The 121,896-nt window shown below is 37.3% G+C and overlaps 1 protein-coding gene and 1 long non-coding RNA gene across 2 annotated transcripts; one reads left to right on the plus strand and one right to left on the minus strand.

Moving 5' to 3' along the window:
* Positions 1 to 28,738: 28,738 nt before the first annotated feature.
* LOC116797742 lies at positions 28,739 to 57,535 on the minus strand. The gene is made up of 4 exons (XR_004360738.1): positions 57,501 to 57,535; positions 55,697 to 55,767; positions 37,173 to 37,265; positions 28,739 to 29,315 (listed from the first exon to the last, which is right to left on the minus strand). It is a non-coding gene; the product is annotated as an uncharacterized LOC116797742 (long non-coding RNA).
* A 1,280-nt stretch (positions 57,536 to 58,815) lies between these two features.
* Positions 58,816 to 113,242, plus strand: MEOX2 (mesenchyme homeobox 2). Its single transcript, XM_032709554.1, has 3 exons — positions 58,816 to 59,727; positions 99,046 to 99,218; positions 111,941 to 113,242. Exons 1-3 carry the CDS (start codon positions 59,217 to 59,219, stop codon positions 112,163 to 112,165), a joined length of 909 nt encoding a protein of 302 aa, XP_032565445.1. The 5' UTR covers positions 58,816 to 59,216; the 3' UTR covers positions 112,166 to 113,242.
* Positions 113,243 to 121,896: the final 8,654 nt, after the last annotated feature.

Raw genomic sequence — 121,896 nt, forward strand, 5'->3', positions numbered from 1 at the left:
GAGCAAAAGGTGATGAGATTTCTGAAGTTTATTACTTGGTGAGTGGACCCATTTCACAGTTTTGAAATGTCTTTGAGAAAATCGTGTCTTTTGCCTAGACAAACACTTCAGTTACTGTAGAGCGTTGCACTATTCTGTTTTTAAATACAGTCTTCACTCCAGACGTGAAGCATTTTTGTAAATGCCCTGAGACAAGGATGTTGCAACAGCGGGTCTGAGATTGATGTAATGATTTGTGATAATGAGTTTCCCCCTGGTGACTTCATATTCTGTGCCTGAAACTTGCCTTAAGCTGATGCTCCAACCAAGGCAGGAGTTTCACTCTATATTTAGAATTAGATTTGGATTGAACAGTATTGTCTTCTTTGAGACACTGTTTTGATGTTTGAGAAAATGAATGAATTTCTGTCTTTCGTCTGAGCCTGTTTTAATCATACATATTCCACTTTTTTAGTCTAGGCTATCATCATGGTTTTACCCCACCCAGCAACCAAGCACCACACAGCTCACTCCCTCACCAGCAGGATTGGGTAGAGAATCAGAAGGATAAAAGCTAGAAAACTTGTAGGTAGAGATAAAGACAGTTTAATAGGAAAAGCAAAAGCCATGTAAAGAAAAGCAAAGAAATAATTCAGTGCTTCCCATGGGCAGGCAGGTGTTCAGCCATTTCCAGGAGACCAGGGCCCCATCACACCTAATGGTTACTTGGGAAGACAGACACTATCATTCTAAACCTTCTCCCTCTTTGCCCTTTTTCCCCCCACTTCATATACTGAGCATGATGTCACATGTTCTGGAATATCCCTTTGCTCAGTTTGGGTCACCTGTCCCAGCCGTGTCTCCTCCCACCCTCCTATGTACCCCAACTCCCTTGCCAGCATGGCAGTATGAAGAGCAGAAAGGTCCTTGGCTCTGTGTAAGCACTGCTCAGCAACAACAAAAACATCTCTATATTATTAACCCTGTTCTCAGCACAAATCCAAAACTCAGCCCACTGCGAAGAAAACTAGCTCTACCAAAACTAGCACAGCAACTGGGCTCTTAACATGTTTCCAAATATCAGTGGTGTAGGCTCTAGTGAAAATCTCATTCCTGAAGAAATAGGTTGTTTTCTGGTTGCAGCTATTTCATGAGTCATCAGTGACTTTAGCATTTCCCTCTTCCCTGGGGAGGACAGGACATAAATGTTTGGAGTATGGATTCTTTTTTATCCTTTTACATTTATTGACAGCTCCTGGTGTTTCCAACTGAAATATAAGGAAAGCAGTATGGTATCATGATGAGTTCAGCTGGAAGAATATCCATGTCTCTTATTTAACATATAGGAAATGAAGGCCTATTTGGTATTATAAATTGTGGGGGTTCAAGGAATGGGTTAAATTGGAACTTGTGTTTTTGCAAGAAGTGGAAACACAGGGGCATAACGGAAGTGGAAGTAACTTCCTGGTTGTCAAAGCAAATTCCCATTGGATTGAAGATAGATTTGAGGTCTTTATGTATTAGTACAAGAAGAATTCAGGAAGGCTGTGTTTTAAAAAAATCAAATAAACTTTGGAAAAACAACTATACCACAATAATTAGCCCAGAACCTGTGGAAAATCATGCAATTATTATCCACATTAGCCAGGTCCAAACTGATCAGTGGGGTAAGATAAAAAACATACAGATTTTTATAGATTGCATGAAAAATTTGGAAACAACACATGTGGACTGGGCATCTGAATTGCAAGTCCAATGCAAGAGGAATAGAAAACCAACAGGAAACTAAATTGTAGAAGACCTTTCAAGTTAAAGATTTAAAGATTTATTCAACTGACCAAAAAATTGTGCTTACAAGAGTAAACAAACGTAACCTTTCTCAGTAGGTAGCAGTGCTCAATAAGGCAGAAATGATGCGTGCTGAATAATACATTTAAGATTATTTCACATAGTGTTTTCAGTGGAGGTATGAATATTTCTGGCACGATAGTTGTCTGATGACTGTGAATAAGTATATGCTCCCATATTCTGTTGACATGCACTTTAAAGGCATACGGCAAATATTTAAATCAGAGATGGAAGTGTGTATGGGAACAATTTTCAGCTGTATAACTCCATACAGATTTGGTAGTAATATTCCTTGTTATTCATCTGTGCATAAAGCTACATGAGCTGATACACAACTGCAGCATCAACATAGCACTGCACAAGCAATTACATTTGAACTTCAGAAAAGTGTGTTCATGCTGCCATTTTGTCTTATGTTTTGGGAGAGATTGCTGAATCTAAGAAACATAAAAATGGAGTAAAGCAAACTGGGTTTCCTCTGTAACAGGGAGTCTACATCAATCACTGAAAACTTGTGTGGTGGTAATCATCAGAAAACTGTGGGGAATGGGAAGCCTGCTGTGGCTTGCAGTAACTGTTGCACTCACACCAAAGTTAATGGGATATGAATATACATAACTGTCATTTGCACCTTGGCATGTCTTTTGCACTACTGTTTGTTTATATGATGTTTTTATTATTATTTTTTGTAGTTGGGGACAGTAGGTTTAAAAGGGCATTACAGCAATATGGGCATAGACTGTAAAACTTATCAGATGTTCACTGCTTATAAACACAATACACTCCCTCTCTCGTTCTTTGATCTTATAACTAGCAAAAAAAAAAAACAAAACGGGGGGGAGGAGGGAAATGACACTTAGAACCTTTTGTTTAAGGCCTTTAATTTAGCTTTATAACACACTCAGATTGTATACTGCTGTATCTACTTAGTAAATCAAGAAACTGAGACAGCGAGATTAAGTGATTTATCCAAGTTGCAAGAGACTCAGTGACAGAATTGGAATTAGAAGCCAAATGTCTTATTTCTCAAATCTTTGGTCCAACTCATCAGACTCAAGATTAAAAATCAGAAAAAACTCAGGAGCTTGGCTGCTGAGGAAACTGCTAAGTTTTGTTCAGATATCCTTAGGTTTACAAGTAAGTTTGCTTGTAACTCAGGTGCCAAGATAATAAATGAGATATAAATTATAATGCAAGTCATACTTTTGTATGATTATTTTTATTGGAAAATGCAGAAACTAAATCAAACTTTGCAGGGAAGCATGTTAGTTTCAATGATTTTTTTCCTCAGGAGAGCCTTTGCAGGTTCAAGATGGAATTTCTAGTTACAGAAACCCAACACAGAAACACTGAATGTGATGAGGGCTAAATGGTTGTGGTGCTTACCTTCAGTTTAGGAAAAAAGGGCTCAATCTGTGTTGCATCAATTCAGGATGGTGATTTGAGTCTTGTTCTTTTGCATCACCTAGAGACACTGGTTATTCTGGTGACACTCTTGCTGTTTTCTCTCAAAACTCTGTAACAGTTGTCTGTTTCATCCAAACACCACACAGAAAAATCTTCAGAATTTTTTTTTTTTTGCTATAAAACTGTCCTTTCTCACACAGCTTCTAATATAGGTACTTGAATAGTCTGTTAGTAACATGTTCAAAGTTCAAAGCAGCAGTGATCTAAATCATCATTCTACAGCCTATACGAAATATCTGAGCCATCAAGACCAGGTGTTTACAGCACAAAAATTGCTAAAGTAAATGCAACACATTTCCATTAGTTTCTGACAGTTTTACTAAGGCAGCCAAAGTCTGAATGTACTTTGAGCCAGAATCTCCTGCTCAATAGTAGAAATTATCTGTTCTGTTGAGGGCAGAGATATGTTGCAGCAGAAGGCAGAGGCTAAGCACAGTTGTGATGCGGAGAGAGGAAGGAGTGGAGCTCTGCGAACCATATGACTGCATGTAACCCAGAGTTCCTGGTGTGCTAAGTGATGCTAACTAGAGGGAAAAAAGAAAGAGACTCCCTCCTGAGTTTCCACTGCAGTCTACCCCTAGGAAGAAGCCTGCTTTGTGTGTTTAACAAGGACTTCTAGCCTTCACTACTGTTGATTATGTTTTTTTCTTAAATTAAATTATTTTTTAAAAATAAATTAATTGCATGCATGAATCCAACTTTTTAGTTAACATATTGGGATGCTTGGACTGGTGCCAATTCTGTATTTTACTTTCTGATTTTTGGAACGTTATGTCATGATGAAACCAGAGAAAGTGTGTAATAGATCCATTCCCTTGTTATCTGTGATCTTACTCGTTCCACAGCTTGCAAATCCTCCAAATTAGGTTCACATATCAGCACTTCAGTAGTCTTCAGCAGCATCAGCCTGACACAACATAACAAGCTTTCTGATACTGAAAAGAATGGCTGCTCTTTAGCAGCAGTGATATAAACTGGATTTCACTTTCTTTAATGGCTGAGTAACTTTTGTTCAAGTATTACAGGAATTTATTTCAAACCCTCCCTCTACTTTGTGTGTGTGTGGGGGGGTGTGTCTGTGAATTAAAGTTTGTCAGTGAATGGTCCCTTTCTCTGCAGAAAGCTTGGGCCAGCTGAAGCCTAATATAAAGTGCAGAAGTCCTACTGATCTGTACATAAAAGAACATTGCAAATGTACTCTTCAAAAGTTAGAAAATTATCATTATGTTTTTATAGATAACATCACCTTGGTTTCCCTGCGCATAAGAACTGCAAGTAGTACATTTAATGGCATAATTGTAGACAGCACTTGTGGGAGGCATACTGAGCACAGGATGAACAATCCTCTTCCTGCAGCCCTTTGCCTCATTTACCGGACACCTTCTAAGCCGTGCGGCAAGTGAGGCAAGGCGAGGGACCGAGAGACAATGGGCTCATTCACTGCAGAACACTGATTCATTTCTGCATCACCTTTCACTCTGCACAGCAGATGAAACTGGGGGGAGAGAGAAAGGGGGGAGTGTGTGGAAAAAATAGTATGAGTTTTGTGTAATTAAAAACTGTATAATAATCTACAAGCACAAGAAGAACAGTTGAAAAAACATGCCTGATTTGAGAGTTTCTTAACCGTTGCATGTGAAATATACCAGAATGATGTTTTCTAGTAGGTTTTTGATATTGTTGTAAGGTATGTGTACTCATTTGCAAGTGGCTGTTCTTTACATTCATATAGAGTTGACAGTAATTTTAATGTATGAGATGATTAAATTTGAACAGGATTTTCCATGTCAGTAAATGTGGGGTTATCAAAATACAAATATTCAGAAGAAAGCAGCCTTTTTTTTTCTTCCCCTTTTCTGAAGATTTCACAGGAGATGGAAATATTTGAGGTCTGTCAGTGTTTAATTTCTGCTTCAGTATAAGTTTAGCAATGACATATAAAAATTGTTGCTTTGGATCTTTCATGCTTCTCTTCCCAGTAGAAAAGATGCTGTGCATCTGGACTATGTTTTCCATACTGCATGGCAGTCAGTCTCTGGGGATACATGCTAGCAGAGAAAATAGATCCTTTTATTTCAGTTTGCATTTGACAGATCAGATAAAATACATTGATTCGATGATAGTAAAATAATTCAGCTTAAAAAGCTAAAAAAGAATAAGGAGATTTTTTAAACTTTTGTCTCAGTTAATTATAAAAATAATTACCAGAATATCAGACTTTCCCCTGGGGTGGAAAGTTCATATTTTATCATCTATGCCACTTACAGATTAGGCAAAGTAGATGATTATATTGCAAATCCTGATTAAGACATACCAACTTATTTTCATCTTATTTTTTTTTATGATTTATATTCTCATACAGGCTCTTTGTGTGGTCTGGACAGGGCCTCAGTAGAGCAGAGACCTCGAGACTTGTGCCAAGCTGTGCAATGTTATGGTGGTCTGATGATATGGGTTGCTGCTATTTTCTATTTTAATAACAACTGTTTTCTTTTAACATTATAGAGCTGGCAGTTGTTAGTGCTTTTAATTGAACTACCCATGAAGTGTGAATGATAGGTGGAGCTGGCACAAAGGATGATCCAGAATAAATTAATAATATTAATAACATGGCTGGAGTTTATTTTGCCTGCAGAAAATCCCTTCTCTGACTAGCCAATAGACTCAGCATTTATGTATGTGTCTCTATCCCCACCACCACAGGCCTTAATACTTTGTATAGTCTGTTTCCCTTTAAATGCTGCTTTAGGCTTGAGTTCACATGTCTTTCCTTAGCTCATACTATTTTTGTAGCAGAGCCAACAGCCTGACAGCCCTTTTGAAAAAGAATGAATGGGGTTAAAGTACCCAAGTAGTGATATGCTGTTTTGATGGCTGTTCCCCATAGTTTTGACTGCTGAGCAGTCAGTTATTGGCAAGTCACTGAGAACAAACAATTCAAATTCAAGCTGTAGTTTTCTTGTGAGTGATATCACAACTTTTGTAGTCTAACAGTGAATTACTTCCTTTAGAAGAGTCCTCTCTCATAATGTCACTGTCAGAAAGATTACTCCAGTCTGTGTTATTCCAGTCCTACCCTCCCTAGATAAATTAATTTATAGCGGTCGCACTTGTCTCAGTGTACATGTTATCTAGCCTGCACTGTGGTGTGCCTACTGGCACAGCAGCTGCAGCTCCCTGAGTCAACATGTGTGGGAAGAGTCTTGGGAACCTTCTCCAGGACAGGCCAGTGGGCTCTCATTATCCAGCCATCTGGACCCCAGATTATTCCAGATGTGACATGTGCAGTAAAGGCTGCCACACAAATACGTGTTATGAATTCAGCTCATTTTATTTTGAGTTATAGAGTTTTGAATTCACTCCGTTCCTTCATCTACAATAAACAAACACATGTGTATGTGTACACACACACACTACTGCCTTTATATGCTGTACCTACGTCCTCACTCACTCACACCCTGAATAGCTTTACCAAACTTGCTCCTGTGCAAGTCCGTCATTCAGCTTCTACGTGCTTCACCTCTGGGAGGTTGTCATTTCCACTCTTATCTCATACTGGTCCTTCTGGCTCGCTGACTGGCTTCAGTGACATTTACAACGTTCCAGGAAGATGATTTCTCGCTTTATCTCTTTCTTAAATGAGTGCCATGACTGTATCTGGAGGGAGAAACCTGGCAGTTCAAGAATGGGAAGCAATTATGCATCATACACCCTTTAGCCTTTATATTTATCTTTTATATTAACAATTTCTGTGGAATGAGAAGCCAAGTCTTTGAACAAAGAAATATATAACAAGCTGGGACAAGTGTGGTGAGGCAAATGTTCATGTGGAACAAATATTTCTATAAACCAATTCAAGAGCACAGGAGAATTTTTTAGAGACTCATTTGCAGGACATAAATGCTGACCTTATGTAGTCTCTATGTATAGGAACCTTCCTCAAACTTATACTACAAAATACAGAGCAGACTTAAGGAATTAGTTTATATAGAAGGTTGGTTCCTAAAGCCTTATCTTACCTTGGGATAAGGAATTGATTTGGGTTATCTACTGTCTGACTTTGGGCACTCAAATGAAGCACCCCATCTGGAAGACTAGCCTTTCCAAACTCCTTACATGTACTCAATGGAGGATACAGATGTATGTAGAGACCACTTCTGAAAAACTGTCTGACAACTGCCTGTCCCTCTCTACTCACTGTAGGGAGGTAGACAGAATCCTAAGTCAGTAGACTAAGTTATGTGCTGTGAAATGCCTCTATGAGGCATGTCAGTTCTTTTTTTTTTATTCTTTTTCTCAACAAGATTAAATTATATGAAAATGGAGCAAGTGTTTTGCTTTTTTTTTTCATCTTGGAAAGAACAGACATATATGGCATCAAATGTATTTTGGATGAGCATCCTCTACTATAATACCTGCTGTTCAGTTGTCTGAAAGTGTGGAGGAATGGATGCCTTAACACATTCATTGCTCCAGGAAGAAACTGGTACAGTGCCCTTTGTGTGTCTAGATCACTGTAGGAAAACAATCTGTTACTCTGAGGATGCTAAGTTTATTTAATCATATTAATTATTTACAAGTTCATATGTCATTGGACTCTTTGTATGATAAAATAGTGACTGGATCTGTTACTGGATCTCCATTCCCTGGCTCCTTTCTTTTTCTCTAAAATAAACACCTTTTGGTTTCTTGCAACCACATTTTTTTTTCCCATGTAGGCTTTTTATTCACTTCTAGCTCCTTTTCTTTCTTAACCTGGCTCTCATACTTCCTTTTGAGTGTAGCATAGTGGTTCCTGAGTTAAACACATTTCCTCAGCATTTCCTTGGCCCTCTTTCCAGTTAAGTTCAATATAAATAGGTACAGATTGCCATTCCAGTAATTTCTCTGTATAGTCATTCCTTCTGGTGTCATGCTGTAGTAAGGTCAGATGCTCTTTGAACTGGTATTGTCTCTTCACTTGATAGGTAACCTGACATGTTTTTTCACACTAGGAAAATAATAAGGTCAGTTTGCAGAAATTCCTTTAAAACTTTACTGACCATCCTGTCTGGTAGTAGAGATGAACCTCTTTCTCTACATTTAGATAGTTATCCAGATCCATTTTGTCTCAGCCCTCTTGTACATTGTTCTGGGAGTTTTCTTCCTGTGGACAGTTCAGCAGATCCATGTGGACCATCTCCAGGTCAGTCCCAAGGTTTTGCTGCTTTACAGCTCCTAGTTAAGAAATATTATGAAAAAAAAGGGTCATTGTTGTCTCTGTTCCCTCTTGTTCAATTTGGAGGATGTTCTGGCGCACACTAAGCTTCAGTGAATCCCAGTGATCTGGCACTGGGTCTGGGCTTTGCTTACTTCCTAACTTAGGCTTATAGGCCAGGAAAATGTTGTAATGTAGTTTCTTCTCTCCAGTTAGTCCTTGGAGATTCCTCCTCTTCAAATTCAACTGTAGACCTTCATATATTATTTTCTCTGCTGTTTTTCAGCTCAGCAGATTTCTTGTAACTTCCTGCCTAATGGATCCATCTCCTCCTCTTCACTCCTTATATGAACATGAGGTCATGGTGAGGTTGTTTACTTCTAAGTCTGCTTCCAGAAACCCTTGTCCTTTCAGTTTGTAACCTTTTAAACCCTTGCAGGACTTTAAACACTTTCAGCTCAGTTGATTCTTCTCTTCCGAGTTTTCAGTTTATGTGATTAATCTTTATTTTTCAGTGGGTGTACTTGAGTGCTACAAGATTCTTATGCAAACACAGAAGACAAGAAATAAATATATTGCAGAAAAGGCAACTGGATAGGAATGAGAAACAGTAAGTTCAGTTTTAGCCTAACAAAGAAAGGAAAGAAAAAGGGAAGATGTGATCATGATAGGAGAGCTCTAAAAAGCAGAAATTAGGCACCTGTTCTGGCATTTCACAGTTGGGATTGATTCATTAATTGATTGATTCCCAAAGGTCAGCATTGTAAAGTTGTCACAGTGAGGTTTGACACTTGTGCTCTTTTCCCACATCTCTACATTTCTGGTCACAGTTGACGGTCAGTACAAAACTATACTCACAAACTAGATTCCTCTCTTCTGTGTTCAAGGAGGTCTGGACACTTAGTGTGGAATAGACACAGTGACAGCAATTTAGAAAATTCTGGACATTGTTACATTGATGCGAAAATGTTCCTTGATTTTAAGAATATTATCTAAAAGCTTTACCAATGGTTGAAAAGCTGAGTGATAACACAAGGAGAGACTGTCAAAATTATCGCTATTTACCCCTGGGCATATAAAAAGTAAGCACATGTGGATGGCTGACCCCTCTGGTAGTGGGATAGGGGAGCCAGAACACAGCAACCTAGTCTATCAAGTTATGTTCCCAGATCAAAGGTAGCTAACAGCTGCTGGAAAGGAAAATAGGATAAGGAAACATGCAGACATTTGGAATTATATGAATCAGTGCAATAAAAAAGATGTCTTGAGATGAATCCTGAAGCAGCTGATATTGGAAAACATGGTAAGTATACAGTTTGTGTTAATTTAAAACCTAATTACCTTTCAAGGTAATACAGATAGGCATTTGGGGGCTTGTCTTCAGTCTGCATTCTAGGTGAGTTCAGCAAATATTTGAAACACAGGAGTTAATTAAATGTCCTGTGCAGGACAGGATAAATGTGATTTTGCTATTCACACAACAAGCTCACTGCAAGTGAGTTAGGCAGATTTAAATGAAGAATTCATCTTCTCTCTGAAAAAGAGAACATATCTGAGAGCCAGGATATCAAGTTTGATGGGTCATATATAAAAAGAGGTTTGGAACTGTTGGCTACTTCTTTTCCTATTTGAAGGAAATTGGATTTGCAAAATTCTTCTCTCCTACTTGTCCAGAATTAGGAGGATAACTTAATTTTGAGCAGCAAAAATCCCACAAAAACTCACCATCCTTCACTCCTTCACCCTTTCACTTTTATAAGTTTGGAGAATGGACCTGTAGGCTGATAATTATGTTGTTTTCAAAGCTGAAGTATGTTTTAATGGAAATATGCATCAAATAGTTTCCTTCTCACTGAAAATGCCTTTAATTTTAAAAACTTCAGAGTGTTTCAGGAAGTATTTTGAGTCTTATAGTTCTACCCTCCTACTGACAAACACATACTAAAAAAAAAGAATATTTCCAACTAAGTATCAGCAATTGCCCGTGCTCATATAACCAAACATGCTGTTTTAGTAATATCTTGCCAGCACTACCATGGTTTCATAAAGCAGAACTTCACTGGAAATGTTCTTTCTTTCTTTTCAGATAAATACTCATATATTCATATATACATACATACATATATATATATATATATATATGTAGAGAAAGTTATTTTATTTAGTTGCAGTCTTTTCATGACCTGTGTAGTAGGATCTGTGCTGTAACCTCTCCCAGACAGAATCTACTGTGTAGACGTCTGAGAAATATAATTATGTGTTTGAAGTGTGTGTACATAGCACTCTTCCTTCACTTTATTAGATCAAGTCGTAGTATTTAATCTCTTTGCACACTTTGGAGTGTGCAAAAAGAACAGAAACTGGTTTATTCATTGTCAGTACCTCACTTTATAGACCACACTGAACTCTGGAAGTTTAAGCTAGAGCTTCAGTGTCTGGTTGTGATTCTCCAAACCACAGCCAGCATTGGGCAATGCCCTCCCTTGTGGTGTAATGTAAAGAAAAAAAGGATTTGGAGAGATGACAGTGATCATTCTTAACAGAAATGTTACCTGTGGTGTTTCATGTAAGATTTTAATAATAGAAAGCTTTTGCTGATAGGGATGATGCTTTCTGTTGATATAACCTCTCTTCTGAAAGGAAACCCTAGGAAGGTGGTGACTATGAAGAATTTATTCACATTTTCTTTGATGACAGTGGTCAGCAGATGGGATTTCTGACACTGGAGTTAGAAATCTTTCGGAGAATTACCCAGTGGTGGGGAAAAGTCTGAATGATTTGTCATTGGAAGACTTTCTACGGTTCTAGGACTTGATGAACCTACTAATAGGAAAGCAGAAAGAAATATGAATGAGTCTAACAGTAGTGATTTTTTACATTTATTCTCATATATAGTCAGTTGATATTCATTTGGTTTTTTACTGATTTATGAGAATTTCCTCTGGCTATTCTTGGTTCCCATGAAGTAAAAAATGAGTATCAATGGTTTGAGTTACTTTGCACTCAAACTCTTTGAACTGCATTTTGTTTCTTGAATTTTGTAAGTGATATAATTGAAGACAGACTACTCTAAAACTGCTTTTCCAATGACAGGTAAGATTAAGTGAGACACATCTAGTGTAGTCCCTGCATTTGCATTTATTGGTTCTGTAGATGTGAACTAGAAAAATGTTACTCATGACAAAATTGTTTTAAAAGCATAACAATATTTAACTTTAAGCATACTGACCACACACACAATCAGTTAAACAGATGAGGTTCATCACTTCCAGAGCCTTAAACATAAATCTGCACAGGATTTTTCTCCTAGGAATTCTTACGTGATAAGAATTCTCTAATGCTTTACTTAACTATTATCAAACTGTGGCCTACATTACATTTATAAATAAAAAATATAGAATAAGACCTTCAGTTCTCATGTTTCCTGCTTTAATCAACATGTATTTGAGGATATTCAGGGCTTTCCAGCATCAGATATGTTATATGGCATTCATTCTTTTCCCTCAGGACTCTGAATAAATACTAATTAAAATGAAGCTAAAGTGTTCAACTTTTTAAATCTGTATCTTTTTTTTTTTCCAGATCTACTTTTCTTCTGGATAACAAATGTGAATACAGACTTATTTCCTGCCTAACTTACTTTCCCATGCCTGTGTACTTTCTTCTTTTTTGTCCTTTTTTGTATGAAGGAAAGAAATAGTTTTGAAGAAAGCTGAACCCTCAAAATCCACTGGGTATTGTTGTGTGCTAGAGATTGCTAAGCATAGTATGCTAACAATGGGCCAAATACTGTACTAATTTCTCTGGGATAATTTTTGGAACCTGAGGATTGTGCTCATTGAAGGAGGATAGCAGAACACCCAGAATACTTTCCTGAGCTCATTTGTCTATCTTCCTGTATAAAGTTTCCATCTATCACTGGTTTTTCACCTGGCAAGGTAATGTAGTAAGATCCGATGTCTTAAAATATTACAAAAATTCTAATTCTCTAGGTTTTTCTGTTAGCACCCAAATATCAGGCCAAAGTCTGACACTGTTGTCTGGAATATGAGGAAGGAATTTTTTCTGATTATGCACCATTTTGGCTCACCCTTAAATCTTTAAACCGATTGCTAACATGTCTCAAACACATTTCAGAGTTTATGCTCTTTGTTGTGGGACACGTGTTAATTGAAATGAAGCTTTCCAATGCAGTGAATGTGGAAATGTGAGGAGAAGGTAAAGTTCGTGCGTAGTAAGAGTGTTTATATGACAGTAGAGCCTACAGAGCTCAGTAGCTCATGGGCTTGGGTCCTTAGCGTAAGAAGTAGTATGAACTGGACAGCAGAGAATAGAACAAAGATTAGATATGATTTGGACATCAAGAATAATCTTGGATGTCAGGAGGAATTTTGGACATGAGGAACAATTTCTTCATGGAAAGGGTTGTTAAACATTGGAATTGATTGCCTAGGGAGATGGTGAAGTCACCATCCCCAGAGGTGTTCAAGAAGTGACTGAATGTGATACTTAGTGCTGTGGTCTAGTTGACAAGACGACGATCAGTCAAAGGTTGGACTTAATGATCTTAGAGGTCTTCTGCAACCCAAATGATTCTGTGATTCTGTGATACTGTAGTGCATGGTAGGGGTTAGGTCTGATTTTAACAATGGGCTCAAACTTCTGGCTAACTGACATTGTCAACACACCTTTGTGTAAGATTTCAGTGTCCTCTACATGGCTGTGGAGATGGGGATAATATAGAGCACAGAAAGCACTTAACAAATTTCTCACAGAACACTTCTGTGTATCTCAGCATAACTCTTCCTTGAAGCCTGGGCCAGAGTTCTCACTTTGCAATTTCTTGGAAAGTACAGCATGGAGTCAGATAGGGGTTACGGAATTTATAACCCTAAATGTTGTTATTAGTAACAATTTCCAGTTGCTGACAAAGGCAAAGCACCACACAGTTGCTCCATAAGCAAATATTTATGTATAATACATGAAAAGTAAACAGCTTTTACAGTGTTTCTTAAATAATTTCTCAATGTGATCAAGAAGTTAACCTACAAGTGTTTCTTCCTGAACAGACTAGTACAATCTGTTATTACCAGATACACTCACAGAATTTAAGTTTGTCTTGTAACATTGACTTATAATGTAAAGAATCAGTACTGCATTTGGATTTCAGTTCTTTAACAAATGTATATAAGGACATTATTTCCTGTGTAATCTCGATTTCAGAAATTATTTCAGTCTGTGTGGTCTGGAATACAGAGGTGCAACTTGGATTTTTTTTTAAACCTGACAAAAAGATTTTCAGTGGTTCTCATGACTTTCAAAAATGTTTCTCTTGTCAGCAAACAAAGGTTTGGCAGAGCCCTTGTAACTAGACATATTCAGCACTTTTTCTTGACTTGTTTGCGTCAGCTTGTGTGGGAGCAAAGAAAAAAATCAAGTATTGCCAAACCTGTGGACTCAAATGTTATCAATTGAGCTCCAGAAATTCAGAAAACTTCCTCAAATTAATAAACTTAAAAAAAATATATTGAAGAAAAGGGTCTTTCCACCTGCTCTGTGATGGTTGACCGTTTTGACTCATAATTTGAAACTTTTCTCTGTGGCCAATACAAACCTGAATCTACTCTAAAGGGGGAAATTGCACTTAATTTCACGTCTTTACAAGATTCCAGAAGTTGGGCCTTTAGGAAGACCACCAAATAACAACAGACTTGTAGTAAAACTATAGTATGTTTTTGTTTTACTATAGTGAAACAATGCTGACATTGAAAGTGTTTAATTTGTAGCAACAGCATTACAGGTTTTGGGACGAAACCTGACAGTAACATTATTCTTCCTCTATCATTCACTTTAACCTCTAGCCAAGCCCCTTGATCTCCTAGTAACATCTGTGTGTACGACGAGAACAGGGCAGAAAGCAGCAATCTCATTTCACAGGGTATTTGGATATATCTAAATTTAGTTTCTTTCATGCAAAACAAAACTTAGACATTCCCTTTGAAATAAAGCTATCTGCAGTCAGCTTTATTTGAAGTCCATACTCTGAGGAAGAACTTTGGAAAATTGCATTGATCTCATGGCATCCTTCAAGCACTCCAAAAAATTTTGAGCACAGTCATAACAAAACCTTTACTGCACTGGAGTTTCCAAAGAATATGGTATTCTGTGAAATGGAAACTTTTAGAAATATATGAGGTTATTTTGGTTGCTTTTGGGAGGCAACACATAAGTGAAAAAATGTTTGTGGTCCAGGTTGGAAAAAAAGGGGTAGGCCTCACTCAGCTTTTTTTATTGTTGGATGGATGAAAAACTATTCTTTCAAGAATTTGAATCTCTGATGTCACAGGCTTTTGTAAAAACCATCATGTGAGAGACAGTTGAATCCCTCCAGTGTAAATCTGCCACACATGTACAAATTGGAGAACTGTTTTTGTTCCAGTATGGAAAATTTTTGTGTTTGGTAAAAATAAAAATGAAAATGAAATGAAAAAGAAAAAGAGAAAGAAAAAGAAAAAAAGATAAGAAAAAGAAAAAAGAGAAAAAGTTGTTCTGGAGTCAGCCTTGTGAAGCTCCAGCTTGTAGGGAAATGTGCCTGCTCTGGACCCTATGGGACAGGGAGTGAGGTAGGGAGGATCCTACAGCTACTCCTTCTGGCTGCTGATTCACCTGGGGGAACTTCTGTTGGACCGGATGCAAACGCAGTTGAACAGGAGACCTGGGCCTGCTCTACCTGGTATCTGACACAATCTTGACAGGTGGCAATTTTATATCTATAACTATACTGACAAAGATTTTCCTCAATCTCTCTCTTTGCATATATACTTACAGGTATTTATGCATATAAACTTTGAGAATTTAATTCTGACAAATACTAATTGAAATAAAAATTACTGCTGAATTTTTGTGACTTACTTTCTTGCTGACCAGTTTCCTGCCTAACTCAGGCCCGAGCCTTTGAGAGTGCAAAAAATTACTAAACAGCCTGCCTGCATAGGTAAGTTATTCAGGAAAGATTCCTAAATGTGCGTGTCTAATTACCCTACACTCTTCCATCTGAAGTCTCCACTTCTGCTGTCTGCATGTTGGCCATTACTTGGTTCAAACAAAACATGGTTCTTCCCTCCTTTTTAGAAATAACAAAATGTTGACATTTGACACATCAGTTGTACAAGTAACAAGGAAGCTGGACGTGTGTGGTTTTGAAAAGCATTAGTTTTTCTTTTCCCTCTCTTTTAGAACCTCCCTAAAAATTTGACTTAGTTCCAATTTCTTCAACAATTGGCCAAGACATAATTCCCAAATTTCCCTTTCCATCTCTCCCCACCGAACAATATTCTACTTCCCCTGACATGCCTGCTAACTTTTCTGGGAATCTTTATCCAGACCACAATAAGCTCAATATTTTCAAGATGAAAATCCACAGCAGCATTTCTTTTGCCAGCCTCTGACCATCAGTTCTTTTCTTGTTTTCTGTTTAATGCCAATGTTAATGTCAGCCTTTCTCTTCTTCCATCTGCAGCTGAGTTGTTACTTACATGCATCCTTTGTATATTATTTCACTCTGCTTAGTCTTCAGCCGCATCCCTTTCCCTTCATTCTCCATTTCCAAGATTATAGTTCATACTGTGCTTATCTCATGTCCTAACTGCACTTCTTTTCCAGTTTAGCCTTTCCAAATATGCTATGAAATCATTACGCATAGTTTCTGAGAAATCCTTCCTGTACCTTTTCCCAGCCACTCAGGAGGACTAGAAATCTGATGAAGATATGAAATTAAAAATATTCTACGTGTCTCTCACTCAATTGTTTTCTCCTTTGCCATATCCCGACGCCTCTTCTGAGCAATTTTACAGTGGTTCACCATTTAACTATTTAATTCCCATTTTAAAGTATCCTACTTCACAAAATCTCAAATTATACTGCTGTAAAGGTTTAGTGATTTTTCTACTTATAGACCTGGCCCTTTTTAAACACTGCCACTAACTTATTACAAAGAGAAATTTTTATTACATTTTGGCACAGCCAATGATGTGCATAGAGAGGTATATATATATATAACTCAAGCGTCTGGCTCTTAATTATTAGACCCCATCAACCATTCGTCCATCCAGGGACTATCTGTAGCAAAGTCTTTTTATCAATGGGAAACACTCATTCTTCCTTCTTTCTTTATGAATGCTCCAAAGGGAATCATAAAATCATCATAGAATCATCGAATGTTTTGGGTTGGAAGGGATGTGAATGATCGTCTAGTTCCACTCACATAGGTAGGGACACATTCCACTAGACCAGGTTCTATCCAACCTGGCCTTGAACACTTCCAGGGATGGGACATCCACCACATATTTGGGCAACATGTGCCAGCGTCACAGTAAAGAATTTTTTCCTATTATCTAAACCTTCTCTCTCTCAGTTTAAAGCTATTACCCCTTGTCCTATTTGTACAGTCCCTCTTGTGAAAAGTCCCTCTCCAGCTCTCTTGTAAGTCTCCCCATTGCCATCTCCTCTCCAGGCTGAACAACCTCAGCCCTCTCAGCCTGTCTTTATAGGAGTGAATTAGCTATATCAAATACACTTTTTAAATCTGGAATTACATTGTTCTTTAGCTATTACACCATCCAGTAAAAATGACATATGAAACTGCGTAATTTCATCTCCCCAAAGCAATAATGGTTTATGCCTGCTCAACTGTTATGCTTCGTGGCCTTAATTCCTAGGTAGAACTTCTGAAATCTGCTTTCTGAGATTAGCAGTGCCCTCTCGCCTGATTTGAAACAAAAATAATTGGAAAGGCACATATACCAGCTTCCAGTTTATAGAGTTCATTATTTGAAATCCCCTGAGCTCCTCCAATTAGAAAACAACTTTTTGACTTAATATCCTTCAATTGTTAAAAACTTGCGTCATTGAGAGATCACAGTGAAACGTAAAGGTCCCAGCACATTGGCACTTGATTGTGAGGGGATGTGATTGTTCCACATTTAGACTGGAAAGGGTTAGGAACTCCGCTTCCCAATGTGCTTAATGAATGAAAGGAAAATTGGACCCTTGAGCCAGAGGCAATGACCTAACTGAGTGAAAAATGTTTGCAGGTTAACAAGGGCAACTGTTCCTTGCTATAATTCCCACTGGAGGTGAATGACAAAAAAGGCCAATAAACCTCAGACTTTGGATTATTTATTAACCTGTTTTCTTCCTAGAAGAAAAGACCTTAATGTAGCTCTTGGAAGACAGAACTGAAAAAGTGTCCTTTCACAAAGGGTAAATTAATGACCATGTGCACCGCTTAAAAAGATTAAATTATAATATTTAGTATCATTATACTCTCTGTAATCAGTCAGATTTTTAGAAAGTCAACTTTACTGGGACTGAAACACAAGGAAATAAAAAATAAAACTGATTAAATTACTCTAATTTAAGCCATATTAGAACAAAATGTAACTGGAAATGACATATAAGCATTGTTGACACTGAATCAGAGAAACATATTTTATGTCTTGTCTTTACAAGCACTGCTGCCTAACATGCTGACACAGCAAATCCATAGCTTTCCTATAAGTACTCAGAAACTAGGGTGTGGTGGGATAGCCAAGTGTCCTGATGGAGAGTGGAGCCTCTCTAGTTGGAAGTCACGCAATTCACTTCTCACCCTGGAAGACAGATTTGGTTTCCAATCTTAACCATTTGTAATGAAGTAATGGAAAGATTCCTGTTGTCTTCACTGAGATCAGGTCTGGAGCCTAACACGGAGGCAGTGGAAAAAAACTGCAGGGTAAGCATAGAACAATGCAGGAAAAGACTTAAGATTAGTAATAACCAGTAGAGCAGCTGTCAAACTACCTTTGCAAAAATTCTGTGATGCCTTTTCAGGAAACAGTGTAGACTAGTCAGGAGAGAATTGAAGGGTATGATCCAAAGTTGAGCCCTTTCAGTGTGCTTTGTATTGTATTAGTCTCTAACAGAATATACAAATAACATATTGCTTCCTGTATTTGAAGTGCCAAAAATGAGATAGTTGCAAGCATTCTGCAAACCATATGTCTGAATCAGTCCGAGGCTGAAGCAAAAGGAAGGAATATGAATTTACATAATGCAACTCTCTCTGCAACATAGATAGGATAACCATAATGCACAGATGTATTATTAGTAATGGGAACTGCATTTGACTTTTGTATTAAAACAACCCTGTATTTTCAAAAATGCTCTTTCCTCACCCTGTTGTGTACCTGCACATGAAAAAGTGAACACTGGGTTTATGTACTGATTTCCTCTCAGAATGACAGAACCACCTTCCTGCTCAGATCTCTTCCTGAAAATGTATGATTAAATTTGTAGGGTCTTTGGCTGTGGGCTTACAAGTCTCATTGAATTCAAAATGGCTAACCAACTTACATTTGATTATTAATTCTTAGGTAAAGAAAATGTCTGAGAGAAGCAGAGCTGTGCTTTCTATCCCAATGACTTTTAAATAGTGTAGGTCAACCAGCACGCCAGGTCCTTTTTCACCAGCCAGCTTTCCAACCACTCTGCCCCCAGCCTGGAGCACTGGAGTTGTTGCGACTCAAGTGCAGGACCCCACACTTGGTTTTGTTGAACCTCGTACAATTGGCCTCAGCCCACCGATCCAACCTGTGCAGATCCCTCTGCAAATGCTTCCTCCCCTCAAGCAGATCAAAACTCCCACCCAACTGGGTGTCTTCTTCAGACTGACTGAGGTTGTACTTGATCCCCTAATCCAGATCATTGACAAAGATATTAAACAGGACTGGCCCCAACACTGAGCCCTGGGGAACACCACTAGTGACTGGCTGTCAGCTGGATGTAACTCCATTTACCACCACTCTCTGTGACCAGCCATCCAACCAGTTTTTTACCCAGTAAAGAGTACACCCATCTAAGACATGAGCAGTCAGTTTCTCCAGAAGAATGCTGTGGGAGACAGTGATAAGGCCTTCACTAAAGTCCAGGTAGACACGTCCACAGCCTTTCCCTCATCCACTAAGTTGATCATGTTGTCACAGAGGGAGATCAGGTTAGTAAAGCAGGACCTGCCCTTCATAAACCCATGCTGTCTGTGCAGCAGCCCTCAAGATGATGTTGAGAGTAGCTGCCCAGGAACAGGTGGCAGTGCTTTTCATGGAGATTCCCAGTTCTGTGTTAAATCTTCAACATCATCTCCAGCACCAGTGAGTAAGTAGGTGTTACAGCTGTTTCTCACAGCTTGAAGCGTGGTTCAGTTGTAGGGAAGTCTTCTAAAATCAAGAAGCTGTAGATAATAGAGAACCTGCCCTCTATCCTCTCTTTATGAGAGACAGTGCTCCTAAGTTGGGTGCCTAAAGTCTTAAGCCTGTGTCTTTGTCTAGACAGGCCAGATGTATTCCTGATTTTAAGAGGAAATTAAGTGAAAACTTGCCCAGTGTTGCTGGATATTGCCTGCAAAGTTTCATCTCTTGTCTCTTTATTGCATATTCCAGGAAACTGTGAAAGCCTGCATAATGAATCTTTTTATTAAAAAAAAAAAAGAGGAAAAAAGAAATCGAAAAAATTAAAATGAGACAATAACAAAGGAGAAAAAAAGTAACTGGTGAGTAATATTTAGGTTAGTAGAAAAATGCTTCTTTGAGAAAGTAGCCAAATTACTAACTATAAAAGGGTAGAAACAAAACATTTTGGTACCATGAAAAATTAATGAGTGAGTAGGAGGTCAGAACTATAGTGACTTTTATTCAGCTCAGCTTGCCTTAAACTTGGATATGAACTTCTGAACTTGGTTTTCCACAGCCTTTCTAGTTTGGGATATTGGTTAAGAAATTATTAATCAAGAGATATATATCACTTTCTTTCTGAGTTATATGGGATATTGATGACTCATCTGTACTGCTCAGAGATTTGAAAAGCTTGCTGCTCTCAGTAATCATTTATAGTCCATTATACATACATGCTACTGTTTGTAATTCTTCTATATGTATAGTTTCAGGGTTTAAAAAACCAGAATTTTCTTGTTTAGAGTCCTTTAAACACGGATAGACATTTTTTCTCTGTTAAATTCTAAAGAGGAAAAAAAGCTAAGTTTTTTTACACAAAACTATTCTTTCACTCTGCATAAACTCTCTTTTATTCTTTATCTCAATTTTTGGTAGGCAACTATGCTAGCACTTGACTACCACTTTTGGATGTTCTGGAGGAGAGAAAAAAAATTGGGCACATTCTAGAGTTTCAAAACATAATCCATGTGTATTAAAGCTTTTGTGGTATTTCCAACAAAAAATGAAATCTTCTTTTCTTTACTGGGCACTTTTCCCAGGCACATAGTATGTAAACTGAATAGGCCATGAAAGTTCACTGACACAGAATTCCATAAAGGTGTTATAATGACCCTAAAAGCCTACTTCTACACCAGTTGTTTCATACAAAATTTGTAACCTCACAAATGTTACTATACATGCTTGCAGTCACATCATCAGTGGCTATGATCTTGTCTCATAAATTAAGTAAGGTTGGGTCTTGTCAGTTCTTGGATAGAAGGCCTCCAAGGAAAACCCAGATGGTGCAGGCATTGATAGCAATTCAGTGGGAAGACCACCTACTGTGTTAGTACTCATTTTTCTTCTGGATTGAGAGCATTGTGTTTGGAAGGATGTTGCTGTTTTTTTCTGAGGTTGAAAATAAGAACCTGACCAAAATTAAGTATTTCAAGGCATCACAATAATAATCCTACATTATGAAGCGTAAAAGTACAGGAGTGGTTCAAATATTGCCAGCTGAAATCAGAAAAATATTAAAATTAATTGGAAGTATCTTTTTGCCTTTTTTTTCATTCTGTCTTCATTTGATGTCTGTCCACTCCCTCTGTGAAATATTCACTGATAAAAGACAACTAAAAGCAATTTTTATCTTCATCAGCATTTCCTGTAAGCTTTTGTAAAACATTTAAAACTCGAAAAGCATGACTACAACAGAAACTGGGAATTCTCTCAGATGGGAATTTGTGGAGGTTTTTTTTAAATCTTATTATTTCCTTCTGTGGCATAGAACAAATAAAATGTTAAAATGTAATCTGTTCTGCCTTATTTCACTGACAAATTTCATCATGTCCTGTGCCTCCATAACCCTCTGTGGGCTAGAATACCTGGTTACACCATAGGTTTTTGGTGGAGCAGGGAGGGGTGCGGGCAATAAATGGTGCTACCTGAAAACCCTGGGCAAGGGGCACTGTGGCAAGTGAAGTACTATTTACTATTTGTTGTCTCAGTAGCGTGTATATTCTTCTTATTGCCTCCCCAAGTGCTAAATCACTATTACAGTGCATCACAGCAAATCTTGTTTAGGAGTGGTTTTCAGTTGTGGTTTTTTGTCATTTCCTCTAATATGCTTTAAAAAAAATAAAATGATTCATGAAACACAGACATTTGTCATGCTAAAGAGTCTTAAACCCAAAAATTTGAGGAGAAGCAGTTATAGCAGAAACAAATTGTTACAATTCCTGGTAGAAGATATCTATATATATATATAGATATATCTATCTATCTATCTATATATATATATACACACATATATAGGCTTCCTCACAGTTAAAATATGAATAATACGATTTTTGTATGCAGATTGACAAGATTATAACTGTTTCCGAAGGTTTAGCAACTAGTTTTAACACGGAAAAAAGATTTTTTCAAAACCTAGAAGATTTCACAGCATTAGAAAGAAAAATCTTTGAAAGTGATGACTGGCTAATATATTCGTAGCTATAAATAATGGGTCTTTTTTCACAGAGGATGTGAAAGACACATTTGCCTTCTACTCTGAAAGCCCAGTTGCTGTCAGGGTGCTATGTCAGAGAGCGTACAGTGGAGTAAAACTTCACATACATTTGCAAATACTCAGTCCAGAGGGGGTTCACTGAACTTGATGTTGATTATTCATAAACACAAAGTAGTTCTCAAGTCAAATAGTATTTTAAGGGAAAGTCACAAGGAAATTACATGTTCTGAAGATATCAGCAAGAAATCACAACCAAGTAGGGAATAACTGTAGACTCTAATAATGTGAAAGTCCCTACTCATCCCAAGGATGTTTCAGTAAAAATAATTGTGGTTGGTACTAGGCTTTATTTATATTTCTTAGAGCTAAATCTAACTGGAATAAACTTTGCTTCTTCTATTCTGTATATTTTCCCTTTTTCAATGATGGGCTTCCTTCTATACTTCAGCTTTATTATCAAACTATGAGGGCATTTAAGGACTGTTGAAGACAGTGTCCAAATGAAGAGTTCTTATTCCAAAATACTAGTAAATTGGGAGTAACCCATTTGTAATCACACTTGCAGTCTGCTAAACTGGAATATCCAGTGCAAAACTAAGCACTTTCAGAACTCTGAATTTTGATTCCAGATTTGTTAAATCTTACTACCTCTGGAAGGTTTAAAAAAGAACAAGACTGTCATTTCAGTCAGCAGAGGGGCTGACTTACTCAAAAAGCACATTGATGTAATAGGAACTAGGATGGATTAAAAGCTCTGACAGGAGGGTATAAGTAGACAGACTTTATATTGTGTTCCCCAGATCCCTATCTGGTATCTTGGTGAGATGCCCTCTCTATTCTTACCAGAAACATGTCTGTATGATGGCCAGAATATTCAAAGTTGATTAAAGACTCTGAATATTGTCAAGTTCTGAGTGTTCAACATGAAACATTGTTTAAGTCCCCTAATATTTAGAAAGTACTCAACACCTCTTTAATGAAAATCTGTTTTCTTTGAGCCAGGCCTATAAAATTATTGGGCACCTCAGAACATATAGGTCAGTCTCCTTCCCCACTAGTGACAAAACCTCAGCTGGGCAAAACTGCGATTGCTTCTGCAGCTTACCATGAATATCAAACCTTGGGAGGATTTCATTACCTTCAGTTTCTCCCACCAGCAATTCATAACAGCAATTAAATAAGTTCTGTCCTCCTCTGGAATATGGCCACAGTTTAAACTGTTCAGAGGCAAGTGAGTCAGATCAGGCTGAGTACTACCACCAAGCTAATCCCCTTTTCTCAGTGTTCCCTCCTGGCCTTTGTGGTTTCCTCTTTGCAAAAAGCACCCCTCCATATTGTATTGGTTAACTGCTTCTGAATTTGTATGCAATACAATGTGAGGTAGCAGACTCCTTGGCCCACAGGTTATGTAATTTTACAACCTTAAAAGGTAAATCACTGAGAGATTTCTGGTGCTCCAAAAATAAGTAAGGGGAATATTTACAAAGTAAGATCTGGACATGATCTTTGCTTGAGTTTATGATCCTGCCTGTTGTTCCTCCATGTTTCCCATGGCTCCAGACAGACTCAGTTTATTATCCATCTCAGATATACTGCCATCTCCAAGCTTCTGGCAGTCACTGTTATCTGTCACACTGATGTGCTGCACAGGAAAATTTTTCTGCATTTTTTGATGGAGAAATAAAAAGTTATTGGCATAGGTAGTTTGGAAGCCAGAACAGCTTTCTTACCCAGTGAGATATTATTGTGTTTCAGAAGCATCTGAAGGGAGTCAAACCTCGTCCACACATATGTTCAATTTTACATGGTGTGCTTAGGCCAAAATTTGGGGCCAGCTGCTCCTAAGTCTTTGGCATGTGCTTTTCTTTAACCACATAGAGCATTGGTTGTCTGTATCTGCTTGCACCATTGTGACCTCAGTTTCAGAGCCATATATATGTTTCTTACCCTCTCAGTGTCTTTAAAAGAAAAAAAAAAAAGAAAATACATCGTTTGGAGTTAAGTCTAAAAAAGCAGTTTGCTGTCTTTTGGCTTATTAAACTGCAGTAGTACTAGAAAATATAATGTGACAACTACTGCCTGAATTTTGCATCTATATGGAATAGATTTTAATATTGTTTTAAAACTTAGACAGTATAGGAAATGAAGCCTCAAAACTCATGTATTCTGGTTGCATGTAAACTGGTACTTTTTTGTCACACATGAGGACAGAGATTAAAAACAACTTTATAAAGTATTTATGAGGTTTTGATTTACCACAATTATTTTCTCTGGCTTTTAGAGTCTCTGAATAGTATCTTAATGCTAGATCATATTTTCTGACAGCAAAACACCAGATACACTGTAATGATTTGGCATTCAGCCTTTTGGAACGAAGGCCAAAACTAGCTAAATAAATCTTTTTCAATAGCAAGGAGCAATGATTGCATTGTAAACTCTGCATAAATCTGTGATATTACAGAAAGCAAATGTTTTGCAATAAAGTGACTTGAAAAAAAATCTATGGAAAAAATTTCCCATACTGGAAAGATGTCAACATGGCATTTTGCTACCAGAGTCTTCTATACTGCTGCAACTGAACATTTAATAATGTGACAAAAAGTGCTTTTCTTGATCATTGTGCTCAAGATTGGGTGAGAATCTCTGACTGGAGTAGTATTTAATAGAAATATTAACTTTATTAATAACATAAAACACATTTGGATTCCTAGTAGTCAGTTCTATACAAGGTTAAGAAAAGGCAGGTGATCTGTGAAATAGCTTGAGCTCATGCTATGCAAGATTTCTGTGATGAGAGGCAAAGCTCTGAGTTAGTTCGTATTCAGCTGGAGACAGTGGAGTAAAATATTCACCGATGTGCATTTACTGACAGTGGTGTATGACTGTAGGTGTTAGAAGTGATGCAAGACATTAAGGTTGCTGTGCTAAACACTCTGCGAGGTTGTAGACAGACACCCTCACCAACCTCACCCAAAAGAGCTTATACTTTAAAATACAGATGCCTCAGACCTGGTTGAAAGGGAAGCAGACATTTAAGAGAAGCAACTTATGCAAACCACAAAACTGCCAGTGGCAGCAGTGAAAGGAGGCGCGTTTCTCGAGGCTGAGCACCATGGTGCAAGCTGTGACTTTCAGTCCATGGGAGGGTGGGTTTGTTTATTTACCCTCAAACTTTTGTGCGTGGAAACACTGCATGGAAACACAAAGCCATACAGTGATGTGACCATGCAGCCTCACAGGTCCCTCCAGCAGCTCTGTGTGTGTGTGTCAGACAGAAGAAACAAGAGGGCCCCACGGTGCTCCTCAGGTCAGAGCCTGTGAGCAGAGGGGTGGGTGCCCTCTGTGACCCCCTGCTCTATTCTCTTCTTGAGAAACTACCTCGGTTTGGCTTTAAAAAGGGCCAGAACCAGCTGAACAAATTTATGGCTATTTGGTGTAACATTTCCGTGCAGTTCAGGTTAATAGTTCAGTTACAGTGCGAAGACTAAATCCACGTTCTCCAAATCATATAAACTCTACCTCAAAAGAAATAACAATAATACTTCTTCAACTTGTTACATTATTAAAAAAACCAACATCCAGGCAAAGATTTTTGGCCGAAACGGGGAGGGAAGGACAAACAAGGATGCAGAAGCCCATACTGACTGATGTGAAATAGATGGCTCATAAAGTCCTGTGAGGGCAGATTTTAACTCCTCGGGCTTTATGATGACCCTTTGTATCACCATTTGGAGCTATTGCAGCAGCTACAATTAAAACCGGGGTGAAGCGACGCCTTGCCCAGGCTCCCCGCGCCGCCGCTGCCAAGGGGCTGTGCCGGCGGCGGGCGCTGCTCCAGAACGGCGGGAGTCGGCAGAGGGCAGCGCTCGGTCCCGGTCCCGGTGCCGATCCCGATCCCAGCCCCGACCCACCAGGCTCCCCGCGCCGCCAGGTACGAGGCACCGTCCCCGGGAGCTGACGGCAGAGGAGAATCTCGCAAAGGATGGTGGTTAGGGAGGGCTGCAGTGCGTACAGGCATGTAGGAGAGGAGCCTTGGAATATATCCAGAGACCAAATCCTTGAGTCTTAGCAGCTGAAAGATGTTGAATGCTCTCCTTAGGCTGAAAAGCGCTTGGCACGCTCCCGGAGAGTGTGTCAGGACAAGACTGGCACTGTGGCGCTCCAGGGACCACGCGGAAAACCTTAGGATTACAGCTGTAACTTGGCCACTTCCTCACTTACCGCCTTCGGTTTCAAACCTCTCAACCCATCTGAAGCGGAGCGTCCCAGCATGATGCACTTCGCACATCTGATTGCTTAATTATTATCTGCCTTTCCACACATGTAGAACCACAGTTTCACCTGCTCATGTGGCACCCACATGTGCTGTCCTGAACACCAGGGTGTGAGCAGCTTGGGATCACTGCCAGTTTGCCTGGTATCTTCTGCCTTTGCTCATGCTCTTCATTCCAACTGCGGCTTCTGCATGCTTCCCTAGGTATGAAAATGTAAATGCATGCACAAAATAATTGTGCAGCTCATATAATACTTAGCAGAATCTTTGTTAAGTGCTTTGAAAGTGAAAAGTGCCTTCTAAAGACAAACGGTTAAAAAAAAAATCTCTGCGCAATAGCTAAACAATTGCCAGGGAAAGTAAATACAGTTTTTAAATTTTAGGTTTTTTTTAAAAAACTTCTCATCATTTAAAGCCACATGGACTTTAATTTAAAATGTTATCGTGATGGCTGTTCATCAAGTGTATATTAAGTATTGCTCAATAAACAAAACAGCACAGGTGTTCTCTCAGAACCATGTCAGAAAATACATTTTTATTCTGAAAAAATCCACTCCAAGTGTTTTCACTTTCGTTATGCAAAGAATACATCCCCTGTCCTCATACTACAGAATTTTTTTTAGAAGTTATTGTTTATCTGCCTTTCCAGTGTAAAAAATATTGATCTGAAAGAGGCTTCAAGAAAGAGGCAGGAAGACACAGGCAGAAGAACAGTTTGAGAAAAGCTACCAATAAATTTATGTCCAGCAAATGAATGGAGGTAAGAAGAAAAGGGAAGTGGGAAATATTTAAAGGAACCAGGTACTTGCTCTGTGTACTAATTAGATTAGCTTGCTCCTTGTCTAAAGCAAAGTACACTGCAAAATACAGAGAGAGGAATCAGTGATGGTTTTTTGGTGCCTGTGATGGTCCATTTGCGTTGTTCTGGGACTTTATGAAGAGTTTTGTTGTAAGGGCTGGTTTCCTTTGCCAGCCTTTTCCTCTGGCAGGCTGGCAGCTTGGTGACACATAGATAGCAGCATTGCTTATGTTCTTGTAGCAAAGGTGGAATGCAGCCTCTCTATTTGATATTGTGGCTCTGGGTTCATGCTATAATTCAGTCATTCAGGGTAAGGGGGCCAGAAGGCAGATAAGCTCTTTTCCAAGCAGCTGTTAATAGAGTTTGCAGTGTGTGCTTAAGATGTCACCTGAGCAGAGGCAGATTGATTTAGTACACTGAGATCTGTCTTGGAACTTTGCATCCTTTCCCATCTTTGCCATTGCTTTCCTGCTGAATCACCTTTTTAGCCTAATGCCTTGGTTTCTTCTGTAAAACGGATGCAGTAAGCACTGCAGAAGCAAGCAGTAATGTGTTTTTCTTTCTAGACAGAAAATGTGATGTATAATAACTGAACATTATTTATTTTTATGTCTATGTTTTAGAAGACAGGGCAGGTTTTGTGTGATCCTCTTGGCTCCTCTCTCATCCTTCCAATACTATAAGGACAGCGTTAGTGTAGTTTTTTTAAAATTTCTGCTTGATTGTTTCAATCAGTTCAGAATAAATGAGTATCCATGTGCTTTTGGGCAAATTTTGAATGGTTCTTTCTTAACATTCTCTCAAAGAACTTGAAGATACATATGAAGTCCCTGTCATGTCAGAGGATTCTCGCAGTCAGGTAGCAATTGGTCATAGACCACCAAAGTTAGAGATAGGGAGTAGGTAAGAAATCTTAAGAGTCATTTAAGTTTGGGAAAGTTTTAGATATGCAGAAGAAGGGGGCAGCATTAAACAGATACTTAGTTTAGAAAAATATCTTAAGCTTTGTAGATTGTTCTCTATTTTCATATCAATAACGTATTCGACATTTTCAAGTGATAGCATGTCAAGAACATCACAAACATCCACCCACGGTCTAATTGTGCTGACTAGTTATTTCTAACCTGATAATAAGCAGTGAATTGGTTAACAGTGTTGGTACTTAAGTGTACATATTTTGCTTCAAGGCGGACACTCCAGTAAGATGAATGGGGGAAGTTAACTTTGCTTGATGCTATTGTTTTAGCTGGTGAGGATGAGGACTCAACAAGATGAAAGTATGTTGGTTTACATTGTCAAGGCTATCTTCACAACCAGAAGCTAGAAACTTCCTTTATTATGAGAAAACAAACACATAAATTCTGGGAAATAGAATAAAACATTTCATTAATCTGCATGAAAGTCTTAAATCATTCAGATTCGTAGATTTGCCACCTATGGTAATCTTTTTCTTCTGCATTTGGAATAAGAGTTTGTTGGGATCAGACAGTATTTTTGCTTCCATTCATTGATGGGCTAAGAAATGACAGTAATAACAGATACAGCAGGCGTCTTTTCTTCAAAATATAGCTCTTCGGAAATGGCACAGAAGCCAAAAGAAAGGCTTATGGAGTGCTACCCAGTTCTATTGAAATCTGTTCAGAAAAATAAATGAGATTCTGTTCTTGGTTTCCTTTGCCTTGTTGAACAATATAGGATAAGTCATTTGATCTAGGTTTACACCAGCTTCTCAACTGTGAAACAAGAATGAATGAGTTATGCATGTTTTCTAAAAGTGTTGGTAAATGCAGATGAAAAATTATGTAATCCCTAAGCACCAAATTGGGTGACCTTTATTCATACTGAAATAATGAGGACTATTTACAGAGTAGCCTGCTATTCACTGTGACTAAGGATGACAGAATCCAGGCAGGTTTTGCATTGGCCCAAAGAATACTTCTGAATTGCTGTTTTTGTTCAGTTTTACAGTTCCATTTTCTTAAGATTAAAGGGACCTGAAAATTAATAAAATTGCAGTTAGTGAATGATACTATATGTTTGAAGATATCCACACTCTAACAATCTTTGACTATATCTTCAAATACCAGTATCTCAGTTGTAGTATTACTGCTGGGATTTTCAGAAAAATAGCATGTAATGTCAACCCTGTACTTAAACTGTAACCAACAAACCCTGGGGAGCTATCAAGTTATCAGTCTTTAGTACCGAAAGCATAACACTGGTTTTAAGTATAGCTACTCAAAATGGATCAAGTTACAGATGGGTTGTGTTTTAGTGAACTAAAATTAATAAGGTATTTTTAACCAAACAGAAAAATTCATAAGTGTAGATATTTGTAGCCAAGTTCCTGATTCTATAAGTTAATTTTTATTTAACCCTGTGAAAATTAGTTGTATGCACACATACATGCATGCAAACCACCTGTGAACACTGAAGTTTTCAGTACTTTGTTGCCCATAACCTCAAGCTGGAATAGAAATACTTCAGCACTCAAAATCTGGATCAGCTGCTAAGGTCTAAGATATTTGCATTTGAACTTTGTGTACTTCAGAGGTATATGATATGTATTCTGATCTGAATTAAAATATGTGGTAATTGGTAGGAAATAAGACAAAACCTTTCCTTGAGAAACTGAAATGTCTGTGTGTCAGATGTACCCATAAATGTTTTCTCTTTCTAAAGGAAAAAAATATTTAGAGATCATGATGTGAGGATCTAAATCTGAGCAAGTCACTTCTGAAGAAACAGTAGAGGAAACATCTTTGGTGGCCTGAGGAAAACAATTAGCCATTGTCCTATGTACACTTAAACGTGTAAAGACAAATCTGCTTGTCAGATCAGCTACAAAACTGGGAATTTGAAGGCTTGTAGCAGCCAGTATTTCACATTTGCATTCACTATTTTCTGTCATTTTGTAAAGATCATGTCTCTATTTTCTGTCCAGTTCCACTGGTGAATCTCCAAGAGACAATATCAGTTTGGCTCCAAGTAATTAGTCTTTTTTTTTTTTTTCAAAGCACATAAATTATTACTGGGCCATTAATTTTGAGTGAATCTAATCCCAGTTCACTGTTGATTTTGGAGGGAATAAGTTATGTTTTTCAGCCTATTTAGCAAAGTTGTCACATTATCTATCTGTACAGACTCTTTAACACATGCTTCAGTTAAACAGAAGATCAGGACAACAAATACTAAGTTTGCTTTTTGTGACTTTCACTGAAAAGTCAAAAAATCCACAGATGTCTAAATTAATTACATTGCTACAAATACAACTTTAAAATACCCTATGGAAGGTATTTATCCATTATTTTTATGATGTTTTGAGATTTTCAAACAGAAGGAAAGGAAATAAAAAATCCTTAGTGCTATTGGCTTTTTGCATGCGTATGTAATTTTTAATTTCAAAATTAAGACGTTCCTTAAGACGTTCAGAACTTCTGAAGTGAAACAAAGACAAAACTGACTTTTCCAAACTGTACTTTTCAAAATGCAAATAGCAAAGGAACACTGGTTGCAATTTTATTGTGTTTCTGCACTTAGTCTTGTGGTGGATACAGATCCATTAATCAGAGATATTTATATGCTTTTCTTAGCATACTTTCCTAGACATCACATAATTTTGTTCATATACACATAATATCTATCTATATTAGAAAACTGTTATTTCAGTTTTCCTGCTGGGGAAGTTGAGGCACAGAGAGACTAAGGGACTTTTTCCAGACTGCGGAGGATATGAGTTAAAGCAGGCTAAAAGATCTTGAATTTATGATTAACTTCTAAATCACTATATAGCTTTTCTTAGACAAATCACTGCAAACAATTAATTAAACTGTTAAATGTTTATTTGAAAAGCAAACAAAACAATTTAATTTGGCAAGAAAAATTCCCCAACAACCCAGAATATTTCTAGAGTTAACTTTATTTTGATGTGTATTTTATGGAAAGGAAGAGCAAGATTGTTATTTTTTTCCCATCAGAAAGATCTATGCAGTTTGCCAATATCTGCCTTGGCAATACTTTTGTAGAAATTTTTATATTTTGTCTTTTAGAAAACTGGTTTCCCAAGGCTGAGAAAAACTGAGCAAAATTATGTGGCAGGAAACATTTAAACGTGAAAATATGAAATATAATTCAGATTTGATAAATCTGTGTCAAAAGACACACTACTTAGCAATTCTTTCAAGACATCTTTAGCCTAAAATATCCTATTGGTTAAGAAGAAAATGAAGGCAGCAATAAAAATTCACATAACAAAAACAAGAGCAATAGCAGTGAGTTTAAAACTGACTCTGGGGAAATATAGACAATAGATACAGGAAGCTGAAAATATCTTAAAAAAACTCTGTAAAGGATGGAGGAAAACAAGAAACAATACATTAAGTATATATAAAAAAGTGAGATCTTATTAATGGTTCAAATCCTGTACTCAGCAAATATAGTAAAAACATGGATCACTATGTGCAAAAGGCAGATGTGCTCATACGTATCTGTTTTTCCAGAAAAGACAGGAAGATCTATTTCTACCTTAAAGCTAATGTAAAGTATTTTCTATCCCATCAGTAGCTGGAAACTGAACAAATATGTTTTTTTTCCAAATGGGCAGTATCAAGCAATAGACTTAAACTAAAGCTAAGGTAATTTATTTCAGTGTACTAATAATTTTTTAATTACAGAATGCTGGGGAATTTGCAGAAAATGAATGCTGAGATTTTAAATGGAAAATCTGTTAAAAAACATAGAAAAGACTGATTAAAATGGAAGTAATAAAGAAATAAGTATAGATGACTTATAGTCAAATAGGGAAAAATATTTCTAGTGTGGTACTGTGAGGATCTGTTTTTCAATACCAGGCACTATCTTTAGCAAATCTGGAAAATGTTCAATTATCAATAGCAAAACTTACAAGTGACAAAAGCATTTAATGAACAAATAATGATGATGAAAGAGGAATGAGTTAACCTGGAGTGCTCATTACAATAAATTCATTACAACAAGATATTTTTGCGTGGCTAAAACTGAGGCCAAAGGAAAAAGAATTTACATAAAACTTACTATTGGGAAGCTGAATCCTCTAGAAAAGACTTAAATATGAAAGTAAGCTAAAAGAATAATGTTATGATTAAAATGTAAGATGCAACCCTTTCATGTCTAAGCAAGAGAATAAAGGTGGTGATATTTCCTCTGTTACTGTCATTAGTGAGGACATTCCTGGAATGCTCTGTCCAGTTCTAGCATTAATGCTTTGTGAAGGACCTTTACAAATTGGAATGGGCTCAGAAGAAGATTGCAAGAAAGGTATGAGGTCTGGGAAATGTGCTTCATTTTGAGACACTAAAGAAGCCCAGTTTACTTTAGGTTAGAAGGAGACTTAGTCACAGTCTGTAAGACCATCCATGGAAAAGATTTCATCGACCAGTTCTGTTACAAATGAAGTCTAATAAAGTATTTAAAGTTAAATTTTTTTTTAATTATTATTGTTACTTGATCATTATCCAATTAATGATAAAGATGGAACTACTGGAAATTTAATTTTGACAATTCTGATCTGGAAACAGAGCACAAATATCAAGTGATAGTAATTAATGTTTGGAACAAATTCTGACATAGCAATGTGCTGGATTTTCCATCTGTTGCAGTTCTTAAATTGAGCTGTAACATATCTCTCAGAAAAGACACCTGATGCAGAAATTGCTCTGTCCTGGTCTATAATTTATATAGCAGGTCAAGTTGGAAGACCAAAAGGTATCTCATGGCTATAAAATCAGCCAGGAAAAAGTAACTAGGGTACACTGTGGTGAAAAAGACAACACATATATACTATGAATACTGCTATCATAATAAAAATAAAGTGGAAAGGGAAAATTATGTTAAATAATAGAAGAAAGCATCACTGTTTTTAATGCATTACTGGCAATTAAAAGATCATATTTCTGATACTAAGCCTTCCTCTAACTTCCTTACTTTGTCCAATTCAAGTAATTTTTACTAGGTACAGTTCTGTCTAATTTGCTTTGTAATTTCTACTGATGAGTTGGAATTAAGTTTAAAGCATGTAAATCAAACACAATGACCACTTCAAAAACCACTGAATTTTATATATGGTTTTGTATGCACCAGGGAGGAAGAGAGAGTTTTTCTTCAGCTATTCTAAAAAGAGCTGGAGTGCAGATGGGTCTGATTGGAAAAAAAAAAAAAAAAGTATACAAATATACCACGTGTGTTTATGGTCTTCTGTTCTTCTTAAATCAGGCACTTCATTCTACTCCATTGTTAAATGGATATATTAACAGTTACAATATTTTGCAAGGAAAGATTACAGATATTAAGACTTTGGGGGTTGTGTTTTTTTTTTTATTTTGGTTGGTTGTGGAGTTTTTTGGGGTTCCCTTGTTTTGTTTTGTGTCTTTTTGCAGTAGCTGTTTTGTTTTGTTTGGTTTTCCCAATGAGAAAGCATTCAGGTCTGTGATGAGAAAGTGCTTTATAGCAGCAATGGCACGTGTATTCATTTAAGTAATATAAATCCTCTAGTGTCATCTAGCAATTTTTGGGAAGACTCGTAGATTCAAATGTGCATTATATTTTGTGTTCTAAACATATGGGCCAAAATGCAACTCTGTTGGCTCAAATCTGTATATAATGTTATCTGATGCACTGTCTTCATTTCTACTGTAACAGGCAGACTTCTCTTTAGTGACCAAAACCATATGTGGTTTTATGCTCTTCTTCATTTTGAGAAAATGCCTCTGTTTATATTTCAAGCCCTCTTATTAAAACACATATATCCTTCTTGGACTCATTAACAAAACGACTTCACAAAAATGTCTGGGGGGGGACATCAAGCAAAGCATCATCAGTCGGTCAAGGGAAGGGATTGTCCTGCTCTGCTCTGCACTGGTGCGGTCTCATCTTGAATATTGCGTGTGGTTTTGGTCACTGCAGTATAACTTAGAGAGCATCCAAAGGGGCAACGAAGATGGTGAAGGGCCTTGAGGGGAAGCCGTATGAGGAGCAGCTGAGATCACTTGGTCCATTCAGCCTGGAGAAGAGGAGACTGAGGGGAGACCTCGTTGCAGTTACAATTTCCTCATGAGGGGAAGAGGAGGTGCAGCCACTGATCTCTTTTCTGTGGTGACCCATGACAGGACCTGAGGGAATGGCCTGAAATTGTGTCAGGCGAGGTTTAGATTGTATGTTAGAAAAAGTTTCTTCACCCAAAGGGTGGTTGGGCACTGGAGCAGGCTCCCCAGGGAAGTGGTCACAGCACCAAGCCTGACAGAGTTCAAGAAGCATTTGGATGATACTCTCGGGCATGTGGTGTGACTCTTGGGGATGGTCTCCTGTGCAGGACTAAGAGTGGGACTTGATGACCCTTGTGGGTCACTTCCAGCTCAGCATATTCTGTGATTTTGTGATTGCTTAACAATGTTCATTACAGACATTACAACTTCAACAACAAGACAGTGTTAAAATTGAAAGCTTCTTCAAGTAGATAGCTACTTTACACTACTTTACCTGAGAGCTTCTATCATTTACATTGACTAGTTTTTTTCTCTGCTTCCTCTTATGCTTCTTCTGCCAGTGTTTGGCATTTGCTAAACTTTCTCTTCTACTTAGAATATTTTTTGAGCTTGGGAAATTTCCAGGTGGAAAAAAAGACTTTCTGTGAACTTTGATAAATGATTTTATTAATAGTGCAAATTTGCTAATTTCTGTTCTAAATACAGGGATTATATGATTTTGTTTGTTTGTTTACTTGCTCTGTTTTTACATCCTAATAAATTATTCTGCACATGTTTTGTTCATTTCTGCATAGTTTTAGTCTCATAGAGGAAGTCTTTACAGATTTCATCTGTATCATTAGAAAATACTCAGAGGGTGGGAACATCTGGAAATAAACTGTATGAGCCACTTTAGCATACTTTGCACTGTGAAAGCTTGTATATTATTTCAGTGGCCCCTGGAGCTGCAATTCTGGACAGTTTTGCTCAGCCTGGACCTCAAAACAACTCATCTCTTCTATCCCTTGCTCCCCTAAAATAAACTCATAACACTGAAGATGTGAGGGAGGATTGTGACCATTAATGTATAGATTACTTTTGGTTAAAGATTACTCTTCCCAGTACAGCCTGTATTCCTCCATTTCAAGGCTCACAGCGCAGCCATGAAGAAATTGCTTTCCTGTCTCACCAAGAGAGTCATGATGGCAAGTACCTTGCTTCTTACTGCTATGTGGTGTATTAAAGGCATCTGTATTGAATCATTCATTTGTGCAGCACTTTGCACACAGCTTAGTGAATGAAGCAGTGAGCTAATGAATGAACATTCCTACTTAAAACAGACATATATATCTTTCAAGTTGCATTCCTTCATCTTGATGGCATACCTCAGCCCATTGGTTCAGTCCAAAGTAAATTCATAACATGTCATAGCTGGACAGGCCTCTGATGAGATTCTTTTCAACAAGTTAGCATGCTGTTAAGTCATTATTTTCAAGGTCTCTAACACAGAAGTCCCTTGTTGAAAAACTTTGCTTTATTTGGCCAACTGTGTGAAGGCACGTTTGAGTGAGATTTTTAATTCCCAATTCATGAATATTATTCCAACACAAATGTAAATCTTTGTAAGCATTGGACTACTGCTGTGCATTCTAATAACATGTGGAAGATAATACTGTGCCCATTCTTAATCACATAATTAAAATAATCGCTGGAACAACTTTATATAGCAATATATAGTTGTGGGATTTTTTATTTTTAAAAATTTGTGTTGTTAGAATTAGTCACAGGGAGGGATTTTTACTGACTTGTGAATGGTGGTGAGTCTTAAAGCAATAACTTTAGTAACAAGACACTATATTCATTCCCAACTGGACAGAGCCTTGAAGAGGACAGAGTGGGGCAGTGGTGCGAGCTGCTGCTGGGAGTTGTTTGGGGATCTCTGGGCTCTACTGTAGAGAGGAAACCAAGGAGAGTGTTGGTTGGCTCTCTGAACCTTGTGGCTGAATTGAACCTGTCATATTTTTAAAACAGGCAACTGCGGGTGTCTTTCGGAGGAAGTAATTTCTTTTAGCATTCTTTTCCTATTGCTTTCTGACTATCCCAATACTTTCTTAAGGTGTTGCCCTTTGTAACAGGAATGTGAACTGTACTTAGACCTGAAGAAAATTAACAGTGACTCAGAAAATGAAAATTATCTGGAAAAACCACATTCCTCAGGAATACAGTATCATGGAGACTTGATTATTACTTCTTGTGGAAGGGGCCAAGGTGTTTTATGATACCATACAGTTGTAGCTGAGATTGGCCTGTAGCCCAATCAACTAGTCATTCCTTTCTGGTATATTTCTGCATTGGACTTGTGCTGAAATGCCCACAGGAGATTTGGGTAACTCTCTACAAATGCTTTTGCAGGTAGTGAGTGTTAATATAATTTAAAAAATCTGTTGTTTTCCCACCCGTCTCCTACTCTTCACCTCTCTCTGTGAAAAAGGTAAATCATTCAGAGGTTCCTTTCAGCATATACCAGTTTGTTGAATTTACAGGAAGGGCTGCAGTGCCTTTATGCACGTGATGCTTTCTAACACATCACAGGCATCTTAAATAAAATCCATAAAAAACATACATCAAACAAGCAAACAAAAAATCCTTTCCTCTCAAATATCCACACAGGAAAATGCTATGTAACTAAGTGTGCTAATACAACTGTACCAGTAGCTTGTAGACTAAATTATGCTCACTGAATTGTGGATATTCTTTTAAAAAATGAGGGCATAAGACTCCTTTGTTGTACCAGCACAAGTTGAAAAACCCAGACATATTTAGCCATCAGCTGCCTAAGGAAATGTCACTTACCAATGTTTAGGATGATCGATTGCATCCTTTAGATGTGCCATTCTCTCTCCTTCCTCTCCAAGGAGATCCATTCTCAATTTTTTACCTTAAAACCTAAAAGAATCATAACAAAAGCTTCTCACTTAATTCATCACTTCCACTTCCTCCATTTCAGGAGCATTTATGTAGCATAAAATATGCTGCTTGTGGTACTCTGCTCTTTGCCTACATGTGAGCTTAGAATCAGCTATGCTGATCAGACAGAAGGAACTGTGTTTTTGAGGATTTTAAAAAATAAAATCCTGTCTCAACCACTTTTAGAAACACCTGTGTGAAAAGAATTTGTCCCTTTCTCCCTGCTGTGTGCAGTATTAGAGTGTTTGGAAGGTGTGCCTTTCAAGGCCTTCTATCTTACAGCACTGAAATCTCCACTACAGTGGCAGCTATACTGAGTGTAGACTAGACTCAATACATATACACTTTTTTGTAATAGTGTATGAGTATTATCCAGAACAGAAATGTGCCTCTGGGCCATCTGAGTTAGGTCAGAGCAGCCCTGGGGGTGCAGCATTATGGAAATGAGCTCAAATTGCTTCTGAATTTGAAGTAGCCATACAAGTAATACAGGCCACAAGTGAATAGCCCATACAGGGATCAAAACACAACCTTGACATTAGTAGCACCATGCTCTACCTGAGCTAACTGCTACTCTAACACACCAGTATTCACCTGTGATGTGCCTGAACTAATTACTCCTCCAAACATGCAAGCCCTGGTCTGTCTGTGTCTATAGCAGAGATACTAATTGCTTGCATATAGTGGTGTACTACTATGGACACTTTGTACATATATAAAGAGGAAAATGAAACCCATCTTAACTCTGCCTGAGAGAGATCCAGTACCGTTTCTAAGAGAAACTGTCTGGATCCTGTCAGAGATTCTGCAGGTCGATAACACACCACTGAAAATAGACAGCAACAGACAGAAATTAAAGGAGAAGGGAAGGAAAAAAACCCACAAATGAACAAGCACGAATTTGATATTTCAAAAAACTGCTCAGACTCTGACAGTTTATAGGTCAGGAACATATTCATCCACAGTGTTGTTTCATGTTTAATAGTTGCTGGTTATAGCCATGAATTTAACTGGTGACCGTGGCAAACTTCTAGCATCTACATCTTCTGTTGTTCCATTTGTATGAAGACCTATCTCTCTCAGGTACTTTTGGAGCTGGTACCTACTCTGGTTATTTGATTCCCTCTAGTTTTTAAACTGGAGGAAAAAATATTATTCCTTATTTACCCGTTTCACACCACTCATGATTCCATAGGCATCTATTATACTGCTTTGTTCTGGGACCTCCTTCTAATTTTAAAATTAACCATTTAATTATTTTGTGTCCCTTTGACCAATTAAGCTCTGAAGGCATTGTTTCTTATCTCAAGCTGTTAAATTTTTTTAAGAGGTTTTAGTGAAAGATTTTGTAAAGAGACAGGTAAGCTCTATCTTTTCCTGTAATTTATTTAGTGAATTCCCTCTGTAATTTCAGTTTACTTATCCATTAATTTTACTGTTTTACTCATTTTCTACAGAATTAATTTATTAACCTGCACTTCTATAGATCTCTTATTTCTCAGTATTTGTAGGTATTGTATCACTTCAGCTGCCTTCTTGACCATCAATACAAAAGCATTTTTAAGAGAAGGCACTGAACAGGGCTAATACAGGTTTATGTCTCGTTAATGTGAAGAAAAGGCAATCGGACACAATTCTCACCTGGCATGAATGGCAGCCCTGATTCCGTGTCAGAGTGTGAGTCTTCCTTCAGTTCTGTGAATCATACCCCTTATTTCTTCTTTTACATAGCCATGAAAACATACTATTTTGCTTCAGTAGAATGCTGTGTACATTTCTTTGTATTGGGCAAGGGAAGCGTTTTTTAAAAACATATTTTGACTCAACTAGAATGAACTGTGTTCTTCAGTTTGTTTGTTTTTTCCACTTTGTCTTGAAAAAAATAAAATTTCTATTTGCACAGACTAAATACTTTCCAGGAAACAGATTATGATATTTGATTTTGCTCTGAATATGTACTAAGTTTTAACTTTTTTTCCTGTAAACGCAATATAATGTCTCAGTTCATATATCTGTGAGATCAAAAATGCACAGTTCCAAAGCACTGTGTAGGAAATCTATAAAAAACGCCAGGTGTCTGAGCAACAGTTTGACAAGTGGAGAGACAAAAGGAACATAGGGAAAGGAACAGTGTCAGAGAAGTGTGAAGACAAAGGGTCTGGAGGCAAGGTTCGTGCTCAGTGTCATAAGGGAAACAGAAACTCTACCGGTGTCAGTTTTCTCTCTGTAATGCATCTCTGTCTCAATTCATGCTAAATAGATTGGCATGCACTGCTGACTGCCTATTATTTTACAATCCATGTGTTTTTTAAATATATATAGATAATAGTACACTTCAGTCCCTTAGCTAGGTTATCAATAGGACATAATGAAAATCCACATATTTATAGATTTGGTATATGGTAGCATAACAGTTCTGGGGACTCTGGTGACTCCTCTAATGGAGTGGAGAGAACTGTGTCTTAACTGGCCTCTGGCCAAGAGCCGCTTGGAGATTGAGTCACGGGAGACTAGAGAATGGCTCAATCTTATACAAAGTAGGTATCTGCAATAAGTCAGATGAGTTGTGGTTAGAAGTACCTGCTTCTTCCAAATGTAAGTTTTCATTTTGTCTTTAAGCTACAAATAGTTAAAGTTACACAGGTGAAACTTAGTTCAGGATGCTGAATCTTTTTAGCACTAATACTGCTGTATTATTTCACACTCTGAGATGAGCTCAGTTGGTTAGTGCATGGCGCTAGTAACATCAAGGTCATGGCCCTGTATGGGCCATTCACTTAAGAGCTGGACTTGATGATTGTTGTGAGTCCCTTCCAACTCAGAATGTGATTCTGAGCCAGCACAACAATACTCAGTTCTGCTTCTGAAAAAAAGAAATATTTCAGGGAAAAATTAATAAAGTTTTATTTAAAGTTTGTCTTGCTTCTGTCATATAGTTTTAATTAATTTTAAGACAGATGAAGTTGTCCAGCTTTGTTTTCTATCTATCTCCTGTAACAGGAGTTATCAGGAGAGTACAACAGCAAAAGCTGGTCCATCCAACTTGTTTGCAGTGGTTCACTTTCAAACAAACACCATTGGGCATCATTCCTGCAACATATCAAGAATGACACATCAGGAATATATATGTATGAGGGCATGTGTAGATAACAGGTATAATCTGAGGCTTGTTTGTGCTAGGGGTCATATATTTCACTATATGAAGGAAATAGTACTAATAGCTTGTGCATGTGTAAATTTTCCACCAGAAAGTGTGATTTGCCAGTCTCTAGGCCTTGCTTAATGCATTGTCTTTCTGTCCTACAATGCTTTTTCCTCACTGTAAATTCCTTGTACCGTTCCAGAAATGCTTCCCAGTCTACAGCCAGGCAATCAGGCAGAGATGGAGGTGGCAGCTGCAGACTTCACCTGTTGAAGAGTGATCCCTTTTTCAGCCCTTTGTATTGAGTGATGCAAGAGCAGAGTTCCCACAGGGCTGAGGTTCAGTCTAACTGAGGTGACAGGATCTTGCCATACCGGTGTGAATGTCCCTGATTTTTAAATTAACTTCTTTCAAAGGAATATAAATCCTGGTCTATGAGGTCCAGGTACAAGTTCAGTGACTTATTTAGTTTAAACTAATCAATGAGGGCTGTACTAAAATAAATGTGGTTTTAGCACAACTGAAAATTTATCCAAAAACCTCTTTTCTGTTTGGTTGGTTTAAAATCAGGTTAATTAAACAAAATCAGATTTACAGCTGGTACAGACAAGCTATAGCTACTATATTTTATGAAAATATAGTAAATTCAAATCTTAAAGTTATGGTAGTAATGTTAAAAATATGATTTATGATAAAAGTTTACCAATGTGTCTATATCCAACTGTTGAAAAATGCTGAAAACTTTTTATGCCAAGGCCTTAAGGAGACCTTCATTCCATATCTGCTTTTATGGTCCATATTTTTTTTCCAAGATGCAGTATAATTCCACATTTTAGCCAAAGACTCCAGTCTTATGCTATATAGACTGTCAGTTGATTCTCTGTCTTCCTGCTTTTCTGCAGCATGCCAGCACTATTTCTTGCTCTCCAGCTTTCTTCTGGAGAGCAATTTAATTGCATTTGAATGCCTGGTCCCTGGACTGTTCTGTGGAGCCAGGTAGCTGATGATCAGGAAGCCAGTCTTTGGAGTCCAAGATTGCAGCTGGAAGCTGCTGGAACAGGCCAAACGAATCAGAGCTGTTAAAAAAATAGACTAGCACATGAGCTGTAAAAGATTGTTTTCAAATTCTCCCTCCTGTAGAGGGAAGTAAGTGCAACCCTTGCTATCTGGAAAACCCCATGAGACCCCAGATCGACAGGGATTATTATTTTTTTTATTAAAAATAAAATGTGGTTGCTTGTGGGTTCTGAGTGCTTGCCCATACAAGACAGTATATGGGGCTTCTTTGCAGTTTTTCTTTTGCTCCTACTGAAATCAGCAGGAAATCACATTTGATCTGGGTGGAAACAGAATCTACACAAAGTTCAACTGGCTTTTCAGCTGAAAGCTCACAAGGATTTTATCACTGGTCAAGGATTCCTTCCTATCTTATGCAGAACTTTCTATTAACCATAAAAGCTGAATTTTTCCACACTATCATATGTTCACAGAAGTATTAGAACTGCCATACCCAATCAGACCAGTGAGCCATCTAGGCTAGTATCCTTGGCTCCAGATGCCTCAAAGGAAGGTGCAAGAAAATTCATAATGTCATATCCCAGAGGAAGTATCTTCCTAATCGTTGGCAGTTTTTGGCTAGCTATTGCCCTGAGCATGAGTGTTTATATTTGTTATACACTTTTATCCTATCTAAGGGTTATCTATCATGTATGTTCTATTGTTTGAACTATTCTCTACAGGTTTAGGCATAAATGTCACAATAGGACAGAGGTCATAAGTCATAGTAGATCAAAAGCCATAGTGTGTCAAATGTTGTAATATAATTCATGCTCGTGTATACAGCTCATATATAAAGTGATAGCTCATGCTAAGGCATTGCCTCACATTGCTCTTATAGCTACAGCTCCCCTAAGAGCGTTATAATATGCTATTGACTTTCTTGTGGATTCATCGTGCTGTGAATTATTTCTGGCCAGTGGAATGCATGAAGTTACCTTTTGGGTATTACTTAAGCAGGCGTCTTGTGATTGTGCCAGAGATCTTTTTTGCAGAAGTCAAGGTGTGTATTGTTTCCCTAGATTTTTTTTAAAGGAAAAAAAAAAAAGGAAGAAACTGAAGATTTACACTTTGGCTTAAAGATATATTGGGTATATGAAAACAGCTCTTTTTTTTTCTCTCCCATAAAAGAACTGATCCCATGGTCTCAGCAGGAATATGTATATGAAGCCATATTCAATAAAACTTAGGTGCCACAATTTTTCTCTATTTCCTTTTAAACCAAAGAATAGACAACTGCCACGTATGCTTTCGTCCCCAGCATTCCATCTTTTTAATTTCCTACACACAGTTGCTCAGTTTTTTCCCTCCTTCTTTGTTCTTTGTCTTGGAATAAAAAAGAGATAAGAAATAAAACAAAAAACAGTGTAAATGATCCTCTTCCTGAGGACGCTTTACTCCTTCTAACCGTTTAACTTTTCACCCTTTGGGTGCTTCGTGGAAAAACCATTACTTGCTTGCTGAGGAAAAAAGCATTTAATGAATCACAAAATCATTCAATTATTCTTAAAAACACTTCACATCACACATCTTTTTCCAAGTACAGTGAGCATTTTTCACATTTAAATGGTGCATAACTGCCTCACAGAATGTGTCCCTAGAGTTAGAGACATTTTAACAGAAAGGTTCCAGAAGTATATAGAGTTATTTTGATATATATAAGTATTAAAGACATAGCACTAAAGATGCAGAATTTCCTCTTCTCTCTTCACTGTCTTTCAACAACATTTATGCAAAGTTGCCTTTGTGCTATTGTGCAACGTCTAGCTTTGTGCTGAGCTGAGATCCGCATGCTGTGCTTACTTCGGCTTGCTGCAGTACCACATGATAAACATGAAGTAATAGTAAAGCTATTAGCTAGTATAGGGCAGCAAAGCATTTAAAATGTGTTTTGTAAATAAAACTGCAATTTATCTAGGAAGGAAAGTAAGAGACATCATCACAAAAGTACATTATTTTCAATCGCTGTTGAGGTTGTTGCTGATCTCTTGCTACTTTTTCTCTGCTCTCATAAAAGAAGTGCTTTCTGCAGACTGCAGTAGCTGCCACTTCCTACACAACTTTCTCTTTTTAGGTTTTTTTTTTCCCTCTGAGGTGTTTTGGTTTTTTGTTTGTTTGGGGTTTTTTTTCTGTTTGTTTTTGTTTTGCTTGGTTGGTTTTTTTAAATGGACTTACATTGTAATATTTTCTGTATTTTATGAAAATATATGTGCATTTCCCAACAAAATCAGGTGGCTGACTTGATTTGTAAAACCAACTTGAAGGCTGCACTTTTGCCAGGGCAAATGGGAGTCAGCCTGTTTATTTGAATGCCAATGTATGAGCTGGCTAAGGAGCTGGCCTTGAATTTGTAAACTTTCCTGCACTTTTATATCCCTGTAGTTTAAACAAGTAATTTTTTCCATAGCAGTGATTTTTTCCTTTTATTTTTTTTTAATTTAATAGGAAAGAGTGGTATTTATACAATAGCTTTAGGCTAACTTAGATATCTGACTTAGGCACAGTTTTAAGAACTAAACCTAGGTGTTTGTACTTGCCTGCGTAGCTGGCAGCAAGACAGAGGTGCCGGGGGGCTGTAGGCAAGGGGGTGCTGCTGCAATTCAAAGGACCTAAATCAAATGCCTGAAGTAGACAGTGTGAATAACCCTCTAGATGACTGGAATTATTGGACCACATTAGAGAGAGAGCAAAAAAGTGAGGCTGGCATATGGTGAGTGTCCTACATATGGTATGTTGTTTATATGTGTTTTTTTCCGTTAGCATTTCTCTTTCCTTTGTTGCTCCACCTCCTCCTGCAGTCTCTCCTAACAACAATGTTAATTCAAAAACTTCTGTGGTCGAAGCAAAGTTTTTGGACCTGCGCTACTCTCAAAAGCACAAAAATCAGGCGAAATGAGTTAGCTCGCTCTCCCGTACTCTGCCTCGCCTAAACAGTGCCCTAGGTGCTTGTGTGTAATTTCCTATTTCCTTTTACTTTTCTGGAGCCGATAAGGTGTGGGGGGGGTTAAAATCGCTTGTCATAAAATTTACCGTATTTCACCCCTTAAGCCTGTGTTTTCTACTCACTCAAATATCAATACATTTTTCAATAACTAGAAAGGGTAGGCATCAATATAATAGAGACACACTCTTCATACTGTATTAATTCGTTTGGTCCAGTCAAATCCTGGTCTCATCCAATGTAGCTTCAGGGGGAATCTCCCTTGTGCAGCAAAAAGCAGGCTCCACCTGGTTCCGATTAACTTTCCACTGGTTGGATCTGCCCAGTGATGGCGTAAGAAAATATGGAGCGGAGAAGCCTGCAATTGAAGCCGTAGATTCATGGCCTATAAAACTGAAAGGCTATTATGGTCATCTACTCAGTCTGCCCCCCGTGTAAGAGGCAACAGAACTTTTCTGAATTACTCTTTTTTCTCTGTGTGTGTGTTTTTAACAGAAAAAAAAATCTTCCATCTTGATTTAAACCTTCCGGTGTGTTTCTCCAACTACATCTTCTTGCCACTGGCTTCTGTTACACCTTTGTCACCAGACTGAAAACTGTAGTGTTATCAAATTTCTGTTTCTCACATAGTTATTTATAAGCTGTGATCAAGTAGCTTTTTAAATGTCTCTCTGATAACCTAAATAGATCGAGCTCCTTGAGTCTTTCATTACAAGGAATGTTTTCCACTCCTTTCATCATTCTTGTTGCTTTCCTCTGAACCTTTTCCAATTTTTCAACAACCTCTCTTGAATTGTGGTCACAGTATTTCCAGAACTGGTTGCGTCTGTGCCAAGGACAGAGGTAACACAACCATACTGTATATTTCTCTGGTGATGTGCCCATGGGTTGTTTAAGATTTGCGTCTACCCTCTTGTACTCACAGTTTTTTGCACTGATTATCTGCTCTTCGGCCTTTTTCAGGCTGACTTCAGTCTGTGAACAGGGTCCCTACCTTGTAGCAGTGGTATAGTCTTCGTTATTATAGCAGTGTCTTATCTTTCTCTGGATTGAAATCTACCATTTGTTAACTGTGGCCAGTTTCCTGAGCAATCTGAGTTCACAGTGACTGGACTTGCTCTTTATTTATTAATCTTTCAATAATTTCAAATGCTAACTTTCTAAATATATTTTTTTATAATTGATAGAAGAGTCATAGATAGAAAAAAAAGTGACAGGGTCATGCGTTTGTGGATCACTGTTAAAATAAACACCACTGACTATTTCTCTCCACTTAATACATGCCTGAGACTGAGATTTGATTCTATTCAATAGGTACAATATTGATTTTAATAAATTTTTTTCTTCATCAAAATATTATGATTAACAATGAAAAGACTTTCCAATATTCCTCTACATATTTAATAATACTAAAATTACCTTTATCCTACCAAATTTATACCCTTATTAAGTGATATCTAGTTAGCTTTGGTAAGATGGTTTTCCAGAAAATTCTGTTCTCACTGCTTTGATTAAAATGAACTAATATTCCTAGAAGCCATTCCTTATTTTGCTTTAGATCAATGTGTGGTTGAAATGCTTACTGACATTTAGGTCATCACATTTATTCTTTTTAACTATTCACAGAAATTTTTACATAGTTTCCTTGAACCTCCCTAGTTCTCCAGGATATACTAAAAATCCTCACTAACCATGCAGACAGGTTCTCTGCCAAATGTATTAAAATACCTCCATGCAAATTATTCGGGTCTACTGATTTTAAAAATGTCTAGTTTTATTAGCTGCTATTTAACGTACTCCTGTGTAACTACTGAAATAGAGCATCATATTCATCTGATATGAACACATCATTTGAATTTTTCCCAAAATGCAGAAGAAAAGTATTTGAGAACGTTTTTTTTCCTTTCTTAAAATGTTATTACAAAAAGTACCGGTTATTTCCATTTAGTAAGGTTTTTTTTTGTTCATAATGTAATTTCAAAATGTCCTCATATTGTCCCTGTCTCTGTTTTCTCTTTGTGATATCTGGCTTTCTTTAAAAATGCTCTATAATTCCCAGCTTCTAATTTACATTAATTGTTACTTTTTTCCCTTCTCCTCCCTTTTGTTTGCTTGTCGTTTTTTTTAGTATTACTTTCACATACAAAGTCATTTTATTATTTTCAACAAAAGAGTAGAAGGTTTTCCTTGATTGTGACTTTAACAGACTGAAGATGTCAATCAATTTTTTCTTTAACACTTTCTCCATATAACTGTTTCAGAGTCGCTGTCAACTTTGTAAAAGCTGATTGTCTTAAATCAACAAATATAAACATTGGATGTTAATGCATTTCCTCGTAACAAATAGTTTTAGCTATGTGCACATAAGCAATTAATTTTTAATACTGTGATTCCTCTGTCACTAGACTGAAGTCTTGTAGACAATTCCTCCTTGTTGGATTCGGTTAGGGAAAGCGTCATTTTTAATTTGTTTTATTATGGACACTCTGAGGTTTCCTGTTTAATACTATTCCATACCTTGTAAGCATTTTTAACACGTTAAGCTGTTTTGTGACCTGTGTGAAAGAAATACAGACTTTTAAAATTATTATTTAAATGTGGCGGCAATGAGAATCTTTCAAAGGAGGTATTAAGAGTAAGGCATAAAATGCCAGCTTGATTCAACTACAGTTTAGATCATTGCTTCATAATAAAGTGTAGTTTTAAAAATATTGACACAGTTACTGAGAGGTGTGAAAGATTTAATGCACAGAAGCTCTTTCGGTTTTTTGGTAGGAGTAAAGTGTGAACCTGTAGTCTGTTCTCTCGTAGCCTCTCTTTATTTACAGTATCACATGCAGATTGCTCACTTCAATGCTTTAAGCAGAAATACAAAACATACTGAAAATGCAGCTACAATTATAACAAATTATAAAATTCTGGAAATCGTGTCTGAAGTTCCAGACTCTTTGAAGTCAGTAGCACTCAAACTGTTAGACTTTCAGAAGCTTTCTTCACAAAATGCTGTTCCATATTATAATAATTTAACTTGCCACTAACCTCATGGTAAAGTTCGCTAAGTGGACCAAAACACCCCATTACCTCACCCTGATTTAATCCCATTCTTTAAGAGAGTGAAACCAATTAAAAATGGTATTAAATAAGAATGTTTTCAGGGAATGCATCTCCTAATTCTTGCTACATGATTTCCTGGAAACATTTTTAAAGAGGAATATTGCATTTCTATTTGTGTCGCGAGCAGACTATTCTTAACGACAGACCTGAACTGAATGTCTACAGTATACGTTTCTAATTTTAGGTATAGTTGCCTTATAATGATCTGGTTTAATTTCTTTTGCCCTTCCTCTTGCCTATTTAGATGCAGAGCTCTCCCATTCAGTGCACAGCAAAGATCTCTACAGAAATTGTATTAAAAGATTACTGATAATTCAACTGGTCACCATCTAAAATTAATTGGTAGAATTTTAAACATTTTATCAGCAAAACCACAGTATCTTACCTGTTTTCAGCTATTTTTTTGCCAGTGCCTTATGAACGTACAATACTGACTTATATGGCAGTTGGGAAAGGAGACACCAAACATATTTGGAGAATAAAATAAGTATTAAAATGGATTAACAATCAATTTGGCTTCAATGCAATAAATGCAGAGTGACTCTGCAAGCACAGGAACTAGCTACATTTTCTACACAGATTTATTTCCTACTATGTAATGTACATAAAACATGTGAATTTAATTTGTTATTGGTATTCTGTACCATGAGGAGAGTCAAGGAAAAAAATCCATATAACCACACGAGTGTAATGTTAAATATGAGAAATAGCCTATTGTACCAATCAGACAAGAATTAACACCACAAGAGTTATTAGGGGATGTTCACATGTGCAGGAACATTTGGATGATTTGAGAGAGGCCGAGGCTGACCAAGCCCAGTCGCTGATACACCCTATCACCAGTACAAAATAGTCCTTGAGGCTACGTATCTGGGAAACTGGACTTTCTCTGCTCATGCTCTTTCTGATCAGACTTGTCTTTTTCTGGCAGCTTTTGCCAGCAATCAGATTCACTGGAAACATAAAAGAGAAAATGACTGCTGGAGTTGTGCTGAACAAGCGGAGCGTTATCTTTCTTCTTGCTCTGTTTGCCCATATGCACAATGAAAGGAAGTTGGCAGAGGTCCTGATCCAGGAAAAGAATTAGGAGCTTTACCATCTGACAATAAGTCGAGCAAATTGAAGACCACAAACTACTTCTCTTCAGAGTACCCTTGAAGGATTCGGTGCCTTAGAGTTAATAGGAGGAAGTAAAGGGAGGTTGTAAAGCTGCGTAGCCAGACAATGAGGGATGCTCGTGCAAGGTCTGCTGTCGAGCATTGGGCAAAGAACACATGCAAAAAAAATCTAAAATTCTAGATCTTGAAGTCCTGGTAATTTTAATTATTTTCAAAAGGTGCAATAATCCATCATACTTTTTATTCTAAAATTTTGGTTGTTCACATAATAATTTTTCGAAGGACAGCACATTTGATGAAAGATTACGGTAATAGACATGGATTATTAAATATATATAATGAAGCTGGTAACTAAGAAGTTGTTCCATTCAATAGAAATAAATTAAAGAGAATTTTAAAAGCAGGGAGTTAAAAACCAAGAAGTCTTTCATGACCAGCGAAATACAGTCTTTCTGCCCTTTGTTATCATATAACCCTTCCTCAGATTATGGCTCAAGGAGTACACGGGAGAGGTTTTAATATCCTGTAAAACTAAAAATCTTAAAACAGAACTTTGACATGGTGACTGAACCCCTTTGAGCTTTTGAGCTGGTCTTTGGAAATTTGGAAGGAGTCCAGATTTTTGCTAACTCTTTGTTTTCAATCCAAAATAATCTGGAAATAATACCTGTAACATGAATGATATTAATGTATACCTGTAATAAGGACATAAACTGGTGGAAATATGTCTGCTTAGTCTCCTCAAATAACAATATGGACTCTACCTTAACATGATCATCTCACACAAATTATTTCAAACATCAAATGGCTAGAGTGTTATTTAAAGGAAATTTTTTCCCGTTATAAATTGATGTGCACACAGAAAAAGATCTGAAAAATATTGAGCAGAAATCTAATCCACCAAAATCTTTATGGATAAACTGTTCCCCTAGTAATCCCTCAACCTATAAACACCTCAATAAGACATCTAGAGAAAATTGTTTGAAATTCTTATAGACTCAGTACCTCTGAAAGTGCTGCAAAGCTGGTCTACTAACACTGATTAACCAGTTACATAAGGAACTCGGGAATCAATAAGCACTGCTCAATTTGCTGGAATGAGAGGCTTTCTTCTTTTCCCTGCCCCTTGCTTGACAATCAAATTTTCCATACAAATTGGCATGGTGTGGTAGATTTTCCCTCTGCTATTCCATATCCTTGATATTCTCTGCGTGGGGAACTGCCACTAATGCCAAAGGGATGCTTGGCTCGCTGTGCTCTCCCGATAGCTACTTCAGAAATGCTGTTGGATTAAATAGCGAGGGACAGCAGTGTTTCAGTCGTGATCCGTCAGGCGGATCTGAGAGGAGCCGTTTGCCCTGAGAGAGGATAGACTTTCGAGACATATGGTGCTATAATGGGGGGGTGGGGAATTTTCAATTCCAATCCACCCATTCCGGATGAGAGAGACTGAGCTAATACCCTCGTGTATGGTGCACTGCATCTAGCTACGGAAGTAGCGTTAGGATGGAATTTATGGACTCTCTAAATTGTTTGCCAGGAAATGTTTACTAGCTATGCACAATAAATGACTGTGAAAGCGTATTCCTGTGTTTAATATGGTATGGTTATTTCCTTATATTTTGGTCATACTATTATGATACCAATAAAGGAAACTTAGAAAAACAAAAACAAGACAAGAAAACAAACAAGCAATGTATGTTCATATTTATGGGACTTCATTTGGGAAAGTCTGATTGACTACAAATTGTAAAGGGTAAACTTACTGCCTGCACCCCTGGATACACGCCATGCCTGCCATATTAAAAATTAAATATATGACTTATTTTTAAAGCAAAATATTCTCATCATCAAGTCAAGGTATGTTCTTTAAAAAGCCCATTACCACTGCAGGGGGTCATATGTAATGAAATTACTGTACATGTATATGAGAAGGCTACCTACCAACTTTCCAAAATGGATACACAGCTTCATAATTTAGAAATTAAAGAGGCAGTTTTGGACTGCAGGCTGAGATCTTGGCATTTTGCTCTGAGATGTGACTCTGTCTTCCATACAGCTCACTGTTATACCAGGGACTACTGCACAGTTTTATAGGGTGTGTTAGATTAGATACATTCCCAAACATTTTACTCTGCTAGAAAGCAAAGTCAGAACTTTGTCTGGTAATCTGTGCAAGGAGCTTTTTCTGCTCCTTCATTTGATTTAATGTGAGACTTCTATTTTAGTATAATGCATCTAAGAACTCTCCCTGTTATTAAAAGAAAGCGGGCACTAACCCAATTTGTTTTAATTGTACATTAAGGGTTTGAGCCTGGAGGTAAGCTTGTATTTCTGCACGGCTGAACACCCTCTTTTAACGTACACATATGTGTATTTATACATCCAGTATGCAGTTCATGATGGGATTTTCAAGTTTAGCATCTTAGTAACAATGCAGTTTCTCAGTTTCCACTTGTATTTTCTGCAAATAAGAATAAATACAGGAGACAGGCATACTTTGTCCCTTTTTTCCTATGAATATAGCAGAGGAGATAACTGATAAAAGGAGATAGCTGATAAAAGAAAGAATGAAAGAGAATTTAAAATTAGACATCTCGACTTCTATAGCAGATCATTTAACAATTTTAGTGCAATAAAAAATTGAAAATGCATTAGTAAAATATTTTATCCACCAGGTTTGGTTCAAAATGCAATTTTCAGTGTGTTGGTGTTGTTTTTTTTTTTTTTTTTCGTAATCACAGGGAACAGTATTTACATTTAGCTGCACTTTTAAAAATTGCTACTACAGTCTAACAATGAAGTTGATCCTGTAAGGTCATTGGGGAAAAGACTCAGCACTTCTCAAGGTCAAGTATGAAGACAGTTCTTGTTGTAAAACAGTTAAAGAGTGGGTTGTTTCTCTAAAATGTTTTTCTCTAGCAAGCTGATCACAGTAGTAAAAGTATATGAAAAATACATTATTTGTAATACTACTAGGAGGAAAAAGTGGTACTACAAGTTATCTTGGTAACAGCAAAAAGGGGTTTCAAAAATGGGAATGCGTAGGTTTGGATGCACTATGAACACAATTCATACCCTGAGATGTTAGTTTTGATTTGAATTTCACTGTTTCAAACAAAAGAACAGTATTTAAGAGGTTTTTTCTTTTACATAGTAAAAACCTATCTCAGCTTAAACCCATTGCCTACAACTAGCGAGCTGAAAAACGCAAAATGCTGTGAAGGCAGTTTACCTGGACAGTGTCTGTTTTATTAGTTTTAATCAGAGTTGTATTGGGTATCGTGAAGGAAAAAACACGGCTTTCAGCGTAACATAGCCAAGAAGCTGACATGTCTCGTGCCTTTCTCTTCCATTAGAGACATACTATGCCTCCAGATGCTGCAGTCTGGATTTAGGGGCATATACTGCTCTTGCACAAATAAGAGTTGCATATGTTATGAGTTAATTCCGTTTTGTTGTGTTCTCTTACACATGGCGTTTTTGAAACAGTTAGATGGAAAATATTTTTAGTTTACCATCTTGTATTAAAATATACTTGGATTATGAAGTAAAATCTAAATCCCTGAGTGATATGTTCTACAGCTCAAATGCACAAATGCATAAAGTTCATGGACAAATTACCTATGAGGGAATAACACAAAACCAGACAGTGTCCCCACATTGCTGTACTTTGCATTTGTGTCTCAGGCAGCTGAAAAGTATTCCAAATAATACACCTCGTCTTACAGCTGAGCTTCACCAAGCCCGCAGTGCTAGGCACTTTTCGTTTGAAAGAGAAGGGATAGGAATGAATGGTTTTCACACTTTTATTGTGGGCATCTAATTTAAATGAAATATATGAGACATACATTAAACAAGAGAGGACAGTGGCTACAGTGATTCAGTGCACCAAAATGCAATATGTGAACTTAGATGATGTGAAAGTGACTCAAAGATAGTCCCTTGCTAGAATAGTTTATTGAACCCAATCTGAGACCTATCACATTTTATCAAAGGACGTGCAAGTGTGATGCTTAATAAAGCATGACAAATGGAAATATACTGGAAAGGTTTCTTTCAAGGAGTAGTACAATATATTCACAGCTCATCAGTAAACCTGCACTCCGTTTTGGTGAAATGAAATATAAAATGAGTTTATGCAAACATGGGTTTGGAAGTTGTCAGTCTCAAGGTATGTCACTCGAATGCTTCTCCATGACAGTTAGGAACTTACCTATTTTTTTTTAGTGTCATTGATGCCTGCAAACTTAAAATAGCTTCCTTAATCAGAATCTTTGAGACTCTATCTGCAAATTAAGCACTTCTTGGCATGTATTTTTTAGGGAAATCTATCTTCCCCCCTCCCATTCTTTCATAAGCCAAAATATCTGCATCTAAAACCCCCCTCAATTTAATCTAAAATGATGATTTCAAACAATTGTTATTTTGCATTTAATTTCTCCTATCTGTTGTTAGCATTATCTGATGTTAGGTTTTGGGGTGCACGATGCAGATATGCATTAAAAAGTACATCCAATTTTTAACTCTTTCTTTCCTACAACTATTATTAATTAAGATTGCAATCCTGAAAATGTTTCTAGTCAAGAAAATCGCCATGAACGCAAAAAGGACTCTGTAAAAACACAGGATTACTCCCATGTGAAACTGGTGAAATGAATAAAGCCTGAGCTCTGCAGGGCAGTGAATATCTTTCTGTTCCAAATACTAGCTAGTTAGGGGTTTCTGCTCCAAGTCTAAAGCTCATCACACTATAAATCATAGCATACACACCTGCAAAGTAAATAACATAATCCCAGCAGCTATAAAAACCTAGATATTTTGTAATTATTTATTCTTGGTGCATAGATATAGGCATATGTGTATTTTTCTCCCTTCAGAGTAGAGAAAATTAGGAATTACTACGAATACACACTGTAAAAGTAGTATTTTACTCATTAACCTGTAAAAGAGATGACAAAAATTAGTGACTTATCACTCTCCTAATGCCCCCTGATGGAGGCAGAATTATGAAATATGCCCCCTGCTGCTGATCCTGCAAGGACTTGGAAACGTCAGCCAGGGGGCAATAAATATTTCAGGTTGTGGTAGGTTTTTTCTCCATTTCAGCCTTCATAATGTAAGCATACTGTGTATTTACCCAGTAAATGGCTAAGTCATAGTGTAAATCTTTGATGCACAAAGTTTTCAATCATCTGTATTTTTTGTTCTGGGTGAGTCAGACTTGAAGTAGAATCATCAAAATATTAACTTTGCAGCACAGTAAGAAGCAAGCATTGTTAGAAATATGAAGAGATGAAAATACACTTTGCCTTTCTTCCATGCACAACGGTATCTGCATTTTTAATGGGGACTCTGGTAAAATGTCTTTTCAATGCATATACAGATCAAAATCCACAATGTGAATTGTATCAAATAATAAATGATTAATATGCAAAAATACAAGCCTGTTTTTTCTCTGTGATTAGTAATTTTAACAGGAGAACGGACGGAGGGTAGTGTGTAATTGTCAAGATCTGGAGACAACAAAATGGAAAACATTTTTCAGGCATCATTGACTTGCCTGCACATGCATTTTGAATGCATTAATACAAATTAAAGATACGCATTATTAAAGTGCCCTACAAAGCTTGTCATAACTGTTTGCTAGTTCAAGTATTCTTAAGTGGAGATAATACTAGAAAGAATAAAACAATTGTTAAATTGTAATATAACATGCAGAGTGGGAAACAAATAGTATTGTGCAAGATGGTTCAGTTTGCAAATAAATTATCTATTAAAAATAAACACACCCCAAAGTTTTGAATGTAACTTGTTCTGGAACTTTTGAGTATCTAATGCAAGTTCCCCCTAGCTCAAATTGTAGAAACGTTCCTGAAACATCATAGTTCAGGTGTGAAGCCTCAAGTACTTTACAATTTTAATATTTCATCTGTTTATTAAATTAAATAGAAGGCATAAGACGTTTTATTTGTTACAGTGGGCTGACAATTCAAATAACTTTTAGTGATGCAATGCAGACTTGTACACCATTTTCAGTGAGGGCCTCATAACTAGGCACAACTTTTCTGTAATATACTAAATTGCTGGCATAACTTTAAGATTCGTAATACTCAGAGATCATGAAAATTAGAACAGAAGCCATATGTATATGGGAGAAGTAGCTGAAATATGGATTCAGGCTTAAAGCTTTTATAGATATGTTGTAGAAAAAATTGTGTCTGATAAGTGTTAAACCATGGCACATGTAAGCGCTACAGAGAGTGAAATGGAAGTATACCACAGAAATGCAATGTTAAAATTATGTGGTAAGCATTGTGGTAGTGTAATTTCTCAGAAAATGATGGTTTTAAGGAGAAGTATTGTAAAGATACTGGTATACCATAGGTTTATGAATGGTAAATGTGATTATTGTCAATTTTCGCTAGTTAGGGATTCAGTATTTTTGACTACTCAGTCAACAAATTATTCAGTTTTCTGTGCAATGATTTTCAGTTAAGGCATTCAAGCATCTCTGTAATAATGCATAATCCCCAGGCTTTATTATTGCTTTTATCTGTGGGTTTCCATTGCAGCACAGGTATCATGAGAAACGAATCATATTGCTTCTAAGGGAGTTAAACAGGCAAAAATTATGGAAAAAAAGAAAAAGCTGAAAATAAACATGCATCTGTTGTGAATCTGGATTGACTCTAAGGTTAAATGATGCCTGCCTTCATCAAATTGCCATGGAAAAATACAAACTGATCATAATTACAGTAGAATGAAACCTCATCCTCTTGCTTTGGTAGGCTCTTGAGTACAATAAAAACTTCGGCTAAAATAAACTAAATTCATATTTGTAAGCCTTATCTTAAGTAAGAAGAATATTCTGAAATGGTGTAAAATGTCATCCTTTTACTGACTTCAGGTAAGTTACGACAATTTTGTACCACTCAAATGGTGGTTCCCAAGTATGACTATCTGATTTTACTGTAATACGCATACTGCAAATACGCAAACCATGCACTAGAAAGAACTGATCAAGAATCCTACTTACATTCTGATAAATATTCAGGAAGGTGATCCTTTCAGTCTCCAACATAAAAAGTGAACAAGACTACAAAAGTCCTGAAGAGGAGGAATTGTATATTGGTTTTTTGAGGTCAATTTTATATGATCTCTTTCCACATAAATTGTAAGTTAAAAAACCCCAAAACAACCCACCACCAAAAGTAAAATACACAAAGTGAATGCAAATAGTAGCCCATACACGAAAATATAGATAATGTTCCAAACTGTGTTGGCTCCAGATGTTTTTATAAGTTAAACAGTTTACTGTTTTCACATATTTAAAACATTCTATTTTTTCACTTGATGTTTATAAGCTTTGGGCAAACTTGCTGGCATTGATTTAAGTTATGCTTTTGTACCACATGTAGGTCAAACACACGTTCTGAAAAAAATACAATACGAACAAGAATTCAATTATTAATATTGAGAGGTAATTGTAACTGCTTACACTTTCTTCAGTAATTGTTTCACTGAGACGCTTAGCGCTGAAGGTTTAACTAAAAAGTGTATTTTTTTACAAAGAATGGTATCATATAACCATAAGTATTTGATAACTCTGCACAGAAACTTTTTGAATCATTTCAGTAAGCATTTGAAACTGCTTATTTGCCTTAACATCAGTTGCCTATATTTGCATTCTCCTTTTATAGTTTAAAATGAAAGCATAAAGCTCTGTAGAGAATTGCATTTCCAATTCTTGTGTGCTTAAAACCTCTTATTAAAGAAGTAATAAGAACACTTGATGTAGGACTTGTGAACTTATTAGGGTACTGAGAAACCCTGGGAAGCACAGTCCCGAATATTCAGATTTGATTATGAAGCTAATGGCAAACACTAAGTTGTGCCATTATAGCTTTGGTATTGCAGTCTTCTTCACCTTTTGGAGCCTCTCCTACCTCTCTCTAAAAGGTCCTATTTGGCTCCGTTTCTTATTTCTCTTGGAAACCTAATCTTTCTTCCTCCCCCTCGCACCCTCTCACTTTCTTCATTGTGCTTCACTTATTTCAGGTTTTTTTATCGCGTGCGAGAAATCCTGCGTGGCCATGCCCCAGAATTAAGAAAAGGCATTTTTACACCGGCTTGGGTTCGGGACTTCCCCGACCCCTTCGCAGCTATGGCAGTGTCAGGGCTTCAGCGGCAGCGGCCCTCGAAGGAGGGGTCCTGGCATTCCTGCCCCTCCGGTCCTGGCCTCCCCGACGGGGTCTCGCCCCCGTGGCCGGGGCGGACGGACTGACGGGCGGACGGACGGACAGCAGCAGGTTGGAGAGCCGCGGAGGGCAGCGGTGCGGTGCGGGGGGGCCGCGCCGCCGCTCCCCGAGCTCCCACCTGGGGCCGCCCGGCCCGGCCTCGCCGCCCGCCCGCCCCCGCAGCCCTCGGGCCACCGCCGGCGGGGCCGCTGCGGACGCGACGCACCGCGCCGGTCGCTGTCTCGCAGTTATTGCTTCATGGCAGCGCCTTGTTTGTGAGGGACAGCAGCACCCCTGTGCTGCCAGCCCGGCGAGTTCCCAAACCCAAGAGGGGTTAAACCATTGAGATTTCTTTGTACTCCTCTCTTCTAATATTAGAGCACATATTGAAACGATAAACACAGTGAAAAGCACGAAATATTTCATCAGTGTTGTAACTGTATATTTCCTTTATTCTGAAGAAATATCAAGTTTTGAACGGTGCACAGAGGCAACAACTTCTGCTTTGGACTCTGCGCTCTTTGTAAAGACCGCGTTGTTACAGTTAAATCTAAAGACAGTTTTTAAAAAGCGTTAGATGTCAGAAAAGGGGGGAAATCTTACCGTCGAAAGACTGCTGCAGGTTCCAACTCAGTCTGAAACTGCAGAGAAAAGCAGAGCAGCTGCTGAACAAAAGTTTTAGATTTTTTTTTTTAGAAAGTCTGCAAAACTAATTTCCCACAAAATAGGACTCAATTTCCGTTTAAGAAACTAGCTCTTGCAAATCTCATACAATTGCTGATTTTTTTCCACTAGCAATTGAAATTCATTTTATCTTTCGCACATGGACCCAAGAATTTACACTTAAATTGCAGAAATGCAATGGTTTTCCTTTTTATTTTTTTTTTTTTAATGTTGATTTGAGGGGAGGAGGAGGAAGGTAGTTCGAAGGGTAAGAACAAAATCTTTCCATAGTGGGCACCTCTTTGGTCAGCGATTAATAAATGTGTTATCCTGATTTAAACCAGTTATGAGCCACGTTCATGGCTACAGTTAATTCTGCTACACACACGAAAAAAAAAAGGAAGAAAAAAAAAAAAAGACAGGCCCAAGCTGTCCAGGTTGTCGCTCCTGATCTACTACGGACCACAACGAAGCAAAGGAAGATACGGGAAATAAAAATTACGCGACTTCTTGTTTTGAAGGGGCAGGGGGCAAGAAGGGAAACTTCTCTTTCTGCAACCAGATTTGCAGGCACGGTGGGCGCCGGTGGGTTCGTTGCAGAACCAGCCCCCGATGCTAGGCAATAGTGTAAAGTGCATGCGGGCAGCGCGGGAAGCCCGGGCAGCGCCGCGCTCACCCGGGCGCGGGGCTGTGGGCACGGACGAAGCGGGAGGATGCCCCGCACCCGCACCGGGAGCTGGGCGCGAGGGAGCGGCGTTCGGCCCCGGCCTCGGCCCGCTCAGCTCCTCACGCTGCTCTCGCACCTGGGCGCTCAGGTGAGGCGCTGCCGGGCGCCCTCGAGTTCCCGGGGAAATGGGGCGGTGGTGGTTCCCGTACGCCCGCCGGCCGCCCCAGAGTCACCCTCCGTATTTCGCCTCACGTCTTTATTGCGCTCCCCCGCCCGCTGCCCCCGAGGGGCGGCAGCACCCCGAGCGGTCCGGTCAGCCCCGACGGGGCGGTGATGGCCCTGCGGGGGCCGCACGACTGGGGGACATGGCCGCCCCCCTCCCGGGGCGGGGTTCGCGGGCGGCCCCGCCGGCTCCGGGGCAGCCCCGGCGGGTGCCGCGGCGGGAGGCGCTCCCCGGTCCGCCTGGGGGCAGGGAGAGGCGGGCGGGCTGCGCCCCCGCGGAGCCGCCCCCCCGCACGGCCGGGGGTGCCCGGGGCGCGGGCGCGCAGCGCTGCCGCCCCGCTGACGGAGCGACTCGGCGCGGGGACGGCGCTGGCGTTTTGGAGGGAGTTTGCATGTGGTCAGTGCTGTGCTGCTGAGCCAGCCCCCAGCTCACATTACACACTACTGTATTTATAACCTCTCGAAGCTGTTTCCCCCTTCAAGCAGTTCTCTGGGACCACCTTCTATTGGCTTCAACCTCTCCTGCTTCTTGACATCTGAGCAGCTCTGAGAACGGCTCATCTAGGTCCGAGTGTTTATGCAGCGGAGACTGGCCACTAGGGCTATAGACCTGGATTATCTGAGCTCAGCTGCCTGCTGCAGAGTCTGTCGGTGCCGTTTTGGAAAAAAAATCCCAGCCCCGATCTGTTTACAGTGAAAGTTGACAAAGGGTGGTGAAGTTGGATCTTTCCTAAACTCTCCTGCCTGGAACCTGAGACTTGCATGCCATGGATCACACACTTTTTGGCTGCCTGCGCAGCCCCCATGCCACTGCGCAGAGCTTGCACCCTTTCTCCCAGTCTTCTCTTGCCCTGCATGGAAGATCTGACCACATGTCCTACCCTGATCTGTCTTCTTCTTCTTCCTCTTGCATAATAGCGGGATACCCCAATGAGGAGGGCATGTTTGCCAGCCAGCATCATAGGGGGCACCACCACCATCACCATCACCACCACCATCACCACCAGCAACAACAGCACCAGGCTTTGCAGACGAACTGGCACATTCCTCAGATGTCGTCTCCTCCTGCCGCGGCCAGGCACAGCCTCTGCCTTCAGCCCGACTCAGGAGGACCCCCGGAGCTGGGCAGCAGCCCCCCTGTCCTGTGTTCGAACTCTTCCAGCCTGGGCACCAACACCCCCACGGGGGCAGCGTGTGCGCCAGGGGACTATGGCAGGCAAGCTCTGTCCCCGGTGGAAACAGAGAAGAGGTCTGGCAAAAGGAAAAGCGACAGCTCAGGTAAAGACTCGCGCGTTCCCCTGCGGGGCGGGATCCCCGGGCGGCGAGTGCCGGGGGGAGGACGCGGTCGGGTCCCTCGTACCCGCCGCCGCTCGGCTCGGCTGGTTCGGCTCGGCTCGGGCCGGCTTGGCTCGGCCCGGCTCGGCCCAGCTTGGCTCGGCCGGCTGGCCCAGCCACGGCCGCCGCCGGGGTCTCGCCTCCGGCTGACACCAGGCTGCCGGGGTCTCTCCTTCCCTCCAACGCACTCTCGGAGTCTCCATCACTAACTCAAGGTTTATTGGGGCTACGCGGGGGGAAAATAAAAACAAAAAATCCAGTACGTGATAGAGTATGAAATGAAGGTGGTGTGGGGGGAAGAGTTCTCTACAGCGAAGGAGAGAAACGGTTGTAGTTTTCGTGCGGATTCTAGCATCTGGTCCCGCGGCCCCCTCCCCCTTGACCGATACGACACCTCTGCTTCGAAATTCAGAATCCAGCGCGCTCCTTCCCCTCCGCCCCTTCGCCACGGAGCTAACTGCGGCTCCGAGGCGATTGCACAACGCTTGGAAGCGCTGCCTTGGAAGCAGGGATTTGGGAGAGGAACTGATGCCTCGCTACCCTGTACGATCTGTGTGATCCTGAATCAAATCCTCAGCGTCTAAAGGGCAAAATTTGGAGTCTGTAAAGCAAACGGGTGAATGGGAGTTTAGGAAAGCTGCTTCATTTCATTTGATTTCAGTTTGCTGCTGGAAGGGGCAGAGGGAAGAAAGGAGCCATCTGATTTTTAAAATCGCCATAATTCTTATTTAAAGGTGAACATAAAAACTTATAGATCCACAGTCATTCCAGAGCGATGATTTGGCATCATAGAACACGCAAGAAAACTTGACATTATCTCTGCTTTCTAAAGCAGCAAAGCCTGTCAAAGTCCCGCTCTGACAAAAAAAAAAGCCACTCGGCGAAGGCAACCCGACTGATGGGACTTCCGTCAGGGCACACATAAACTGGGGGGTCACTAGCAATATAGGCAGGAGGCACTTGAAAACTTGAGGGCTCAACAGATTGAAAACTCGAGAGCTGGCGTAGCAAATTGTTTGTTATCGCGGAAGAGAAAGTGAAAGGCTTTTCCAAATATTTATGAAGTTCACAACTGAAACCGTCACCTCTTTCATTCAAAAAGTTGTAAGCTTGGTAAAGTGGTAAGCAACAGAAACGATTTTTAAAAATGATCCTCAAGAATGCCATCATTTCCTTCATTGTCCATTACATTAAAAAGATTTACAGTAGTTTAGAACGTGTTTAACCAAATTTCATTTTACGTAGCTGGTATACACACAGAAAACTCCTCTCAAGATTAAAACCTATATATAGTTAAAACACTGTTGGTAAAATGTATTGTTTTGTCTTCTTTACATTCAGTGACATAAAATGAATTATCTGATTTTGGGATGTGTATCAGCAGTCCCTGTTACTACTGGGAGAATAACTGGATGCCTGCTGGTGTAAGGATTTGTTGTATTTGTCAGTCTATTTAAAGCTAAAGGAAAAAGGGAAATTGGTCCCTTTCACTGTTAGGGAAGTATCTGAATCACTTTCTGTTTATTTAATTTTAATACAAGCCAAAAAAACACCAGTGGGGAATGTCCTAAACCTTACCCTGAAGTGACTGGAACCTTCCATTGGATTAGTGGACAAGGATTCGAGCTTAAGCCATGGTTACATTTATCTTGTGCTGTACTCTGATTCTCAGTTTCTAAGACTTTCTGAAGATCAAGGCAGGTAACTATTTCCTTTTCCCTTCCACTAAGAAAAAAAATATTATGGCCATTCATACAATTGTGTATCTCTCAAACTGAAAAGCTCTTTTGACAACAGCTGTGTAGCTGCTGTATCTTTGTTTTTTCTTCAGAAAAAACATGAGTTTTGGACAGAACATTTAAGCCCACCCCTTTATTAATATTGAACCCTGGTGCTGGATATTTAGTGCCCTTCTAATGTATGGCAGCAACAACTATTTTTAAGTCACTATGTTTCTATATTTGTCATCCATAATTGCCCCTCAGTTGATTAAAAATCATCTCCTTTATTTCTCATTAATCTGTTTTTTTAAACAAATTACTGTGCTTGAAAGAATTTCATCTATGCCTTCATCATACTTGGAACTACTTCAATAGACATTTGTAAAAAATCCTAACAGTGAATAACTAAGAGGTAAAGAGAGAGAGAGACTTTAAGTTTCAGTGCCAGCATTCTGAGACAGTTATTAATGCTTTTGATTATTTACACATATATTTCCTCTTCTGAAGCATTTCACTTAAAGCCACAGAATGTTCAGTGTTTTCTTGAGCACTGAATCTGTTCCGCATTTCAGGGCTGAATTAACCTTAGGCTACCCCTTTCTTGCACTACTCTGCTTTTGTTTCTGTATGTTTTAAGATCAGAAACATTGAGTCATAAAGCTGAGTTTGTAGATAGTTTAAATAAAGTAAAACATGATCGTTCCTTCTTTAATTTGTGTTTTAAATAAGTAACTGCTGCTGAGCCATGTAGCTACTCTGAAAATTTACCAGCGGGGATACCCCATTTTACTTACTTGTTATGATGGTGGGAGTATAATTTTTTATAATTACAAACAAAAATCCAGAGGGCAAGCAAAATTTTGGATGATTGACTGTGTGTTTTCCCTTGAACTTCACATATTGGAGGAGAATGGGAGGATACAGAAATATTTTCCTCTATGCTTTTGTTTGGGATTGAGAAAGTGAGGTAAAATGCGCTTTCGTGGTAGTTTATAAACTGACTTACAGTTTTCTTTAGCCCTAACCCAGATTTTAAGCAGTTTGGGAAGTTCCCTTTGAAGATATTGGATAGGCTGCTACAGAACAGGGTGAAATTTTCAACTGTTCTCGTAAAGGACTGGGAAATACTGCCTACTTAGTCGTTGACCCCTGAATGCTACAGTTGTCAGTGTATCCAGGTTTTGTAGTTGCTCTCCCATTATTTGCAGAACATTCCTTTCGACCTGTGTAGGCCCAGAAGTGGGTCAGTAATCTAGACCAGTTTACTGACCAGAAATGGGCCAGTAAACTCTGTAGGTTGAGGAGTGATATACACAAATCTTTATATGTTAACATTTTGCAGTGAGTGATGGTATCTGCACCCTTACCTTTGTAAATTAGCTTTGAGTGTGTCAAGGATGTAGTAGTAAAAAGACAATACTAACTTTGAGGATAGATTACAAATAAAATAGCTTATTTTAAAGTGCACTAATGATCAGAATTGTCTGTGTGCTAATGAGGTGCGGATGAAAACCACGCTGAGTGTACACAAAACATATTCCTGGAGTGCTTTGTTGCCTTGTGGTACAAGTTGTTCTATATGGAATATTTTGGATTTTTTAATGCCTTCCCTTCTCATTATTTGCCTGTGAGTTTTGGCGACATTTTATTTCTGTTTATTACAGAGTAGGTTTTGATTCTCAGATGATGCAGGATACATCAAATGCAAAGTTACTATCGTGATTTCCTAAGTTGCGTTACTGGGGTCCAAGGTTTCTTAAAACTTCAGTCAGAAGAAAAGCATATTAATGCCTTTACAGGAAGTGTAATCTAGGTTTACCGAAAAATACGAAAAGAGAGTCAATCTGGTAGCCTTAAGGAAGCCTAAAATTCTACGGTGAAAAAAACATCTGTACTATGCTGAAAAGACCAGGGAGAGGTTGAGTACTGTCAAAGGAGTTCTTAAGCACTACATATAAATACATACAGATAAACATATATTATAAGTAAATTTCATTCCAATTAAAGTCTATTGTATTTAAACACATGCCCACAGGGAGAAAGGCATGGGAAGCCTTTTTATAAAAAAAACCCCCACCAACCAACTTTGACATGGAAAAATGTTTTTATTTGGCACAGATTTCTAAGGAAAGGCTAGCAGACTGTATTTACAATAATATAATCTAGAAACACTTCTGGAAAAGCACTTCAGGAATCCACTATTTCACTGGTTCAATCCTGTGTTTCAATAGCTGTTCTGCTGGGTTTTTTTCATTGACAAATTGCATGAAAAGAAAATAATACTTTTTTTTCTCCAAAGTTTTAACATTTTATAACCTATCTATTCTCAACATGCAAGCAGTACATCTCTCGGGAATTTATTTTAAACACATCTAAATATCATAAATCATACGTTTTTGTTTGAAATGGCCTCTAAAAAGCAGGTCATTTTGATAAATGATTATAAATACTGTGAAATTCTGAGTTTTGAGGACTTCTGATTGGTTTCTGAAACACGTCAGTAAGAAAAATGAGCTGCACACTTGTAGTCAAAAAGCACTGTGTAACTGATTCATCAATATGCCTGTGCTTTTCAGCATGGTTATAAACAGAAGTGAGAAAAAATACATAATAAAGCATACTTTTCTGGAAAGAGTTAATTTGTTTGGTATCCAGTATAAAAGCATCACTTATGCATAAATAAATAAAAACCCCAAACAAACAAAAAAAAGGCACCTCTATAGATTTCATAAATGAAACAATTTAAAAACCTGATGAATAATAATCATAAGTTTAGGAGCAAACTTTCAAGGCTGATTGTTTATCAAATGTTAGGCTTACTAGTAAGCTACTTGCTGAATTGTTTAATACACGAAAACTTGCAAGAAGTTCACTTTTGTTCTCAGGAAATATAATCAGGAATTTTTCTCAGACTAAAATTTCAAAAGACTATTTCACTGATACATTCTCAGAATTCTTTGCCCCTAATCAAAGAGGAAAAAAAAAAGAAAAAAGGAAATAAGTATGATTTCTAATTATGCATTTCTGTCTTTTTGTATATATGATTCAGTAGGATTTATACTTTCCCTCCCTCCCTTCCCCCCCTCCCCCTCTCCCCACCAACCCGCCCTTTTAGAAACATCGGGAGCCCAATCCAGACGTTCACTGGAGCACAAATGTTTTTGTAAGAAGGTCCATTGACTCTAGTGGAAGTACTGAAGTGCTCCAGGTTTTTAAGCCATTGGAACTTAATTCTGTTACTCTGTTTTAAATTTTGGCCACAGAACTGTAACTCCACATTATTCTTTTATTATTGGGTAATAAGTACTATCAAGGATTCTGGTCTTCAAAGCAAAGTCACCGAAGGGTCTGGATGAGTGGTACTAGAATCAAATGCAAAAGGAGATATGGACATGGGGACGAAAGATTTAAACATTCTGGCAATATCTGGATAAAATTTCCCTAAAAAAATTTTAAAAGCATAGTTGTAGTTATCTTCTAGATTTTTTAAACTTCAATTACATGGTAGAGAAAGACAAATGCTTTATAACTCTTGCAGATATTGGTTGATGAAATATTAGGATTGCCTGATTGAAAAATACCAATTGAGCATTATACATATACATTGAATTTTAATTACATTGGTTTAACAACCTAGGATAAAATTTGTCCTAACATATTTAGTGTGACACTTCTCTAGGATTTTGTAAAGTAAGTAATCGGATTCTGATTTTTTTTGTTAGACTTGTTGCCATTTTTAGACATGCTAATTATTTGATAGATGCTTTTCAGTTGAGCCTGTTAGTCTTCATATAGTTTGCCATTTGGAAATATCCTTTAGTGATGTGATGACTTGATATGCCATATTTCTGAATTCCCCAAGAGAAGGATTGAGCTCTGTGTCCTGAAATTCAAGGGAAGGTGACATTATCTTTGCTTCTGTCTGTAATACCCTAGTATTGCTCACTGGATTATTGCTTTCAGCAAAGATGCTGTTATTTCAGAGTATGAATGGTTGTTGTAGCATGTTTCTGTTAGTAGCACAATGTATTCTACGAAGCAATTTTGATAGTCTCCAGAAAGGAAGGGAAATAAATCTGGTTTCATCTGCTAGACTGAGCAAAGTTTAAACCCATCAGTAAAACATAGTTATGGTGGGGTTGGGTCCAGTCCTTAGTTTTACTATATTACCCTGTCTCCTTGTTCTAATACACTTAAGAATGCAACTTGAAAGAATGCAAAAGGAAAGTCATATTTTTTAAATATAAATACTTGCATATGTAGCTAGTATGATTTCTAACTGAAATAGTGTGGTGTTAGAGAATTTTGATAAACAGTGCTGGAGGCTACTTCATTACATCTGCGCACAGCTGGGCACTGAACCCAGCCTTGTGATTTGTCTCGAGCCTGTGCCCTGTCCTTTTATGACTGTTTCCCCAACCTATACAATGGCCATACCAGTGCTTTCTTTCCATTTGCAAAGTACTCTAAGTTCTATTAAATGAAAAGCTTTGCGTGCATACATGCTTTTTTTTCCTAGTAGGCTTTAAAAACTTACAGATCTGCATCACCATTTCTCTGCCAGTGGCAGAGTAGGAACGAGACAGTGCCCAGCCACCACGCAGAAAGAGCCTTCCTCCCACTACTCAGCAGGGCGGTCGCATCACCTTTATCAGCATGAGCTTGTGTGGCTGCATAGGTGTGCACAGCAAGAAGTCACTTGACTTCCGTGCTCGATGTCTGGGGTCGTCGATGTGTGGGTAGCTGCTTTTCTGTTGTATTTCATGAAAGTCTGAATTCAAAAATAACCTCATGTTATTGTGCTGGATGCATGCAGTCTAGTCTTGTATTTTAAGTATTTGAATCGCTACAAAAAAAAACCCAGTTGAAATAAATGGTTTATAAACAGACATGCTAAGGGAAATTTCACCAGGAGGATAGTGGTGACAAAATTCATACTGATTTTTGGTAGAACCAGATTTTAAATTGTGAGTTCTTATTATAAGCCTAGCTTAGCTTGGGAGAAGGAGGTAGACCAGTTAGCCATACTAATGCTCATGTTTTTTTGTGATATGCTGTCTTCAGTTCTTCCACTGGAAAATATGGCAAAGGAATGCTTGTTTGAAAAACCACTGCTGCCATCAGTCTTAGTTTTCTAGCATGTATTGTCCTTCTTATTTATTAATACATATTGCAAAATCTATGTACTTTGATAAGTTTACCTAAACTATATCCACTTAAAATAATATTTTAATAGACAATAATCTAAATTACACTAGTGTTATTAATTTTACTCTGTGAATTTTATGCATATATCTCTAATATCACTAGTGCAGAGTTGCGTGAGTGCATCCTAGCATTCAATGAATGATGCAAAGTGGAAAAAAACCATAGTAATAGATGGTTCACTGTAATATATGAAAATTTTCTTCCGAAATCTTCTACTAAACATTATAAATAAACTACTTAGGCTGTCAAAATTCTACTCGTTAACATCAGTGATATTAAAGATGCAATGTTCACTGTAGATTAGGGAGGATGTCCTTTATTTTGAGATCTTAGACCTACAGAAGACAGTAACAGAGCTCCTATTCAGAATGTGAGTTCATTTTCTACATGGAAGTGTAAATTTTTAGAAACAGTTTGGATGATAGGTTACTTGATTGGAAGTTGTGCATATTAGTAAATAGGCATGTGATTTTATGTCAAAAGATAAATCTGGAATCATATTTGGAAATTTGTTACTGAATGTTTTATTGTTTAATGATGAATGTAATCACTAAATGCTATGCAGTCTGAAGTCCCTGGAGCTTCTTGCTCAATGGAAGAAAGCAGTCTGAACTTTATATTGAAAATTACCTGTGCTGAATAAACCTTGCAGTAGTGTGAAAAGGGGCCCTTAAAACACATGAACAGAAGAAAACATCCATGAAAAATTAATGGTCATGTGAAAGAAAAGTTACCTTGTACTTGAAACTGTATGTTCTTTTATACTTCTTTAATAAATGAACAGAAATAATTGACCAAACAGCAGAAGAAAAAACTCTCAAAGGAATGAGTCAAATCTTTTATTTATGATGGAAGAGCATAGTTTTACTAAACCAATAAAACACAGTGGATTATGAAACGCTGACTAGAAACCAAGTGATTTTTTTCTTTTTCTTTTCTTTCCTTTTTTTTCTTCTTTTCTTTCTTTTCTTTTCTTTTCTTTTCTTTTCTTTTCTTTTCTTTTCTTTTCTTTTCTTTTCTTTTCTTTTCTTTTCTTTTCTTTTCTTTTCTTTTCTTTTCTTTTCTTTTCTTTTCTTTTCTTTTCTTTTCTTTTCTTTTCTTTTCTTTTTTTTCTTTTCTTCTTTTCTTTCTTTTCTTTCTTTCTTTCCTTCTTCCTTTCTTCCTTTCTTTTCTTTCTTTCCTTCTTTCTTTTTCTCTCTCTCTTTCTTTTCTTTCTTTTCTCTCTTTTCTTTCTTTTCTTTCTTTCTCTCTCTTTATCTCTTGTTCTTTCTCTTTCTCTCTCTGTCTCTTCCTCTCTTCCTTTCTTCCTTCATTCCTTTCTTTTGCTGTTTCTTGGACTAAAGAAAAATTGGTTGATTGAACATTATTTTATAGCAAATAGGATATGAAAAACTAAAACTGAAACAGATTACTTCAAGCTTTTAAAAGTCCTTCTTCCTTCTGCATTCTCTCAGATCTCTAATAGCTATTATTTTTAGCAAGTAAGTCTGAACAAATGCTGCCTTACATAAACTACGTTAGATGCACTTCAGTATCCTCTGTCATTATTTTGAGTTTTAATTCTTAGACTGTGATCCTATGATGATTGTAGTATGCTTTTAATTTTGTATGTTGGGACATGAATGAAATCTTGGGAAGCTAAAGTGAAAACTAACTATTGAGTGGAGCCAGGACTTCATAGCTGAAGTAGTCATAGTAGTTTGATATGAACATCCCTGAAGTTAGGTGTATGTTTACACATTTTGGTGAATTGAGGGCATTAGTCACTTAAATTTACCAAGCAGAAAAAACTGTTTCCCACTTTGGTCCTTCTAAAAATAGATACTAAAAAATCTGTTGGACATATGTGGTCTTACAATGTAGCCCCGAAGAGAGTTGAATGAACTGTGGGGTTTTCTACCTGCCAAGCAAAAAATGGCATATTCTAGAAGCGCGCAGTGTATCCTGGGTGTGTATAGGGGCTTCTTTGGAAGGGGGTGTTTTGACATGGGGAGTGAGGCTCCTCAGGCACCTGGGTCTTGGTAGCTTTTCAAGCCTTTTTTTTTTCATCTGAAGGAGAATACCAGAATGCCGTAGACTTCATAGAATATGTGGAGAAGCAAAAACTGCCTATTAAAATGTGCTTTTTACTGTAAAAAGAACTGGAGGAACAATGACTAGATGTCTGAAAAGTTCGTGAAATATCAGTTGGTTTAGTGAAGAAAAAAGAATTTAGGTCATATGTGTTGATAAACTATGGGATGACATATTTTGTGAGGCTTTGGTACACTGAGTTGCTAAAAACAGTGTGAATGGAAGCCTGGGCAGCTACAGCAATGTTGACTACTTGAAGATGTCTTGTAAAATTGTGCTTAGAATGCCAAATACTATTTTCTGCCAGAAGAAAACAGCAATCTAATGGGGGCTAAGACATGTTCACCCCTTTCAAATTGCTATTTTCTGAACTAGACATTAAAACCTAGTAAAAGTCTTCAAGTCATACTTGCCTTCCATAGGGCTTAGGAAGAACTATGAACATTGCAATTCCCTTGCAGTTTGGAGTTAGTGGTTTGATTGACTCAGAATTGGCATAATAATATTAAGCTTTTTTTTTTTCCCCTATATTCTTGTTTTGGGAGGATCACAATGACCTCAAGCTACAGCTCTGTATTAAAAGTCTTTGTGATCCTGAGGACATTAGAACAATATACACTAATGGTCTCACTCGTGGCTCCCTTTATCTCCCTCTCTGCCTCTTTCTTTTTTTACACAAGTCCATTTCTGAAGGAGTATATGCCTGAATTATGCTTTCAATTTCCATTTATCCTTGCAAAATGAGCACTTTCTTAATTTCAAAACAGAAATACCACCCTCTACCTTAATCAGAGTTCCACTAAATGTAACCTACAACAACTTAAGAACTGCAGGGATCTGCTAAATACAACAGTAGTGTAAGGTAATGTTAATCTGTTAGGCAATGCAAGATGAAACAGTTATGGGTCAGATAAAAATAGAAGGCTTCATCAGCAGTTGTTCATGAGGCATCTTTAATCTGCAGCTTTATCTTTTCTTGTATTACCATTTTAATTTACATGATTTGTTCATACTGGGTTAATAAAAAGAGTGACAACTCTGTCTGTATTACTTGTTTTTTGTGAAACAATATGTTGTTACTAAAAGTAGTAAATGCAACAACGTAAATTATAAATTAAAAAAAAAAAAGATGTGAACACACACAGGAGAAAAACCCGGAGACAAGTGCAAATAATTTTGATTGGTTTACATTATGAAGAAATATTCTGCCAAACTTTCCTGTAGTTTGGCTTAGCTTTGCATTTTAATTTGTTTACTCCACTCATTCTGACCCCTTTGCTTTTTACACTTTGATGCTACAACTTTATAAGCCAGACATCTTTATTACTTTAATATGAGGGTATGTACAGAAATCTAACAGTATTCAAAGCCTATAAAGCTATCTTTATTTCACTGGTTCGAAACTGAAATGTAGACATGCAGAGAAGGCACCAATTGAATTTGCAGTCTGCTGGCACAAAAACTATCAGAGATTTAATATTATTGTATTTGCAAACATATCAGGAGAGCTTTGCCAGACATGACACCCAAGCAAACAATATTTTTGGATGGAGATTGTGTGTTCCCAGTCCAGTAGCTAAATGTGTCCAGCCATTTTTAAGTATATTTCATGAAATAAAATTTACAGAATGACCCAGTCCTTCAAAGTTCTTGGGGAAGCCGTTTCCTTCCCTCCTGCAAAAGTTACTCGGTGCTTTGCCAGTCTGCGTACTGATCCTCTAATTCTGTCAAAGCTTAGGTTATTGTGTATAATTCTTTTGGAATTAACAGTATAATGTTGAAAAAGTTAAGTACAAGCATGTCAGTTACTACTTTGTCATTGATTCCTTCAGTTTGATGATGTCTGGCTAAGAAATGTTGGTAGTTCCACAACATATGGGTAGATACCATGAAAATACTATTTATGGAGGCTCTGGCTTGCTTTTGTGTTTTACAAGCATGTTTCCACAACTAATTGATAGTTTTAATTCATGCACACACAAACTAAAAGCTCCATCCATGTTTACCTGGAAACACGTGGTTGACTTGTTTATGCAGATAAGTGGAAAGCTTCATGTCTCCATATAGTGGAGACTGGCTACATGTTATTGCTGGTCTATTAATTAAAAGGATTTTGTTAACATATCAGTGGTGTCTTCTTACAAGAGGCAGAGGTGAAATCTACAGTGAGCTGGAAATTCAAGAAGTACTCTTCCTATCTGAGGTGTTCATATGAACCTACATGGCGCCTTAATAGTTCAGAAGTTATTTGGAGGAGAGTACATGTTCCCTATATATACCTCTAGAAGAGTATTTCTGAAAGTTTTGGAACTGAAAAAAATCCAGGGAATGTGTGTATCCTGTTGCACAACAAGCACAAAAAGAGTGTCTCACTAATCAGCATTTGCACCTTCCCTGCCGTATCATTTGATGGCTTATGTACATCTGCTCTCCCTAAAGCTTAACTTTATGCAGTAACTTTTTCGGTTTCTTTGTAAAAGCAGACAGCATTTCCATTCCTTCTAGGTCAAGAATGCACAGATGTAGGAAAAAAATGCTCACAAAAGAGGCCTGGGGTGAGCACAACGCATCTTTTACAGGCGCAAAACAACTTTGTCCTTGGTTTCCCCAGTACAAGACTGTGGGCTGCTGCTTGCACTGAACAGGGTGAGAGCTGTGGTTTAGAAGACCTTATTTTGCCATGAGACTTCGCAAGCTTCTTTTTTTGTTTTCTCTCTCAACAGCAAGTTTTCAGTCTGTTTTGCAAATGACTTTTACACCACTTCGCAGAACTTGAATCCTGTTTTCCTGCTCTGGCCCTCTCTTGGCTCATATTTTAATCCCGCCAAAACCAAATCTGATGAAATGATCCTACCTTTCAGTCATATCCTTTAGAAATTCCCTTCCTAGAATCCTTCTTCTGGTTCCAGCTTATCCTCTTAAATTTACTTTCCTGCAAGGCGTTGCCCAACTCCTCAGCCAGTGTTTTGGATTCTGTTTCTTATCTACTTCATTTTTTTTCTCTATGTTGTCTTAATTGTGTTCTTCCTTTTCCCATTCCCACTCTTTGTCTTTGGTATGTCTCATGTACATGCAAGAAACATCTAAAAGCAATATTCTGTCACTACCCATGGTCATAAACCCCTCATATCCTTTACTGTGAGCTTATTTTTGGCAACCATAGTTCCGTCATGGCTCTTCTATGTGCTTGCAGTGTGTAAGAAAAGTGTGCAAGACTGTGAATGAACGGGGGGGGGGGGGGAAGAGATGTGTTTTATGTGGTCTCTCTTGAGGTTTCAACTCCATAAAGGTGTGCACCACAGAGCAGATTCTGTAAACAGCTATAATCAAGCATGACCCAGACATGACAATGCTGATGTTTAATATCTAATAACAGTGATGTACCCAGTGTTGAGATGAGTTGTGTGTAAAAAGGAAGTATTTGAAACTAAGCCAAATGTGTGTGTGTGGGAAATCCAACTTTCTTAAAATGCACTCTTTTAACTCCAAGATTTTAGGTAATAATTATTTATGCCAGAAGGAATGTGCTTCAAAGCAAGTAAAGTCTCATTTTGAAGGGGTCTGTAAACTCTTTAAATAGCATTGGCAATTTGTTCTTTCACTCTAGTTTTCTGTAGGAGGAATTTTGAAAACAGTAAAATATTTTTATGTGATTCCATTTCATTTATATAATAGACATGAACATGCATTCGGGGACGGGGGGGGTGTGTGTGTATCAAATTTAAAATAAAAGCAGATAGGGATCTGGATAGTTCACATTATTTGACTGGGCCAGCACTTGGTTATACTGGGCTATTTTATTCCTAAATGTGTTTTAAAAACAGTTTGGGAAAGATGAGGGAGCTTCAGTCCGAGACAGAAAAGCAAAGATACAGGAGTCTTGATGATACCTTTTGAATGCTTGGGCTTGGCAATTTTGCAGTTATTTTCAATATCTAGGGTTTTTCAGTGTAATATTAGCAGAGAGTGCATGATAAAATTACAGAATATATAAAATCTGAACTTTGAAGACATAAATTAACATGAGGATCAGATGACAAGACTGGCTGCTTTACAGGTAGTCTCCAGTGGGCTATTTTCCATATCACAAAAATCATCATACAGTTTGGCACAAACTTCAGGCTCAGTGAAGTGGGGTTTATTCCAGGACTGAAATAGCCAAAAGCAGTAGATGATAGAATTGAGGTATATTTGCAGAGTAGGACAGAGACAGTTTTACAGCTTTTGTCTCAACTTTTCTTTCTCCTAGCTAGGAATAAATCTCTTTGGATTTTGGTAAGAGTTCTATCAACTTTATGGAGGAGAAAGGGAGGAGATGCTAACTAAGGAAAACCTAGAAGTGTATTGTGTCAGTAACTCACATTTCTGCAGCACACATTAGAATCAATTAGAATTTAATAAACACTATTTGAGAAGGTTTAAAAAATGGTAAACGATGCTTTTCTGATGCAAATTTAGAAAGAAATAAGAAAGTTGTAGACTTCTGAAAGTGATGGAGTTCTGGTCCCTTCCCCCACCTCCCATCAGCAAGCTGATGTTTCCAGCAACTTCAAAAACAGAATACTTCTCTGTAATCCTAAATGTACATAAGGAACAGATTAAAGTCCTGATTTGTGAAAAAATTTGAGCATATGCTTAAGAGCCATTGACTTCAATGGGAGTTAAATATGTCCTCACACACGCTTCTTGAACTGGAGACTAATAAGGATATTAAAAAGGATCAAGAGGCTGCCCCTCTTCAGGAAATGCTGCAAAACTGTAATAGCCAAAAGATTTTTGGTCATAGTCATACTGACTTTCATCACCAGCCTCCTCACCTCACTTCCAGTCTTCACAAAGAAGAGAAAAAGACCCATCTCTCTGTCTCTTCTCCTCTCTCGTCTATAATGATCTATGCCAGGCTAAGCTTTCTTTGGTTCAAAAGAGGAATTACTGACTCTGCAGTGTCCAATAGGGATACCATAACTTCCCATGTAATGGACATGAATGATGGTCAGATGGTACAGTGGGCAGCGGTTGAACAACTGCCCTGAGAGAATTAATTGCAAGACAATTAATTACACTGTTGTATAGATAATTTATCTAGAAGAATCCTATTTACAGGGAAAAAGGTACCCCCTGCCAAACAGCTTTGCATATTAATATTCTTTTATTAGACAAGTGACAGATTGAGTGAAGTAGTGATGACTAAAAAGCTTGAGTGTGGGTTGATTCCTTTCAATTCAGTATGACAAAATGGGTTATATATATGGTTTTTGAGTGTGGTACTCATTTATTAAATGCTCATTTTGATTTTAAAAAATAGCTTGCTTTCATTAGCAGTCTCGGGAAACAGACTCCATGGTGTAATAAATCTCACTTGCAGGAATTTTGGCCTGATACTCATCTTAAAATTCTCTGAACTTTCTTTTTCTGAGCCTTGTCTCAGGCTCTACTACAGTCCTATCCCTTCTCTTTGTTATGCAGCTTCAGAAGGCAATTCTCATACATCCTTATAGACAGGAGTAGCTAGTTTGGGGAGGAGTCTTTGTTCTCATCTTCAAGTAATTAATTCCAATTTTTTTGTTTAATTTTCTTAATGAAAACTCTTTCTACAACTGAAGGTCAGAGCTAACTTTGGCATAATGGATGTTTAGCATAGTATCACTTATAGAAAATAATTTTTTTAAGAATCATAAAGCAGTAGAAACTTTAAACCTGAGTATGGTTTGGAAAAGAAAAACTGAGGAGAAGGATTCTCATTCAGTATAAGAAAAGCTGAAAATGGACTGTATGTTTCTTTCCGTCTCTCATATTTTATTAAATTAGCTCGTGTAAATTAGTAAAGATGTTTCCTGCCAACTCTGCTTACGTGCTTCTTGAAACAGCTTTCTTTCATTCAAGTCAGCAAAAACTCCAGATTTCCACCCATGTGTCCAGTTGCTCTGCCCTTTGCTGCTGTGTGTGCTGTAAAAATAAAACAAAATATCTAGGTATTCTTTGCTTTTGTCCAGTGGAGTCTACCTGCTCATGAACTTGATTGAAAGTGTTGAACATTTCAGTATGCTCTGTAATAAGCCTGCAAAATTTCTGCATTCTTAATCAGAGATTTTTAAAAAATGTTTGAATTCACACATTTCTGCAGAACAGGTTTCCCATAGTGGGAAGGGAACTGGGAACGGACCATTACTCCGTGAGGTTTAGTATCAGATGTGTTTCCCATGTCATTTGTTTTAGTTGTAAAGGTATGGCACTACCATAATTCCTTTCTGTCTCAATAGATGCCCTCTAACATTTGAATACATGGTTTTATGACTACTCAGTACAGATTTCAACTATCCTAGGATGCATGAGGGTCCAGGCACAATGATGCATTCTGGACTTGCAGAGAGAGCATTGCAGCTCCTGTATCAGGATCCATGTCACTGTAGGATGGACGTAATTGTCTTGAGCAGCAGCAATTTTGTAGGCTTAAATCTTCCCTTTGTAGGGTGTAGCAAAGTACACATCGACCTATGTTCTACTTCCACATAATGATATGATCTTCATTTTTTTTTCTTATACAATTTACATGGTAATTTTCTGACTGTTTCTGCTACTGTTTATGCTGTTTTTCAGTCTGTTCTGTCTTCAAATGTATGAGTTAATCTGTGACTTCTGGATAGTGAAGTAAGATGGATTCATATTTTTTTAAAAATGTATTAAACCAAAAAATCTTGTTCCCAAAGATATGGTTTTGGAAGATACATTTTTACAATTATTTCCTACAAAATTTACGTCTGCTGCTAATAAAAAAGAAAATACTACAAATAGTGCTTAACTGGGCATTTTGGAAAGTTAGTGTTTTATTCATCTTGTTATACTAAGGAATTTAAAAGCTAGAAAAGCTGGCATTAAACTTAAAGGGCAATGGAAAGTTGGTAGCCTAAACATTTGTTTTGATTCATATGGAAGGAAAGAATTTGGACCAGATGCCTGAAAGAGCTCAGAACCCAGCAGCCCCCATTGTTCTTCATTTAGGTGCCTAAATGGTAACAGTCGGGTGTGCAGTTTTCTTGAAAGCTGATCCTTTTTTGTTGAGGCAACTTTTAGGTTTTAGCCTATCTCTTCCTTGCTATAGAACTTAACTCTAAATATTTTATTCCAGAATTGTCCCTCATCTATATCCTTCAAGCATTTGCTTATAGTTAGGAGATCTATTGTTAATACTGCAAGGCTGCAACCCTTCCAGCATGTCCTGAGTTTTAAAAATATGTGTCCTCACATTGCTTTCATACTGGGGACATAGTTTTCTGCATCTTATACATTGGTAACATATTTGTAAGGAGTTCAACCAACTCCAGAGTGTGAACTCTTAAAATGCAGTACATTCATATGCTTTTGTTTGCTTTAGGCTGGCAATCCTATAAAATATAAAATATTTTAGAGAAACCAAGGCTGTGCACTTTCTTCTGTAAAGTAAGCTTCCAGCCCTAGAACATTTCTCAAGTGAACCTAGTGTATAGGATGATTGCATATCAGTGTGCTTATATTTTAAGGTTCATAATATACAGATGATCAAAATATACATAGTTTCAGAATTGGGTTAAATCAAGATCAAACAGAGCAATCTAGTGTGCCTTCTTACAGGAAAAAAAAATAGAAAAATTAGCTGTTGTTTTCACCTAAGTTCTGTATGCACACACACACACACAAATACAAACACAATAAAAATACCGGTTGAAAGTTTTCGTGCTGTGAGGTGTTTAGGATGTTGCATATGATTCAAAAGAACCTTTGGACTTCATTCTTCAATTATGAGTTTTTAAAATTTAGATTTAATGACTAAAAGAGTAAGGCTATTAGTAGTCTTAAAAGATTAGGACTAAATTTTAATAAGCAAGCCCCCATGATACCCTGCATCCCAAAAAATTAGAGGAGATGGTGGCTTCGAAAAAAGAAACTGTAAAGAAATCAAGGAGAAAAAGTTGAGTTTCCAACAGGTCAGCATTATGATTTTACCAGGCAAACTGGCCCTGCTGAGAAGCAAGTACATTACTTCAGGCAAGTCACCATGACTATGCTCCCCACAGCAATCCCCACGTAGATCTGCTAGTTTAATTTCCTTCTATAATCTTTACACAGGGCTGCAGTTATTCCATACTTCAGATCTTCAGTTTTTAAAGAAAAAAACTAGCTTACAGTTCCTTATGTATAAACAGAGAGAAACCGTTCAGGATGTCCAGCTAGACTGGGGAGTAGGAGGACTCAAAATGCAATGATAATTCCAGTTCTAAATGCTGGATGGATTGAGGTATTTTTGTGCAGGTATGTGACTCCAAAGAATAAATAGCACTCTCTATTTTATCATCTTAAATAGAGGAATTTTACTATTTTGATGATTTTTTTGAGCCAATTATTGGCAGATGTGCTTTAGCCAACCATATGTATAGAGGTGATTTACAAATATATTCCTCTGCCTCAACAAATATTCCAGCTTCTTTCCAAATGGTGTGTTTGTTTGGTTGATGCATAATGTTAGCCAACTATTTTTCTGAAATTGAATCCAGATCAAATGGAATACCCTGCTGGTTATATCTCAGGGCTTGCCTTGATCAGTGTTCTTCACCCTTACAGAGAAAGAGCAGTTATCTGGTTATCTGGGATTTTCGAAACAGGTTCCTGTATGTTATTCTAAATGCATTTTACCATCTTTGGCAGATGCAATTATCACATCCAGTTAGCACTGAAAGACTATAGCAACATAAATCTGGTAGTATCTTTCTCTACAATGTTTTGATTTATTTATTTTTCACATTGGAACTATGCAATTCTCAGAATAAATCTCCATGCATTGCAAACCTCCCAACTGCTGAAAACCCTTTTCCTCTTGTTGGACTGAGTTTGATCAACTATATTGTACAATTTATATTGGGTCTCACTAAGTTTCATATCAATTTTCATGTTTTATTTCTCCAATCCAAATTTCTCATCTACTAGAAGCTATTGTGAATTGCCGTATTGTGAATTGTCTCTCCAGAACTAAGAAATTCTTGTCTATCCTGAGCTTTAATTGGAAGCAATTGGACACCCATTTTTTTCTTGCCTGTCACTGACTGACTCATTGCCAGGAGATATTCAAGAGTCTGGTTCCTTTTTCTGTATTTTCAAGTCTAAATGTAGGCCATTAATATACCTGGATATTTTTCAGTACAGTGATTATTGCATTTCTGTACAGAGCTCTTGGAAATTGTGTGAAAGGTGCTATATAAATGTACAGAGTAGAGTGGAGTGGATTAAATAGGACTGGACTTCTGGAATGCACATCACCTCTTACCATGAGTTCTCATAGTGTGGTTAGAGCCAGCCTGTACTTCATGAAATTTTTTTTTGTGATGTCCATTTAACCAATAAATCTGTCATCACTGACTGGTCTCCATTTCCTCTGAAATAAACAAATCACTATTAGGTTCTTTGAAGCAGCAGACTGCCAGGAAACACAAAAGTCACTTTTGCTTCATCCACAGAGATAAAGTAGTTAGTAAGTGGAAATGAGCTGCAACTGAAGGAGCCTCAGTGTTCTCACACCTGCTAGAAAGTACAGTAGATTTCCTCAGAGCAGGAATTTAAACAAACCTCAGAGCACTGTGTTCAGTGAAAGTGAGCTTGCCCAGCCATGAAATGAATGGCAGGCCCTTGGAAACTACTTAAAGCAAACCAGTTTTACAGGGACTGAAGAAATTTGAAAAAGTCCAGGAAACTCTTCTAGGTCTGTGACATCCATTGCATCAGCTGTGGTTTGCCTGGTGCCATATTTCTGACCTTCACACTTCTCAAACTCCGTTTTTCAACGAGATGGTCCTCTGCTTCCTGCACTTTGTGTTTCATTCCACAGGTCACTTCTCTGGGCCTCGACTGCTTTTAGCACCAAGTGTTCTTGTGTTAGTTTGCATCTGCTTTTTCTTTACTCTTGAGTAAAGAAATCCCTTAATCTTGGGATTTATGTCATTGCAGTCTCTGTCTACAAACAATCTATGGCTTAAGTGTTATCTTTTACCTCTTTTCAATGTGAAATCTAGTTTGGGAAAGCTAGTAAAGTCCTTAATTCATTCTGGTTTTTCTCTGCTGATCTGCTTCTGCTGCTGATCTGCTGCTGGTGGAAGTTAAGCTTCTGACAAGCAAGCATAGTGGTTGTGAGAGAAAAAAAAGGATCGGTTTTAGCTTCTGTAGCTCATTTTTAGGTTAAGTTAATGAGCACAGTTTACTTCTTTATAAAATCGAAGGAAAATGTCCCTGTTAAAAATTTGCAATCGATTTCAACAAAAGAGCTTTAAGCTTTCTTCCCAATAAAAAGCTGACTTTGACCTGTACAAATGTCTGTGAATATCAAAACTACAAGAAACTGCTAATGGAAGGTGAACTCATGACAAGAACATCAATAATAGAAGAAATACAGCACTTTTAGGAAAATCTAATGAATTTTTGTTTTGGATGGACCCCATGGCCAGCAGAAGCTAGTGAGAATTTTTTTAATGGGACAGCTTTACAACATAGTTTATAAATAGTGCTGAAAAACCTTTCATTTTTTTAATCCATTCCATTTTTATGCTTGTTTCTAAATAATTGGTGCTTGTTAAGAGTTTTAACATCAGTATTTCCAATGGCTTTTTTTTTCTTTGTTGGAAAACAGTGTTATTGTTGGAAAACAGTGTTATTACATGCTCATTAAAAGTTCTATCTTGGATTTGTATTCACATCCAGTAATATTTTTTCGTCTTTAATCCCATAAATAAAATATTTAATTTGTTCTTATCCAGATCCTTTTAATTGACTTATTTTCAGACTCATGATGACATTCCACTCTCTTTTTTATTGCTAGCAAATTTAATATTTCACATTTTGAGCTCACAATATGGTCGAAACTATTCTTGTAATTACTGCAAGCATAATCCCAGGCTTCAGTTCTATCCTGTCCAAACATGTATTCTAACCCCTGTATTCAGACTGCTTTCTGATGCTTTGAGTATATAGTGATTTTTGTAAGTTAATATGGACTTCTAAAAAAATTTAAATTTTTTTAGTAGTAGTCACTTAAAGGGACATTTCTGCATCTGCCTCTTTCCTGCCATGAACTGAGAGTTTGCCTGTTTCCAGCACAGTGCTGAAGTGTCTCTTATCTTCCTTGGTGGGAAGAGACTGGAGGATTGAAAGGAACTGGAGAGAAAGTGCTGTGTGTAACCAGTGAGATGTGGCTCCTGACCCAGGAGCATACCCCACCACAAGACCTCATGTGAAGGTGGAGTGGGGCTTTCCCTTCCTTCTTCTTTTCTCTGTATTTATAATGGTTTGCACTAGTGATGTGGAAATGTAAAACAGACCTATAGTAAAGTGGTGTGAAACTAAACCAAAAGGAGTATGGCACATGCTGTGGTGCAAGATGCTAGACCTGATTTTGGAAACTCCTGGAACAAATCTGGGGCTCCAGTTGACAATATATATTTCCTGGCAAATTGTAATTCCATACAAGTGGGGGTTTTGTCAATAACAGAACAAAAGCAAGGAAAAGAAAGGCGTGTATCTGTCTGCCATACGTATGGCAGTTCACTTCCTACAAAACACACTACTTGTTAAAAAAAATGGGATTAGTTTCCACTTTACATTTGCCAAAATATTCTGAAGTGAATCCATGTGCAAAATGAAAATGTGCTTAGAGATGATTTTTCAAAAGTATTTTTGGTAACTTCAAGTCTTGAAAAGGCACATTTGTTGAAGCTATGCAACTGTTTAGGTCTTGATTGTATCACAGAAAAAATGTGTGAGCAAATAATGAAATAGTGGGAATAATCAAAGAGAACAGGAGAGATTATAGAAGTTGAATTAGCTGAAAATATTATATTTCAAATCTAGCTTTTTTTTTTTTTGTTTCCCAGAGGTTTATAGCCCATCATTAACAAAAAAAGGTTGTTCACATGAAGAAACATCTGCATACCTGTATCTTTATATCAATCAGGTAGCATGCAGCCTTCTGCATGAATGAGAATCCTGGTACTGTCACTTTCAAGCTGACCTATAAAAAAGGGCAAAAATAAAATAAATACAATAAACCCTATTAAATAAACACAAGTATATCTAAAGCATGTATGGATAAATATTCTGTAAGGGTTATTGGGTTATTATGTCCCAGATGATTTATCTGTGTAACTGCTAAAGCACCTTGTTGCAGGAAGAAAGAAAATTTGAAGGCCACTAAATAGCTAGCTCTACAATACATGCACTTACAAGTTACATAACAACTATAAAGAATGTTTTTATATTTTAGTGAGCAAATAAGAGATTACTTTCCCTCTTGATTCATTTAATATCTCTGAAGTTGTAAACAATGCAGTGAAGAAGCAGATTTTTCCAGATTAAAAATAGTTGAATGAGGTAGTGCTAAAATGGAATCTTCAAGCTATTTTAAATAATACTGAGCTCAAAACTTTGAAACTTCTGTCCTTAATCTGATAGCTAGTTTTATAACAGTTACATGCTTGTGAATTTCCTGTTTACTTTGTCTTCCAAAAAAAACTGACCCAAAAAAATGTATCACGCAGACAGCAAAAATCCAGTCTGTTGGACTCGATGATCCTTGTGGGTGCCTTCCAAATCAGACTATTCTGTGATTCCATGATTCTTTTCTATGAATTACTTCAGTCATATAAGCCTAAATTTGGAATGATTGGGCAAGCTCCATGTAAACATCAAAAATTTCAGGTGTACAGAGCAAAAACTACAATCACGTTTTCCAGGCTGGTTCACTGTTTTTATTTATGCTGGTCGGGTGCTTTTAGTATGAGATGAACTGAAATAATAAACAGTTTTTAAGATACTTTATGAGAACTGAAAGGTGTCATGTTCATGAATTATTTATATTAATATGGCAGAAAATAATTAACTTCTTCCTGTATGTACTACATACAGTAGTGTATATGTGCATAACTTATTAAATCAGAGTTGAGAGCTTTTTATCTGTTCCTGTAAACCATGAATTCTGAAGCCACACTTTTATGGGAATGGAGATTCAATCTTCTTGGGAAAAAAGACCTGGGTCTGTGTTTATGAGCCTCTCCCACTCCTGAGTTTAAGAATTGCTTCAGTAGAGCACAATTGTCTTGGAAAAGTCTTGTCTTGGGAGGAAAAGTTGCCAGGTTGCTCAAGATATTTCTGTGGGGGCTTTAAACAGCTGGAGAGGGACCTTGAAGCAGACTCCTTACTTCAAAGGGGAGCCAGTGCACAGAGCAGGAAAGGAAAGTGGTCATGTGAATCTTCACGCTAAGCAGACTACTTGAGTGTTTATGTAGCAACTCATGAGGACGCGTGACTTAATACCCGCATATGCAGTACATCAGTTAGCAAATTCTGCTCATTGGTGCCTGCTTTGTTTCGGGTAGGACAGGGCATAATCTTCATCATCTGGAGTGAGAGTTAAGCACAGTGAGCATCAATCCAAGCAAATACACAGGGGCTAGGCAGTGACAAGGGCATCTGCCTGCACGTCTTAACATCAGGAGGAGGGGAAGTGAGGCGGAAGGCATTTGGAGAGAAGGATGCATTTCAGACAAGTACTTTGGTCCTGTCTAGAGCCAGCTATGCTTTGTCCAAGTGATGATTTGTACTGGATATAACGTTGCCATTTCCTACATTTTTCTTAGTATTGATTTAGAGTAAACGAGGAGCTGAACATAATTTTTGGCATTTCAACATTATTGCCCTTACTGGTTCTTTACTACTTTTTTAGGAATATTGAATGGCTTGAGAAAGGAATAGTACAGATAGTCCAGGACATTGTACTCATAATGATTCACAAAGTTCTGGATTTGAGAGAAGTCTGTGTGTAATAACCAGTTAAAAATGGGATAGGTATATTTGATGATCAATAGCAGCAGAAGATGTAGAGAAATGACTAAAATGGAACAACATTATGGATCATTGAAAGTCATTTTCCTTAGAAGAATGGGTACAAAAGGCAATATATTTTTCTGAGCATTTCTACCACTTCTTTCTCTTCTCACACTCATTTCTGGGAGTTGTGAAACAATTTATTGTTCATATCCTGTATGAGTGCTCCGTGGGAATATGATTTGTAAACAGGTTTTCAGAACGGGATTTGAGCTAATGACTTGCATACACTATGTGCGTTATTTTACCAAGTTTTAAAAATTATTTTGATTGCCCTAAACATCTGCTGTGTGCAAAGGGAGTTCCAAAGTATCTGTTTTCTAAATATGCCTAGGAAAATGAAAGTCTAAAAACTGATAAGTGATTTTACTCCTGGGCAATCTGTCATATGAGTTACCTAAAAATAAATGACTGAATTTCATAGTTCTCTATTGACAAATGGTTATCTTGCATTTGCAATGACACCTATATAATTTCAGAAATTGCTTCCACTTTGGAACCATTTTTAGGTAATTGTTACTTGTATTTCTGCTTCCTAAATATATTTCTAAAATTTTAAGTCAGATTTTGATCTATTAGGGTTTCTTAATCTGTTCGCATTCTTAATTTATAACAGGAATACATCAGACCCGTATTCCATATACCAATTTGTCATGTAGAAGATACTCTCATTTATATCCACAAAAACTGGTGCTTTCAGATGTTAAAAAAGCATCTGAATTACTATTCTATTGACACAGCTCTCACAAAAGGTTGGTCACCATCTCAGACATGTCTACAAAGGTCTGCTAAGAACTATGTATCGTTTTCTTGTTGCTTTCATCCTTTCATTCTTGGTTTAGACCCCAGCATTTTTCTTTTCCTTAGCCTTTTGCTGAACCTAAGTCTGACCTCTTTCCTATGATTCTTTAATTTCCTGCAACCTTTGAGAAAAAATATACTTTCTTTTGGTCATAAGGAACTGTAAGAAGTTTCAGAATTGGATCACTTAAGAGGACCGTTTAGACTTGCAGAAACAGACTGTGTTGCCATTGCTTCTGCAGTTGTCCAGGAACATCATCCCCTGTTTGTATACATTTGACTAGATCATACACAATCTGAATCCCTCGTGCCCTTCTTTTCCCCTGTTATTTAAAATGTGAATTTTGTCTGATTGTGTTTATACGCAAAACAATCTGTAATTACACTAATTTGGCCAGTTCTTGCCACACCTTACTTGAACAAGGATCAAGGTCTTGTCAAAGATAGGTCACAACTGTGATGTTTTTCCTGTCTTTCCTTAAAACCTGCTCTGGTATAATGTCCAGGAGGATGATAGCTGGGATGCAGTGAGCAACATTTTCACTTGTTTGTTACCACCATGAAGAAGTGACGTGCAGCATACAACAAATGCATTGTCAGCTCTTGGGAGCATGGACTTTCATTTGATAGTATGCAGTGTCCAGTATAATGAGGAGGCTGTTTACGCAACACTGCTACACTAATATGAAAGAATAACATATTTGGAACTTTCTTTGTCTCATTCTATTTGCGTCATTCAAAGAAAGAAGAACTGGGCTCTTTCTACAGTTTTTGAATGAAACAAATGTCCTCCTAGATAGGAAACTAGCTTTTCTAGGTGCAGCAGGTATTCTTTAGTCTTTGAATTGTAGTCTTTTCCAAGTAGTATTATAAAAATGTATTTATGTATTTATGTAACCCTTAAGTCTTAGTAGGTTCATGCATGAGTGCCCTAATAGTGTCCCTTCTCTGAGAATTAATGATGAATATTTTCAAGTAGTAATAAACTGTCTGAAATGAGCTCCTATTACCTGTCAGTACAAATTAAAGCAAATCCAATAAAACCAAATCGGAATTCATAGAATCATAGAATCAGCCATCTGGAAGGGACCTCTGAGATCATTAAGTCCAACCCTTGATCCACTACCACCGTGGTTACTAGACCATGGCACTAAGGGCCACATCCAGTCTCATCTTAAAAACCTCCAGGGACAGAGAATCCACCACTTTTCTGGGCAGCCCATTCCAATGCCTGATTACCCTCTCTGTAAAGAATTTCTTCCTAATATCCAACCTAAACCTCCCCTGGCAGAGCTTAAGATCATGCCCTCTTGTCTTACTGATAGCTGCCTGGGAGAAGAGACCAACCCCCACCTGGCTACAACCTCCTTTCACGTAGTTGTAGAGAGTGATGAGGTCTCCCCTGAGCCTCCTCTTCTCCAGGTTGAACAACCCCAGCTCCCTCAGCCTCTCCTCATAGGACTTGTGCTCGAGTCCCTTCACCAGCCTTGTTGCTCTTCTCTGGACCTGCTCCAGCACCTCAATACCCTTCTTGAACTGAGGGGCCCAGAACTGGACACAGTACTCCAGGTGTGGCCTCACCAGCTCTGAGTACAGGGGAAGAATCACTTCCCTGGTCCTGCTGGCCACACTGTTCCTGATCCAGGCCAGGATGCCATTGGCCTTCTTGGCCACCTGGGCACACTGCTGGCTCATGTTCAGCTTCCTGTCAGTCCAAATTCCCAGGTCTCTTTCTGCCTGGCTGCTCTCCAACCACTCTGTGCCCAGCCTGTAGCGCTGCAGGGGGTTGTTGTGGCCAAAGTGCAGGACCCGGGGCTTGGCCTTGTTGAACCTCATCCCGTTGGAATCAGCCCAACTCTCCAGTCTGTCCAGGTCTCTCTGCAGAGCCCTCCTGCCTTCCAGCTGATCGACGCTCTCCCCCAACTCAGTGTCATCTGTGAACTCAATCCCCTCATCTAAATCATCGATAAAGATATTAAACAGAACTGGGCCCAACACTGATCCCTGGGGGACACCACTAGGGACCAGCAGCCAATTGGTGTTTAAATGATTAAAGGTCACTTTTGACATATTAAGATACACAAAAGAAAGTGTGGATCTATTCAGTAGCTTTAGAGGGGCATGTCCTATTTACAAACAGGACACCATCCATACAAATAATTGTGTTTGATTTGCATGTTAATATATGGGTGAATTATTGCTCATTAATACACTGAAGGATGCTTAACTTGAACTTCTTATCTGGTCATTATTGATGCAATATGAGTTGGAATGCCTGGTGATTTTTTTATGATCTTGTCTTATAAATGTCTTCCCATTTTGTCCATAAAACTGAAGATGAACTTGAATGGCAGTTACTCAAGAGAACTTTTATTACATCAAGGGCTTGTTGGGCTGACATGAAAATGAGTGAAAAAAGAAAGGAGTTGATACGGAGATTTTTAATAGGGACTAGATCAGCTTGAAAGAGGTGAAATTTGTGGAACCAGGAATGGAAACGGGTTTATTTATACATTTTTAAATGACAGAACACCAAATAAGCAAGCAGTCTAAACCTGAAAATAGAGTAAGTAGGTGATGTAACCAATGAGGTCTTTTACAATGACAGTAGACAAAAATCTCCATTGGAAATAAAGGAAGAAAAACCAACAAAAGAAAAGACAGGCTTTAAAGTAAAACTACAATTCTAGAAGTAAAGTACTGGGTTTTCCTGGTGGGTTAGTTGATACAAAATGATGCATAGTACAAAAATCATTAATTTTTTTTTGGTTTACATTTCAAGGCATGAGAAGACACAGATTTCCTGCTTTCAAAAAGAAAGTGAAAATATATGGGAGTAGGAAAGCACCAAATTATGTTTAGAAAAAGCTTAATATTCAGCTAAATGCACAGATGCATAAACTAAACACTTTTATGCATAAACCAGTGTTTATATAGTAATGAGGATTTTCCATCAGTTTCTTCAGTTAAACAGTATCTGTCTTTTTGCTGTTTAATGGAAACAAGGCAGTCTTGCATAAAAACATCAGATGTATCAGCATGTTATGGTCTTTGATTTTTCATATGAGTTCAGCATAGTTATAACCATAACAGACCAACATTTTACCCTCCTTTTCTTTTGATTTTTGTCTCAGATTTGTAAAATGAACTGCGTCCAATTTTGCTTAAGAAGCAAGCCAGGTTTTTGGATAATAGAGAAAGTCAATATCCAGTTTTTGTTTTTGTTTTGAAAGATAGAGAAAGCTTGTTTAGGACTGGGAAGATCTGCCAAATGCTCTAACACCAGCACAAATTAACTTTTTACTCAAACCCGCATTTACATCTGTGAAAGAAGATATTGCTCCATGTTTTCAGTGCCCCGGAGGCCTATAAATACCCTGGAAAACATCACAACAATGTAAAACAACCCAGTGCAGTTATCCAACAAGAACCATTTTTATAGGGCTGTGCAGCACCAGAGCATGATCAGTCCAGCCTCTACAATAAATCCAAGCCTTAGTGACAGTTGTTCTACTGACTGGAGTCACTAGGGACTGCAGAAAGGAAGGGAGATGCAGAAAGGAAGGGAGATGCAAGTCATGCTAGTTGGACACTTTAAGTAGCTGGACAGCAAGCAGATGAATCCTAAAAGTGCTGCGCTGCTAGGGAGCTCTCAGCAGAACAGTAGGTAAGACAGAGAATGAATTTGTTCAACACTTTGCATCTGCCTATTGACACTTTGTCATGCAATAGACAATTGATATTGGACAGCTCTGGTTTTGTTTTGCATCAATAGAAACTATCAGCCAGTGTATTGCAGGGATGGTTATGCTAAGCAAACAGTCCCTTCTTTGTAGGCATCCCCTTTGCATCCAGATCCTGAGCAGCAAAGTGAGAGCCCATATTAAAGGTGGTTGTCAATGGGTAAAAAGAATTGGCAAAGGTTTTTCAAAGCTGTACAGTTTTAAAATAAGATACCCTTGATAAAAATAGTATAATGTGCAATCATCTTACTTAACTGGGTGGAAACTCAGTGACTGAGTAGTTTAAAAGTAGATGGAATAAAGTTTTATACTGAAAAGAGTAATGCCCCAGAGCTCGTGCCTAACTACTATACCTCATTTTTTTGCAAAAGTTGCAGAACTTTATTCCACTTCTTTATATACCTCTTGAATTTGAAAGGTGCTACATGCTCTTTTTCAGAGCTGACAGAGCAGACTTCAGGGGGTATTTTCTTAGGTTTAGAGGGCGATTTATCTACCTCCCTCCCTAATGCAGCATTCACTGCTGTTGTATGAAGTGCAGCCCTGGAATTGCTGGTTACCAGTATACATGCTGGGATTTCATTGTTGCTTTGAGCCTCTGCTTTTTAGAGTGCACTCTACATCCAGTAGGTATGCTAATAATTTATTGATCTTTGTCTCCCATTTAAGGGGTCTGATAATCTCAAGTATTGTGTCTCCTCTTACTGCAGAGATCAAATCCTAGATTATATGGATGAGAAGAAGAGCAAAGAAATAAAACACCAGTTTTAATTTCCTAGAAAGGTGGACTTCAACACTTTTCGGAGTTAAAAGGGGGGTTTATGTTTTACCTCCAGCCTACCATTACTGGAGGTGACAACCGATCACACTGGAGAATGTGGGCACTGATTTGAGTTGTTTTAACAGTACAATTAAATAAGCTCTTCATATGTTTTTAGTGTTACAACTTTTAGGATGGAGAAAAAAGTTATACCTACCCAACTTGTGTCTTGAATTGTAATGAATGTTTTCTAATTTTCTTATCCCAGTAGAAGTAGGTATTTTAAATGAGCTTTGTTTAAAAGAGTAAAATAAATACTGTCTGGGATTGTAAAACATATATATAGGATTTACTATGCTTTGACATGCACTGTCAGACTATTTCACTAGCACATTACTTTACCAGGAAGGCCTTTCTTCTCTAGCTTGTACGCAGCAAGCTATGTGAGATGAATGATGGAAGAGTCAGGCCATATTATTTAATATTCGTGTGCCAAATGGGCTCTCTGATTGGGGAAAATAAAAATTTTTGCTTTTGAATGAGTTTAGTGATTACAGAAAGACTTTCCATTACTGAAAAGGAGTTGGAAATGAAGCTGGGGACAAAATGTCCTTTTGATTTGACTAACATACTGTGCACTTGGGTTACTTTAACTATAGTCTCTCTATATCATACATATAAAAAGGTGCAGCACAAGTATGGCATGAAAGTTTGCCATCTCAAAAGCTGTACTTGAACCCATACTTTAAGTAACCTCCTCTCTTAGATACATAGTATTTTCTTGCATTCTAATCTTAAAATAATAGGAAGTACTCCAAACAATTATGTTACAACTTTTTGCTCACATCAAAGTTGAAAGGTTTTTTTATTGCACCCTGCCAAAGCATTCCATTATGAGTCACAATCTTTAACTGTATAACTTTGATTGTTAGCAATCAAGAAAAATTAGTCATCAAAACACCCTCCCAGACTGTAAAATTAATAGTAAAATAGATTTAGCAGAAAATTAAACATGCATTATTAGCTAGATTTTATTTCTTTTAGAGATTTATTTCCTTTACCAATTACACTATTCAGAGAACTATTTTGGATTTTCTGTTTAATTATGTATTTTTCCATCCTTTAACAATTGTACTATAGTTCAAAAAGGAAATTGTGTTAGCTTCAAACATGACAAATCCTTTGGGTGTTTTTAGTTGATTCTGCCATTTACAATAATTATTTGAGAAAACACAAAGAAAGGAAAATGTGGCATGCTGCTAAGTAGGGGAACCTGTAAGTCAAAACCAGCTGATAGTTAGAGCTTCAAAAGCAGTCATTAGGAGGTTTTCTATCTAGTATTAACAGACAGTAATCGTTTTAAGTGAAAAATGAAACTTTGAGGGTTGGTCTGAAAGCCAATGGCATAAACAGTTTAAACATCTGAAAAATTTTGTTTTACAACCTTTTTTATTTTGGTTTCCCTTGAAAGACAGGTATTTCCATATAATTGTATGTGGGAAAGTACTTTTCACTGTTTTTCCATTTTATAGTTAGTGTTATACTTCAGCACAATGTTGTAAAGTAAACTGTGAATGAAATAGTAGAATACACTCAGAACAGCAACCCTGTTGGGTATGAGAATGTGCGTGTGTGTGTTTTTCTGTTCTTAAGAAAAGGTCTGGATATCTACTAAGGTATGTTATGAGCACAGCTGGGCTCATTTTAATGCTTTCTGAGGGATAATAAGATTTACAAAATATGTCACTAAAACATATGCAGGTCAATGCATTTGCACAGAAATCTGTATTTCTTAAAGACCCAGACAGGGATTACATTTGTGCCTCACACTGAAAGCTGTAATGCCACACTAGCTGAGCCATGTCCAACAGGGGCAGCCACTAAGGTAGTGAATGACCACATGGAATTGCTTGTGGGGACTGCAACATTCATCACAACTGTGAAACGGAAGGTGATTTGTGATTCTGCAGTTCTGCAAGGTGCTACATACACTTTAGAGGCCAGTTATGGGTGTTTAAAGAGGACAGGTTTTAGAAAGAGTGAAAACATTTGAGGTAGACTGAATTAAAAAAAAAAAAAAGGGAGAAAGGCACACTAACATAGGATTAAACAGTAATATTGGATGTTAGGTTTCCTCCAGACACTGGTTTTTTTTCTGTCATATGTTCAACATATATAAAATTTTCACTACATCATTAAGAGGTTCCAAAGAAATCTGTTCCATGATGAATGGGAAAAAAAATTAGCCGGTGTAACACACGTGGAAGAATTACATTGAAAAATGCCACTGTGAAATGGCTTCCTGTTTCCTGTAGCAACAAAATAATTCTTAGAAAGAGTTAAAAGTTGAATTCTTGGTACCCATTTATATTTTCCTTTGTGTAACTTTATCCTGAAGCTTGGGTGAGTTAGGCAATATGGAACCCTAAAGAAACTCCAACTGTATTAAACTTCTATAAAGTGTTTCAACTTTTATTGCTTAGTATGGAAAACTAAAATCCTTGATTCTTTGGCTTATGTGCAAACTATTTATTTTTTTGTTCAGACAGGAGCTTATGCAATTGCAATAATTTTTTTTTTTAAAAAGCAAACTTAAAAGTCAGCAAGATTTTGACTGTAAGTTTCTCCTGTACATTTTGAGAAAACATGTATGTGAGAGCCTAAGAAAATACTTTTCTTTATTTAACTCAAGACTTCTCATGATCATAGAGAAAGTAAGCCAGTACTTATAATGGGATCAAAATTAGCTCTTAACACCCTTGTGATTGAGAAGAGATTCCACTGAAATGCTTGAACTCATCCAGCTTTCTCACTGTAATTTGGGGAAGAACTTGGCCTATGCTAAGAAACTGGCTCAGATGGCACACTCTTTTCTGGGTCATTTGCTCTAGTGAAGGTACCTATTTTAGCACAGTGATCTACAAGAATAACTACAGATTCTGGCTTTTACTTTTTTCTAATGTAACGCCTTGTGTCTGAGGAGTGGAGGCAATGGCACTATCTATATGTAGCACATCAACTATGGAAGAAAGAGCTTTAGGCTGTACACTTGGTGGAGTCTGTAATCAAATTACACCTTGATTTCTGCAAACTATGGATAATGTGACTGTGTAAAAAAATTGAAGACTATATGGATAAAACATAGCAATTGTTTATTAGAAGGATATTTGGAAATTCACAATGAAGATTTGATTTAGTGATATCTGAAAATTAAATAATTGACATTTTTACATTCAGTAACCAAGTAACTACATTTAAAGTGTTTTACTCACTGATTCAAAGAATAATATCCACAAAGTCTGCACTTTCTAAGCAACAGAGTTATTAGCAAGGGCCGACTGCCATTTGGGAAGCAAACATGGGTAGTCTTGCATTGGAATTTAATGCTGCTTAAGTACTAGAGACTTTGAATGTAACTGTAAAAGCACATAAAACTAATGGCCATTTCTATAAAGAATTGAAGATATAAAAAAGGTTTGTAAAATGTATTGCTTGACATATGTTCCCATCCCCACTGTAATTTGGATTCTAATACATTAACAATGGCATCCTGTCTTTACAGAAAAAAAACCCCAACTATTTTCCTGGTATATAAATTCTAGGTAGCACATGCAGGAAACATACTGTTATATTTTGGTATATTACTGGTGATTTTTCTTAGCAGCAAGCCACTGCAACATACTTTTTCCATTCCTTAGCCACATCTCCATTTTTACTGGCTAAATCTCCATTTGTCTTAAGCTAAATATATAGCATTTTATGTCATTTAAAGTGGAGCAACCACAAGTATATTTTAACTACGACAAAGAGGCAGATCTACATATACTTGTGAGAAAGCATGTCCTCAAAAAGCTTACTTGCCAAAGGATTAAATAGTACAGAGTGCATTCTTTATCACTTAAGTATTTTAGGTATCTTTTTTTGATGTGAATTAAATATGGCCTTTTGTTAAACCTGAGTTCCAGAAAACTACCTAGTATTTTCAGCAGGACAAGGGTCTCCCTGATTTACCAAGCTAAAATGAAAAACTACAACCCATCATTTTAGGGAGATAAGACTTGTTGAGAGATGATTAACTAAGTTCTGTGTGTCTTACACTCTTTGCTTTTCTCAAGCAACCACTTCCCTACAGTTTCAGTGCTTTAGATCTTTCAAGTACCATCTTTGCAGAAAAGATCTATTTTCCCAAGAATTTTTATACAATGAAGTAGGGTCAAAAGGAATATTTAATGCCTCCTTGGAGTTCTGATACAGCTGCTTTCCAGGGAAGAGTTTTTATCAGCTGGATGATGATGACTGAGGCATGCACAGTGTTTGGGGTAGGTTTGGTCACTCTTCATTTATATTCGGCTTCGAGTCAGAAAGAGCCTCTGTGGGAGATGTCTAGGAGATGAGACTCAAAAAAGAGAAGTTATATAATCTTCTATCTCAACTATTTTTTTCTTCACTTGGAGGTCTTTTTTCTAAGAGACTTCTGCATGGAAAATCTTTTGGTTTAATTTTATAGGCTAACTCTAATCACCTCTAATCTGTGGAGAGATGGTCCAGCAGGTCTAAACTTCATTTAATGAAGCTCTTCTACAGGAAAGCAAATTATAAAAATCGTTTGGTAAATAGGCAAAAGACCAGTACGTGTTAACTGATGCTGCATGTAAGAGATGTATCTACCGAAGTCCAAATGGGAATTGGCAATCCCAGTAGACAAAGTCGTGTTAAAATGCAGCCTGTAAAGTTTCTTCCAGGGAAATCTTGTGTCTCCTTTCCTATCATAAGCTGTAATTATACACACATTTGGGACAAAGAGTGGTGTCTGCCACAGGAAGATCTACTTGCTATGATAATTACTCATATGAGAGAATATATATGTTGTCTTCCATATTTGCATGATTTGACGAAGAAATGACATGTACATACCACATAGTTGGATCGATTTGATGAGATGGTAGAAAGAGCAGAGGTATCTTCAAGAACCTGCAACATTAGCTATTACAGTATTATGAATCAGTGGTTCCGATACCGCAGTATAATTCCTAGACTTGTACTTTCAGGAGGCAGTAATAACAAAATGTTGGCAGCAACAACTAGTAGGTAATGGTTTAGAACGATATATAGTGTGTTTCAGAATACTCACAGGTTTTGCTGTGCCAGTTCAGTGTTTTTATTGGGTGTGGATATAAGGCTGTTTTAAATTGTTAATTGTCACAGACTGTTAGAAAGCATTAACTCAATAAGCAAACAAAAGTTCGCTTTCATTAGACTGAAAAGAAGGATTCGTGTAATTTTTGACATCGTACTTGTGCTACTGTGCAGCTTTGCCTATTTGCACATGCAGAGTTGTGAATTATGGAAGTGATGATGCTGTTGGTTCCAATTTTCAGAAAGGATGCTCTAAATACATTTAGTGAATTACAGAAATACTTTTAATGACATCATCAAAAGAGGCACTCAGACTGAATGTGTTCAGTAATTTGAAAGTATACTTTTTAACTAGGCAAAATTTTGTAAGAACATTATTGAAATGACTGTAAAGAGAAGGAAAATTATGGAACAAAAATAGATTAATTAAGTATGCAGCATTTGGCTGCATAGTCACAACTGATGCAAATAAGAGTAGACATATCAAAGTAAACATAGCTATGTAGACTTAACTTTTTTTTTTTAACAAAGATTATACTCAACAGTAGGGAGTAAGGATTCAAATTAAGATCCTGCAAAGTAAAGGGTTTTGGACACAGGGTAAGCTTACATACTAATGCTGAGCAACTTCGAATTGAAAATTTAGAAAAAAAAATAATAGAAAAACTTCATTGTATTCTGTGTTAAATGTCAAAAATGTCTGAAAGTGACTATTTCTGGGTAAATGTTGCTCTCACATGTAGTTTCTGGCAAAAAAATAGGAACCATATGGGGGCCTTTACGCCAGCTCCTTGCTTGTCCCTCAGTGAAGGATTTCATTGTGTCAGAAAATATAATTAACTATAAAGCATCAGAAACAATGAGATTAGGCAATTTAGCAGTATACCAGTATGTACTTCTGACTATTAAAAATATAGTAGTCCTTTCTATAATATTCCTTTCCAAGTGTAATAATACAGAGTTGCATATTTTCTTCATATGTGTATTTCAGGTTAGTGTTATTTTGCTAATTATTGTCCTGATACTAACATACTTCTTCCTAAGTTCATATTGCTAATATCTGCAAAGAAAAAAACCAAACAACAAGCAAGCATTTGCACTGAATCCTGTATCATCCTTGTGTTCTATCACTATTTAGAAACTTTTGTGTACATTTTAGTGATTCAGACAAATGTAGAGGATTTAAGTTTGAAAGAAATATTCTTTCACTACAAACTACTCAGAAGTAATAAGATTTTTGCATTGATTACTTTGTACAGATTGTTTCATTTTGAAGTATATATAATAACACCTGTGTAGTAGTTCTCTGCAAACTCTCAAACATCATTTATAGGAAGGTATGCAATTAAGAACATTTAATTTATCCAACTTCACTATAAATTTACAGGGAAATAGTTTGCTCCTGGTAGGGGTTTTTGAGAATAAGCATTGCAAGCTGTTAGCAAAAGTGTAAAACCTGAATACTGAACAACAATTCTAGGGGTGAAATTATGATGGCCTTTTTGTCACAAATTATAAGTGGTTACTGTCACTACTCACTCCCAATATGGATGTCAGGATCTGAAAACCATCTGTAACTGCCAAAAGAACACTAGCAATCTGACTTATTTTTGAAAATTTTTTTCTGAGATTTTACATTGCAGGTATTAACTGAATGTTCATTTCTGTCTGAGAAATAAAGGTATGTCAGCTATTGAACTAATCCAACAAAAGTAGCAAATGCTTCTTGCACATTTTGCCTTTGACTATGACCATGCCTGGTTAGTAGCAGATATTTATACCATGGATATCCCAACCAGTCTCTTTTCCATGTTCAGTGACCTGTCTTTTTTTTTCCTAGGCATACATAACAAGGAAAAACACCAAAATGATCACTTTTCATATTCTGCACATAGGAGTTTGCTTGGCATGCTTCATCTGTTGATGTAGAGAGAAGGAAATAGGAACTCTGGTGGGACAATACAAATTTTGGGATTAAGAACAATCCTTTCCTTAGAGTAAAGTAGCAGTAACTTTTGAGGTTAAAGAATAGTGTGATTAGTAAATTTTTTTTTTTAATAAATTTTGAGCTATTATTAAACTCAAGAAAAATCTGAGTCTTTCCAAGATTTGTAGAACAGCCATTCATACCTTTGAATGTTTTTGCAAATGGTACCCTCTACATCAGTTACCAACAAGTATTTAATAAGGGATATTAAAGATGCTGCCTCAAGTTTTTGAAAAGTGATAAAAACAGTTCTAAGGAAGAGGTATGATCTGCATCCCTCAAATCAGTGTTTAACTGCCTACATTACTTGACATCCAAAGAACAAAGGTTTCCAAAAGAGAGACTGATAAGATACAAATACCTGCATGTAGGCTACATGTTCTGAAAGTGTGCCAGAATTTGTCTGGGAGAAGGCGGAAGACAGACAATATAGATTACTGTATTTTTCATCAAGTGGTTTGTACCATCTGTATGTATTTTACGTGTGCCTTTTGAGAGGAAAGTAGTCTAACTTAGATCCCCCTACGCTTTGTTCTCTGCCTCTACACCTACTACTTGGCATAAGATGTAGCCAGTAGAAGAAAACTAAGGTTCTTGGGACCTTTTTCTTGTCTTAGTTGCAACAGCTGCAAAACAGATGTAAGCTAACGAGTTCTGCCAAGGATCTCTTCCAAGTCTCCCACCCATTTTCCACCAAAGAGAAGCCAGTCCAGCGATATGAACAGAGTCCTGAAGGTCAGAAAGAGATGGGAGTTCCCAATCCTGGCTCTGTAGAGACTGTTAAAAAGAAACAATCAGTAAACCTGAATTTATCGCTTTGGAAATTAAAACAACCAAAAATGCTAAAATTACTCTTCCAAGCAGTACGACATCAATAGGACATTAAAAGGCAACCTGTATGTGAACCACAGCAACACTGTAAAGAGAAAGTCAGATGACACCAAGAGTTCATAACTCGTGTTCACCCAACTGGTATCCATCTAAATCTCCTTTTAGATATATTTTCAATATCTCAACTGCATTGAACAAAACACCATTGTCTTGCTGGCCATATCTTTGAAACAGATTTCCTAGGATTCCAGTTGCTCTGTTGCATTACCTTCAGTATTGAGATGGAGTCAGCTTTCTGTGTACCTGTGCCAGGTTTCTGCCTATTTCTCTAACTTCTGCTTTTAGCAATGTTTGTATATACCTTGTGGGTTGGTTTTTTTTTTTTTTTTTTTTTTTTCAGAATATCTCAACTATTACAAATTCATTTAATGATATTCTCAAAAAATAAATAAAAACCCGCAACTTTGCCACTGCATCAGTCTGGAATCTTACTACTAACAAAACTGTGGCTGTCAGGCACTTAGAATCCAGCACTGACTTGAAGGTAGTATTGAACAATGGCAGAAATGTCTAAATGACCAGCTGTCCAAGAACGCTTATATTTGCACAGGATCTGTGTGGGCTAACTGATAGCAGTTCTGAATCCTGTGTGTTCACAAAGATGAAAGACATATGCTACTCATGCCGTTATATTTCCCTTTCCTTATCCTAGTATCCCTTCCCTTTCCAGTATCCCAAGAACCTGTAACTTAGATGCTAATCACATTTGTAAATTGGGAATCATTTGCTCTGACTGTTATGAAAAAATATAAGGTTTTACTGACTGTACAGCAAATCTGTTTTCCTCATGGAACCATCCTGCAGAAAAATTGCTCGTGTTACAAGTCTCACTCCTTTACAGAGGTCAGTAACCTCCTGGGAGATGTTTGGATAGATACTCTTGAAGTTTTTCCCTTTGAATATGCACAACAGCAGTAGCTACTAAGGCTTTACACTCAAGACCCCTCTTTCTGTATCGTATCCAGCCTTATGTCTTCATTTCTAGTATTTAATTTTCAATACGGTATCATGGTCATCTATAGGTACATTATTTTTATTTAAGATCACAAGCTATAGTTTGAAAACCAGTGAGCCATGGGTCTTTCTTACAGCAAGTACTGACATGGGAAGGCTTCTTGGCTCATGGCCTCACACAGACATAGACCAAGACAGTTACAAGAGGACTTTAACAATGACTTGCATAAAATACATTTCTGTGTCATGCTGCAGATAAGGACTACGCACACCGCCTGCTTTCAAACATATACAAAACACAGCTGGTGGTATAAGAATGGTAACCCCAGATACTAAGAGTAACGATATAGGTATCTCTCTTCATTGATTTATTGGAATGCTGATATACAAGTGATCTAAATAGTATTTGGATCTTATAAGGAGGTGGCAAGACAAGAAAATTTGAAGGAATAAAAGCAATGTGCATGTTTGTGCAAGAGGAAAATGTGGAGAGAAGTTACAGTGACTCTAGTCTGCCAACTAGTATAAAGGAAGAAATGTGAATTTCTAGGTTTAAGATGGGTTTGATCTGTCAAATTTTCTGGGTAGAGTTTGGATAATAGACCTTGGCCCTCCACTGTAGTCAATGGGTCTGCCACCTAATGGGGTCCCATCCTAGGAAATCCCTACTCCAGTTCTGGTTGAACAGCTCCCAGATTCACTCAGCAATTCAGTGGATACCCTCAGTGATACAGCCAGCAGTACACTGCACATTTGAAGCAAAGTTCTGTGTTCCATGTCAGCAAAAGTAAAGAGGTTTGGTAACCTGAAGCCATTAGCTTTAAAACATTTTAAATTAATGACTATAGCACTGAGTCAAGTATCAACAGTTCTCATTAAAAAAAAAAAATCAACACCAAAGTTTCTTTCCAAGCAACAGAGTGACTGACAAAAACTGAAAACATTTTTACACCTTTATAAAATGGAGATTTGAAACCAGACTCACTAGCCAGTTGGACAGTCTCAGGCATGCCGATGATTCATCTGACACAGAGTCCCAGGGAGGGATTTCTCGCGGGCCAGGTCATTTGGATGTTGATGCACGTTTCTATTTAAATCAGCAGTCGAAGTGTGAATTAATCTGTGACATTTTTAAGATGGTTTGTGAGGCCAGAATTTGACTAATGATACTCCTACTGCTCTCCTGCTAATTTTGGATTTATAGGTATTGTATCATACCCAGACTTACAAATGTCTGGTCCTTTTTTTTTCTTTCATTTTTTTTTTTTGACTTCCACTCTCTCCTTTTTTTTTTTTTTTCCAGTTTGAACTCTTTTCATTTATTTAAACAGGTTTTGCTGACAGCAACAGAATGACTGTCACTGAGTTAGTGAGTTCAGTAGTTTGGGCTAGGACCAAATGTACCTGTTTCTGAGAGTAAAAGGAATCATGAGCGTGATAATGAAACTTTCGGCAGAGCTCCTCAGATTAGGTAGCTCAAGTGGTAGCAAATTTCCTATACTGATACTAGCAGTGGCAAAAAGTTCTTAGCCTGTACCATAGCATAAGCAGGAGAAGATCCCATGGACATGCTCACCAGTTTCTTTTTGATGTGTGTTCAATTTCCTATGCTTTGTCTGTTAGCTTTCCCTGAAAGTTTTATTGGACTAAACCCTAAAGTGTATGCTTTAAAACAGAGCTTTGGCTTAAGGTATTAGCAAAATGATAGGAGAGAGATTCTTGAAGTATTACTCATTAAAACACTAATCAAATGATACACATCCTGTACCGGTTGGATGCACTGAGAGTTGCCAGAAGTGGGAAACAATTGAAGCTTTGCAGAAATTCTACAGAGAATTGTTAGAAAATTAAACACTGCAGGATTTTAAGCTAAAGTTTGACGTGTGTGAATGGAAGCAGCAGCTCACGTCTGCCAGATTACTGCTGCTTTCCTGATTTACAGCAAAGAATCCATAGGAATGAAAGCAAGAGTGTGTTTCTGTGAGAAGAAAGTTTGAAGAATTTAATTTTACCTTGTTGTTATCTTCAGGCTTGTTTCTTATTTAGCTGTACACTTGTCATTACAACCATTTTTGCACTTTTTTTTTTCAGATTCCCAAGAAGGAAACTACAAGACAGAGGTCAACAGTAAACCCAGGAAGGAAAGGACAGCTTTCACCAAGGAGCAAATAAGAGAGCTAGAAGCAGAATTTGCTCATCATAACTATTTGACCAGGCTGAGACGATATGAGATAGCAGTAAACCTTGACCTCACTGAAAGACAGGTATTGATGCAAAATAATGGACTGTAAATGCTCACTCACTATGTACCAGTGGTTAGTAGTTCCTCACAGCAGAGTTCTTGTTTATTGTACTAATAGTTATGTTGATATATCAGATTGAATGTTTTCAGAAAATTATATACATTTATTATCTCTCTGCTATGCAAGTAATTTATATTTTTATATGCACCACTGACAAGATTAGTTTCATCTATTAGGCAGAGATAGAAGGTAAAAGCACGAGTAATATATCTGTTAGACCAGGGCACATCTTTTCTAATCTGTCCACACTAGTGTCTCTGAGGAGGTGGTAAGTCCAACATACTATATACAGAAACAGTTGATTTGTCTGCATGCAACAAATATGAGCATCTTGGTTCAGTCTATTAAATATTACAGTTGCCATTTATCCAGAGTTTCAGAACATCCTGTTTCCAGATGGCAGCAAGAGTGGGAACACCAGCAAAACTGGAATAAAGGCATTTTAAACCACTTTATCTTACCCTGCTCTGTGAAAGCAAAGGAGATGATGGAATTTCTTATCACTGTTGTTGGTTTCCTGCTCACCAAACCCTGGTCCGGGAAACACTTCTGCATGTGCTTGTATTTCATCATGCATGTTGTCACATTGATTTCTAATGGAAATATCCACATTATGCATGTACTGAAGTGTTTCAGGATCTCATCTCTAGACACTGTATTGGTAGTGAAGTCACATTTCAAATAATTACATCAACATACGCATTTAAAAAACGTGTTTTAGTCAAGAAGTTTAGAATACTGGCTTCAAGTACACCAAATCTGATGAAATACTACCTACAGTTTTATTATTAAAATGGAAAGCTTTTTGCCCACTGATGGACAGTCATTCTTTCTTCAGAAATCAATATTAGATTGAGGGATTGCTTTAGACGCAATCAGTAAGATGATGATATACTCAAAGGAAGGTATATCAAATAGCATGATAATTTGTGAACTCTGCATGTAAGAAGGTTTGCCCTTTTCTTGAGTTTCATTAACACCTGCTGTAAGCAAAAATCTAGCCATGAAGACACATTTACTCACACAAGCAAATGCCACAGTTTTTTGGGTTTTTTTGAAAGCTTGTAGAGAGTGGCTGTCCATTCAGTCTTGTCAAAGAATACAGCAATTTCTTGTTTGACTTGACCACATTTCCCAGGTTCCACTGGGGTAATTTTCAGTTACTTAAATATGGTTGTTATATTTGTGAAGCACACCATTTTGTATCAACTAATAGATAAAGTTTTGCCTTTTTTATTTCACTGCCTAAGGTAATCTGAGGAAAATAGATTAATTTTCACACTTGATTTTGACAGCTGAGGGGAGGAGGAGTGAATTCTTGTCTCAGTGACAAAGGTAGAGTCAGTGTGAAACTGAAAAATAAGAAATAAATTTTAAAAAAGATTTGCTGGCCACTTTAATGGGAACCAATGAGCTGAATTCAGAATATATATCCCTATATTTTATAATGATGAATTTTGCCTGGAATTTAACTGTTCTCCCTAATACATTCCACAGTCTTTTCTTCAAAGATCGCGTCGAGTAGTACAACTAAATGAAGAGACATTTCACTATCCTAAAGGAATAGTTACTCTAAAAGCATTTTACATACTGAAAAGTGACAATTAAATATTGAATATTGTCTCTGGAGGAGAAAAGGCAGCCCAGCTACATGAGTGCAGAGAATTCATTTAAGTCATGAGAGTACTCGCTATTTTCTAGCTGTCACAAAATGTCAGTTTTAAGCATTCTGCTGATAATTGTGATAATTTCTATAGAATTGTCATTAGTCTATCTAAGTATGTAATCTAATTCTTCTCTGCTTCCTCAGATTATCACAGAGTGACAACTGAGCTGCTAGAGATAACTCCCTTCCTTCCTGTTTTCCTGCCTTCCTTCCTGCCTTCCTGCTTAACACCACCCTTGCTTAGGAAAAGGAAAGCATTAAGATTTTTAGTTTGATAGAATCCAGTTCGGTATCTTGCCACAGTAAAATGGTCTGAGAGAAGAAGAAGAAAAGAAAAAAAGCAAAAAGAAAAAAAGTAAAAAGAAAATGGAAAGGAAATTCTGGACATATGTTTCAGTTTCTGAATTATACTAAGCCAAGTAATGTTGTAAACTAGGAATGTCTCTTTTAAATCAGCTATACTGCTTTGATGGAAAAATGGTGTAAATAGGCAGGGATCCGGGTGTGGGTTTCCATGGTATATGGCAGACTTCAGAAGCTGAATGCTGTAAATCAAAAGAATTGACTCTTCTTGCATGCTTGTTTTACATCAACATTCCTTCATCGACTTACAAAATACTTCAGGGTGAGTGTAGTGTGACACTAATATTTCTTTTCTCTCCAGTTAAGAGAATGAACTTGGATTCAGGACCTGTCTTTCCATCATTACCAGAATGAATTATTATTATTGAGATAACAACACTTATTTGCATACTTACTACTGTTACTACTTTTTTTTAACTAGCTGTCCCAATAGATCATATTTGATACCAACCTTAAACAAGTGCAACAATATGAACTAAAATATATTGACAGAAAGAAAGCCTTGCACACTCCCTCTCCCTACCCTCATGGCCTTTCCAGTGAGGTAGCATGTTTAGAAAATTGCTATTTGTGGAACAGTTTTCCTTTACTATTTTCCACCCAAAGCTGCATTGCAGAAAATGGTACTTTATAGTTCCTTTGCTTGAAAGTAGTAGTAGTTCCTTTCTTTGAAATAAATGAACGCACAGGTGATGGCCTTGATCTCATCACAGGCTATAGACCTCTTTGTGTTGGAAGCTTTCTTGATCTCTCATGAAACACTGAATTTGCACACAGAGAATTGAAACTTGCTTCAGATAATACAATGACAAAAAACTAGAAGTGGGTATTAGATGATCTAACGTATCTGCTCAGAAAATAGGTTTGAGAGCAGACCTAACCCCTGATGGGGGTGCTATTTGTTTAGCATTATTGTTTTCACTAGGATTTTAGAAAATTACAAGCATATTATTCAGAGACAGAAAACCAAAAAATAATCTGGGAAAAGTATTGTTGGGTCATCCTAAAGTTACAACTTTCAGTTATTTCCCAAGATGTGAGATAAATCACGGTGCCTATTATCTTAAGAAAGCTCTATCTTCCTCTTGACTGTAGTGATAATTTCAACCATACGTCGCAGCTTAAAAGAGCCACTGACCAACTAGCACTTCATAATTACCTTTCTGTCATTTAAACAAGCTGCAGAGAAAAACGTCTGACCATATTTAAAAAGCTGTATAAGGGTATTCAAGTGTTCTACAGTCATCAAAGTAAGGCTCCATTTGACTTTTGAAATAACTTACAAGATCAGTTCAAACATAACTTACAAGATCAGTTCAAACATAAATGGCTCATGGAAGGCCTTTTCACAAAATAATAATGAAAAAAAAACCCCTCACAACATATGGATCGGGAGAAGGAAGTAATCCTATCACTCCCTTGAAAGGAAACCCAAGTTACAAGACAGGAGGATGAAATGAAATAAGTGCCTCAATTGCCTAGATAATAAGAGTGCACTTTGAGAGCATTATAAGCACATCTGGTGGTAGGATGGCTCTATTATGTTACTGTAAGCATTCCATAAATATAGGTACATATAATTCCTGCTCCATCTCCTATAGAGTGCACTCACAATCCCAGCTCAGCCTGCAGTTAATAATTTTCAGCTGGCAGGCCTTTACTATATTTTGAAGAGCTAGTTAGACTAAAAACTATCTTAGCTCCCTAGATATTTGTAACCTTGACAAGCGCATTCTTGGCTTTTTTGTACATCCAGATAAACTTGGAGAAAGTTCCATGCAGACTTTTTAATATCTCACTGTGGGATGAGGAGAGGAAGCAGCTGCAGTGGGGTATCAGAGGCGTGGCAAAATGGACATTTTTATGGAGTTGATCCTGCCAAATATAGAAAGAGTAGGAGATCTTTCCACCTCGCAAGATCTTTTTGCATGGAGCTAATCAAAAGAGTAATGTTGCAGTTCTGCAGGCTAGCTAAGGTTACCGGAATAAATAATCCAAATATGCTTCTGTTTGCCAACATAAATGGAAAATCCCACCTAGTCAGATTAAATTCTGCTGGTGGTAATGAGAAGGTTTATTTCTTCTCAACTTTAATTTCCAATATCTGCCCAGAAGCCACCAATCATTTATAAAAGGCCTAAAGCCACTGATTTTACATAGACAAAGGACAAAATCTTGTCAAAATGAAGAGTGCTTTTGTATTTGTGTTTGGCTTCCATGCATGTGGTACCAACTTGGGATGAGTGACAAAGGAAGAAGCTTTGTGATGCCTTTTTCTACCAGAAATGGAAGCAAACAGTGCTACTATTTAAACTATACTTTGATATAGTACCATAACCCCCACTGTAGCATTGCATTTTTATGACCATACAAATACTAAATGAAGTTTACCATTAGAAAAGTTTCCTTCAGACCTGGTTATCTGAATGTTTCATCACAAATGACTTCATTAAAATCCTTCTCAGCATTGCAGAGCTTCAGGGAAGATAATCACTGCATTTTTTAGACTTGAGTGTTAAGGTAAGAGTAGCGTTCTTTAGTCACCCAGGTGAGAAACCAGGGAGTTCCACATTCTGCAATCATGTGTTTGTTCTGCACAGCCTCTGGAAGTGTAAATGTCTCTCCATGCCTCACACAGCATGACTAGTTTTCCTACTTTAGGAAGCTAGTTTTCTGAGGTTAGGTGGTGAAATCATTCCCCTGTATACTTTCAAACAAAATACGACTGAATTGACAGGACAGGCTTGACCATATCTGTCTGATCTGTCACACTGTCACATCTTCTCTGAAAGGCAGCTGCTCATTCCATGTTTCTATGTGTTAAGCACTCTTCATACACACACTATAATAATGAACCTATGTGGCTTGAAATCCTTTGGATTTTTTTGTTTATTTACTGTGACATTCTCAATAAAATAAAACTTAGGTATTTGTTTTGAGCAGTATAAATACCAGCAGTAAGAGTTACTGTTCTTTCTTAGAAAAGAATGCACCTAGAAAACTTAATAACTTGTGCATAATTTTGATTTGTACAATAATTCTTTTTTAAAAAGTATATGACAAAACTTCAATCAGCATATTTACTTTTGCAGTACTGATTAAATTCAAACAAGCATTTCCAAATGCAAGTGCATCAAGCTGTTAGTTGTGAATGTACCCTACACCGGCAGAGAAACCATGTGAGGTTCTGGGTGGGGAGAAAGCTCTGTATGTGCCAAACAGCCCATGTAATATAAAATGCAGCTCATATGGTGTGTGAGGCTCTGACATTACCTGTCCTTGCCCTTTCTTAGACTCAAGTTGAGAAAGATGCACCTTCTTCTGTCACCTGTTTAAGGAGAGAGGATCTTTTAAGGTTTGTCATTTGTGGGCACTTTAAGAAATAGAAGAAATCTGTTGGGAACAAATGACATTAGAGGTTAAAAATGAACATGTAGAATAAAGAACATATTTTTTATGCAGGCCATTGAAAAATGTAAAATCTCTTTCTAGTTTCACTGGTTTCTACTCTTCAAGTCATTTGCCTTTCTTTGTACGAAAGCAGTAACAGAAAGAAGTACCAGCATACTCATCCGAAAGCCAGTCTTGATTACGTGCAATTTTTTGACTTTCACATTCAGCTGACCTGTGCAAAATGGGTGCACAGTGATGCAGATTAGAATTTTTTTTTACTATGAAATAAAATACGTGCGAGCAATTTATGGAGGTAAATGTCTACACAAAGAAGAAGAAAGTTTAGCTAAAGATGATCTTCCCCAAGAATTAAGTTTTCCACCATTTGTTTCTTCTGTAGATTTAGAATCACAGAATCATAGAACCATGGAATTGTTTGGCTTGGAAAGGACCTTAAAGATTATCTAGTTCTAACCCCCCTGCCATGGGCAGGGAACCCTTCACTAGACCAGGTTGCTCAGATCTCCATCCATTCTGGCCTTGAACACCTCCAGGGACAGGGAGTTCACAATCTCTCTGGGCAACCTGTTCCAGTGTCTCAGCACTCTTACAGTAAAGAATTTCTTCCTAATAGATAATCTAAACCTACTCTCCTTCAGCTTAAGACCATTCTCCCTTGTCCTATCACTATATGCCCTCATCAAAAGTCCCTCACCATCCTTCTTGTAAGCCCCCTTTAGGAACTACACACATGTAAAAAAATTGGATGAAAGCAGACTCTAAAAAGATATATTACAGGAGAATAAGGTAGAGGGAGTTCTAGCAGCAGATTGCCTTTCTTTGCCTTTGACCAGAAAGAGAAAGACTAATTATTATAAAAAATATTTCCTTAGACTATGTAAAACAAGTCAGTAGGAGGAAGGAACATGCAATAGTATGCCCCTTTCTGCTTAAGGTATGCTAACTGTGAAACCTACTTTGGAGAGATTTTGAATAGGAAGGGTTAACTGCTTGATCATGAAATCAGTTTTGAAGATCATTGGTGGAGAAGGTGGCAGTTATTTGGATGGAGTAGCAGGGAGGTAAACTGAGTGCTCCCAAAGACTTCTGAAACTGTAATGAAGTACTACCATCACTGCTGTCCTCTGAAATATAATGTCTATTCTATCCCTGTCTAAACGTGGGAGGTAGAAAGGAGAATGTGTCACCTAAGCAGTACCCAAACCTCAACTGACTTGTATGTAATGATAAACCAGAACTCACTCACTCCTACACCTTCCTGGGTGCCAAAAGCTCCAGCTGTCCTTTGTGCACCTGCCAAAACCTCCCCTTTTTCTCAACAGCTGCTGCAAAGAACTTGTACACACTCAGTGCAAAGTCCTGTAATTTAACACAGAGCAGATCTCTTTAAATCAGTGAGCAGGTGACTTAAGTAATTTTAATCGAAGGTTCTGATACTACTCATTAATTTCCAAAGAGAAGTTATGGATTTTGATAATATTTTATAACAACTAAGAAGACATTTAATACTCAGATTTATTTAAGCTGGTTTTAATATTCAAAATATATTTAAGATATTTAAGAGAGTTTTTTTTTGGAATAGAAATTGGAATTCCTTTAAATTATACAGGTAAAAAAAATTAGTTTAATTTAATAAAACTACCTTAACTTACTCTCCCCCATGCATCCAGCATGACTGAAATACAGGATCGATTTAAAATTTCATGTTATCTTTATTTATTGAACTGATAATTATGACTACCATTTCTGTAAACATTTTAAATCAATAGATTTAATTTTTCCAATACTTATATTTATTTATAGGAAAAGAAACTTCTGGTTGTACATTTCTGTTTGGTTTTATAAGTTTGCTGAATAAACTACCATGAAAATACTATCTCTATATATGCAAAAAAAAGTAAGCTTCAGCTGTAAACACCAGTGATTTCTGTAAAGTTCAGGAGTTTGACTTTCCTTAAAACTTGGTAGCCTAAGAGTACTATCTAAAAATAACAGGGATGTTTTCAAAGCCAAAGCAGGTCAGAAATAAACCTCATTTTTTTAAATTTTGAAAACTTGGGTTACTTCTTGCTATTCATATGTTTGTCCATATTAGAGGAAAGCAAATTGACAGATTTAAAAATAATTAAAAAAAAAAAGAAAATGGACAATGGAGGACCAGGGCAGAATGCTTAAAAGGCTTGATGGTTTGGTTTTCATGACATATTTAGTTATAATAAAACATGGAATTTAGGATACTGACTTCAAAGACTCTTAGAAATATGCATCTCTTAAAGCAAAATAAGTTTCAACTGGCAGTCGCTTTGCTTTCTAATTTTTAAGGTTTTTGAGATATCAGGCCTGAAATTTTAATCTTGTTTGGGACTCCTGCCACTAAAACCTGGATTAGAAACCTAATTTTAGGAAAGCCTCTTTCATTTCAGAGAAGAGCTTTTTTAAAGAGAAAGTCTTTTTTCTTAAAGGAGGAAAGACAGCAGACAGTGCAACTAAGGTAGTTTGAATTCAGTCATGCTTTAATTTTTAAGTCAGTTTTTCTTTAAGTTAATGTGATTGAAGAGCTCTGCTGAAGGAGGAGCATTAAATCAGAAGTTTAGGAAACATGCTCATTTTGAACCAAAATGATGTGCTGATGTCTACATCAGGAAGTTGTATTAAAGATACACGTGAAAGACAGCACATCATGTGGCCCTAAAGACTACCAAGGATCTTTTATCATAAGTATATAACAATTAATTTGGCAATGTAGACACTAACAATGTCAACCTCCTTGTTTTGACTCTCCTCCTGTGATTACTACAGAGTAGGTCCTAAAATAAATTGGACACAGCAAAAACATTTATCTTGTACATCAGGAAAAATCTAATAAATAATTTACTCGTATCTTAAGTAACAGTCTAATCATCAGATGTGGAGATGCAGATGCTAAACAACTTGTTGACTAAGGGAAAAGAAACAGGGCTTTCGTGCCATAAGCAGATGTGCTCAATAGACTGGATCATAAGTGCTGATTTAGAAACAGCTGTTAATGCTACCATCATCTTTAATATAGTTCATTTCCCTCCACTTCCTTTGTTTTCTGTACATACATATGCTTGCTCTATACAGTCAAGTTGTGCTAGTCAGAGGGTGGAGAAGAGGGTTATTTTAATAAATAGTAAGCAATCAGGACCTGATTCTGGCAGGTGATGAGCACTCTCAGATCCTGTTGGAGCTAATAGACTTGAAAAATAGCATATAAAGTTTCATAAATTCTATAGTATTAATTTTACCACAGTAGATCTTTAAACTACTTTAAAAGGATATAATTTTTTGCAAAAGTTGTAAATGGCACCAGCTAGTTATTTTACTGGGAAAAAGTTCAAGAGTTTTTCAAGTTCACTTCAGTAAGGATTTATCTTCACTCTCTATTTTTATTTTAATATTTCTTTGTTTTTCTTTTACTCAGTCGCTCTCCTTTCTGTGTCTCTTGATCTTTCTATTCTATTCTATTCTATTCTATTCTATTCTATTCTATTCTATTCTATTCTATTCTACTCTATTCTGTTCTATTCTATTCTCTCTCCTTTATCTTTGTCCTCTTTCCTTTTTGTTTCTCAGGGTGTTTTGTTCTGATTCATGTTTTGTGCAATACCTGTAAATTTTAAATGAGTTCTGTGTTTAAAAAGCATGGTTTTCCATGAATCCAGATAAATCGGTGCTCTGAAGTACTTAACACAAAGTTTGATTCACTTCCTATTACTAAAATATAGATGGATCACATATCAGTAACAACTATATCCTCCATAAGTGACTCTTCAGTTCCAAAGGAAGTTCATAATTCCAATATCTAAATTTGATCTCTAGAGGAAATAACAAGTGAAGTACCTGTCTCATATTATTAGCACATGAGCATTAAAGTCTTCATCTAGAGTCTATTGAGCTGCATGGAAAAACTCAAATTGACATTCGTACACTTTGGATCAGGTCAAACTGGACTTTAGTACTTTATAATGGAGGACATAAAGAAATATATATAAAAAATATCTAATGTATTCCCTCATATCAGAGTCCTGCTGTACAGTAATGCAACAAATTGTATCAAAATAAACTCATAATATTTTCAATAATAAACATCACTATAGCTTTTGAAAATAATCTTTGATGTACCAAATAAAGACATTTCTTTTTTTATATTCTCTAAGTAAACAAGATGCAGTTTATTTAGTCATTTACAAAAAAAGCCTTTTTTAACTTTTTTTTTCTTTTTAACACTGTTACCATTTTCTCTTTATGGGAAGGCTATATGCCAGTCAGTAGTACATTTTATTCAGTGGGATTGTCAATGTTCCCGCCTTTCTTCTACACTCAAGAGAACGCATGCAAAGGTACCTGGAGTCCTTTTAGCCTGATTTTTCTCAAATGCCATGTTTCCCAGACCGTGAGTCGTGTGCAAACATAGCATTGCATGCTGGATACTCCGAGGAATATGTAAATGGATCTCACACTTATGCTTGAAAAGGGAAGTCATCATCCTTTAATTCATTTATATCAACTAATATGCAGACACTGACCTCAGCTCATCCCTGGTGGAGGCACTTCGAGGCACGATCCTATGAACTAATCTGAGGGCAGGTGATCTGAGTGAAGAAGTACTCCCCAGCCTGGCATCCGCTACTTATTATTACCTGGAAGCTGGTGTCAAACAGTTCTCTTGGGTTTAACGCTCAAGGAGACAGACTCCTCTCAACTCTGCTATTGTGACTGGAATTCTAAAAAGCAGAAGCAAAATATATTGTAATAAAAAATGGAAAACAACAACAAAAGTTATTTATTAAACTGGAGTAGAAAACTGTCAAAAAATGTCAACTCAGAAGATGTGAGAGTTTAGCTTTGTCTATGAGAGAAAAATAATGAGCACCTGCATCAGAAACCAGGCAGTAATTATCCTGCTCACCCCTATTCCGTCCAGGATAGTTTCTGACAATGGTTGTAGGAGTACTAGCTTCAATTTCTCAAGTATCCAAAAATAAACTGGTTGCATCTGGAAGGCTGTTTGCTTGGATGTCTCCTGGTCCAGTCAGTTAAAGTAGGTTGCATCCAGGCTGTGCACTGAAATTTTAGCTTCAAATGTATCATCATCTATACATTATTATTTTGTTTTACGATTTCAGGGCTGTCAATTATTCTGTGAATGTTCAAGGACATAAAAATATCCAGAGAATTTCTCACATCTTTTAACAATTACTCCAAGCCTGTAGTTTCTTACCAAATAAAATTCTTTTGGCCCTTATTTCAGAAGAAATGTGATAATATCCCATGGTACTGGGTTGAATCCAAAATGTTTTTTTTTTTTTTGATGTTTAGGTTATTGCTGAAGTTGCATCTACTGCACTATCTTGCATCAGCAGAGTAGTGCCTTTTGCAAGGGAAACTTCACTGTTAAAAAAAACCCAAACCCACAATCAAAAAACTAAAGAAAATAACATCATAACTTCTCCCAGAATGCTGCCCTTTTGAAGACACTGTTTTCATGGACACTTCTGACAGCAGTCCTGAGTGTGATAATTTCCAACATCACAGTAGCCAGTAATATTTACACTCATTTTATTTTACAAGGCAGATTCTTTGGCTCTGATGAGTTGACTAGGGGAAAAGATGTGCTGTGTTTTAAGGCTCTTAACTAACCTGGAATCATTTCGCTCTGTTCCCAAGTGATTTGCTTTAACAGCTCACTTTGATTTTAGCAGGAATATAGAGTATTAAAAAAATAAATATACCTTTCTTCCTTCCCACGTACGTACACAAAGATAGTGACGTAATCTATCAGTTCAGTTGTAGTAAAATTCTAATGTAAAATTCAAAGCGATAGTAAAGGTTAAACACTGTGATGTTTCCTGGATGTGTAAGACAGATTCAGCAAAACAGCATTTTTGTGGCTCTATTACTCATGTTGTACAATATGTCCTGCTGTGCCTGTTCCTTGCTGTTTCTTTTAGAACTCTGAAACACATTCTGCTTAACGCAGCAGAGGATATACCAACATTGCAAGCTTTCTTGCTTTCTTTCCAAGTGAAATGTTGCAGACATTGTTTATTTTTCTGTGGAACCTTAATCTGAAGAGCTGCACAAGATTTTTCAGCAACGTTAAATGAATCAAACTGAATAATATTCTATTCATACTGTTTTCGGTGACAATACTTTAAGTTGATCTGAAATCAGTCTTTAATCCAGTCTAATATACTTAACAGATGCTATGCACATCTTTTATTTCTTTACTTTTCTTTTGGCTATTGAAAAAAAAAAAAAGTCCTTGTGGTTTGCAGTGCAAATAATTTTGGTTTACTTCTCCCTCATATATTTCCATACAGAGAAGGGGAGGAGGGGAAATGAATTTCAGCTGGAGTAAAATCTTGGGGTTTAATGTGACTTAAACACAGATACATTTTTAATCTTCCATGCTATGAATTTCTTTTTCATTCTTATCTGAAATTATTAGCTAATTTTGATTCAAATTTATAAATGTCGTGCCCTCTGACTTTGAGGATATTTGTTTTCTGAAAAATCTGACCGGGGTCTATGGCTAAATGTCTCAGAATCAAGGATGAGTTGACTAGAATGATTTAAACACATCTGTGAAATAGACAGGGAAGTCTTAAGTTTGAATGCTAAGAATATTCTTTCAGATACTTCAACAAATTTAAAAAAAAAAAAAAGTGCTTTTAAACTGCTGCACCTGAAACTCACCACCAATTTGCAGAAACAAAACAGAAAGCAATGCCAACTTTTCAGTGTTAAGTTCCTTTCCAAAGTAACTACCCTTCTATGAAGGGTACTCTGTTACTTGAAATGCACGTTTTTTTGCACAGTCCCTCGATGGGAAACATTTTGCCTTTGTTTCTCTCCCTGAGAAATGGCATTAATATGTTTTTCAAGAGTTACCTGAACTTTTTAATGTTTTGTAAAGGGCTCTGAGATCTTCCCATGGAGCTGTCTGCAGCAGATAGCCTAGCTGTCTTCCCACAGTAACCCCTTTTCCTCCTTTGCCGTCATTATCATCATATCCGCAGTGTTTACGTCCTATCCAACACTGGACTGCCTGATCTTCAAGGAAGGCTTGCTAAGCTTTTTACCATACAGCCAGAAAGGCACATTAAAAAAAAGAAGAAAAAATCCCCAAGTACTGCGCTACAGATAGAAAGTTCATTATTACCTTCAGTGACCCCATCTTTTTTTTTTCTTGTTGTGTCCTTTTTCTGTGAAGGTAAAAGTTTGGTTCCAGAACAGACGGATGAAGTGGAAGCGGGTAAAAGGGGGCCAGCAAGGGGCAGCGGCCCGGGAGAAGGAACTGGTGAATGTGAAAAAGGGCACGCTGCTCCCCTCCGAGCTCTCTGGCATCGGCGCAGCTGGTCTCCAGCACACAGGGGACTCACTAGCGAACGACGACAGCCACGACAGCGACCACAGCTCTGAGCACGCACACTTATGATACACAGAGAGTGCCCCAGCTCCGTTCTCAGGAAAGATGCTTTGCTGGCAAGCCTTACACAGGCATCGTTTACTTATGCAAGTGACTCTGGCAATGATTTTTAAAGTTGTTATGGAAAATTCAGGCTTATTGTGTCTGCTTTTCTCGATTTTTAGATGGTTTACAGTAAGTGCCATGTCTTAAAGGTGCCTCAAGAGTGGAGAAGTGGAAGACAAACTTACTTTGAACATTCCAGATTTGTTTGTCGTGTTTATGACAGCGGGCAGGTATTTTTGCTTTAGCTTGCACTGAAAATTACATTGCTCTCGACAGATGTTATATTCTGAAAACCACAGTGCCACAAAATCACTATCTAGTGGATAAGAAATGTATTTTAACTCTGTATATATTTACCTTACAGCATTTTCCTGTCTTCACTAATTTTTAGCAATGCATTCATATTAGCTGATGGCAATAGTCACTCATGACAATAAATGGCTTTTTGTCTCTTTATCTTTGTTTTGTTTTTCCAAAGACATACAATACATGCAGATACTTTTGTTCAAGTAAAGAACATTACAATAGTGTCTGCTAGGACACATCCTTGTATGACAGACAAAACAAACCTTATGTTGCATTTACTATCAACTGCTGCTAATAGGGTATTATTAAACTTACCTAGCTCTTCAATTCTTCCTATCTTATAACTGCAAAAAGTGATTTTTAGGATCATAAGGATAGTCCAGTAACCTGCCAAAAATGTCATGTTCCACTCATGCTCAGTGGAAACTTTCCAAAGGATTATTAATTTCTACTTTTTCATGATTGAGTACATTGATAAATACTGACATTTTGTAGAAATTTTGTTGCTTCGTATTCAGTTTAAAAACCAGCAGATAAACTGAAAGTTATTATCAACTGCTTATGTTGGTAGAAATCAAAATATGAAGGTAACTATATTGTGTCCCATGTGTAAAATCAAGACACATTTTCTGTTATAAGCTTTTGTGTACATACAGGCAAATACCAAACCCCAAAATTTAATGCAAAACATTGATTGTACTTTGTAAAGAAATATGTTTAATAAATAATCATTTTTAAATAATTCTTGTCTTTCTACAGTGATTTCATAGGATTCTAAAAGTGATTTTTGCCTAAGCAGCTGTCTTTTTTGAGTCTTTCAGAACTTAGTCTGTCTGGGGGCAACAGAAAGCTGTTTTCAAATTTAGGCTTTTAATCTTGGGTAAACCTTTTACCTTGATCCACTTGGGAAACTTTTTCCTTTAGCAAAAAAAATTTAACTGGCAGCTAATGATGCCTTCAGCCAAAACCAACAAGAGTCTGTTCAACCCTTTTTCCAGATTTAGAGCAAATGTGAAGGGCTATTTTGTTGAAGCTTGTTGAAATGGATGAAAGGGAATAAATATCAGGAAGGGATGCATGCTTGCATTATCATGCCTTTGTTCAGTAAAGCTGTTCAGGAGAAAAAAAAAATAAATCAGATTAATTGGACTGGGTAGTGCGATAGAAGGAGATGGGTGAAAGAAAGAGGGAGCAAAAACTGTGCATATCCTAGTAAATACTTGTAAACATTCACTGAAGCTCTGCTATGTGGAGCAGTAGGACATCATAAAAGTTAAATGTAATCAAGAACTCTGTGTCTATTTTCCAAATCCTTTCCAATGCAAGTTTGATCTTTCTTGCACATTGTTTTCATGACCATTTTAGTTTAAAATATCCAAGCAATGGGTACTTAATTTCTTAAAAGACTTCAGAGTATTAATTGATTCCAGCAGTTAAAGAACTTTGCATCTTTTTCTCAGTTCTTTTTCAAATGCCTTTGTCACAGAAAAGTGCTGAGAATGGGAATAGGATAGAGAAGTAAGCCAAACACTTGTGAATACTTGATATTTTTGATTTCATGTCTGGATACGAAAGGTTTCTTGGGTGTTGTTAGGGATTATCAAAATAATAAAAAATACAGTGGTTCAGACTAAAGCTTATTCTTGGCTGTTTTTTCCTCCCTCTTAAATGAAATATAACTACATTTCAAAATGAACAATTAGAATGGAAATTTGAAAATAATTATCTTTAATTTTCAAATAACACTTTTTAACCACAGAGATTTAGTCAAATATGATGTGACTTGTTTTTCTAGTAATGAGGAGAGAGAAGATTATAGTCTTTCAAGTACTCTGCCAAAAATCCCTTTTCAGGTTTACAGAATTGTTTATTGCTATCATTCTATAAAAAAAATACGGCTGAATCTGAAAATTAACCAAGTTTGAGCTGACATTTTACAAAACAAATGGAAGTGCTTTATTTACATTACCTGAAATGCACCAGCAATGTGTTTCTAGCCCAAGACATTTTGAGAGGTGTATTATTCTGTTAGCAGAAGTGGAACTGGACTGGGATACTTGCCGTGGAGAAGCAGCCAGTATGTGTGATGATGGCAATTTGTGAGCCATAATAATCTCATTACCAGAAAGATCTTTTTTCTATTGAGAAAGATAGTATTTTCCATTTTCCTAGTTTTAACTTAATCTGCTGAGACTTCAAGCACCATGTTGAAGAGAGAGAAACGTGCAAATGGATTTACAGTGCTAGGAGATTTTTTGTTTAGATAATTAAATGAACCTTCAAAGAACCAAATGATGTGACTTTATACTACAGAAAAAAAAAAGATGGCTAACAAAACTGAAAATCTGCCATGTTTTAAAAGCAGGTTGGACTTTGAAATTGGATGTAAGTTGCTAACTCTGTAATAACTTTTCAGATTACTTAAAGACCTTTGGTGGATTTAAACAACTGTTTGTGGGTACACCACTGGTGTGTGCAAGATGGTGCAGAGAACTCAAAGTGGCAGCAGTTGAAGCTATGAAGTCTAGGCACAGTGAACTTCTTACCATGGTCTTAAAGGAATTTCCTTGCAAGCACAGCCCTGCAGAAATACAGACATGCTTCTTCCAGATTTCAGTTAGCTTCTATTCAAGCCACATACAGCAGCAACAAATGCCCCACACTTTAGGACCACTTTGTGGGTTAGGTCTGCTCAGGACTCATAAATGCAGATGATGTCTCATCTTGTTCTGAATACCTCAATTACCCAAAAATTGTCTCATGGAAGCTCCTTGGATCAATCACATGCGGTAAGATATTATGGCTTCGTATCAAAGTTTTAGCACAATTTTGTTGCTGAAAACAGGTATGGATAAAGGCTTTTGAACTACAACTTGGGGTTTTGTTTTATCTTCTTTGGTTTATATCTGTCTGCAGACTAAGTCTCCTACCAGTCAAACCATATTGTATAGCTAAGACTATACCTTTTAACTGGTGGACAAAATCAAGTCCTAAGATTGTGATTTGCCCAAACTTGTGCAGGCACTTGGTGGTAGAGTGAAGTGTGATGAAACCTAGTCAAGTTTATTTGTCTTTATTAATTCCTGTTATGAAATAGTGGCTAATCACATTTCATGGCTTGTCAATGAATCCTGCTTCTGATGGGTAATAACATATTTTTTGAGCCACCACAATTTTGATATTGTATTTGTCCAGAGTCAACCACTTTTTGATGTTCTGTTGTTGGTGTGTCACTGAGACAGACACATAAATGTACTCAGAAAATCTACACAGAAAATATAATTGACTGTAAAAAGAGTGATGCTTAAGAGTTTAATTTTCAGCATGATGGATGATAAGAATTCTTTTTTCTGCTGTTTTGGGTACAAGGCCATAGATTATTTCAGGGTTTCTTTCTTTATGACTGTTGGGTTTTTATGTTTTTGTTTACTATGGCTTCAGATATTGTTTTCAGATTTATTTTGACAATTGCAGTTCAAGAGGTATGGTTAAAATAATACCATTGCAAGCTGACTGAATTTATTAAACCACATGCTGGAAGTAGATTGGGAATTTAATTAAGTGCTTATCTTTTCTTGACTTTTCATTGGATCCAAGGAGAGCACAAGAAGAGCACAAGAAGAGACTCTATACCTATATCTTTCCACCACAGGCCAAATTTCAAGGTAGTTTATGTATCTCACTTTCTTAAGTGAAGGCTCTGACTGCTGCAATAATATTATTTGTACAAATAAAGAAAAAAGCACTATTAGGACATGCACTCTTAGTAGCTATGAGGAAACATAGTTATATAAGTAAGGGACAAAATGTCAGCTTGAGCCTTCGTTTAGAATTTCCTGGCTTCAGTCAGTTGATGTCTCTTGGGTGAGCTTGTATTTAATAGAGTACATGCAGTATTTAAGATCAGCTACAAGATTCAAGAAATTTTAGAGAGTAATGTTTAACCAATTATGTACCGTAATTTAATACCATTATGTAACATGTGTGGATTGAAAGGGAAAATTCTGTACACAACCTGATGTCTATATTCATTTAAAAAAGGCAATATAGCAGAAAACTGGCAATAACTGGCACAGGGCTTCAGTGGTGATGGACACAGTTACCTCAGGTTCATAACGACTCCATGGAGCTCATTTGCTTTTATATATTTCTTTCCACTTTAATTTTAAGCCCATAGTCTTTTGGCATCATTTACAGCTGAAAGCTGCAGTGTAGGAATCAATTTCAATGTAATTTAAGGCCCCTGGCTGTTAGTCAGGGCCTCCATATGACATAATAAGAGGTTATCATAGTCATCTGTACAAACTGCAAGTATATTAGCAGTTTCTCAGACTTTTATTACTTCTGTCCAAGTCATGCATGAAGATGTGCTAGCCACTGTCCCTTTTCTGGCACCTGAACTGTAATGACTCCTATCTGCAGAGTTTGGTGAAAGTTTACTTTCATTCATATCACCTGAACAGTAGACTTGGTTAGGTTCACCAAACAGAGAAGACCCCAAAGAGTGTTGTAGATGAAGAGTTTGTTAAATAGTAGCTGTAGTAGCAAATAATCATAGTTCCCTTTTCTTGCCAGTGCTTTTCTGTAGACGAACTCTAAAGATTTTAAAAGAAAGGAAAGTTTTGAAATAGGGCACGAAAGAAATTTGTACTGGCCACCTTGTATCATAGGCCCAGTAAGCCTTTTGGTATTAGGTTCAGGTTCACTACTAAATGTGCTGTGACAACCTGGTTCTGTTCGTTTTTTTATATCATTCATCTCTTGAATGCCTTATATGAAAATTTCTTCCAACCCTCATGATCCTGACTCCTTCCTCTAATAGGATTCACAAAAAAGAACAAATATGGGATTCTTGAAAGAATAATTGAGAAATATAATTTTTAGAATTTTTCCTAAATAAGTTTTAAGAATGTGATCCAGGACATTAAATAATAACTAAAATGCCCCTAGTTCTGTTCAGAGGACTGACTACTTGACTGGAACAAAGTGTATTGGCACACTCCTGTTCTTTCCATAAATGATTTTGTATTTTTGTTTGTAATTTGTGAACCAAAAAGTTTAGAAATTTTTACGTATTAGGTTTTATCTATTAAAGTTATATACTTGAATTTAAATATTTGATTCCAATGTCAAACAAAATAATGTTACTAGTTCACAGAATGACTTCTCTCTCTTCAGAGAGAGACAAAATTTGGACTAAGTACTTTTCTGCTAATTTTGAAAATTTAGCATCCGTTACAAGAAAACTTGTAAAATGTTATTTTTCATTTGTGACAAACAAGTTTGAGATTCACTAATCTTTTAGGTAAACATCACAATAATTGATTTCTGCAGGAACTTTCTTGTCTTATAATCACACAGTAATATGAGATTTGTATTACAAAAGTATGCTCCAAAACCATATGAAACCATGAATGTGGCAAATATCGATATAAGCGGTTCAGTATTTAGGGACAGATTCTCATCCTTAGTGTCCCCATGAACACATAGACACTGTATATGTAACTTATGCTTGCTTACGGACTTCAGGGTTTTTAGAAATACGCCTATTCTGAATGCTTACCACATTATTTGCCATGAAAGTCACATGCACAGCTGAGAAAATATTGAAATGGACATTCGCCCAAATTACAAATGTATCTTGAAAAGTGTGCTTAGAAAAATTCTATGAAATTACCACAGAAATGCATTTTTGAAGAGTAAAAACTACCAGAGGAGAAAAAAAGCCCCAAAATCTGGAATTACAACACATTGTAAATAATTTTGTACACATATTTCTATAATTCTCATGCATATACCTATTCATTGGAACTGTGGAAATAAAATACACAACTTTTTCTTTCATAAGCAATACTAAGTACAACATAGAGCTGTCACTTCTCTAATTTTAGCATATTTGTGTGAAAATTGGTGTCAACGCTATGAAGAGATCTCAGGATTTTTGCAAGGAAGAAGTAAAGATTCTTCTAAGGCAGCAAAGGAGCTCATCTGAAGCCTATAGATGGTAATGGAAAGATTACGATTGATTTCACTAGGATTTGGATTTAGCCCAAAGTATACACAAAAGTTCATACCAATCAGTGAACAGTCCAAGATTAAGACATTAGCCAATAATTTCCAAAGTGACTGTTGCCTTTGTGCCTCCGTTATGACACACGGTATGCTGATTTCAACAAAGTTTTGAGTACGCAGTGAAAATTAGGACCACTTTATGGAAATGTGAGTTGAGAACCCCATATTATGGGGTTATGAAAGTTTTGTTCTTGGTTCTAACAGGAGTCTTATAACATGGGATCTGTATAGCTGGCAAATCACCATATTATGTTATTAAATAATAGGTTTTGTAACCAATATAAAAGAAACTTGCTATGCTGCTTTTTCCCTGCAATTTGTGGTATTAGTAGATAAGAAAAATAAAGTGCATTATGTAGAGGTAGGTCTGAACAGATGTTCCTGAATGGTGCAGGGGGGTAGGGGTGTCAAGGAAGGTAAAACTTTCCTTCCACTCAGATGTCTGTCTTGAATTTCTCACAGTTTTTGCAGACAGTTTGGCTCACTTCCAACATACATCGTTGCCTGTCTGGTATGAAAAATGCCATCTGCGGCGTATGGAAGTTCTTTCTTTAAAAGTGGCCTGCTAATTATTCTTCAGGCAGGTGTTACTAAAGTGAAGTCAGGTGTCAAGCACGGTATAAATGTCAAATTGACTAAAATTGCCCTATTCTTCTATGCTGTTCTTTTCCAAAAGAATAGAACAGAATATTAGAGAGAATTGAAATGTTGGTTGATACAGGATTGAGATGACTCATGCAGCAGTATATATTGTGGTGACACTCAAAAACTGAAAGTTAAAGCATGTGGGTTGAATAAAGTGCATAAATTTTCCCAAACAAATATCCTTCTGATTCTTACAAACTGACCTTTCATTCCTTTACGTTTGCACTGCCATCTTGCAAAATGTTAAGGGTCCTGGTGCTCTCAGAAATTTCAGACAGGGTAAAAGGTACTGGAAAGAATTTCCTTCTGTGCTCTGAAAGACCAGGAAAGCTGTTTGTTGAAAAGAGTGTGGAAGATGGCTGTTTTGTGTGAATGACACCTGCAAATTCTCACCTATATTCACTCTCCAAACCACTCATGCCTTAAAGCTTTTTGAAGATTAATAGGATGTTTAATGGGCCAGAATCAACACATGAGGGCTGCAGGCAGCCATTCAGCTGATCCATGAGCCCCAGCTCCCAGGACAAGCACTGCTGCTGCCTCTCATTTACAGCAGTTAGTGTGCTGCTCTGTTCCTTACATGACATCAGCCCTCCCAACAGAAGATGAAAACTCACCACACTGAGCCAGATGTTACAACACTTCTCTCTCCCTAACAGATGAGTGTTGTTAGGAGTTGAGGGATTACCAATATAAATGCAAGGCTTCCTATTTCCTATGCCATTTCCAGGAGGTTTTTTGCATAAACAACCTTTTACTCTTTGTAATCTTGGTGTTGAGAATGACTGACATTGTTAGCGGTTCAAAAAAATGAGGATGAGGAAAGCACAGGCACATTTACTCCTTTTGAGAGTAAGACTTGGCATTGTTTGCTTTATCAGTGGTGAAAGTAATCCAACTTTCTCTCCAGCCTTAAGCAGACCCTTGACAAAATATTTACAATAGATTGATACGATGTTGAGATAAAGAGCAGTCCTGTAAGTAACTGAATATCTAGTGCTGTTAAATTTTTGATCAACCCTGAGACATCTGGATGATTCTGAACTACCAGTCTTCTACTACGAACAGTTTTATTTTCATAAGGACTTCCTCTTGTGTTTTCAATATCACGCGTAGCCTTCAACAGCCTCAGCATACTGTGATAATGAGATGTACACAAAGCACTGGCATGCAGCATTATTGAGATGATTTCCTTTTTGGCTCAGCCAGATTCCTGTTAAAAGTTATACGGACTCTTTGGAGACTAACAAAAGAAGAATTAAAGATCCAGCAATGGCATGAAGATAAGCCTGATAAAGCTGGAGCTAGGCTCTCATGAAACTAAAAGCAGATTTTGTATAAATACATTTATGAAATATACCATTGCAATTTCATTACACAACAAAACCACAAAACCCTAAACCCCTTTTTGGCTCAGGTTGAATACCTATCAAAATCCCAGTATTTACTTTGTAGAGTGGGTTCTTCATTAATTTGCAGAATATAGGCTTGGATAAACACATTATGATTAGAAATTAATGAAAACAAAACAAATTCGCACCTTCCACTGCCTCAGAATAGCGTAAAATCACAATGGTTTAAAAAAAGGCTTCTTCACTGAACACTCCTTATGGTGTCAACTCAGATGAGTCTGATAAGACTCTGATGACCAAGGAAGATAGGGATTTCATAGAAATTTTGTCAGCAAAAATTATCTTGATATTTAAATTGGCATCTAAACAATCATGCTGAAAGTTATATGCAGCTTTAAGCAAACCATAAGCACCTACTATCCCTATTTTTGCCTATCACTGCTGTGCAGCTGTCTTTCTGAGACAAAATTTCACAGCTGTACAACAATTCAGAAAATGGCAACAGAAGAAGTGAACGTGAATAATGATACATCTAACCACAACTGCAGTTACTTAAGTAGCACTGCTTTGCTTACTGCAATTACACAAACTAGATTTTGTCTGGGACACTTGGTTTCACTCCTCTGGTTTTTAATTTCTCCTATCTGGAAAGAAAACAATGTGTGAATCTTTTTTACTTTTATTTTTTTAACACATAAATTGAGGAAGCCAAATATGATTGCAGCAAATTTTTATATAAAATACAATTTATGATTTTTAGTAACTATGAATTGGTAGATATGTCTCACATATCAGGTGAATAATGGCAAATTCGACAGACTAGCATCAATAAAATCATGCCTGGGCATGGTATCTCTAAAATGCAAAGAAAGGATGACAATTTATAGAAAAAAAATTGTCAGCTCAGTTCCCACATTGATCTTCTCCAATTCAAGTACCAGTGTCTGAACCTGGTCTGGCATAAAACATGAAACTGCATTCTACAAGTGACGCTGTGATGCTCAAGGCAATAAAGAGATCTTATTTTTAAGGACATTAAAGATTTTTCTTGGTGTGTTTGTGAGACACAAAATCCAGGGAAGACTTACTGATTAATCTGAGATGAAGTCAAACCAGTCCTCTGAATTTAATTTAATTGATTTGAACTCTTTATAGATTCTATCTACGATATCTACAATATATCTATGTTCACAGAGAACTCAATCTGAGAACCTTTTTGAAAATGTAATTCTTGTTCTCTGGAAACCTTTTATTTGAAATTAATTTTCACCCCAAATCAAGTTACAAAGTGAACCTGATCATAACAAAATCATCAACAAA

Source organism: Chiroxiphia lanceolata, chromosome 1, assembly GCF_009829145.1.
Source record: "Chiroxiphia lanceolata isolate bChiLan1 chromosome 1, bChiLan1.pri, whole genome shotgun sequence".
Taxonomy (NCBI): domain Eukaryota; kingdom Metazoa; phylum Chordata; class Aves; order Passeriformes; family Pipridae; genus Chiroxiphia; species Chiroxiphia lanceolata.

Excerpts from the sequence above, each read along its gene's own strand:
- MEOX2 (XM_032709554.1), top strand. The coding sequence starts at position 59,217 with ATGGATCACACACTTTTTGGCTGCCTGCGCAGCCCCCATGCCACTGCG. Across the intron at positions 59,728-99,045 it reads AAGGAAAAGCGACAGCTCAG|ATTCCCAAGAAGGAAACTAC; the intron begins GTAAAGACTCGC and ends TTTTTTTTTCAG. Across the intron at positions 99,219-111,940 it reads TTGACCTCACTGAAAGACAG|GTAAAAGTTTGGTTCCAGAA; the intron begins GTATTGATGCAA and ends TTTTCTGTGAAG.